Source organism: Cucumis melo, chromosome 10, assembly GCF_025177605.1.
Source record: "Cucumis melo cultivar AY chromosome 10, USDA_Cmelo_AY_1.0, whole genome shotgun sequence".
NCBI lineage: Eukaryota > Viridiplantae > Streptophyta > Magnoliopsida > Cucurbitales > Cucurbitaceae > Cucumis > Cucumis melo.
In genome coordinates, this window is record NC_066866.1 from 20483446 (window position 1) to 20621034 (window position 137589).

Sequence of the window (137589 nt, forward strand, 5' to 3'; positions counted from 1 at the left end):
TGTGATGCAGTACAAAGGGTGATTAGTTCCTTAAGGCTATAGAAAGCACTTGTTAATTCTAGAATCAAGATGAGCACCCTCTCAGAACTTTCACCATATTTGCTCTCCTTTGGGATGCAAATACTTGAAATTACCATGTGATTTACATCTAATCTAGTTGGTCACATTATTTATAATTCATTCTATATTCAATGTTTTAAAAGGCGCTTCAAAGCACGCGCCTAGGTGTAAGGCACACAACTAGGGCTTATTTATGGAGAGGCGAGGAATTATTATATCTTTTTTTAAAACTAAACCTATTACATGTAAGTGAAGAAACAACTCTTCATCTTTAAAGAACGTCTTTGTCCCTTACGGCTCTATGACTTTGACACTTCTGTCCCTTTCTGCTTTTGGCTTCAACGATTTTCTGTCACTCTTCCATCCTTTCTTTGCTTCTGCCATAAAGGATTTTTTGTTACCAGTGTCAACAAAGGCCACCGTTCACCCTTCTTCTTAGGGGTGAGCATGGTGGGCTGAAAAACCGAAACGAACGACCGAAACCGAACGAACCGAAGTCGGACAATCGAAATAATAAGGTTGGCGGTTGGTTTTCGGTTCTAAAAACTCAAAAACCGAGAGGTCGGTCGGTCGGTTTGAACAATAAGGTCGGTCGGTCGGTTTTGAACCGACCCATGTAATTTTTTTTTAAATAATATATATACTATATTATATAATTATAAGTTTAGGTTTAAAAAGAGAAATAAAATAAAATAATGCAATTCTTAATTTTTAAAATAGTCTATCAAAGAAAATTTTGCTCCAACCATAAACCACATAATATTTGTAAAAGAAAATTCAAAGGACAAAGAAAAAAGGAAATTGAATCTATATATTTCACATTTAGAAAAACAAAGAAAGAAAGAAAGGGAGGAAAAGAAAAAAAGAAAAAGAGGAAAAGAAAAGAAAGTTAGAAACATTGGAGGAGGAGAGAAGAAGAAGAAGGAAGGAAGGAAGGAAGGAGAGAAAAAAAACCGACCGAACCGACCGACGGTTGGACTGGTCGGTTTTTTGGAACCGGCGGCTGAAGCCAGTTTTTCAACTTTCGTGCCGACAAGGTGTCGGTTCGGGGGCGGTTTGGTCAGAAAACCGACCCCGACCGCCCGATGCTCACCCCTACTTCTTCTTCTTCTTTTTCCATCTGATCTTATTCAAAGAAAATATTTGGTGCTACTGCTGCCATTACTCTGTTTTTTGTGCAAAAGCAGAGGAGAAAAGAAGACAAAGAAGCTTCCCAAAATCATTACCATTACTGGTTAGCCAAATTAACAATTTTTTTAACATAAATGTTTTTTATTTTTAACACAAATACCTACTGTTTTTTTTAACTAAAACAGAAGTGAAGATTTAAATACCTTCTACTTTCTATGGTATTTTTTTATAACAAAAACCTTATGTTTTTTTTTTAACTAAAACAACCGTAGGTTTTTCAATAAGATTACAAATTAGTGAATACTTATTTAGATTACTTAGGTCATAAATAGCTGATGAAAGTTCGAAAAAAGATTTGGTATGGAAATATGGTCGATTGCAAAATGACCAAGATATAAATATGTTTGTTTGTGGATTTTGTTTGAAAGTAAGAAAAGGAGGGGTGTATAGACTGAAACAACACCTCATTGGTGGTTATAGAAATGCCACAACTTGTAGAAAATGTCTGGACACGTGAAGGATGAAATTAAAGATTACATGTCCAAGAAAAAGGAGATCAAAGAACAAAGAAATTTAATTGTGGACATTGATGTACAAGATTACGGTATCAAGGATGAAGATGAAGGGAGTGTTAGTGTAAACAACAGAGCAACATCAAGTAGCCCGAGCTTGAAGAAGTCCAGACAAAAGGGTCTAATGGATGCATTTTTTACTCCCAACCCAGAAACTGTGGTTCAAAATAGAAAGAACGACAAAGGAAAACAAACTTCGTTGAATGCGGCGTACAAGAAGGAAATGAGGGAGCACAACATGTAAAGAATTTCTTGATGGTTTTATGATGCAAGAGTGCCTCTGAATGCTTGCATATATGATAGTTTTGCCCTTCTGATAGAGTCAATTGGGCAATTTGATCCTAAACTAAAACCAACAACATATCATGAGTTGAGAGTCTCATGTTTGAAGAAGGAATTAGAAGCAACAAATGAGCTGATGAGGAGCCATAAGGTAGAGTGAGCTAAGGTTGGATGCACTATTATGGCTGATGGGTGGACAGGTAGAAGAAATAGGACATTAATTAACTTTTTAGCTAATAGTCCTAAGGGCACCATGTTTATTGAGTCCATCGATGCTTCATCTTATGTGAAGGATGAAAAGAAGATGTTCAAGCTACTTGACAATTTTGTAGAGCGCAATGGAGAAGCAAATGTTGTACAAGTAGTTACCGATGGTGTCTCAGTAAATGTGATGGCAGGTAAGAATGTAAACTACTCACAAGTTACACCTTTATTTTGTTAGATTTAGTGAGATTGATCCTAAATGTGTACTTATTTTCTTTGTTAATATGGAGATTGTTAGAAGCAAAGCAACCACAATTAATATGGTCTCCATGTGCCGCCATTGCTTAGATTTGATGTCAGAGGATATATACAAGATCTTCAATATTCGCAAAGCATTGAAAAGAGGCATGGAGATTAGCAACTTCATATATGTTCGTCTGGATTATTAAGCATGATGCGACGATTTTACTAACCAAAAGGAGTTAGTTAGACCAGCTAAGACTCGCTTTGCAACTACTTGCATTACATTATCAAGTATACATCGTCAAAAGAACAACTTAAGGAAGATGTTTACTTCAGATGGATGGAAGGATAGCAAATGGAGTAAGGAGAAAAAAGGGAGTTGAGTAGTTTAGACTATTTTGTTGGCTAGTTTTTAGACTACAATTGTGTTTGCTCTTAAAGTATCTGGCCCACTAGTTCGAGTTCTTAGATTGATTGATGGCGAGAAGAACCCACCTATGAGATATATTTATGAGGCCATGGATAGAGCTAAAGAAGCTAGTGCTAAGTCCTTCAAAAATAATGAAGAAAAATACAAGGACATTTTCACCATAATTGATAGAAGATGGGAGCTTCAATTGCATCGTCCTCTGCAAGTAGCGAGGCATTATTTAAACCTGTCATTCTATTATTCGAATCCTAACATCCAAGAGGATGATGAAATAGTTAACGGGCTCTACTCATGCATAAAAAAATGGTTGCTTCATTGGACGTCCAAGACAAAATACTAGCAGAACTAAGCCAGTATAAGAGAGTTGAAGCATTGCTTGGACAACCTTTAGCAATTAGACAAATGGACAAAATATCTTCAGGTAAATTTCAACTAAATGATTAGTTGATTACTCAACAATACTCAATAACAAGTTATTTTATTAATATATATTTTTTGTTTGTGCCTATAATGGGAATGGTGAGATAATTTTGGACAATAAACTCCAAACTTTTCTGTGAGAATTTTAGGTCTTACTTGTTGTGCTTTTGGATGTAAACGTAATTGGAGTGTGTTTGAGTAGGTTAACTTTCCTCTCATTTACATTGAGAATGAGAATCAAATTTTGTTGATTCGCAGTGAGAATGGAATTTTCTAATTTTGTAGCTTCATAGCAAGAAACAAAATAGGCTTGCTCGAAGTCGTTTGAATGATTTAGTGTTCATCAAATACAATAGAGCATTAAAATGTCAATACAACCTATGAAACATCATCGACCCGATCTCTTTAAAAGATATTGATGATAGTAACGAATGGTTGATTGGAAGATTGGATGATGATTTTGAGGAGGAGGATGAACTGGTATTTGACGATGATATTTTAACGTGGGGTGATGTTTCAAGAACTGTCGATGCAAAAGAACCAACCTTCTATTCTAGAGCTAGGGCCTCAGGGGCAAAGACTAATGTTTCATGTTCATCCTCATCTACCACACAACCCACACCCAAACAAGTAAATTTGGATGACTTCGATTAGGAAGAAGAAGATACCGATGTCTATAAGTCTGACGAAGGAGTGAATGAAGACGAGGATCAATTTAGTGATGATGAGTTTGAACTTTAGGAATGAACTAGGAATGAACTTTTCTTTTGATTGTTATTGAATGCTGACTAGTTTTCTATTGTGTTTTGTTTTTTTGGGTAGAAAACTAATATTATAATATTTTAATACATTAGAGTTGATTCTCATTTCCACCTTGGTTATTTACTTATATTTTATACATTGTTGCTCTACTCCTTTCAATTTTGTAGATATATATGTATGTATATATAGCGCTTAGGCTCTAGAGGACCATTGCGCCTTAGTGTGTCTTGAGCCTTTAAAAACACTGCCTATATTAAGGCAACCAACCTCTTGACGCCTTGTTGTCACATACACTCACATTGTATGTTAAGGAGAAATTTAGTGAAGTGATTGCATTACTACGATCCATTCACTGTCTATTTAGTAAGGTCTGAGTTATTAACTCCTTGAGTAATAATGCCCAATACTTCATTCATTTTCTCTCGAATGGAAGGAACGTTGAATGAAGCTCTAACTAAACAAGATAAATAATGTGAACATCTGTTCTCTAAGAACTATTACTACTTTGTGTTTTTCATAATTATACAGAACTCAAGCAAGTGAAAGATAAAGAGATGAATAAATGATAATATAAATTCATTGCATTCATAATTAAAACTTTAGGCCTCTTGGTTGGGGTTCAAAATACAAATACAATACAAGTAAACATTGTAAATAAAAAAAATTAAAATGAGTCAAGCCTTGGAACATAGTCTCTTGTGTTCTTTGTCTTCATTTATGCCTATTACAGAATTGAGGGAAACGAGATTTGGATTCTTTACATCTTTCACTCTAAGCTCTCACCTAAAACATGAGAAGAAAGGTTAAGGATGAAGCTAAGTCTTTCACGGATTTTCACACACCTTGAAATGAAGGAAATGTGCTTGTAAATTATAGGTGTTGGAATGATGAGACATCACATAGTCTGATGTGCCATTAATTCTCTAACTTTTGAAACATTGTTGTCGGTGCCGAATACGTCTTTTCGTCCTTTGGCTGATAATGTCACCAACCATTTTTGTCTTCTGGCAATTCATATCGTGTAACATCTTGTCTTTGGTCAGTTGGCTGGTTGACACAAGCATATATTGGTGCAATGGTTCCTTCATTTTGCTTTTTTGCTTCTTTTCACTAAAAACCTGCATTAAGAGTATAATAAAAATCGTGATAAACAAGTGTTACCTTTTATGACTTGCATAACACATTTATCTTATTTCAACCCATTTTGTTATGTGTTATTCCTTTGTATACCGCAATTATGTTTCATTATTCTACATAAAAAACTACAATACCTCTAAGTATGTTTGGGGTGGGGTTTTAGGGGGAAAATAATTAGAAAATTGGGCAAAACCGTGTCGGTTTGGTCCAAGGATTATGATAAAGGGGGATTAAGGTTATTCTAATCCCTAAATAACTCTATCTTATCCTATTTTTACTTTCTTACAACCCTACATTACCCTACCCAAATAATCCAATCAAAAATTTATTATTGTTTTTTAAATTATTACAATCATAACTGTTCCCCCAAACACATATTATCATAACACTACTATCATAATCCCTCCTCCAAACACATACTATCATAACACTACCTTTCATATTTTTTCTCCCAAACACATATTACCATAACACTACCAATAATAATCTTTTTCCCAAACACATATTATCATAACACTAGGATTATCATAATCCTAGGATTATTATAATCCTTTTCCTCCATAACTCTTTCCTTCCCCCAAACACACCCTTATAGTTTTACAAATTATCATGGACCTTAACATACGTTGTCTGGGATGTGGTGGTACGCTATCCCATCTTTCATAGTCAACGATCACTTACAATATTGTAAGCGGTCATTGATATTGTGGTAAGGAATCTTTTATCATAAGGCGAATAAATGCTTGGAGGACTTCTTTAACACTTACATTGCTCTTCATTTCTGGTTGTGATGAATGATCTTCTTCCAAGAATGCTTGCTCTATACTCACACCGAAAATAAAACTGAACAAAGTTGAAAGTGATTGACACCGAAAATATTCACCTGAAACTGAGAGAATAATGGGAAAATTTAGAGTGTTCAACCGAAAGTGAACAAGAGTGACCTTCCATTATTGTCCCATGCTTGATATCACTAACATTCAATGCTAGTGATAGAGTATTGGTTAACAAAAAATGATGTGGTAGAATGTTGGTGTTGCATTGCTTCTCAATTTAATTGGTCGTCAAAGGGAAGAGGAGGGAGGGATTTTAAAATGGGGTAAAACAAGTAGTTCACATGTGAAAAAGGTTAATAACCAAGAAGATTTGAAGAATACGTCTGTCTTAGAAAAGTTTTTTTTTTCTTTTTTGAGTTATTTGTACAATTTGTTTAGAAAAATATGGTTTCTAAAAAGAGGTCAATTACACATAAAAATTGAAAAGTTTTGAGTTAGTGAGGCAATTTTCCAGTTTTTTTGGCCATTATGTGTGTTTTTTTAATAATTTTATTATTATTGTTCTTTTTTTTAAACTATTTTCAAGATTTGTAATATGGTTTTGGGCTTCTCACCTCCACCGAGGGGCCGTGATTACTTGTGAATCGTTGTTCGGTGTTATCCGTCGCCATTCCTGAAACGGATCTCCAAGATCAGCCGGCAAAGCTCGTCAAATTTTGCAGGTCGATAGCAATCCTCTTTCCCACTTCCGATAATAAGTTAGGTCTCGAATACGATTAATCTCCAATTCGTGAAAATTGAACTGAAATTCTAACGGACGTAAAAGTTATTTCCTTTTTGCAATACCTGATCCTTGAGTTTTCAGGCAAGGAATCATAAAATTGTATATTTCTTTTCTATTTTGAGCCGAGTGTAGAGCCTTGGGATGATTTTAATTATCTACGTTTCGTTCTCACCCGTGTAATCTCTCATCCTCTTGAAGATTTAATGATGTTACGGTTGATATATTTTCCCGGTTCGGAGTGGTTTTGTGGATTCTTTAATGTTTGAAGTTCTTCCTTAGTTATGTATATTGCATCAAACTGCCTGTATTCGTGGTTCAGGATAATATCAGGTAAACACAGATGGTGAGAGTTGCTTCTGATGGAGGAACTGGGCGTCGTTTACCGCAGTGGATGTTGGGAGTCCGTGCTGACAACCAAGTACAGAGAACTAATGATGCAGAAAACAACAAGAAGGGTCTAGAGGAAGAACTTGACTCTCAAGCATCCCTAGCCAAGGAAGCAAATTCGGTTAGGTGTCATCCAAAATCAGTGTTGCACCAACAGAAAGAAGCTTTGATGGATGATTCATGCATCCTGCAATGTGAATCTAAGAGAAGGAAGGGAAGAAAACTAAAACCAAGTCAAATTGATGCGGCTAAGGATGGTCATGACGCTGAGGCAGTCCCAGCTAAGAAATCAAATAGAGTTAGGAGGAAGCCTTTGAGCTCTGCCTTGGAAAAAAGAAAAGGACCTAGAAACTTGGATATCAATTTGGATATCCAAGTTCGACCTCCGGATGATGATGATGATATTGGACTGACAGTGGAAGATCTAATGGTCATTGCAAAAGAGGTTGTTTACCCTCTACTACATAAGAAAAGCTACATTTTATTTTCTTACGATTGTAGGAAGTAGTAATCAATTTATGTTATTCCTAACATTATTGGTATGCTTTAGAGATTGACAGATAGTTGAATGCTACGAAGCACAGACAAGGATACAAATATAGAATATGGACACGATAGAAGATACGTCAATGTACCAATTTTGAAGAAGATAGGATACAGATGCATTGATGATACCTTTTCTTTTTGAATTTTAGATTCTAGGATATGTAAATTTAACATGAAGATACTAAATGTATCCACTAAAAATCATAAAATGTCAAGTTAATGACAATAGTACAAAATACAATACAAACGTCAAAATATGATACAAAAAGCAACATCAGAGATATTAAAATATAATAGTTGATAGATTACCTTAGAAAAGGTTGATAGATTACTTTGGTGGCGTATTGGAGTTGGATAGATCAAAGAAGAAGATTAGAGGGAGAAGTACAAAGATAAATGAAGAACTTTGTTGAATTGTTGAAGATATTCAAGTGGGTTGTTTTTTGCCAGGCTTTATGTGGACTTAATCATGATTAGATGACTCTAGCGTTTATTTTATTTATTTATTTATTATTATTATTATGAAAAGGTTGATAGATTACCTTGGTGGCGCATTGGAGTTGGATAGATCAAAGAAGAAGATTAGAGGGAGAAGTACAAAGATAAATGAAGAACATTGTTGAATTGTTGAAGATATTTGAGTGGGTTATTTTTTGCCAGACTTTATGTGGACTTAATCATGATTAGATGACTCTAGGGTTTATTTTATTTATTTATTTATTTATTATTATTATTATTATTATTATTATTATTATTATTATTATTATTAAGTTTTGACTAGGGGCAACGGGCTTTTAAAATAAACTGATTAATTTTGGATTGGGAAAGATTAGATGAGCTTTTATTTATTTTAGAAAGGTCTAAAGTGTCCCTTCACGTACCCAGAAGGGGACATATGCATTTTATATTAGAGAAAGAAAAAAAAAACAGATGTGCTAAAATCGTGTATTAGATACATACCTAGGAGAATTGGTATCTTGTATCTGATACCAATTCTCTACATCACATGAAGTCTTTGTGCTTCAAAGGTTGAATGTTTGGTGGGTTTGCTTATTTTAACTATTTATGCTTTTAATTTATCTACTATTCAGTTTTAGGAACATAATTATTTTCATTTGCATGCAGTATGTTGAAGCTGACAAGGATAGGGATGATAGGCACAAAATATATGCAGAACGTGAATCTAGTAGAATAAATCAAAGAACAAGCTACACCATGAATCAAGCTGAAGGATCTTTTATTACTAATAAGGATAGCAAGCAGAGTGCACTGGATTTTAAAACCTCAATTCCTCATGAGTCAACTGCAATTTCAGGTGGTGAAAAGGTTGATAGAAGTGTCAGGACAATGGGAGATCCTGCGAAGGACATGCTGGATTTGTTTTTGGGTCCTTTGCTTAAGAAGTCTGTAGAGATTGAGCAATCCAAATTTCTTACAACAGATGTACAATTTTCTTGTGACTTAAAGAGTCAAAATCAAAGGCATAATGATAATGTTGGAGAAGTAGTCTCAGTAATGAAGAAGAAGAGCAGCCTGAGAGATAAGGTTGCAATATTCCTTGGCTAAATAAAACAGACAAATGTACTACAGTGATGTTTGAAGAGAGAGTAGATATCCCAAGATGTTTTTTGATCCTTGATAATGGGCTGACAAGCATGATGGATCTGAGGTACTTTCACTCTTTTGCTTTTAGTTATTTTGAGTGCAACACTTTCAAGAGTTGTTTACTGCTTACACATATCACAAAGATTTGGACCCGATGGCCTTGACAAGCATTTAAAGTGTTCAAATTTGCCATATGCATTTTGGGAAAGGAAAAAACACCTAAACATTTTCATCAATATTATAAAGAAAAATTGTTGGGAAGTCTCTCGGCCAAAAATCAAATTGTTCGAGCTTACACATAACACAAAGATAAATTAAGATCTTGTTCTTGTTAGGAAGTATCCTACTAAATTGATCTCAGAGCCATTCATCTTGAAACATCAATTTTAGTAATGGATCTTGATCATGGAATTAATGTATTCTTAGAGACACAGAGAGAAATGAGAGAAATAAGACAAAGGATAAGGGATTCTTAACAAAGATGGGTGGAAAGAGAAGAGAGAAGATTAGTAGTCATCAAAGCAAAGAAAGAAAACTTGATACGGAAGTTATTTGGTCGAGTTTGAAGAGTGGCGGGAATACGATGATCATACCCGAGTATCCCTCTGAAAAAGTTCAGGAGATCTAACTAGCAAGGCAAGAGGGATGAAAAGAAAGAAGAGTCGGCAAAGATGGAGTAAAAAACACAATACAAAGGGGATGGTCAGGACAAAATGTTGAATGTTAGTGAGATGAGAAAGGGAAGGAGTAAAATGCCAATGTAGATGAGACAGAGGAAGAATAATCGGGTGGTAAAATGTTAAGACTCCTTAACCTAAGACTCAGAAAGATCTCAACAAAGACTAAAAACAGAAGCAACACAATGCTTAATATATATAATGCAATAATAACACAAGTTCTACAAGCCAAATTATAGCTAATGAAGAACACTAATGGAAAACAAGGACAGACAAATAAAGAAATAACCAGCTCCTTCGAGATGGCTGGAATCCTCTCTCTGAAAGCTTACAGCAGTTTTTTACCAAAATGAAGCCTAAAGCATCAATCCCAAAACATTCTTTACTTATACCATCAACCTAGTGGGGTCCTTAGGTACTTCCATCATCTCCAATGGCTTCTCCCATAGCCATTTCACGTGCATTTCCTTTCTCTCCTTTTATATGTATGAACAATTGGAGGTTTAACAATACCGGTCGGCTCGTTGCACCTTGTTCTCAAGGTGGAAAGAAGGGAATTGCTGATTCATGAGATATACCGACCCCCAAGTGGCCTCACTGTTCAGTAGTTTCTTCCATTTCACCAACCATTCGTTGCCTGCGATTTCTCTGTTCCATCTCACTCCTAACACAGTTTCTGGTCTCAATTGTAACTTAAATTCTTCTGTTAAAGCTGGAGGAAGGTGCTGGACTTGCTGAGTTTGGCCCAACTTCATTTTGAGTTGAGAGATATGGAAGACATTGTGGGTCAGTGCTTTAGGTGGTAGTTCTAAATGGTAGGCCACTTCTATTTTTTCAATAATATGGCGAGGACCATAGAACTTCGGTGACAACTTTTCACATCTTTTTCTGGTGACAACTTTTCACATCTATTTCAGATACACTTCGTCGACCACTTGGAAGTTCAATTCCCTCCGATGTAAGTTAGTCTGTTTTTTCATCCAGTTCTGAGCTACCACCAACTTCTCTTTCTAGGCATTAATGTTCATATCCCTGCCCATTAATAATTGTTCTGCACTATTGTTTGTTGTTTTTGGGTCTCCATAGGCAATCAAAGGAGGTGGGGGTCTACCTTAAACCGCTTAAAATGGAGATGATGCAAGGTAGTATTGTACCATAATTCTGCTCATGGTATACATTTTTTCCATTTCGCCAGTTGCTCATTGCAAAAACACCTCAAGTATGTCTCCGAACAACGATTCACCCTCTCTGTTTGGCCATCAGTTTGCTGATGCTTTGCAGTGCTTCTTTTTAAAACAGTTCCTATTGCCGAAAACAATTCCTTCTAGAAACTACTTAGGAAGATCTTGTCATGATCGGTGATGATCAATTTTGGGATCCCGTGTTTGCTTACCACCCAGTCATTAAACACATCAGCAACTTGCTTGGCTGTGCAAGGATGTTTGAGAACAATAAAATGGCCAAATTTACTCGGTCAGTCCAGCACCACGATGATAGAGTCATATCCTCCCGATTTTGGCAATCCCTCAATGAAATCCATGGTCCAATCTTTCAGTATAACTCAGGTAATGGTAAGGGCTAAAGGAGTTTGACCAGTGACAATGATTCAGATTAATTCTGTTGACATATTTCACATTGTTCGACGTATTTCTTCACATCTTTTTTCATCCCTACACAATGAAGCTCCCCCTGGTCAATCTTTTGTAAGTCCTTAGAAACCCAGAGTGGCCTCCTAGCACCGAATTGTGATACGTATATAATAAAGATGGTATTAGCTATGAAGTACACGATAATACTAATCTTCCCTTGTACATCAGTCGGTTATTACTCCATTTTAACTTCGGCTTTCCCTCTAGATTCTCCTTCAACACATCTATATTATTATGCAATTCTTCATCTTCTTCCATCTATTTTAAAGCTGTTCAAATCCACTTTGCCAGGTGCCGATAAAACCAGCAGCTCCGCCGGGTGATTAAGTCGAGAAAGAGCATCTACTACCTTGTTTCGGAGACTTGGTTGATATAAAATTTCAAAATCATATCCAAGCAGCTTCTCCAACCATTTTTGGAACTGAGGTTGAACCTCCCTTTGTTCAATGAGGAACTTTAAAGCTTTTTGGTTTGAATTGACCCTCAATTTCCTTCCTAACAGGTAGTGTCTCCACTTTTGGACCACCAACAGCACATCTATTAATTTCATCTCATAGATGGACTTGGTCTGTATTCAAGGTAAAAGTTCCTTTGAAATAAGCAGCTGGTTTCGAATTCTGCTACAAGACTGCTCCCCGACCATAATCCGATGCATCAGTTTCAATGACAAATGACAGAGAAATTTGGAAGAGCTAAGACTGGTATTGACACCATTACACGTTTCAAGGCTTCAAAAGCTACAGTAGCTTCCTCATTCCAACAAAAAAGTTCTTCTATAGGACTTTCGTAAGAGGAGCTGCAATCTTTTCATATTGTTTCACAAAACGTAGATAATATCCAGTTAAGCCTATGAATCCCCTTGAGTTCTGAGATGTCCTTGGATTGAGGCCTGTTCACCATGGCTTTCACCTTCTCCCTATCAGCTTCGACCCCTTTACTTGAATTCCAATGTCCCAAGTATTGTATTCTCGAGTGACCAAACACTCAATTCTTTCTATTGGCGAATAACTCGTTATCTTTCATAATAGTAAACATCGCTCCCAAGTGCATCTTATGTGTAGTAGCATTCGGGCTATACACTAGAATATCGTCGAAGAATACCAACTTGATTCATGAGAGATTGAAAGGTGGCGGGGGCATTTGTCAGACCAAACGGCATGACTAGATATTCACGTGCGAAATTATAGAAAACCTCCTTTAAGATCGAACAATTCCATTAAATTGAGTATGATTGTACGTGTGATAGCATCTACTATACTAGGAATATCTATGAACCCGATTATTGATATTGCTCAGTATACCCTTTTTTAATTTAGCTTCTAGAATCTATTTTTTAGTTCAATATCCCTCTTACTAACTGGAATCAAAGAATTAGTAGATCTGTTTGGCCCAAAATGGGAATGGAATGGGATAGGGTTATGAACTTATAATCATGGAATTTGACAAATGCTAAGAGAGAATTATTCTTTTTCAATTAAATCAATTAAATTATTATTTGTAAATAGTGGTTTCTCACCTATTATGTCAAATTCACATTAAAAAAAAGTTATTGCTCTACTTGTGAATATGAACTTTTCTCGTAAAATCTCATCTACTAAAAAATTTGTATTCCAAGACAGAACAAAAAGGACAATGTACAGGATGGGTAGAAGAAGTTGTGATACTTGGCTCGATCCCGGATCTAAAAGGATGCTATGGGATATAATATATTAATCAACCACACCAATCTTAAGGATCCATAGGCTTACTTGTGGATCCAATACAACAATAAAAATGTTTAAAGTATTGAAATGTTCTACTTTGTATATCTAGTTAAAAGATATACAATAATATCTTTACATTGTATTCAACCCAATCCTTTTATTAATGACCCTCATGTGTATGAAATGCGGTATTTTCGATATCCCCATCTCCCATTCTAATTGGGTGATACCCTGAACGAAGGTATAATTTTGAGAAGATGGCTGCACCATGTAGCTCATTGAGTAGTTCTTCTATCACCGGAATAGGGAACTTATCAGCTATGGTTACTTAATTTAGTTTGCGATAGTCATGCAAAAACGCCATCCACCATCTTTCTTCTTCACTAGTTATATCAGATTCATATGGACTCTGGCAGGGTTGAGTTACTCTTGCCTCTGGCCCTCTAGCATCTTCATGACTAGTTTCTCCATCTCCCCTTTTTGTACATGCGCATGGTATATGGTCTCACATTGATTGGTTTTTCCCCTTCGACTAATAGAATTTTGTTATCTATATCTCTTCTTGGCAGTAACTTTTTCGATGTTGCGAATATGTCAACATACAATTTTAACAATGGCTAAACCATCGGAAGCCCTTCTTCATCACCCCTTTCAATGATTACCATTTCCTTGCCCCCTCCTTCCTCCATCTCCAGGTTTTGAAATTCAATCCAAAAACCTTGATTCTCCTCCTCCTAGTTGAACATTATGCTATGATTAATGCCAGATCTCCCTCGATAATGATCAATTTCTTCCCCGTCATGAACGATATCGTTTTTGTTGGCCAATGTACTCCCATAAAATCAGTGGAGCATAACCATGGCATCCCAAAATTACACCCATCTTCCCTAGATTGGTAGCTAAGTAATTGGCCTGATTACTCAGCTCTGGCAATCTCACCTCAACCCTCTGCACTTTCTACCCCCTTCTATTTCCATGCCATCCTCTATCGTGACTCCGGATCTAGTCCCTTTGGTCACTCTCAACCTCAATTCCTCTATTAATTTCTGATGTATGAAATTATGAGATGCTCCACTATCGATCAAAACAATCACACCTTTATCATTGATTTCATCCTTCAGCTTGATGGTCCCTTTTTCTGGAAACCCCTTGATGGTGTGAACTCCTTAGTGATCTCCATTATTTTCAATTCCACCATTTTAGCTTCAACTTCTTCGGTCTCTTTAACATCCTCAAATTCTTCTTCTTTGTTTAATATGGACAGCATCAACTCCCAATTTTCCCTTCCCTTTTAACGATAATCATTAGAGTATTTCTCGTTGCACTTGAAGCATAAACGCTTGTCGAGGTGTTCTCAAAATTCATTGTTCAACGATCTCTTCACCAACAGCTTTCTTACACGTTTTGTCCTTTTTTTCTGGGATTAGATTAGTGGACTTACTGTGTTGGGCTTATCAAGAGTTTAAGGTGACTAAGTTTGTTTAAGGATTAGTATAAATTAGAGTCTTCAGCCAAATTATTTGTCATGGTTATTCTACGAATTTAAAGAGAAAAGTCTTAAGTGTTGAAGTGCCAAAGTGTCTACGCAAGAAGAAGAAGAAGAAAAGCCTTCGAAGTTTAAGTATCTAAGTAGTGTGAGTGTTTTCTTCAAAGTATTAAAATAATTTCAAGTCATCTTTATTAAAGTGTTTACTGGTTGAGTGATGATTTCAATACAAATGTTTCTAAAGAAATTTTTAAGTAAAGTCTATCCTATGTTTAAAGCATGGTTATTATGTTTTAAAGTATGTTTTGTGTTTCAGTGATTATGAAATGGTGTCTAAACCATTAGTCTATTTCCTATAAATGAGTTGGTTGTTAAGTGCACGTAAGGAGTAAAGACAGTCATGTAGAAAAGGACTACAAGGTGGAGTGAAGCTGGCCAATGTAGAAAAAGACTGCATTGTGTTTAGTGGCCTAAGCAACAAGAATGAATTAGGATATTTGCGAGATGGTGAGTTCTTGCATAGAGAATGATTCAGGATTCTTGGCGAAAGGAATGACTTGACTAATGTGTGATATGTGAAATGTATATTGATGTGATATGCGAAATGATATGTTTACATAAGAGATGAATTTATGTGATTTGAAATGTTTGGCGAAATGATGTTTTAAAAAGGCATTTTGCGAAAAAGATTTCATAAAACCTCACCGAGTCTTTTAGGTTTATGTCTTAAAGTTTTACTTCCAGGTGATCGGGCGTTAAGGACAAGTAAGGAAGGATGAAAGACTTGCTAGGTATTTAGATTTTAAGTTTAAGTTTTGAGTATGTATTGTTGGCTAAGTGTTGTAAAGTGTTGTAATCACGTGACTTAAGTTAATAAAAGGAATGTTTACTTCTTATTCTTTGTGTTAAGTTGTTTTTATCGCCTAAGGCATATTTTCTAAGTTAAGTTTAAGAGGCTAGGCGATTAAGCAAAGCTTAAGGACATTAAAATTGAGTGTATTTGGCATTTAACGCTTCAGAGATACTCAAGTGATGCCGCGTTTCGCATGACATTTTAGGTCTCGTGCAGGACGGGGTGTGACAGGGTTGTCCATGAGATTAATGGAGGTGTGTGTAAGTTGGCCCGGACACTTACGGTTATCAAAGAAAAAAGAAACATTTCAGACACATGTTGGGCACGTGTTAGCACAATAGGTACACATTAGGTGTGCAAATTGAATATGAACCCAACTTTTGTTAGGTATATGTCAAACACTTGGTAAACATAATAAACAGACAAAATAGTATCACGAGGTAAACAACTAAAATTAATCAATTTTAAAATTGAAATGCATCAAATATATTTTTTAAGCATACTTAAGCCTATTGACTTCATATTTCTTGTTGGTACAAAGATGAAAGACACGTGGATTTTATAGCGCAAGTTCTTGTCATGGTCTTTTTCTTGATATTTAGAGGATAAAAAGGTGCAATATGTCTGCTTTAGCCAAAACTATAGAATGCCACGACCGATGGACATAGCTATTGATTGAGGGTCTTGTCTTTAGTCTCAGTTGAATGTTTTGATAGTCACAGTTGCCAAACACTTAGTTAAAAATAATAGGATCAAATTAGTAGTGTAAGGAAAACTTAAAATCAATTTTAAAAGTGAAATGCATTGAATATTCTTTTTAAGCATACATAAGCTTGTTGACTTTATATTTCTTGTTTTCTTTATTTATATATATATATAGTGTGTGTGTGTGTATATATAATAGTGGTAGCTATGTTTTTAAGCTTATGGAACATGTTCTTGACATGGTTGGAATTCTTTCTGGGAATTTTACGCTGTGAAATTAGATATATATCCTGTATCAGTAGCTATTTGAGTCAAGGTTAAACCAGGAACAGTTTTGTGCGCATGAGATTTCTTCAAAGACTTTTTTCCTTTATGTAACATTGAGTTGTTGTCGATGCAACTACAATTTCATTCTATATGTGCTTCAGTTGAATTGGTATTTGCTATAGTATTGGTCTTCCGTATAGTACTTTTATTTGTTATTGCTGTGATTTAAAGCCGAAAATTTGAAAGACCTATTTTGTAGCCAGTTTTTTCCACATCATCTCTGACTTGTTTTCTGTACTCAGCAAAAGTGAAGAGTCTATAAGGTGAAGGCTGTCTGCAACTCCCAATTTGAGAGTGATAAGAAGGGCAGAGGAAGTATGCGATTGAATATCTTTCCCTCGTCAGGTTAGCGACGACCCTATGCTTTGCACTCTTGTACGTATCATTGCTCCAGGCCTGCAGCTTAACTTATTAGTCCATGATCTTTTGTAGTGAGTTTCTACTTTCTCTACCTTACTAGTTCTCAACTTACATATTAATCCATTGTACTTGTAATATTTGATAATCAAAACTAGTTTGAGAAATACTAACATCAAATAAGATGATGTATTAGTTTTCTTCCAAAAGTGCAAATAAACATTTCTCTTGAAAAGGCAAAATACTTTTTGAAAGGAATCCCAAAACTCATCCTAAAAGCCAAGGAATTTTCCTGTTTGAGTTTGAGGATGATTTCCTTGTGAGATGAGGAACGCAGTGGGGTTGTGAAGGTTGTTTTTGTTTGAAATTTGTAGGATATTCGAATCCTATCTTAGAAGCTCTTTTTACTGTGTTTTATGTGGTACTAGTTTTTTACCATTTTGAACATAACTCAACTGGTTTAGACATATATATTTTCAACCTAAGAGATCAAAAATTCAATCCCATACATTTGTAGGATCTCTGAGTTAAGGTCTAGAAAAAAAAAATACTTTTACCCATTTTTAGACACACCCTAGGTTTGTTTATTATATTGCAAATGTTTTCAATGATGTAGTTATGTGAGACTAGAATATCTTGTGGTCTGAATCCAAAATGTAGACTCACTCAGCTTTGAAGAAAAAATCATGAAGTTAATCATGCCCTATCATATTCTTCAACATTTCTTTCTGCATTCCAAGATTTAGATATTTCAACCAGAAATAAAATAAAGATGAAAACAATGAGAAAATAACTAAAGTTAGTTTATTTCTAATAATAGGTTGTTAGTTTATGTTGTAATAATAGGTTAGTTTATGTTGTAATAATAGGTTGGTTTAGATTAAGGTTCTGTTTCAGTGGATACAACCCAGGTGGACTAACCAAGGGAATCCTTTGAAGGTTAACGGGGAGAGATATCACACACATTTGGGTCAAGAACTTCCATAAGGAGGCAAAAATATATAAAATGAAAGTCAACCAAATTGTATAATTCTAAAACGTTATGAATGACTCATATTTTTGCTCTTATAATATTTTGGTTCTGATACTTTTATTTGTTATGATGTGTTGCATGTATAGAGATTGATTTGTTGAGTAAGCATTTTTCACCCAAATATTCTGTGGAGAAAAACAGCATTAAACATGGAATGGAATATTGCAAATGAATGAAGTAAGAAAACCAATAGTCAAAAACTAAAAGGTGGTTTAATAATTTGAGCATTGATTGCAATAGCTTTAATATTAGACACCAAATTATTGGACTAAATCGTTATCAGAAGTATTAAGAAGAAAATGTTATCTAGCCAATTTATATACCGACTTCAAAATGTTGAAAGTCCAACTTTTTATGTATATTCAGAGAGATGGAGATATAGATAGAAAGAAGTTCAAAGTTCTTTTTTTTTTTTTTTAAGAAATATTTTACTATAATTTGTCCCCTACCAATGTATTTTTATGGTATAATTATAGAAGTTGACGACCAACCTCACTAAATCAACTCTTATTTAATTGGAAAACCCATTTGGTGGTACCATTATACTAAAAAGAATATATATTAGGTTCTTTGTCTCAACACTATTAATGATTTTGTTGACCATATGTTTTATTTAAAAAAAATTATAACAATGGAGACAAAATAAAACTTTTGAAACGTAAAAAATGGAGTTGAAAATTGGTATATACTTTGATGGAGAAAGACATGTCCTTTTCAAATACCAGACAAATTAAATGAAAAAACAAAAGATAATAATAAATTATGAGACTGAACTTTTGCATATTTGTGCCGACAGTTTAATTAAGTTGAATCATAACATTTTTCTATAGGTTGGGATGTTCATTTTATTTTTATTTTTTGGACTCCTCTTGATTGGATAAAGTTTTACAAATTTAGAAGAGTACGGACAATTTTATAATTTCATACTAACTAATGGGATTCAAAGCATTATACATCTACTTAAAATACCTAAAATTTCACCTTCTCAATGATAATATCGAGAGCATTTTCAAATCCATGGATTAAATTGAAACGAAAAATATTGAAGGATTAGATATGTAATATTTTAAAATTTCTATTTGAAATTCATTTTTATGTATTTAATTTAGCCATTCGCTTTTTTTTTTAAAAAAAATTGATCTTTTGAAAATAATTTTTAAATATATTTTGAACATTTTTTATATAAAAAAATTTAAACAAAAGTGAGTTCTTTTAAAAATATCTTCAAGACAATCTAGATCACTAGACTCAAATTAGAAAGTCACTTTCCTCTTATCAAGTTAGGTTAAGTCAGATGGCTATTTTTTATTTATTTAAATGCATAATAAGATTTCGTTTATTAAATGATTTAAGTACTATTTCTATCTTCTCATTGATTTATTCATTATTTTACATTCATTATTTTTAAGAGGTTGAGATGTTCATTCTTTCTAAAAAAAAGAAAAAATAAATTGAGATCTTTTGAGAGCTTTCCTCAAAGGTCTTTGAGTTCATGCATTTATATATTGGTAATAACGACTATCATAATAAACAGTTCCACTATCTTAGATTAGACAATTGAAATGAAGAAATTCTTAGCTGTTAATAAATTGAAATGTTTGAATTATATTCGCCCGACACGTATCTAATAGACATATTGTGTTGGTCAATAGAGTATGTCTTTTTTAAAGGTCAAGTTATAAATTTAGTTCATATAACAATGTCTTTAGGATTTTTGTTTTTGTAACTGTCGACATTAACTGTTTAAGTCATAGACTCTTCTTCTTATTTACAGTGTTGAACTAAAACAAGATATTTAGAAACTTAATGATTTGACACTACTTAATATTTGTAAGGCTTATATTTTTTTTACCACAACTAAACTATTTATAAAATTTAGCCTATAGAAACAAAGTCTAAATGTTCGAAATTTAAACCAAATTAAAACTAAGAAACTTCCAAACTACTGGAAAAAATTTGTTATTGCGATGAAAAGAAATAAATTATATTAAATGCGATTCCATTAGTGAAAATTGTTTTAAAAATATATTTATAACTATAACAAAATTTTATTTTATATATGAATAAGGATGGATCGGATATTTTAAGGATATTTATGGATATATATTATAAAAAATCAAAAGTATCTATAAAAAGATATAGTAAAATTCATCCAAAATTTTCGCAACTATATTTGTTTGCTGTATTTTATAATAAATAAATTAGCTAATTTTGGTAAATTGAAACTCAAAGAACAGCGAATGGTAATCTATTATATGAAAAGAAATTGGAGTCTGTACCTGAAGAAGGTCTCCAATGTTGACAACAAGGGCTTGCGGGTTGGGTTTCACAGCTAACCATTGCGATCCTTTCATCACCAGAAGGCCACCGCCGGAATCTTGATGAAGTATCGTAAGAAAATCGCTGTCCGTGTGTGGCACCAGCCCCGAAACTTCGCCGGAAAATGGACAAATTGGGTAGTGATTCAACCGGAGGAAGCATGTGCTCTCGTCGCAAATATCCTCTAATAATTCCTTCCTCTGCCCCATACTCTCCACTAAAACTCCTGCCAATTTTCTTGCTACCTTCGACATCGCGCTTGCCACTTCCTCCATCACTTCCCTGCCGTTCCATGATGTAAGGTCAGTCAATTCATTAATAGGCTTTTCTTATTGTTTGCTAATTTAGTACATCTGCGCAAGCATGAAGTGTCATTATCTTTTGCGCTCTAACTGTTTGTGAAAATGTCTACAAGAGCTAAACTCTTCAAGTTCGCTAGATGTTTGTGAACAATTAGATTATAAATCGAACTTCATAAAATCATTGAATCATGTTCCTAAAAATTTAAACTAAAATATGAATGTGACATGATCATTAGGTAACTTCTGTAAATGATTAACAAATAAAAGCATAATCTGATTAATGTAAAACTTTTTCAAGTCTAAAAGCCCATATAGTTTGATATAGACACAATGTTCTTAAGTATTGAAACTAACAATGTAATAATCACAATGCGTAAGAGAAGTATATAGGTGGATAAAGGTTGATAGATAGAATTGATACCTTAAGTAAATGAAGTCGCCATAGCAGGCAGCTTCAGAGACCTTTGTGAGGGGAATATGAAAAGCTTCAGACCAAGAGAACTGGTTTGGGTGGGTTGCAGTGGGTGTTCCCCATCTGTAAGAATTATCCAAAATCCCACTTGTAATTTTTTTCTCAAAGGGTACCCCAAACAACTTTATTTGTTCTTTGTTCATTCTGTTCAGTAGCTCTGTGTGTATCCCATGATTTATCACTTGGAAGAATCCCCATTCTTCCGATGCTTCAAAAATCTCTCTTCTACAAGCCACCCTCTCCTTTTCGTTGCTACTTTTCAAACCTTTAAGATCAATAAGAGGGAGCTGGCATTCCTCCATGACAGAGTTAGTTGGTAGATTTCCATTGTTAAATGGTTGTAAATGAGCCGTGGATTGCAAAAGGAACTCATATTGATCGAATAGTGGTGGATTAGAGTCCATCATCGTAGTAGTATTTTCCTCAAGCATTTGGGTTTTCTACAAAAGTTATGAAACTGAGAACTGAGAAGTGTTATTTATATTCCCTTGGAAAAGAGAAGTTGGGTCTTAAATTGTGAGGAGGAAGATCACAAGTGGAAGCAAACAAAGAGGGCAGAAGAGGACATTGTAAAGGAGCTACCATGTAGTGACAATTGTCGCGACCATATTGATTCTCTCTCATTCCAGTTTCTCACAAAAATTTGGGAAGACAAGGTCTGTTTTGACCCATTTTAATATTAACGATGGGAAACTAAGCCTAAGAAAGTGGGAAAATGATGCAAAGGAAAGATCCAAACCTACCTTCAACCTTTTGACTTTTGGGGGACAAGAAAAAGTTTATATTGGGACCCTTTTGTTGTCATGTGGCAAGTTTGTTCCCAATTGGCAGTAGGCCCATATGAAATAGAATGTTCTCTTTTTCCTTGATTGTTTATTTAGTTTCTCTTAATTAATTGTTTATGCTCTGCAGATTCTTTACTTTGTGCATAATTGATGAGTAGTTGGTCTTAAACGTCATTGTTTTTTTTCTTCTTCGACGAACCTAACCAAACCTGCCATGTTTGGGTTCTTCATTTGTTCCGTCGGTTTTGTTAAGATGGATGAAGGCCGAGGATAAATGATAATTTACAGGTGCCTCCTGTCAAAATTCAATTGGGCGAGGATTCATGGTGATTACAAAAATTCAGATGTTGAATCACTTTTGTTATTTTCAATTACTCTAAAAACAATCATTTATTCATTCAAAACTAATTTCGATGATATGAAAATTATATTTAAAATGTAAAATTAAATATTCAATTATTTTTAAGTGATTAAAAAGTGTCTTGGAGTGACAGAAACATAAACATATGATTTTTAACAATTTTAGAACCATTCCAAAGATGGCACTAGTTTCTAATTATATCTTTTTGCTGCGGATGTTTCTTGGACATGACATCCTCGTAGGAACTAAACCAAGTTTAGGGATTTTGGATTGTCAAATGTTAGAGAAATTGGTTTAAATGAAAAAGAAAAATATTTACAAATATAACAAAATTTTACTTTCTATCAATTATAAACCATGATAGACCTAAATATATATCAAATAGACATCTATCAATATCTATCACTAAAGTGGTATATGACTATCTAGGTTTATTGTGGTTTATTATCAATAAAGTATACAACTTTACTACATTAGTAAATAAGTTGACTCAATTTATTATATTTGAAGGATAATGTTATGTTGTCTTGGGATAAAAGATTTTGGACCGAATGAGTTTCTTCACCCAAAATAATGACACTTTACACAATAGGATGATCAATCCTACTAGAAGGGTTTCAGCATGAAACTCAAGGTATAAATTGCAAAAGTGAAAGGGAAAAAACCAAAGGCTAAACCTAATTATCGTAAATTCCATGCCATCCATCATGCTAAAATGGCACAAAGTAATTTCTAGCAACCAACATTTTACTAGCTATTTTATCCTAAGAATATAAAACAGTTATGTAATTAGACTTTATATATGAATATAAAAATAAATGCGATCATACATCTACTTTTACTCTTTAGCCACAACAATTTACATCTCACTGTTGATTTTATTTTCTTTCTAAAGAAATATATTAGTCAATAAAAGCTACAGAAATTCCAAAGTAACCTAACTGATCCTAAATTGATTGAAAAATAGTATACTAAAGTTGGAATTATGTGGATTATATGTGTTTAAATTTAAGTTAGCAATTTATAGTACTATTTATACAAACCATGCATGAAACAGATATTGAAAACAATTTAGAAAGTAAAGATGTGAGCATATTATAACTAAAAGGTAAAGCTTGCTAATTAGAGAGTACATATATATTTTAGGCTTGGTTATAAAGAAACATTTCTAAATGGTTGAAAACGTTATTGTCATCTTCCGTGCAAGTTTTTTAGAATTAAAAAAGCATTTTAAAATCTTCTAGAAAAGCTAACTCAAAGCACTCTTCCACCAAATAAAAGGCATGGTTGGTTTTTTAATTATTTATTTGTAGGTTTAAAATATTTTTATGCTTGAAATAAAATTTCAAATTAAGTAGGGTATCTATGTAGGCTATGATAAATAAATAAAAATAAGTAAATAAATAAAAATTTTCTCTAATTGAATGAGATTATCACCAAAAGTAAATATTTTAGGTTTTTTTTGACAAACTTCTAAATTTAATCAAAACTATTAGTCGAGAAGTAGCAGAATCATATTGAAGTTAACAAAATTAAAATTTTAGTTTGACACCTTTTTAATATTTGTGTAACTTTTAAATATGAAATGTAACTCCCCAAGTCCGTCTAGGTCCGAGTGCTTTAAATTTTTAAGAGGGTATCCAACAAAAAGAGATGTACCTTGATGGTATATGTATCAATTTTTAATTCTTTTAAATATTTCTTAACCTTACATTCATTTGCTCAGGATCCCTTTCATTTAGATGTGATATCGGTTCATTCATGTATTCTTTCTAAATTCAGGGTGTTACATTTTGCATTCTTGACAATTCTTCTTTTTATAAATTTGGTTTGCATTGATTTTGTAGAAATTAATGAATATTAAAATACCATCTACTTTAACAATAACCTAGTTTTAAAACGTGGAAAATAGAACGTAGTTTTTGAAGGGTTATGAATTAAGTTATGTTGATGTTTATGATTGATTTTTGTTGATGATGATCAATGATATTATGTTGATGACTGTTGATGTTGATCACATGATTAAGGAGGTTAAGATTATGTTTATGAAGTAAAATAAAAGATAAATAAAATCAATAAGTCGAACAATTTAAATGACTCAACTCCTTATACTAACCCAAACTCATAATTAATTGAAAAGATAAATAAAATTTGTAAATTTAAAATAGAAAAATAAAACAAAAACCTCGAATTTCTCATTAAAAGCATAAACAAATATATTTAGGAATAAGTCTAAAAATAAAATCCTAACTCTGGCACTATCTAGTTTTAAAGAAATAAAATAAAAATAAAAGAATAAAATAAAAATGCAAATACTAGAATCCCAAACAATGACATAAAGCGGAAGCAAATTGATCCCTATGGTTCGCCATGATCACTTCTTGTCAGTTGCCAACTTGCCTTTGCCTTTACCTTTACCTCTACTTGAAAAATCAAACAAGAAAGAGTTTGTATAAAAATATACTCCGTAAGAGACTCACTACTAGTCCCGCTAGGTGCCTGTTAACTTATTATTAGAGTCTTGTAAAGTGGTACTCCTGAACTGGCACGTTCCCGAACACGTGCAATCTATGATCCCGTTGGAACATATCTAGTTTTCGGTGACCCAAAGGAACACCTAGGACAAGTTGGTCTATAGTGTACCCGAAGGAAACACTAAGACCATCGGACTGTGAGTGACCCCATCGAATCACTCATAATCATGTCTATGTTAATGTCATACTTGACTGGTGATCCCGTCGAACTACGCAGTCATAAAAAGGTGGTGATCCCGAGGGACACCCATGTGGGTACGACTCGAATAGAATAAGCTAATAGTAACTCTATCCATAGCATGTAACGTGTTAGAATATTATCATAAACATGGCATAACATAACAATCATAACATACTCATTCGAGATACCCTAATCATAAACATAACATAGTCGTCCTCATCAACATACCACTAGCCATATAATAACATCAGTCATCAACATCAATCATCATTAAAATATAAGTCATTATCAGTAACATCGAGTTATGCAATTTAGCTATTGTCTATGCTTAATCGAATGCTAACAGCAAAAATCACGCTTTTCAAGTAGCGAAGTCCTAAATAGTTAGAAAACATCAAATTTAATAACTTAACCTTCAAAGAATTAAAGGTCCAAAAAGCCCTTCGAAGCAACTTACCCAAGATCAAGGTTGAGATCAACTTAGCCTTAAGTGAGAGAATTCCTCAGTTCCACCTCTAGACGATCCAAACGGTCCTTTAAGAAAAATAATTTAATTTAATCCAAAATTACATCTTTGTTGGGTATGTCAAAAACCCAATCAAAACTTACCAAAAGCAGGTGAAAAGGACCAAAAATTGGCTTGGTGGCTCAAACGGCTTGAAAAATAGGGGAAATAGCTAGGTAGCTCGGCTAAAAGGCAGAAGGCGATTCGGCTGGGGCTGCTAGCGCGTGCGTGCGACTCGGACGGCTGGAAGACGCGGCTTGCGCGTGCACGACTCGACGACTGGAGGGGCGACTCGAGTGGTTGGGGGACGACTTGCTGTCGGGTGGACTCGGGTTTGCGACTGATGGCGGGGACGAATGGACAGTGAAGGGCCGACGACCGATAGACGCGACGGCTTGTGTGGCTCAGCTGCTGTTTGACGATTGATGGACAGACCGACGACAGTGACAGTGCTTCACGAGTGATAGAGGCGGAATGGTCCGTGGCTAGGCTTTGGCTTGGTTGCTTCGAACGATCGGCTGACCAAGGCGACGACGCGACGGAGCTAAACGACGACTAGGGTTGCGGGTTGCAGCGACTGACAGGTGGAAAGAACGGTGGCGACAGATTTAGTTTGTGAAAGAAAATTAGGGTTTTCTTTTGGTGTTGCTTGAGGAAGAAGATGAGTGAATAGAATTTCCACGTTTTCCAAGGCTACAAAATAGAACGTAGAACGTAGAAAATGAAATAAGTTATTGTTAAAACTAGAAAATAGAACGTAGTTTTTGAAGGGTTATGAATTAAGTTATGTTGATTTTTATGACTGATTTTTGTTGATGATGATGACTGATATTATGTTTATGACTGATATTATGTTGATGACTATTGATGTTGATGTTGATCCATGGTATATTAATCACATGATTAAGGACGTTAAGATTAATACTCATGCCATGTTTGTGATGTTATATTATGATACATGCTATGGATGGGCGTTCTGTTAACTTTGTCTATTAGAGTCATACCCATATGGGTGTCCCTCGGGATCACCACCTTTTTTACAACTGTGTAGTCCGATGGGATTACCAGTCCATTATGACATTGACATAGACATGATTATGAGTGATTCGAGGGGATCACTCATAGTTCGATTGTCTTAGTGTTTCCTTCGGGTACACTAAAGACCAGATTGTCCTAGATGTTCCTTTGAGTTCACCGAAGACCAGATTTATTCCTATAGGATCACAGTTTGCACGTGTTTGGGAACGTGCCAGTTCAGGGGTACTTCTTTCTACAGAACTCTAATGGGAAGTTAACAGACACCTAGTGGGACTAGTAGTGGGTCTCTTACTGAGTATATGTTTATACTCACTATTTCTATGTTTAATATTTCAGGCAAAGGTAAAGGTAGAGGAAAGCTGGCGAGCGACAGATAAGGATTTCTGGCATGCCATTTGGGGACTCAGTTTTGCTTTCGCGTCTATGTATCAGTATTTCGGTATTTTGTTTTTAATGAGAATTTAGTCTTCTCTCTTTTCAAAAAAGTGTTTATTGTTATTGTTTCTTTTTAGGAATGACCTCAGTTTAGTATAAAAAGTTGGGTCGTTACAACTTTCTAATTAGAAAGTACACAAAAAAAAATTAAACTAATATATCTATAAACTCTTGAGGTATATCAATTCAAACTCTTAACAAATCAACTTAGACATTTCATTCTAATTACATTTGAATGTCATGAATACACTAATTCTCTAGAGTGAGTTTTTCAAATAATTCAATCTTACCAAAGGGGCGATTATCATATTTGTACATTTTTCACCTGCAATTACTCACTTATATAATAATCACTTTTGAATTATTTAGTTAAAATCTTATTCTAGTTCCTAAACTTTATATCTTTTACATCTTGTTCTAGTTTGTCCTTAAACTTTTAAAAACGTCTATTTTGATCTCAAACTTCTAAAAAAGGCTTACTTTGATAATTACTATTAAAATTGTATTAACTCTTTAACAGAATGGTGATGTAACTTTTATATTTAGATCATTAGGCTCTAGATTATTCATCATATTAATTGAATTGATAAATAACCAATAAATATTGCTAATTTATTATATAAATCTTTTATGCCAACAAGCATAAACAACACACTTGAGTCAAATAAACTTAAATTAAAAACTAATTTTGTTCTTTTTTTTTCTCCAAAACTTAAATCTCTCACATTCCTTCTCAGTTCCCCACCCTTCACTTGTTTATTGAGTCGACAATTTGACCACACCCACTCGTACAAATCAAAAGACAATCCCTCACGAATAGTAGTTCGTAATACACTCAGGATTAAGACTAAGTTACCTAGGTCATCTTAATGAAATAGAAATCGAACTAGTTAATAGAGTTACATCTAGTGGTTATTATTTTGTGGTCCCATCTTATGCAAACTCATTGCATATGATAGCCTCACTCGCATGTCACCTACATGAATGCGTTAGATCATTGTGTTTGTATCAAATACAAAGCGAGCGGTATCCATAGTGTTCCCATAGTAGATACCCAGCCTTATCCCTTTACTATAGACCCTTTAAGTTGTATCTCGAACATTGATCCATGTATGTTTCTACATACTGTTCAAGACTCATCAAACACCTTAGGATGTTAGTTTATTAAATTTAGATTATTAAAACAAAACTCATAATATAATCAATAACACTTTTTGAAATTATAATAATAACACTTTATTAATAACGGTCAATGTATTACATTAACTATCTACGAGTTTTAGAACATAAAACCCAACAAAAGAAACCTTCTAAAACCATGCAACCAAAATAAATTCAAATAATAACTTAATTTAGAACCTCAATTAACCTTTAATGGATATTAAGATCCCACAATAAAGATAAAAAAATGTGATGCCCTGATCTAAAAGGGATGTTGAAGAAGAATCCCACCGAGAAAGGTGATTTTTGACTAAGTATAAGAGAGAGGCATCTTGTGGGGGAAGGATGCATTGGAGACAAGAGGATGTGAAAAGAAGTGTGAAAATCCTAGTGCAATTGCATTAAAGTGAACGACGCGATGAGGATTAGTTGGCAATGAAGAAGCACGCGTTAATGATAAGAATTAGACATGATGTATTGATGCGGGGAGAAATGCCTACAACTATGTATGATTGCGATAAGGTGGACGTTCTGTTAAGAAGACGAATGTTTATATAGGGTGATTGGACAACTCACTGAGGCAAAGTTAACGTTCTGTGGCTTTCCAAGAAGAGAGTCTGATGATGAGAAATTTAGGTTTCCAAGGAGATAAGGTTGGTGTCTCAAGAAAAGTTTCTATTCGTAAACTGAAGTTAAACTTACAAGTCAAGTTCGAGTTGACTGCATAGCGCGACAGAATGGAAAGGTGACACTTGTAAAGCGTAGAAATGACCTATGGATGTGAAAGGTCACCATAAATAGGACCAAAGGCTGAAAGAAAAAGGGGCATGTGTTGCTACCATTTTGATAATCCATCGAAAGGGAGTTCTGAGAGTTGAACGGCTGGTCAAGAGGGCCGCTAGGCAAAAGAGGAAGTTGGAAGCAGAAAAAGGAAAGAGTGGAGTCAAAGTGTTCGTGAGTGATCCTTATATACGCATATTTGTTTGTAAATGATCCTTTTAAACAAATGATTATTTGCGAGTGATTCTCACACCTAAAACTGCATTGCGGTGAATAGTTTTCATATGATAAATGAGTATCTCTGTGAATGATTTTCATGAATGATTGAAGAGTTATATTACGTTCCTTACATCCGTATGATGTATCTTTTGAGTATTTATGTTGTTATATCCTTTTGTGATCATGTGAATCTAAATGGTATTGTGTTGATATACCCCTTTGTATTGTTAAACTAATGTTTGTTATGATATTGATTGTGTATTGTGTGCTAATGAGATCTATCGCTAGATGTTTATGGATATCCCAGAAAACTCGTGAAATGCTGGTTGAGTTGTATCCCGGTCTAGGCGAGGGGAGAATCCTAGGTCCATGAGGTGAGAAATGATTTGTGAGACGTTGGTGGACATCCCAGGTAACTTATGAGACGCTGGTTGAGATGTGTCCCATGTCTAGGTGAGGGAAGAATCCCAGTCCCGGTGATGAGTAGTGATTGTGCGATGATGTAAATTATCATGTAGAATACTCGTAAGGGTTGTGGTTGTGTTTGATGTGTTAAAGACCTGTGATTATGATTTGATGAGTTTATATATATATATATAAATTTGTGTATTCGACATTGATATTACTTATATATGATTTGTTGTATTCCCCAAAAAGGTATTTCCTAAACTCATAACTCATTAAGTCTTTGACTTATGTTTTAAGGTTTCACCTCCCCAGGTTGTTAGGTGTTAAAACCAAGTAAGGAAATGAAAGTCATATGTAGAAGCCAAGTAAGTGAGAAGAAAGAGGGTGGTTGTGGAGACTTGTGCAGCGTGTAAGCCGTGTCATCTTATTTCGCATTTAAGGAGTTGGTTGGTAAGCGCACTCCTTAACACTGAGCACTCAGTTTAGAAGGTAGGCGAGTGGTTTACCTAGGTTGGTGAGGCCAAGGCCAAAGACGATGAGTGTGAAGAAACTGAGCTAGGGAAAGGAAGCCCTAAAGACTGTCCTTGAGTTGGTTTATTGGGTGACCAAGGAGAAGGATGAGAAGAGGCCTTTACACCTCTAAGTACCTAATCTCAAGAAGCAGCATTAAGCGGTGGAGGAAGAAAAGTGGGTCAAAGTTTAGTTTTAGTTTTATGTTCCGTGAGAAAAGGAATGCAATTTTGTAGTACATGAACCTTGTAAAAGTGTTGAGTTAATAAAGAGAAGTAATTATGTTATTCCGCTGCTTTATTATTATTTCTTTGAGCTTATCACCTAGGAGTTAAGGTTGAGTTGTAACATGTAAAGAGTACTAGGCGATGGAACAACAGGACCAAAAGTTGTAAGTTTTCTGCTACAATAAGACATTTCGCTCTCTAGGCGTTCAACCCGTCATCTCATAGGGAGATATGCGATGAGTGTCTAGGTGACACACCTTCATCTAGTCGCACAAAGTGGCATTCGGGGCAAGACGTGACAAAAGCAATCACTTAAGTCACAAATCTTAACCAAAACCGATAAACGAGGAAATAGGAATAGTAATAGAAGAAAAGCAATCACTTGAGTGTCTAGGTGCACGCACGGACGGACGAATGCACGCACACACGAACGGACGCACGGACGGACGGACGCACGCACGCATGCACGCACGGACGCACGCACACACGGACGCACGCACGCACGCACGCAGTATAAGTCCCGAAGCTCGAAACCACTTATGAGCAAATCAAAACAAACAAATCGTTGCAGGACCCCATTTTACCCCGCGATCGAAAACTTGTGTCCAATGCATTCCCGTTCGCATTTTCCTGGGACGAACACCAGAAGTTCTTGAGCTCATCCTGTTTCCTTTGCTGAAATGCATTTTTAGTAGTTGCTGACATCAGACGAGCGTTCATCACTCATTGAAAGAGCATTGACAATCCTTTCGATCGTTTCGAGTTGCACCTTAGTTCTCCCTCCAACGAGCTCGCTTCCCGACCTATACTTTGGGAAACGGGTGAGAGACGATGTCAGGAATTTTGACTGAAGTCCTCAGAGTATGAGTCCCAAAGTTCGAAGCAATTATGCCCAATACAAAACAAAGAAACCGTTGTACGACCGCTTTTTACATCACGATAGAAAAACTAATTTCGGGGAATTCTTGTTCGCATTTTCCTGGGATGAACACTAGAAGTTCTTGAGCTTAGCCCGTTTCCTTCGTTGAAATGCATTTTCAGTGGTTTCTAACATCGGACGAGCGTTCGCCTCTCATTGGAAGAGTGAGCCATCCTTTCGATCACTTCAGGTTGCACCTTAGTTCTCACTCCAACGAGCTAGCTTCCCACCTATACTTTGGGAAAATGGGTGTGGGACGATGCCAGGAATATAGACTGAAGTCTTCGGAGTATGAGTCCCGAAGCTCGAAAAACTTATGACCAATACAAAACAAAAAAACCATTGCAGGACCGCTTATTACCTCACAATGGAAATACTGAGTCTAGGAAATTCTCGTTCGCATTTTCCTCGAACAAACACCAGAAGTTCTTAAGCTTTTTCAGATGTTTTTGCACCAGATGAGCGTTCACCACTCGTTGGAAAAGCATTGGCCATCCTTTCGATTGTTTCGGGTTGCACCTTAGTTCTCCCTCTAAGGAGCTCACTTTCCGACCTATACTTTGGGAAAGCGGGTGAGAAATGATGCCAGGAATGTAGATTGAAGTCCTCAAAGTATGAGTCTCGAAGCTCGAATCACTTATGACCAATACAAAACAAATAAATCATTGTAGGGTCGCTTTTTATCCTACGATAGAAAAACTGAGTCCGGGGCATTCTTGTTCGCATTTTCCTAGGACGAACACTAGAAGTTCTTGAGCTCATCCCATTTCCTTAGTTGAAATGCATTTTTAGTGGTTTTTAACACTGGACGAGCCTTCGCCACCCGTTGGAAGAGCATTAGATATCCTTTCGATCGTTTTGAATTACACCTTAGTTCTCACTCCAACGAGCTCGCTTCCCAACCTATATTTTGGGAAAACGGGTGAGGGACGATGTCAAGTATGTAGACTAAAGTCCTTAGAGTATGAGTCCCAAAGAACGAAGCAGTTATGACCAATATAAAACAAAGAAACCATTGTAAAACCGGTTTTACCCCACGATAAAAAAACTGAGTTCGGGAAATTCTCGTTCGCATTTTTCTAGGATGAACAAGAAAGTTCTTGAGCTTAGCCCGTTTCCTTCGCTAAAATGAATTTTCAATGGTTTCTGACAGCGGACGAGTGTTTTCCACTCGTTGGAAGAGCATTAGCCATCCTTTTAATCGTTTTGGGTTGCACCTTAGTTCTCTCTCCAAGGAGCATCCTTTCCGACCTATACTTTGGAAAAACGAGTGACAGATGATACTAGGAATGTAGGGCGAAGTTCTCGGAGTATGAGTCCTGAAGCTCGAAGCATTTATGACCAATACAAAACAAAGAAACCGTTGCAGGATCGCTTTTACCCCGTGATAGAAAAACTGAGTCTAGGGTATTCTCGTTCGAATTTTCCTATGACGAACACCAGAAGTTCTTGAGCTCATCCCGTTTCCTTCGCTGAAATACATTTTTAGTGGTTTCTGACATCAGATGAGCGTTCGCCACTTGTTGGAAGAGCATTGACAATCCTTTCAATCGTTCCGGGTTGCAACTTAGTTCTCCCTCAAACGAGCTCGCTTTCTGACACATACTTTGGGAAAACAGGTGAGTGACAATGCAAGGGATGCAGACTGAAGTTCTTGGAATATGAGTCCCGAAGCTCAAAGCACTTATAACCAATAAAAAACAAAAAAACCGTTGCATGACCACTTTTTACACCGCGATAGAAAAACTAAGTCCGTGGCATTCTCGTTCGCATTTTTCTGGGAGGAACACTAGAAGTTCTTGAGCTCATCCCATTTCTTTCGCTGAAATGCATTTTCAGTGGTTTCTGATATTAGACGAGTGTTCATCACTCGTTGGAAGAGCAGTGACCATCCTTTTGATCGTTTCGAATTGCACCTTAGTTCTCCCTCCAAAAAGCTCGCTTCCTGACCTATACTTTTGGAAAATGGGAGAGGGACGATGCTAGGAATCTAAACTAATGTCCTCAGAGTATGAGTTCTGAAGCTTTAAGCACTTATGACTAATACAAAACAAAGAAATTGTTGTAGGACCGCTTTATACCCCACGATAAAAAAACTGAGTCCGGGGCCTTCTCGTTCGCATTTACCTGGGCCGAACACCAGAAGTTCTTGAGCTCATCCCATTTTTTTCGCTGAAATGCATTTTAAGTGGTTTCTGACATCGAACAAGCGTTCACCACTCGTTGGAAGAGCATTGACCATCATTTTGATCGTTTTGGGATGCACCTTAGTTCTTCCTCCAACAAGCTCGCTTCCCGACATATATTTTTTGGAAAATGGGTGAGTGAAGATCTAGGAATGTAGACTTTAGAGTATGAGTCAGGAAGCTCGAAGCACTTATGACCAATAAAAAATAAAGAAACCGTTACAAGACCGCTTTTTACTCAGCGATATAAAAGTTGAGTCCGAGGAATTCTCGTTCACATTTTCCTGGGACGAACACTAGAAGATCTTGAGCTCATTCCGTTTCTTTTGCTGAAATGTGTTTTCAGATGTTCTCGAAGTATAAGTCCTGAAGCAAGAAACAGTTATGAAAAATACAAAACAAAGAAACCATTGCAGGACCGCTTTTACCCCGTGATAGAAAAACTGAGTTCGGAGCATTCTCGTTCGCATTTTCTTGGAATGAACACCAAAAGTTCTTGAGCTCATCCCGTTTCCTTCGTTGAAATGCATTTTCGTGGTTTCTAACACCAGGCGAGCGTTCGTCACTCGTTAGAAGAGCATTGGATATCCTTCCGGTCGTTTCGGGTTGCACCTTAGTTTTCCCTTTAATGAGTTCACTTCCTGACCTATACTTTAGAAAAATGGATGAGGGACAATGCCAAGAATGTAGACTAAAATCTTCGGAGAATGAGTCTCGAAGTTCGAAGCACTTTTGACCAATAAAAAATAAAGAAACCGTTGCAGGACCGCTTTTTACCCCGTGATATAAAAGTTGAGTCCGGGGAATTCTCGTTTGCATTTTCTTGGGACGAACACCAGAAGTTCCTGAGCTCATCCTGTTTCCTTCGTTGAAATGTATTTTCAGTGGTTTCTGACATTGAATGAGCATTCGCCACTCGTTGGAAGAGCATTGGCCATCCTTTCGGGTTGCACCTTAGTTCTCCCTTCAACGAGTTCACTTCCCGACGTATACTTTGAGAAAATGGATAAGAGACGATGCCAAAAATGTAGACTGAAGTCTTTGGAGTTCGAGTCTCGAAGTTCGAAGCACTTTTGACCATTACAAAAACAAAGAAACTGTTTTAGAACCGGGTTTTACCCCGCGATAGAAATACCAAGTCCGTGGCATTCTCGTTCGCATTTTCATAGGACGAACACCAGAAGTTCCTGAGGATAGCCCAATTTCTTCGCTAACATACATTTTCAATGGTTTCTAACACTAGACAAGCAGTCGTCACTCGTTGGAAAAGCATTGGCCATCCTTTCGATCGCTTTGGGTTGCCTTTTAATTACCCCTCCAAGGAGGTCGCTTCCGGACCTATACTTTGGGAAAACAGGTGAGGGACAATGCCAGGAATACAAAGTGAAGTCCTCTGAGTATGAGTTCCAAAGCTCAAAACAATTATGATCAATACAAAATAAAGAAACCGTTGGAAGACCGCTTTTTACCCTGTGATAGAATAACTGAGTCCGGGCCACTCTCGTTTGCATTTTCTTGGGACGAACACCAGAAGTTCTTGGGCTCATCCCGTTTCCTTCGCTAAAATGCATTTTCAGTGGTTTCTGACATCGAACGAGCATTCGCCAATCGTTGGAAGAGCATTGGCCATCCTTTCAATCGTTACGGGCTGCACCTTAGTTCTCACTCCAACGAGCTCGCTTCTTGACCTATACTTTGGGAAAACGGGTGACGGACTATGCTAAGTATGTAAACTGAAGTCCTCGAAGTATGAGTCCTGAAGCTCGAACCATTTATGACCAATAAAAAAACAAAAAAACCATTGAAAAACTGTTTTTTACCCCACGATAGAAAAACTGAGTCCAGGGCATTATCGTTTGCATTTTCCTGAGATGAACACTAGAAGTTCTTGAGCTTAGCTCGTTTCCTTCGCTAAAATGCATTTTCAAGGGTTTCTGACAACGGACGAGCGTTCGCCACTCGTTGGAAGATCATTGGCCATCCATTCATCGTTTCAAGTTGCACCTTCGTTCTTCCTCCAACGACCTCGCTTCCTTATCTATAATTTGGAAAAACGGTTGAGGGACAATGCCAAGAATGTAGACCGAGTGCTCGGAGTATTAGTCTCGAATCTCGAAGAACTTATGACAAATACAAAACAAAAAAACCTTTGCAATACGTTTTTTCCCGCGATAAAAAAATTGAGTCCGAACATTCTTGGTCGCATTTTATTGGGACGAACACCAGAAGTTCTTGAGCTTAGACCGTTTCCTTTGCTGAAATTTATTTTTAGTGGTTTCTAACATCGGACGAGTCTTCGCCACTCGTTGGAAGAGAGCTATCATTTCGATCGTTTCGGGTTGCACTATAGTTCTCCCTCTAACGAGCTCGCTTTTCGACCTATACTTTAGAAAAATTGGTAAGGGACGATGCTAGTAATGTAGACTGAAGTTCTCGAAGTATAAGTCCTGAAGTTCGAAGCACTTATGACCAATACAAAACAAAGAAACCGTTGCAAGACCGCTTTTTACCCCGCGATAGAAAAACTGAGTCCGGGGCATTCCCATTCGCATTTTTCTAGAACGAACGCCAGAAGTTCTTGAGCTCATCCCATTTCCTTCGTTGAAATGCATTTTCAGTGGTTTTTAACACCAGACGAGCGTTTGTCACTCGTTAGAAGAGCATTGGATATCATTTCGATCGTTCCGGGTTGCACCTTAGTTCTCCCTTTAACGAGTTCGCTTCCCGACCTATACTTTTGGAAAACGGGTGAGGGACGATGCTAGGAATGTAGACTGAAGTTCTCGGAGTATGAGTCCCAAAACTCGAAGCGCTTATGACCAATACAAAACAAAGAAACCATTGCACGACCGCTTTTTACCCTGAGATAGAAAATCTGAGTCCAGGGATTCTTGTTCGCATTTTCTTGGGAAGAACACCAGAAGTTCTTGAGCTTAGCCCGTTTCCTTCGTGAAATGCATTTTCAATGGTTTCTAACATCGAACGAGCGTTTGTAACTCGTTGGAAGAGCATTTGTCATCCTTTTAATCGTTTCAGATTGCACCTTAGTTCTCACTCCAACGAGTTCACTTCCCAACCTATACTTTGGGAAAACGGGTGAGGGACGATGCCAGGTATGTAGACTGAAGTCCTCGGAGTATGAGTCCCAAAGCTTCAAGCACTTATGACCAATAAAAAACAAAGAAACGGTTGAAAAACCATTTTTTACCCCACGATAGAAAAACTGAGTCCGAGGCATTCTCGTTTGCATTTTCCTGGGACGAACAGCATAAGTTCTTCAGCTTAGCCCCTTTGCTTCGCTGAAATGCATTTTCAGTGGTTTCTGACACCAGACAGCGTTCGTCATTCGTTGGAAGATCATTGGCCATCGTTTCGATCGTTTCAAGTTGCACCTTTGTTCTCCCTCCAAGGAGCTCGCTTTCCAACCTATAATTTTGGAAAACGGGTGAGGGACAATGTAAGGAATGTAGACTGAAGTCCTCGGAGTATGAGTCCCAAAACTCGAAGCGCTTCGGACCAATACAAAACAAAGAATCCATTGCAAGACCGCTTTTTACCCCGAGATAGAAAACCTGAGTTCGGGGATTCTTGTTCGCATTTTCTTGGGATGAACAACATAAGATCTTGAGCTTAGCCCATTTCCTTTGTTGAAATGTTTTTTCAGTGGTTTCTGACACGGGACGAGGGTTTACCACTCGTTGGAAGAGCATTGACCAACCTTTCAATCGTTTCGGATTGCACCTTAGTTCTCCCTCCAACGAGCTCGCTTCCCGACCTATACTTTGGGAAAATGGGTGAGGGACGATGGCAGGAATGTAGACTAAAGTCCTTGGAGTATTTGTCTCAAAGCTCGAAACACTTATGACTAATAAAAAACAAAAAAACCATTGAAAAACTGCTTTTTACCCCGCGATAGAAAAACTGAGTCCGTGGCATTCTCGTTTGCATTTTCCTAGGACGAACACCAGAAGTTCTTGAGCTTAACCTGTTTTCTTCGCAAATGTATTTTCAATGGTTTCTGACACTAGACGAGCGTTCGCCAGTCGTTGGAAGAGCATTGACCATCCTTTCGATTGTTTCGTGTTGCATTTTAGTTCTCCCTCCAATGAGCTCGCTTCCCGACCTATACTTTGGGAAAACGGGTGAGGGATGATTTCAAGAATGTAGACTGAAGTCATCAGAATATGAGTCTTGGATGCTCGAAAAACTTATGACCAATACAAAACAAAGAAACCGTTGAATAACTGCTTTTTACCCCATGATAGAAAAATTGAGTCCGGGACATATTCGTTCGTAATTTATTGGGACGAACACTTGATGTTCTTGAGCTTAGCCCATTTTTTTGCTAGAACTACATTTTCTGTAGTTTTTGACACCAGACGAGCGCTCGACACTCTTTGGAAGGACATTGGCCATATATTCAAACTTTTCGGGTTCCTCCATCGAGCTCCTTTCCTAACATATACTTTGGAAAAATGCGTGAGGGACGATACCAAGAATGTATGTTGTAGTCCTTAGAGTATGAGTCGCGAAGCTCGAAACACATTTGAACAATACAAAACAAAGAAACCATTGAATGTTCGCTTTTTACCCCGAGGTTAAAAAAATGAGTCAAGGTCATTCTCATTCCCATTTTCTTCAGTTGAACACAAGATCTTGAGCTTAGCCCGTTTCCTTTGCTGGAAGTACATTTTCTATGGTTTCTGACAAAGAACGAGTGCTCGCCACTAATTGGAAGGGCAATGACCTTTTTTTTTATTTTTCGGTTTGCACTGTAGTTCTCCGTCCAACGAGCTCGTTTCCCGACCTATACTTTGGGAACATGTGTGAAGAAGGATGCGAGGAATGTACACTAAAATCGTCGGAGTAGGCGTCTCAAAGCTCGAAACACTTATAACCAATACAAAACAAAGAAATCGTTGAAGTACCGTTTTTTACCCCGAGATAGAAAAACTGAGTTTGAGACATTCTCGTTCACATTTTGTTGTTACAAACACCAGAAGTTCTTGAGCTTAGCTCATTTCTTTCGTTGGAAGTGCATTTTAAGTGTTTTTTGACACTGGAAAAGCGTTTGCTATTCGTTGGAAGACCATTGGCCATCTTTTCAATCGTTTTGGGTTGCACTTTAGTTCTCCCTCCAACGAGCTCGCTTCACAACCTATACTTAATGAAAATGTGTGAGGAACGATGCTAGGAATGTAGACTGAAGATCTTAGAGTATAAGTCCTGAACCTCGAAACACTTATGACCAATACAAAACAAAAAATTGTTAAAGGATCGCTTTTTACCTCGAGATAGAAAAACTGAGTTCGGGGCACTATCATTCGCATTTTCATGGGACAAACACATGAAGTTCTTGAGATTAGCTTGTTTTGTTTGCTAAAATACATCTTCAGTGGTTTCTGACACTAAACGACGGTTCACCACTCATTCGAATAACATTAGCTATCTTTTCCATCATTTCGGATTGCACCTTAGTTCTCCCACTAACGAGCTCGCTTCCCGACCTTTATTTTGGGAATATGTGTGAGGGACGATGCCAGGAATGTGAAGTCCTTCGAGTATGAGTCCTGAAGCTCGAAACACATATGACAAATACAAAGCAAAGAAACCGTTGAATGACCACTTTTTACATCGAGATAGAATAACTTAGTCCAGGGCATTCTTGTTCACAATTTCTTGGAACGAACACTAGAAGCATTTGAGCTTAGTCCATTTCCTTCACTAAAGGTACATTTTCTGTGATTTCTGACACCGGACGAGCGTTCGTCACTCATTGGAAGAGCATTGGCCATCTTTTTTATCGTTTCAGGTTGTACCTTTGTTCTCCCTCCAATGAGCTCGCTTCCTGACCTATACTTTGGAAAAATTGTGAGGGACTATGCCAGGAATGTAGGCTGAAGTCCTCGGAGTATGAGTTCTGGAACTCGAAACACTTATTACCAATACAAAACAAAGAAACTGTTGAAGGAGCGCTTTTCACCCTGAGATAGAAAAAGTGAATTCGGGGCTTTCTCGTTTACATTTGCATGGGATGAACACCAAAAGTACTTGAGCTTAGCCTGATTCCTTCTCTGGAAGTGCATTTTCAGTGGTTTGTGACACCAGACGAGCGTTCTCACTCGTTGAAAGAGCATTGGCCATATTTTTAATCATTTCATATTGCACCTTAGTTCTCCCTCCAACTCGCTTCCAGACATTGGAAAAATCATTTTAGGAATGTATACTGAAGTTCTCAGAGTATGAGTCACGACGCTCAAATCACTTATGACCAATACAAAACAAAGAAACGTTGAAAGACTAATTTTTACTCAAGATATAAAAACTGAGTACAAGATATTCTCGTTCGCATTTTCTTTGGACTAACACTAGAAGTTTTTTAGCTTAGCCCGTTTTCTTTAGTGGAAGTGCATTTTTCAGTGGTTTCTAACACCGGATGAGCGTTCGCCACTCGTTGGAAGAGCATTGGCTATCTTTTCGATCGTTTCGGGTTGCACCTTAGTTTTACCTCCAACGAGCTCGCTACCCGCTATACTTTGGGAAAATGTGTGAGAGACGATGCTAGGAATGTACACTGATGTCCTTGAAGTATGAGTCCTGAAGCTTGAAACATTACTAACTTATACGAAACAAAAAAATCTTTGAAGAACCTTTTTTATCTCGAGATAGAAAAAATGAGTCTGAATCATTCTCGTTCGCATTTTCTTGAGACGAACACTAGAAGTTCTTGAGTAAAGCCCATTTCGTTCATTGAAAGTGCATTTTCGGTAGTTTTTGAATCTGAACCAGCGTTTGCCACTCGTTGAAAGAGCATTGAGCATTGACATTAGTTCTTCCTCAAACGAGCTCGCTTATCGAACTATACTTTGAAAATATGTTTGAGGAACGATGCAAGGAACGTAAACTGAAGTACTTGGAGTATGATTCCCTAGCTTGAAACACTTATGACCAATACGAAACAAAGAAACCGTTGAAAAATTGTTTTTTACCTCGAGATAGAAAATATAACTCCGAGGTATTCTTGTCCGCATTTTCTTCGGACGAACACCAGAAGTTCTTGAGCTTAGCTCGTTTTCTTTGCTGAACTGTATTTTCAGTAGTTTCTAACACCGAACGAGTTTTGAAGGATCGCTCAACGAACACAAGATGTTCTTGGGCTTAGTCTGGACTCAATTTTTCTATCTCGGAGTAAGAAGCGGTCATTCAACGATTTATTTGTTTTGTATTGGTATTAAGTGTTTCGAGCTTTGGGATTTATACTCCAAGGATTTCAGTCAACATTCTTGGTATCGTCCTTCACACATTTTTCCCGAGTATAGGTCCGGAAGCAAGTTCGTTGGAGAGAGAACTAAAGTGCAATTCGAAACGATCGAAAAGATAACCAATGCTATTCCGATGAGTGGTAAACGCTCGTCTCGTGTCAGAAACCACTGAAAATGCATTTCAATGAAGGAAATGGGTTAAGCTAAAAAACTTCAAGTGTTCATCCCAAGAAAATGCGAACGAGAATGCTATGGACTTAGTTTTTCTTTCTCGGGGTAAAAAGTGGTTCTTCAACGATTTCTATATTTTGTATTGGTCATAATTGTTTCGAGCTTCGAGACTCATACTCCGAGTATTTGAGTCTACATTCTTGGCATTGTCCCTCACTCATTTTCCCAAAGTATAGGTTGAGAAGCGAGCTTGTTGGACGGAGAACTAAAGTGCAACCCAAAACGACCAAAAAGATGGTCAATGCTTTTTTAACGAGTGGTGAACACTCATTCGATGTGAGAAACTATTGAAAATGCACTTCTAACAAAGGAAGTGGTATAAACTCAAGAACTTATTATGTTCGTCCCAATAATATGCGAACGAGATTGCCTTGAACTCAATTTTTCTATCTTGGGGTAAAAAGCGACCATTCAACGATTTTTTTGTTTTGTTTTGGGCATAAGTGTTTCGACCTTCGGGCTCATACTCTAAGGACTTCAGTCTACATTTTTGGCATCATCCCTCACACATTTTCCCAAAGTATTGGTCGAAAAACGAGCTAATTGGAGGGAGAACTAAGGTCCAATCCGAAACGATTAAAAAGATGACCAATGTTTTTCCAACGTATGGCGAATACTCGTTCGGTATCAAAAACTATTGAAAATGCAATTCTAGCGATGGAAACGGTCTATGTTCAAGAACTTCTAGTGATCGTCCCAAAAAATGCGAACGAGAATACCCAAACTCAGGTTTTCTATCTTGTGATAAAAAGGGGTCTTTCAACAGTTTCTTTGTTTTGTACTGGTCATAAGTGTTTCGAGCTTCGCGACTCATGTTCCAAGGACTTCAGTCTACATTTCAGCCATCGTCCCTCACACATTATGTCAAAATATAGGTCGGGAGGCGAGCTCGTTGGAGGGAGAACTAAGGTGCAACCGAAATGATTGAAAATATGGCCAATGCTCTTCCAACGAGTGACGAACGCTCGTTCGATATTAGAAACCACTGAAAATGCACTTTCAGCAAAAGAAACCAACTAAGCTCAAGAACTTATGGTGTTCGTCCTAAGAAAATGCGAATAGGAATGCCCCAAACTCAATTTTTTTATCTTGGGGTAAAAAGTGCCCCTTCAATGGTTTCTTTGTTTTGTATTGGTCAAAAGTGTTTCGAGCTTTAGAACTCATACTCCGAGAACTTCGATCTACATTCTTGGCATCGTTCACCACATATTTTTTCAAAATATAGGTCGGGAAGCAAGCACCTTGGAGAGGGAACTAAGGTACAGCCCAGAACGATCGAAAAGATGGCCAATGCTCTTCCAAAAAGTGACGAACGCTCATCCAGTATTCGAAACCACTAAAAATGTATTTCAACGAAGGAAATAGTCTAAGCTCAAGAACTTCTGGTGTTCTTTCAAAGAAAATGTGAACGAGAATACCCCGAACTCAATTTTTCTATCTCGGGACAAAAAGCGATCATTCAACGATTTTTTTTTTCTATTGGGCTTAAGAGTTTCGAACTTCGGGACTCATATTCCGAAGACTTTAGTCTACATTCCTGGCATCCTCCTTCACACAATTTCTCCTTTTAAACCTAAACTCATAATTATATTAAGAATTGCATTATTTTATTTTATTTCTTTTTTTAAACCTAAACTTATAAATATATAATATATTATATATATTATTTAATAAAAAATACATTGATACATTTTTTATGGAACCATTTTTCGAAACTGTTTCATGACCTTGTATATAGTAAAGAATTTGTACACTTTTCAGGGCTTAGGCTTACTATGTATCTATTTTTATATTCAATGTTCATGTTCCCCTTTTTTCTTGTTATTAATAACACGACTGAAATTCCAAACTTAACAAGTCACCATCAATGTAGATATTTATCACCGAAAGTTTATCTATTTACATCCTTACCTTCTTGTTGTTGTATGTCTCATTGGTATCTTTTGTTTTTCTTGAGATAATAGGGTTTGAAAAGGTCAAATATTTGATGATTTGTATGATTGAGATAAAAAATCTTATGCAAAAACATCTCGTAACCGAATGAATTATTTTTCGTTAAAGAATAAATGGTTTTATTTATTTATTTATTTTTAATTTTTAAAGATTTCTAGTTCCATTTATCTCCCTTCTTAAAGGTTGTTATCCTGAAAAGATGGAATGCCTTTATTCTTTATGCAAGGAAAAATGGCAAACAATTGGTAGTAACAACAGAAAATGTGCAAAAGCTTACCAATCCTGGATCAACCTCAGATTTGGATTCCAAGAGCAATGTACAATATTTCCTGCAAGAAACAGAGCTGATCATCAAAACTCATAGTAGAATATTACATTTAAACATCTTCATCAAAATAACTTCAGACTGGAAATATTAACTTTGAGTGGTATCAAATATATATCATCATTAATCACGAGTGTACACACCATAACAAATCATGTAATTGAAATAGGGAAAAGGTAAGGAACAAACTATATACCCATTAGATACACATTTTTCCATAAAAGTTGATTGCTTCCTAGTATTTGCAGCATAAGCCATCGTGGGTAATTCACTTTTGTATAATTGAAATACGTCCTACAAAAACCAGCACAAAAAAGCTTGAAAGTGACCAAGAAAAGGCAAGTAACTTTACTAGGATTAAAATCATAAGTGCCATAGAAAATAATAATATTAATTAGCTTTGGTGATAAATGAAGATCTATAAATAGTATAATTCTCTGATTTTGTCGGAAATCTTTGTAAAAATTCAAAATATAAGGATAAGAATAGTGAAAGTTGCAAAATACAGTTCGCAAGTAGATAACTTAATTAAAGAGTTTTTGTACAACATAAAGATAGACTCATCGAGGACTTCTTTTGATCATGGGCAATTGGAATGTCTTTCTCTAAACTCTTTTGAGCTGACTTTTTGTTGGTGAAAGAATGCCTCATCTTCCCTTCATCTTCTGTAATCTTTTGGGTGTCAATTTATGTTTTGTATTTTTAACAAAACAAATGGTTTTTTTTTATGATATACAATATACAGCTCTTATGTAATACTAGACCGTCAAGTGCAAGCCAATTACTCTCCTTATGTTGTATCGTCCACCCCTACCCCCAATTTTTTAAGTAAAACTGAATATTTCAGAACATAGAAACTTTGTTAAATGGTAGCTAATGCATCTCTAATTGCATCAAGCCAGAAGACAATTGTTTATTATGCTCCAATCTTCCATTGAGATTTCAGTGCAAAGCAAAGCGGGGGATAGCCCATTACAATTCATGTGATTTGGCTATGTTTTCTTTAATTAATACCCGTAACAAAGCAGAAGGGAATAAAAGAAGGTGAAGAGTGAAACCAACACCAAAAGATAGGCACAGATATCTAACCGAAGATAAGATTTACTATGACTATCAAAATCATTCGGATTAACGAGCACAAACGAGTACTCCCCTGAGATCGAGACTTTTCTCCAACACCTAAACAAATCCAAAGTTAGAAAACAAAAAATGTATTCGTACATTTATTCAAACATCGTTTCTTATTCACAGATATCTAACCGAAGATAAGATTTACTATGACTATCAACAGCATGTCCCTCCTTCCCTACTAGCCCAAATCAACAAACAAAAGGAGCAAATTACATACTAAAAAAGTGGCATCAGAAACAATAACTTCATCAACCTTCAACCATTAAAAACTTAATCGGAAAACCCTAATCCTCGTTAAGCAATTCTAGTACTGGAGCAACGGAACAAAGAATGAAAGAAGCAACAAAATTATGGAGAGAATCTATGGAAGAACAAGGATTTGATTGTGAAGATGCTTACCGATGAGGATTGAAGAGCGACGTGTAGGTTTCTTTCTCGGAGCCATTGTTGTGAGATTCCGCTTAGCTTCTTGTGAAAGTTTTGGAGCGCAGAGAAATATAATTTCAATTGGGCGGGAAGAACAGTTTTGTCTATATATATATACCAGCCGTAAATCAAGAGTCTCGATATACTATGAATTTAATAAATATATATATAGAGGCACATTAAAAATATATTTAAAATGTGTCTTCCCTTGCGCATATGAAACTTTTTAAGGTAGGAAAGGTATCAAAGATATTAAGTATATATTAATAGTATGGGGAGGATATACAAATACAATATCAAAGATGTCTATACTTTTTTAATATATTATATATATGTACACATACTACTATCTTTCTCGTAAGATTTGTCATTTTAAAATAATTTTCTAAATAAAAATGATGAAAAAAATATTTAGATTCTTATAATATATAATCTAAATACCTTTTGTTAGACCACTCAATTTCTCGCTTTATTATCTACTCAACAATATTTTCAAAAATCAAAACAATGATAACTAAAAGAAACTTTTAAATTTCTTTCGAAATAAATAACTTAATATCGAATAAGATGGGTGTAAATGGTTGTTAACATTTTATGAAAATTGTGTTCAATTTTAATAATAATAATAATAATAATAATAATAATAATAATAATAACCAAAACGTGATAATTTGTCAATAAAAATGACGACCTAACTTAAACGACTTATGAAGTTGAGTTTTGTTATTTTTACCAACTCACACTACAAGAAATTGAGATTTTCCCGACGCCTACTTATGGCGTTGGGAATACCCCTTATTTCCCGACGTCTTGTGTCCGACGCATGAATTGTGTGTCGGAAAAACCTCTTATTCCCGACGTCTTCTTTATGCGTCGGGAGAACCTCTTATTCCCGACGTCTTTATGCCGACGTCTTTCTTGACGTCGAAAAAAATCGGATTTCTTGAAGTGTCACCTCAACACTCCCTCCCTCTAATGTTTTTAATGGTTTTATCCATCAGTTCACTATCACATGTTGACGACTACCTTTGACAATAAATATATGTTATCCAACTTCAACTATCGCACCCCCTCCGATTTGCCCTCACAAACTAAAGATGCGATAGAAATGTCAACATCTAGGATGAAGGTGACATATATCCGACTTCTGGATGAAACTTAAATTTCTTGATGCTTGCTATACATTTAAATAACATGTTCAATATGCATATTAACTAGGGGTGAAAAAACCGAACCGAACCGAACTGATTCACTTCCAGGGAGGCCACCATCGAAAGAAAGAGAAGGAACAAAGAAACCATCAAGCCTATTGCTAACGGGAAGATCCATCGCCATTCCATGTTTGGTGGGTGTCCCAAATGCATATAGTAAGTCCTTAATTTCTTCATTTCGCCTTCCAAATCGAATAACCCACAAAGCAATTGCTTCAAACATGGGGGTTTTGGGTGTGTAAATGGAAAAATGAATTGAAAATCAAGTTGGGTGTTCATCGATTATTGTGAGGAATCAACATGATTTTGGTTCAATAAAGAAAAACAAGGGATTTTGAGTGTTTAGTTGAGAAACAAATTAGAACCCATTTTTTATATATGAGAAAAATAGACATTCTATTTTAGTTTCTCTCTCTCTTTCTCTCTTTATGGCTGTCATTGCTCTTTCACTCTTCTCTCTAATCTACATTCTATGTAAATGTGAACAAAGATTTGATCTATTCAACAATGGTGGAATAGGAATAGAGTTATATAGCTATTAAATTATTTCATCTCACATTTTTTCTTTGTATGTTATTTTCTTATTAAAAAGTACTTTGATTTACTTTTTTATGTTTTGGTTATGTTCTGATTATTCTACATACTGACAGAGTTCTTAGATGTGAGTTTAAACCACTATGGTTTTTTTAACAGAGTATACAAGTTATACATAATCAATACCAGGGCATTATGTTTTGTTTTGGTAGATGAAGAAAAGATGAGGAAGTAATTATGAGAATTTTGAAGAATTGGTTGAAATGGATTTAATGGAAGAATTTTCAATTTTGTTCAAGTATTGTGTTGAGGAAGTCTTTTTGTGTTTGCATCTTTTGGTACTTTCATGTTGATGTAATAAAGCTGAATCCCATGAAAGATTATGGTTCCTTTGGAATTTTTTGGTAGTTCCATTGTTATGGTAATTTTTTCGGATTTTTTTTAAAAAAAAAGAAAGAAAAAAAACCGACCCGACCTAAATGTGGGTCGAGTCGGGTCGGGCTCTCCTACTTAATAAACAATACATTTTGGGTCGGGCCGGTTTTAAAGGAAACCTGACTCGATCTGGCCCAATTACACCCCTAATATTAACTACACTATGTGACAACAGTGCCATGGCAAGTAAACTCATCTTTACTTGTTGACAACCACTCTTACAACATATGCTAAGATATTAATTAAATTCTTTATAAAAAACTAACTTTATATGCAAACTAAAGTAATGCGATACAATGAAATCTAAGGGACTATACGTCAAGGGCAATAACATCTCTATGGGATGTGTGGAACTCTTAAGTATTTGAAGGGGAAATCATTTTGAAAACATAAGCCTAATGCTCAGTGAATGACAAGTTTTAGGAAAACATTTTATAATGCATAGAAACTTGGTTTCATGATCATTTTCTTTCTTTTAGTCGTTTATCCAACAATAAGCCCTTTTCATGCATTTCACGCCAAAACCTCACTAGCTTAAACCCGTTCAAACTATAGGACGAACATGTACTCGACATATTCAAACCTAAATGATGAAACAAACTCAACACTCTCGATTGACTAGGGTGGGAAAACTTATACAACCAACGCATAGGTGAGTAACAATTAAACATTCAGTTGCTCGGCTTCGCTTAAGCTTGAATGTGCAAACTCACACAAGCAACTATTTACTTTGGTCGCTACATCTCACACCAAAATTCTTGCCCTAGGTGGACATGTACTCGACGAATCAACATCTAGCTTGCCTTACCTTCATATGTGCATATGGAGTCAACCTCATAAAACTAGCTCAGAACTAATAGTTTGAAATCATTTTATTCAGGACAACATTTTATAAATAAATTATTGAACATATAAACATGCACTATAATGCTTAATAAACATAAACCGAAAGGAATAGCTTTTAAAGCCAAAAGAATAACTTTAAAGGGTCATCCACAACACATGTTTGACTTTCGTTAAACACTTCTTCTTTCTTCAAATTCTCGTTGCCTACCCAGCTTCCAAAAACGCCTACAATTTTTCTCATCTATACATCCTAACTTTACTACCCCTAAAGGTGGCCGGAGGCCATGGAGATTTTATTGGTGACACGTAGGAGTTAAGTGTATGGAACCAATTTGACACGTCATTCAAATATTTCTGTTGGGATAAGGGAGCTGATGATTTAATTATCTAAAACCATTTATTTTAGTTTTTTAGGAAATTGGAAAAAATAGAATCATGAAAGTATATTTACCTGTAATGAATTTTGTCTTCTTCGGGTAAAATATCAACGACAAATGGCTTTATGGATTGTTCTTCATTATTTAGGTGAGGTTTTTCTTCGATAACCAATTTTCTTTTGGTTTTTTGGAAATTAATTGTTTTTTTCCTAACGTGCATCACAATGATTGGATTTTTAATCAAAATTTTAAAACCAAAGCTTATTTTAAAAACATTTTCTAGTTCAGTTAAAAACTATTTTTATTCTCAAATTTCGATAAAGTAACCATTTAGTCCCCTAACTCTAGTTTGTAACGATTTTAGTTTTTATATTTTTTTATTTTTTACTAATTTAGTTAATAAACTTTGGTATATAATAATTTAGTCTTTGTATTTTCAAGTTTGTAACAATTTAATTTCCAACAGAAAGAAAATTATCGAATTTTGAAATCATTACAACGAAATTGTTACATATTGGATGAAAAATTTGTAAAAAGAAAAAACATATTATTTTATTCTCCAAAACATTCCCACATTGATCAATTTAGAATGGGGAGGCTCCTTCATATACCTATTGGTTGGCCAATAGGTTTTGGCCCTTAGGGCATCCAAGTTTTAAAAGGAGAGAGGAGACGGGCAAATTAGGACATGCCTACATCTCTACACGCACACCGTCGATCGGGTCAAGGAGAGGTCTATATATTTTTATTAAAAATTTCATTTAATTTTCTAAAATGCTTTTTTAAGAATTGTGAAACGTTATTAACATTATTAAATTTTTTTACCGTTTTGTGACCATTGGCTTCCTATCCACCACTATATATACCTTGTTTTTCCTCTCATTCCAAAATACAAAAAACAAATCATTCTTCTCATTCTCATTTTGTGAAAAACAAAGGTTCCGAGCTTTGAGTGTGTGTCATTTTGAGTGATTTTGATTCCAATTGATTTTCGTGCAAAATCAATTGAAGACGAGAGGTTGTTTTATCTTTGGGACGATGGGGCAACAATCTGTTAGCACAATTTAGAGCAGAGCCGCGAAGCGTCTTAAAGAGAGCGTGTTCCGCGACTCAGCCGTATACTAATCTTTTTCTGTTTTTCAGTTTTTACTTTCTTAACCAATCCTTCTTGTTATTCTTGTTCTGTCTTTGACGTACCAGTTGCTGAATTTGATCGAACATATTGTGTATTGGAAGATCGAAATGCAACAACATTACATTGTAAAGTTAGATGACTAAATTGTTATAAAATTAAAAGTTAAAAGACTTATAGTTACAAACAAAAGATCAAGGACTAGATTGTTATTTCCACAAAAGTTTATAGACCAAAAGTGATTTTTAATCTCAAAATTTTCAAATTTTGATTTGGTTTTTTAAAATAAAGATAATGGAATTTGTTTGGATGAAATTAGTGTACTCTAACAAAACATATAAAAGCTTCGATTGTGATTGAATATTTTAAATTCTAGTTACCAAATAACAAAACATCAAATAGATATCAAATAGATTTTAAATTTAGTTTTGAATATTTAGAAATTAAATCGAAGCATTTAGTGAAAATGGTGAGTCAAATTTGTTGGGATAAAACCTCCCAATCTTATATATATAAAAAAAAACAATAGAGAAATTAAAGAAAACTTCCAATTCTAAGAAAAACCAACAAGAAAGAAACTTATTAGGTAAAAAATCGCTACAATCATAAAAATAGTTTCCTCTCTCCTGACCTCCATTCCAAGAACACTCTCAAAGTTTTTGCCACTCTCACCTTATACTCACTCTCCAACTAAGAATATACAAAAGGAATTTAATTAGAGTTACCACACTAAAATACAAAATGCTTTTAACGGGGATGATTGAAAAACAAGGGCATAGGCTCCTTTTATATCAAATAACTTTTCTAAACTTTTTTAGTACAGAACAATCTCATGTTTTCCTAAATCTTTTTTATGTTGGACAATTGCATTTTTAATATATTTTTTAGAAAACCCAGCAAAAATAATAGAATCCAAAGTTTTAGAGCTGATGTGCAAAGAAAATTGTTCAAGTAATTAAGAATCAGGAATGGTTGATATATACAAGGTGGCAGATCGACAACTTTGAAAAATATAAAATTTTAAAAAGGAAAAAAAGAGGTGGTGTTGTAAAAAAGTAAAGATTCAATCCTTTGTCAAGTTATTGGAGCAACCAGTTACAATATGCGATGGATGGAAATAATATACATCTTTTATCTTTGCTACTTTAAAATCTTTATCTTTAATCTTTATCTTTACATATTAAAAGGGGTAATAAGGGGAGAATTTTGACCTTCCCTTTTTACCTTTAAATCTTTTGAAAATTCCTATGTTATCCTTGCAATCTTTACCACTTAAATAATAATATAAAAGATATCACATCTCTTGAAATCATTCATGCGTAACTATGTGGAGATCACATATCCCTCCCTATTGTAACTATATATAAAAGTTTAACTTTTCAATTTTCTTTTGGAATAAAGTTCTCGTATCCCATTTAAGGATGATGGATCTACATCTTTGTTTTATTGGTTCCTTTAATTTTTTAGGAGAATTTTATTATCGTCGCCACAAAAAGTTTTCACTAGATAATAAAGTATGTTCTAGAAGCAAGCAAGTTTCTTCTTTTCCTAGATATATTTTTAAAGAAAACATCCCTTACAGAAAGATTGAGTGCATAATTCCTCGTTGAAGACTACACACAAAGCATAGATAGATACTAAAAAAAGACCTAATATATAAAAGAGAGATTGAAATTATTAACAACCAAAATCGAAGATCGTTTCGAGTTAGTTATAGAAAATAACGATTGAAGATGAAGTAGTCGACAATTGTTACGGTGGAGAAGGAGAAAAAGTAATGAAAATAATATTGATCGGTTGATTTACTAGAGGTTTTGTTAGGATATGGTGTTTATTAAATATATATAATGTGAAGAGAGAGAGATGCCGACAGTTTCAAAATTTAGGTAGAGTTTTGTCAACTCAATATGCTTATCATTTTAAGGACAAGATCGAGGGGGGAGCTGGAAACGTAATCACATAAGATGGAATTCACTCCTTCGACCCGACTTTAGGATAAGCAGGCGAGTGTTCCTTTAAATGGTGTCTTCGAGACTTGAACAAAGGGTCGTACTCTCTCTCTATGACACGAGAAGAGTTTTGTTTATTAGTTGGACCATAAACAGGGTTGTTCATTAGAGGAGTATTGGTATTTAAGGACTAGAAGTAAATACCAATACCGCTTCGTTAGGAGTCATGAAATGGAATATTCACCTTCTTTCCAGTCGCTTCTCAATATTCTTTGAGCCTCCGAAGGAGTAGTCTGAAAACCTTTGCCTTTTTATCCGCGTAGTGCGGTCTATTTTTGGAGAAAGATGCTAGAGATATGGCCCTTGATTGCTTTATCTTACCTTGCTAATAAGCACTACCTCTATTCCTCCCCGACCGTACTATAGAAGCAAGCAACGAGAACTCACTCATGGTAGTGGGGACCGGAAACCCATTTTGTCTTTTGTGAGCGAAACTCATATTTCATTGAGCCTTCTTTCCTCTTGCCTTGGGGATAAAGATAGCAGCAAAAATCTCCTGCAACCTACCTTTTCGAAGGAAGAATCTTGAACCCGGTCTCAAATCGCTACATTTTCTTTATACTCAACGCAAGGGTCGAGCATGAACCTTTAGCTTCCGCTGACGCTCTTCTCTTATTCGCTAACTTTAGCTCTATGATTTTGAGTTTTATTGGTGCCCCCGCGTAGTGGGCTTTTCTTATGTCTCCTTCGTCATCCAATGCCTTATGGCGGAGACGGCCTCTTTATTGGCTTCTGCCTCTTTCTGCCGCGGAGTGGGAGTTTATCCTAGAATACGCAATATGATAAATAAGAGCAAGAAAAGCAAACATGGGGACAAACCAACTTCAGCTTCCCCAACGACTTCCTCATTCCACAGGCGGATGGCAGATGCCATTAGGATAGGTTATTTATTGCTCGAGCAGAAAGAAGAAAGAAAGAATAGAGTAGAGGTTTTGAGGCGGGGAATAGGTCGCGGAACCCCTTGAATCTGTAGCATGAGATGCTGACTAGGGGAGAAAGGGGGAATCAGGCCCAGTTGCTGTAGAAGTTTTCATATCTTTTTTTGTTTTTTATGTGCTAGTTTGTTCATGCTTTCTTTGCTAGCCAAGAACATTGATCAGTCTCATCGATAAGGACATACGAACTTTTCTTGGAACCTTTGTTCTACTCCTCCTATGCGACCGAGCTATTTGAGTGTAGAACTTCTGAGTTGACTTTATTCATTGATTCAACTTGAATCTTGGACTCCTTTCAGTCGAGCCTCCAGATGGCTTGATCTTGATTTCTTTGTTTGTGTCTAGGTCAACTCCTTACGGAGCCTTTTATCTCTTTCTTCTTAATAGACCAAAGTCATCTATTCAAAGATGGATAATGTGTCAGAAATTGCCGGGATAGCCTAATTGGTAGAGTAGAGGACTGAAAATCCTCGTGTCACCAGTTCAAATCTGGTTCTTGGCACAACATGAATTTTGATGAGTATCTTTTCTACGAATTCATGAATAATATAGAGAATGAAAGGAGCAAAGAATTTGTGGAAATCCACTTCTAAACTATATAGATTTTTTACTCTATTTTGAGATGTATAAAATAGACAAGTAAAGAAAGATTAAGATCGAATTCAAGTCAATGAACAAGGCTCCGTTAGGTTATGAAATAACTCGACTGATAAGGATCAAAGAATTATCTCAGAATTTGAAAGCGAATTCCTTCCTTATCCGATTAGAAGGAGTCCTTCAAATTAGAAATAACTCCACTCTAGAATAATCGAAGTCCTTATGCTTCCAATTCAAAGGAGCCCTTAGATTAATAGAAGAGAATCAAAGCTCATTGAATAAAGAGAAGGACAAGAAAAGAAAGATCAAGCCTACCATAAATCAGTCCGACTATCCTACTAGGGGGATACCAAGTCATAAGATAGGGCCAGGCTTCTCGAGCCACGGATAGTTTCCCTTGCCCTTTTAGAGGCAGTAGAGAGAGGGAAGTTGCACCATCAGGTCTTTCCGCCCCTTGTTCATTGAGGCGGCTACCAGTGAGAGTTGCCATTTCAATTCTTGTTCTTCGATCGGATCGCTACTCAAATCAAGGCTTTTTTCTCTTTTCCTTTTTCTTAGGTGTTTTTCAATACTTCTTAGTCGAAAGAACTCTTATTTGACATTTCTTTGACGTGTAAACTTTCTTCCGCATGAAAAGAAGAATTAGGAATCCCATAGAGCGAATGAGGCACAGAAGAAAGACGGGACAAGCGAGGACTAGGTCTTTCGTTATTAGATCTGTTGACGAGGAAAAACTCGAAAAAGAATTAGGGCTCAGAGGCAAGAAGTTATTCGATCAGATCTCATTCTCCCTTTGGCAACCCTTGCACCAGGTCTAACCTCAGAGGATGCACCCTTGGTGTGGAATAATCAGCCTTCGTCACCTGGGACTCTCTCTTGCTAAGGAAAGCTAGAGGAATCGTCTGTCTTTGAATAGGTTATGTGAGACACATTCAAACAAGAAAGAGTAGGTTCAAAGAAGATTGAAAAGCCTAGTGGAAGGCTTCGTAGGAGTAGTTTGAAAGAAAGAAGTTCAAGGAAAGCAAGGATGTGAATTGAGTTCCATTTCAGAGTAAGATCTCGATAATCTCGTTCTTTATAGAATCAATCGAAGGATTGGCTTTAGAGCCATATCACCTAAGGGAGAAGATGAATGTGTTCAGGGGTGAGGAGGGAGGGAACTTCTCCCCCTCTCTCTCATCTGTGATCAATGCACTCAATTTCTCTTGATTTGGGCAGTCATGAGCTGGGCCTCAGAGGAAGCCAACCCCTTTTCCGCGGTTTACCAGGCTTGTTCCCAGTTCTTTGGTAGCATCTTCTTCTCCTTTCTTTTGCTCTCTACTCCACCCTCTTGCCTACGGTTTCCCCTTTGTTTTTGCAAATGAGTAAGTTTTTCCATCTCATCTACCATTCTTTCTGTAGATGAATTAGACCGACCAAATCTCGGTACATTTTGCCAACGAGAAGTTCATTATCAATGGATGCCAACTCTAGTTTAGCTATTCCCACTGCACTTCTCAGAATTTAAGAATTAGACCTATCCTCTCCCACAATTGAAAGAATTAGATATAAGGCGAGCGAAGCTCTTCTTTTTCTCTTTATAAAGCTCTACGAATGGGGAATGAAATCAGAAGATAAAAATCTAATAAGTAGTCGATAATCAAATTCTGATCTTCGGCTATTTTTTGGTCCTCCTATAGACCAAAATCATAGATTTGAGCATCCGAACGTCTTTCATTTTGAGACCTCTAAATCTAATGGTTCTAACTTCTCTCTTTCTAGTCGAGCCCATGTTCATTGATTGAGTCTCGCTCTCCTTTCAGTCGATCCTCTGGACCGCAAAGTCTTTGACTTTATTTTCAAAGAGACCACTAAAAGAATACGACCTTGAGAGGATGCAAGTCGGACAACTGCTCTTTCTTGATCCCCGCTTCTTACTGAGAAAACAAGCTCTGAAGCAACCCATGTAGAGGGAGAGGTTAGAATATGTGAGAGAGTAAAGGGTCAGTGGCTGTGCCATTGAATAGAATCAGTCTTCTTAGAATCTCGGATCGACGGTGCCCTTAAGCGAAGAAGGGAAGGGAGGAGGAACCAATCCTCAGTCTCCCTTTCGGAAGAAGCATTAGTCTGAGGGGCAAAGAACCAACCAACAACCAACAATAAAATATAACATAAATAAAATACAATCAAACTAGAATATAAAAAAGAAACTCGTAGTTGATTTTAGTTTTTTGGAGTTTTGATTGTTCTAGGGAGTTTGGATTGGAGAGGTTGAGGAAGAAAGCCTAGGCTTAAAGTTAGGAGAGAGGGATGAAGTGAGAAAGAGGCAGCTAGAGTGGGAACTTCCCACTACGTGGAAGGTGTTAACTATTAGTTTGCGCGAAGGCAGAGATCATCTTCTTCGGATATTTGTATGAAAGGAATGAGATCTCTCATCAGCGGTTGCAGCAGAAGAGAAGCCTGCTTATTAGGGGAATTCAGTAGGATTAGTTTCTGTTCTTGCAGCAGCTAGACTAGGGTCCCCTGTAGTTGTTGAAGAAAAAGCATGAGCTTTGCGGCATATTCGAAGATTTGAATCTCTACATATAAAAAAATGGTTAGGCTCTATCGGCAGCAGTCTCGACAAGAGCACGAATGTTAAGTAAGATGGCACTCAAAACATGGCACTCTAATCGGAGCTATTCGTTTAGGCGGGGACTCAGTCTATTCTTCTATATGTAACTGCTATCGAGTGGCAGAAAACTCCTTAGAAGGAGTGGAACCCCGCGTCAGGTTAAGGGGCACCCGAGTTAGGGTATGAAATATAACAAGCAAGATCAATCGTTCCAGATTGGATATGAATATGCGAGACGGATATTGAATGCTCCAACATAGGTGATTTGTATGCTATGAGCAAGACCCATTTACCAATTTACTGAATTTCCCGTCTTAAGCCAATGCTAACTTCTCGTTGACTGCTGTGAACTCTTCGGATACCTCATTAGAGATCGGGGAATGGCCACCACAACGTTGTCGTTGCTGTGGATGTTCGTTGGGTATAGGCCCAGTCTTAATTTCATGGTTGGTTCTTCCTCATGTAAGCTTTTACATCTGGTTCTTGTGACACCTGAAGGAAATTCGAGTCAGGCTTGCCTCGAACCCTTACCTTTAAGCGAGTGAAAGGATAGGAATATGTGTAGACTACAAAGATATGAGGCTAGTCCCAAGGATGATTACCCTTGAGATCTCATCGATATCCTGGTCGACTACACAGTCTGGTGAGCTGGATTCCTATCTTTCTAGGGTTTTGAGGGTATAATCGTGGATGGATCCTAAGCACATAACTCCAATTGCGTTGACTATATACTACACCCTGGGGACTAGATTTTTGACAGTGTCATGCCCTTCGGCCTTAATAAGACAGGTGCTACTTACCAAAGCAAAGGGTAGACACCAATGAGAGAATTCTCTAGTCCTGTGAGCGAGGAGAGGGGGACAAAGTAGCGAGACCAAAAGGAGAGGGTCATGTGCCTGTATTTAGGAATTGAGTGTTTTACGAATTCCTTGAACAACTCAAAGCTAGTCTTCTTGAGCAGATAAATAGCCTTCACCTAATCTTAAGGGCACCTTCTAAGAATAAGGAATAAGTCTTTTCGGTTAAAACTCCTAACGGAGCCTCTTCTTTATGTTTGGAGTCAAGTTATTTAAAAAAAGAAAGGGCTCCCACCTAATAAGGATAATAACTTTCGCTTCGCCCATCTCTTTATCATTTGGAGTCGAGTTATTTCATAATGCACTCCCACCTAAGAATAATAAGGGACAATGACTTTCGCTCTCAAATTCTTTGATAATTCTTTATCCTTTATTTTGAGTTAAGTTATTTCATAATGCACTCTTGAACAGTCGTTTCGCTCCACGCCTTATGGAGCCTCGCTTTTGTTCAATCATAAATACAGATTGAGATCGTAGAAAGATGAGCTTGTGATATAGCTACACTTAATTCCAAACTGGTTAATGCAAGAACTATAAATAAAGGACTAGGATCTCCTATGAAATAGAGAAGATTATTCATACATAGCATAGTCCAAGCGGACCCACTTAAAATCTTTACTGAACTATGACCGGCCATCATATTAGCAAATAAACGTATTCATGAACTTAATGCGCGAAAACAATGAGGGATTAGCTCAAGGAGTACTAAAAAAGGTGCTAATGGCATTGGGACTCCTACGTGTAACAAAAAACTAAAAAAATGAAGCCCATTTATTTGAAACCCCACTATAATATTACCAATAAAAAGAGAAAATGAGAGACCCAAAGTAATGAGAAAATGACTTATCACTGTGAAGCTATAAGGTATCATACCCTGGGGATTATGAAATAACGAAAAAGTCAAAGTGATCGAGATGCGAGGGAAAAACTTTTGTTTCACATTTCCAGAAAGACCACCTATTTCTTCATTTACCAGGTTCGGGACGAATTCATAAATAAGCTCTACCAAGGATTACCAAGCATTTGGTATTGAGTTTCCTCCTCCATTTTTAGTAGCAAAGTGAAGCAGAAGTAGGACCAAACTGAGAGTGAGCAGCATAAACAAAGATGGATTTGTGAATGAGAAATAAAAGTTTCCTATATGCATAAGAATCAATGAGAGAATGGCAAATTGCTCAAGTAGGCTGTTGGGTGTCAGAGTCATAAATACTTTTCATTTCATCCCGTAGCTCCACTTCTTTTAAGAAAAATGAAGAAAGACTTGTTAGAAATCACCGTTTGGGTTGGTCTAACCAAGAAAGACATGGGATGGACATTGCTTGAGATAAGCTAAGACTGATCTATATATAAAGAGACGCTTTTTTTTTTAAGAAGAGTTAGAGTCATAAGGTTTATTGTAAGACCCAACATTAGAGGAACGAGCATTTTTTGGACTAGTCCGCTTCCTATTACTCGACTCAGGCTATTATCTAGTCCTCTTGAATGTGGAATCCTTTTTTTCTAGTGGAATGACGAACGAACTCATATTTCATTGAGCCTCTTTCTCTCCTTTCAGTCGATCCCTTTTTCATTGATTCAGCTTGAATCTGACTCCTTTCAGTTGAGCGTCCTCTTTCAAGTCCAAGGACTTTCTTTTTCTCAAATTCTTTGAGCCTTCGGACCACTCCAGAGGAATCTAAAATCCATATGAACCTGTCCTTCGGATTAATTAAGCTACGTAGAACCAATTCAGATAGAGGCGGAGTAGGAGTTCAAATTGATAAGCACAATTCAATTACTCTGAATGAGTTATAGAGGTCTCGATTGAATCAATGAATAAAGTCAAAGATTTCTCGAAGAATTTGAGCTTTGAATTCTACAGGTGCATATGGACAAATTAAAAGTTCCAGACGAGGAACGAAAGTAGCTCGTCCATAGAAAGATGGACGATTTTCTGATGTTCAAGATGTGAGACTGAAACCTTTTCGATCGGAATACGAATGAGATTAAAAAGGCCATCATTAGAGCAAAAAATGCAATAGCTTCAGTTAGAGCAAAGCTCAAAATTGCATAACCAAATGATTGCTTAGCCAATGATGGATTTCGCGCCACGAATTGAAGACGTTTCCAATAGTGAAATTTTCCTTGTTGCACTCCTTTTAATTTGAAGGATAAGGACTTTCGCTTTCATTCAACTTCTACTCCGCCTCTCCTTTCAGATTCATATGGATTCAATTAAGGGTCCGTCTATAGGTTATGAAATAACACGACAAATAAGGATCGAAGAATTATCTCAGAATTTGAAAGCAAATTCCTTCCTTATCCAATTATAGAATGAACCCTCAAGCAAATAAGGAGAGGGGCGAAGCCACTCAACTGAGGTTAGGAAGGAGAGGGGTAAAGCGAATTCCTTATCAAAGAATTTGAGAAATCCATATTCAAACGGGGTTAGTGGAATTTCATGAGTTGCACTCCTAATAAGGGATAAGGAAGGAGTTTCGCTTTCAAATTCTTTGAACCTCTCATCATTTTGAGTCGAATTATTTCATAACCTCCAGACAGGTTAATATGGATATAAATCAGTCCTTCGGACTAGTCCTCCAGACGTGAAGAAGAAGATCGACTGTGAATATGGATATAAACAAAGATTGAGGGCCTCCCATAGAAGGAGTCATTCAATGGATTATGAACCCGTCCTCCAGACCTCTTTGATCCTAACAGAGGTCTCGACTGAAAAGAGAGTGAGGAGTAAGAGAGAAAGAAGCGAAGCAAATACTTGTGCAAGTGCTGAAGCTGAGCAATATTCTATTTGGGATTAAAGAAAGTGAAAGGAAGATAAGCTTTCTTTTACTAAAAACCTCAAAATAATCGGAAAGCCTAGCCTTCTACGCCCTCTTGATTCTCCCCTCATCCCTTTGATCTTGGGCATCTCACTTGGAATCCTTATTCATTCTTTTCGATCTTATACTGAGGCTTCACACCAACCCAATCTCGACGAAAAAAGCGAACTTATTGCAACTAGATCAAAAATCGGCGACGTGAACAACTCCTTTCTTGGAACTAATGAATAGGAGGCAAGGTGTTCACACTATATAGAAAAATAGAAGAAGCGTGCAATACAAAGTATCAACGTAGGAAAGAAGTCCAACTTCTTCCTTTGCTTTGGTCTGAGATCCAACGAGAACCCTTATGACAACAATTCCCTAGGCCTCATATTATTCACTCTTATTAGAGCATGGAAAGGCAAACTCAAAGGAGAAAGATGTGGACTTTTTGATGATTCCAAAATCCTACACCACTATGGATGATTCATCAAAGTATAAGGTCCATTGCCCATCTTCTAATCTTGCATTCGAGATCACCAGGAATTTTTTAAGAAAACTCGATTTTTTGATGGGCCAGTAGATCTGCATTTGCCCCTTTATCACATCCTTGATCGCAAAAAAAGGACTCTATCTCCAATTCTGAGAGTTGTCACAACCAGCGTGCTGTCCTTCCTGATAGGGCTAGCCTTGACAGCAAGTAATGGTACGTGGGCAGATTAGCCCAACCTACTTTATGCGTCAGAATAGAATGTCTAAAATTTTTAGCTGCACAGAAATGTATAAGTGCTAAACTCTTTTTCTCTGCTTTAGTGTATAAGGCTTCAACTACTATCTTCTTACAACGGTCCTTCTATTTCATCTAATGCCCTTTCTAAGGGGACATTTATGATTTCATCCAATGGTCCTTCTATTTCAAATACAGGAAAGGGTTGTTGAGAAAAATTGACTGTAATAAGGCTCAGACTCAAAAGGAGACATGAACTTACTAAAATCAAAGGAAGAAAACGGAAAAGGAGGGAGTGCAAGATGAGGAGCAATCTCAAATGAAAGAAGTGAGAGGGCCCCCAATGAAAAAAAGAAAGAATATGAGGCACAACTTCTAATAGGATACTACAATGAGCGCCACGCACTACACTCACTTTTATCTATTCTCTTGTTCGTATAAAAAAATCTAGTTTCAGGATTTTGGCTATGATCTAAACTTATCTTCGAATTTCCTCACAAGGATATTGCAACCCATCGAGATTGAGGACTCAAAGTCAAAGCAACTCATCTGCGCCAAAAGGCCTAATAAACTTTTTGGTCCACATTCCTGTTCATTGTAGTTTGTATTCGTTTAAGCCTCTACATTGTGAAAAGTGAATATGTGCTTATGAATGAGACGCTCAAAGAATGCAAAAAGCGACTGAAAGTTCGCCTTTGAATAGGCCTAATTAAGCTACTCCAAATGAGTCAAAAATCCATATGAATCTGAAAAGAGAAGTTCAAAGCTCATTGAACTTAAGTGAGGTTAGGAAGGAGAGGTTCAAAGCCCTCAATAATAAGAGACTGTTCAGGCTCAAAGAATTTGAGTTCAAGAGTGCAACTCAGAAATTCTCCTTGCTTTATGACTCCTTCGGAGGAAGGACTGATTTATGGAATTTGTTCTTGGTCCCTTATTCAATTTATTTAATGGTCGGGCTTTCTCCTATCTCTTCTGATTTGAGTTAGTCAATTGTAACACTCCGATGGTTTTTCTAGTCCTTCTTTCAATACCTTTTCTCAGAGACAAAGCATTCTTTTCCAGTGTGTGCTGCCCACACCACGAAGGGAGAGGCCAAAACGAATAGAGGCTAAGATCAATTTCGAGCACCCTACTTATTGAATGAAGGACATTAGAGGACTAGCCGGGAAAGACATTTTTCAATGAGCATTTTCATATAAGGTTTCTAACAAGTACACTCAAATTCTTTGAACCTCTCTCATATTATATTGAGCCTCTTATATTTCTTTACGGATGTTCATTGACTTCCTCCTCTTCCCGTAGGTCTTTCCTAACATTCATTATTATAGGAAAAGGTATGAAAACACTCAAATCTTCGCAGGGCTCTTGTTGAGTCATAAAAGGATGAAATGTGAAACCATAAAGTCAGAAATGATAGAGGAACCCCACCTCATAAATTTCTTGTCCTTGTATTCTCTCTTTAGGGAGACTGAATCATGATTGGCCGGTAGAGTCAACCTACTAGTCAGAGGAAAGTCATCAGTCATTAGTCTCAGTTTTGGGATCGAGTAGAGGAGCAAAGCAACTTAACTTAATAGGATTTATGTCCCCATATGGCAGCACTTTGAGAGGAACCCCAGAGATAGGGATTGGATAAGAATCTATCCCAGTTTCTGAAGAAGGTAACTACATAATATTTAAAGAGGAACCATAAGAGAAAGCAGAAGCTAGACAAGGCAGCGAGAACAAGAAATCTTGGGTTAGGCCTCATTGCAGCTTAGAAAGCGTCTTCAATAGGGAGTCAAAAAGCCCTTCCCTTGTTCAATGAGGCGAGAGAGGAGTGGTTTGAGTCTGAAAGAAGGACTAGCCTCAAGCAATAGCTCGTCCAAGTCCATAAAATAGAGGGCATAGCCGACGTGGATGTTAGTTGGATAAGGTGTTGCTCTCCTGTATAGTTGTCCGAGAAGCTATAGAATAGGAGTAGAACTCCTTGACCAAGTGGATACAGAGTAGTAGCTGTTTTCCATAGTAGGGGAGTCAGTTGAATGATACCTAGTAGCTGTGTATGAGATCTTCCATTATCAGAAGAACATAATATCAATATCTAAAAAGAAGTTGAATGAGACGTTTCGACAGACTTCCAGACAGAGAGAATGAGCTCATCCGTCAATTGAGAGTAGCCCACTATCCTAGAACAAACTACGAGTTTTTTGTTGTTCTTTGTTAGGGGTCGGGGAAGAGTTCTTCCATGTCTGAAGAGGTAGCATTAGTCAGAAGTACCATTTTCAAGGTGTAAGACCAAGCATAAGAAAAAGAGTTAGCTCCCATCGAATTAGTTGGTTTCGGCGCAGGGAAGCAAAAGGATATGCTTGAATCTTTTTAGTAGATTCCCAAATCTAACTTGAGATATTCTGTCTTTATGGAAGTCGACTTTGAGTGGCCTGGAGGCTGAATTCATATTCGTCATTCCACAGGTCCGAAGGCACGAAACGAAACAACTGTTCAGGAGTGCATTAATGAAATAACTCGACTCAAAACAATAGGGTTTGAAGAAGCTCGACTAAGAAAGAGAGGAGTGCAGAAATAACTCGACTCAAAACAAAAGAAGAGGTTCAAGCCTCATTGAACTCGACTGAGGTTAGGAAGGACAGGCTCCGTTAGGAGTTGAAAGTAAAGTCCTTCTCCCTTGATTAGGAGCCCTTCAGATTAGAAATAACTCAACTCAAAACAAATTAATGAACAAGGCTCAAAGAATTTTGAGAAATCCATATTAATTATTTAGGAGTCTTAAGACAAGACAACTCAAAAGAAGAATTATGGAATGAACGAGTCCTTTGGACTTCTTATTCTCTGATTTTCCTCTCCTTTCAGTTGAGCCCTTGATTCATCGACTTCTTTACAAGACTATTCAAAAGAAAAGAAGAATAACTTTGAAGAGATAATCAGAATCTTAGTGCAGAAAAAAACAACTCCTATTACGGGATCGGAACAAAGGTGAGACCATAACTTTGATGAGAAAGGATAGGTGCTCTTCTCTTCTGTTTTGGGTTAGGAGGCAAGGAATAAATGTGTTAAGCAAATGGCACGGGATCCAACTCATCCTAGAAAGAAATTTCATATTCCAGAAGACGGGTTCGAAGTTGAATATGAAATATCCTTATCAATGAGACCACAGGTTCATATGGATAGTCCTTCGGACTCCTAACAGAGCGGTCCGAAGGCTCAATGTAATATGAGCTGTCGTAGGTTCCACTAAATCTTCTTTTTCATTTCAAAAGTGGATTTTATAGACTGGTCTTATCTTATTATAATAGTTTTTTTTACTGAATTTTTCTCAACCTGAAGGACTCGTTTTCTCTCTTTATTCAATTTCAAATTCTTTGAACCTCTCCTTATAAGTCGAGCTGCTTCGCACCTTTCAGTCTTGCCTTTACTTTCATTTTCTTAATTTGAGCTAAGAAACCAGTCTAAAGGAGTGACAATGAACCTACAACAACTCATATTGCATTGAGCCTCCGGAGTGGTGTTAGAATATCTCGACCGATATGGTAGAGTACAAAGAGATGGTTCACTTGAAGATTGAGGTTAGAATATCTCGATCGATATGAAGAGGAACTAGCCCACTGATGGTAGTTAAAGCTTTGTCTCTTATTCTCTCGAGTTGTACTTTATGCATGGATCATTCATTCAGGCTGAGTCATTGTTGAAAGCCCTCCTGATTGAATATGGAATCAGACTCCTCCGGAGCGCGTAGAAGAAGGAGTTTTCTACCTTTCAATTCTTACCTTTCCTCCTTCATCTTTTCTCAATTTTATAGTGAGTAGAAGCTCATTTCGCCCAAGGTCCTTTGTTAGTGAAGAAAGTGGGCAAGTGATTCCCACTTCGAATGATGGAGACGTTTTCCTGAAGGTTTTCTCTTAGCGTCTAGTCTCTTGTCTGTCTAAAAGTGTGAGTAAGGCGTGAAAATGGTTTCATGCTTCCTCCTCGGTTCTCTGGGATACGTGGCATGTGCATCTAGTTCTCTAAACTTATCTACAAAAAAAGATCAAAGAAGTCATTGGCCCCCTTTTAGTCTTTCTGGTGCCAACGCTATCGTATGACTTTTTTCAAAAGATGAATGAGATTCAGAGTTCTCTTGTTCTTATGGGTCTTTGCGGCAGTAGGTTGGTCGCTATCCAATCTAGTTTCAAGTACTTATCCGATAGTTCTGAAATGGTTTACTCCTCCGGCCATCCCTTTGTTTAGAGGTACTCTTTGATCTTTTCTACTACAATATCTTTTCTTTGTTTATTGATTTGTAGGTCCTCCTATATCCTTTGAACCATATTAAACTTCTTCCATAAGATGTTTCTTAAACTGTGATCATCAAGTACATCTTTCTCGAGTTCATGGCTTTCTCGAGTTTACAAGTGGAAAGAGTTCCATCAGTAGGAATTCAATTATCAAGCTGATTATTTAGAAAGAAAGGTATAAAGTGAGACCAACGAGGCTAAAAAATTTGAGAGTCTAAATTATGCAATAAGAAGCTGGAGGCTGGGTAAGAGTCAGACAAAAATTAGGAAATTCCCCACTCGTTTAGGTTGAGGAAGAGCTCTTCAGGTCGGTACAAACGAGAGACCAAGTATTTTAGTTCCATTGATCAGTCCTTCGCAAATTCTTTGCTCTTGGTCCTCTTGAACTCGTGGATCAAATGGAAAGATAGTCCGGAGGAGCGCTCCATTTTCTTGAATTGCGTCGACGCTTTCTCTTACACAACGACTAAAGATAAAGACTCAACCTCTGAGGAAGCTGATCATGAAAGGACAATGTATTATCCTATCCATGGCTGTTATGCTTCCTCTCTGAGATATTGAAACCTTCCCTTCTAGGTTGAGGGGATCCATATCGGCTGCTTCCTTCAATTTCATAGGTCAAGCATATTCCTCTTTAGATATTATGTCAACTTCAGAAAGATCTCATTCTCTCAATTTGTATAATAAGGTATGTAAAGGAAGAGAAGAGTTCTTGGACAACCTCCCATAAGCAGAGGATCAAAAAGCTCTACCGAATAGAGGGATCCGTTGTCTCGGCAAAAAGGGGAAGAAGGATAGGTCCCCCGAGGAGGGTTAGGCCGAATTCAATAACCCCGCCGCCTGGAAGAGAATATGAAGTAGTACTGGTGGGAGCATTGGAATGGATAATTCGAAGTTGCAGCATACTCAAAAGTTTTGTGGAATGAATCAGCCCTCCAAACTAGTGGAATCAGTGAAGGTTGAAGCCCACGTAACGGTATCGGGTATGAATACCGGATTCAGGGGATAGGCAATCATATCCTCCAGGAAGGTATAACGACTTGGGTAGGTAAACCACTAACCTAAACCTCAGGCTCACCAAACTAGTGGAATCAGTGAAGGTTGAAGCCCACGTAACGGTATCGGGTATGAATACCGGATTCAGGGGATAGGCAATCATATCCTCCAGGAAGGTATAACGACTTGGGTAGGTAAACCACTAACCTAAACCTCAGGCTCATGATGCCCATATAGAATGCTACCTTACTTTATAGCTCTGATCAGCTACCCTTTTCAGAGTTTTGATTACGAAGAAGATCTCACACTCACATGTCTTCCCTGCCTTAAACGTATTCCTACGAACGTGACCTTGCTTCCTATTAAGCCTCTCGCCTTTGCCACTCTTAGGATAGCAGGTTTAGACCCTTCTCGCTCGTTTACGGGTTGTATTTGTATTCAAGCCTTTTTTAAAGCATATTCAATTCAATCCAACTCATCATAAAGAAGTTGATGGAAACCCTAAGTTTTTCTCATGATAAGGGATGAAAATGGGTTTGATTCAATTATAAAGGCTCAAAGAATGATCGAGTTTGGGTTTTAGAAATTCCCTCAATTTTATCTCGTCTTGAGGCCAAAATCGCCCTGATTTTGATGATTTAGGCTTCCATGAAGAAAGATCATTGTTCATTCTAATCTTATGGACTCCTTTAGATTAAAGTCGAACTCCTTCTCATTGCACTTAGTCCCTTCGCTTCCTACAGAAGATTCAAAGGTGAATATGGATAAATCAGTCCAAGGAAATGAATATGGTAGAATAAATAAGTCTAAGGGGCAAAGAATTTGCGAAGAAAAGCAACTGAATTTTTTAGTTAACTTTGTTCAATGAACTTTGAGCCTTTGTTTTCTAAGTCAAAGAATTTAAGAAGAAGGAAGGAAGAAAGCTTGCACAAGGAGAAAGAGAATACGTGTTTCCAAGCAGTATAAGTAGGGCGTGGAAGACAGCAAATAGGAAGCATTCAAACTAGTTAACTAGTTAACCTACCGTCGCTAGTAGATCTTTTGAACTTGTCCTTTGATAGCTATTCCAACTGGTCTTCAAGTTCTATTCTTTCACTTATTCGTCTTCGTATTCCCTGGCACTCGGATCCTAACACAAAAGACCATAGCGCGGTCGGTGAACTCTTGCTAGTTCCAATGACAAAGAAAGCTTTTCCACCCGGTAATGCTTCTAACCCATCATTGCCTCTGCATTCCGTCTGAAGGACTCGTTCCCCACACAAGTTCTAATACTGAGGGATCCCAACGCATTCTACTTGACCTAACCGACTGAACTCTAAGGGCGAGGCAGATCTGGTTTTGGTTAGGTCAAAAGTGAAGAGTTCCTCACACAAGTTCTGATACTGAGGGAGCTAAACACATTTTACTTGACCTAATCGGCTGAACACTAAGGGCAAGATAGGTCTAGTTTTGGTTAGGCCAAAAGTGAAGAGTTTCTCAAACAAGTTTTGATACTGACGGAGCCAACCACATTCTACATGACCTAACCAGTTGAACACTAAGGGCAAGGCAGGTCTGGTTTTGGTTAGGCCAAAAGTAAAGAATTTCCCACACAAGTTTTGATACTGAGGGAGCTCAATGCATTCTACTTGACCTAACTAGCTGAACTCTAAGGGCATGGCAAGTCTGGTTTAGGTTAGGCCAAAAGTGAAGAGTTCCCCACACAAGTTCTGATACTGAGGGAGCCTAACATATTCTCCTTGACCTAACCGATTGAACTCTAAAGACAAGCCAGGTCTTGTTTTGGTTAGGTCAAAAGTGAAGAGTTTCCCACACAAGTTCAAATACTAAGGGAGCCCAACTTATTCTGCTTGACCTAACCTGCTGAACTCTAAGGTCAAGGCAGGTCCGATTTTGGTTAGGCGAAAAGTAAAGAGTTTCCCACACAAGTTCTGATATTGAGGGAGCCCAACACATTCTACTTGACCTAACCAACTAAACACTAAGGGCAAGTGATGTAAGAAGACTAAGGGTTAATTGAGTAATTAGGTAATATTCTAGGTTAATTCCCTTTTTAACCCCCAATTATAATAGAACTCTATAAATAGGAGTCTTCTCCTCTTGTATGAAACACATAATCATTCAAATAAAAGATCTACATTCTTTGTTCTTGGAGGATTTCACCTTGAGGTTACTTAGGCTACATCAAATTGTTATCAGAGCAAATTGTCTGGGTCAACGTTGATTGTCGTCGGTGGAACACCGAGAAACTCTTGTTGACGTCGATCACGAGAGGGACCTTTGAGTGTTGTGCTTGTTTCCAAACAACACATCTAATTGGGGAGAACCCTTGAAATTCCAAGAAAGAAAGAAGAGACCAAAAAATTTTCAAGTGAATAGTTCCCCACACAAGTTCTGATACTGAGGGAGCCCAACGCATTCTACTTAACCTAACCGACTGAACTCTAAGGGCTAGGTAGGTATGGTTTTGGTTAAGCCAAAAGTGAAGAGTTCTTCACACAAGTTCTGATACTGAAGGACCCCAACGCATTCTACTTTATCTAACCAACTGAACTCAAAGGGCTAGGCAGGTGTGATTTTGGTTAGAGCAAAAATAAAGAGTTTCACACACGAGTTCTAATACTAAAGGAGCTCAACGCATTCTACTTGACCTAACCAGCTGAACACTAAGGGCTAAGCAGGTCTGATTTTGGTTAGGCCAAAAGTGAAGAATTCCCCACACAAGTTCTAATATTGAGGTACTGGCTGAACTCTAAGGGATAGGCAAGTCTGGTTTTGGTTAGGTTATGTTTTCAGCAACACGTGTTTTCAGCACATATTATTAAGTATATACAGTATTCACAATATTAAGAAAATGAATAGCATGTCTTCTGCTCATTTCTAAGCTATCAAAGTATGCATTTTCAATATATTTAAAATATTCAAATAACAAACACAATCACAAATCCGAGCTCCATGCTTATGGGTTAGGCGACATGCTTTTCTAAGCTAGAAAACAAAGTAGACATGGTATTTATTCTAAGAATAGAGAATTTGAATTTTTTTAAAATTTGAATATTTATTAGGTTCACACTATGCAAGGCTTGATCTTTCTTTTCTTAGTGGAAGAAGCATAACAAGATCCATAGGCAGTTTCAAGGGATAAGAAGGATGCAACTATTATATCTGTCTATATAAGGCTAAAAATCGAGTCAGAGGGTTAGGAGTAGAAAGGGCGAGCAGAGTCATAGGTTGAAGAGATGCTTAGCGAGTGAAGGAGGTTACTGTTTAAACTCTATCGAAGACTCTTTTTTAGTGGTCCGAATGACTCAAAAATTCATATTCATATTTCCTTTCAAACCCCGCTGAAGGAGTCAGACTTATCTTATCTAACGATAAAAGATGAAAATTGGCTGATTTTGAATGATTTCTTGCTGCCAACCATAACTAAAACCTTGCAAATTGTGCATTTTCGCTAATAAGCAAATGCAAATCAGTGGAATGAATAAGTCCTTCACCTACTACAGATTCGGTTGACATGTAAATAATCAGTTCAGGGACAACCACACCAAAAGAGGTAGGAGGCAAAAAGGAAAGTCGACCACGGAGATCTCTTTCCTCACACCAACGGGACATGTCCAATCTTCTTTCTTCTTTGACTTGATCATTCAACCAGAAAGTTGAACCAACTTCGCCCTGAATCACGCAATATTCCCTATTTGAGTGATTTAGTCGACATGCAAAATTAACTCCACGATCGACAAGGGAAGAGCATTAATCGCACTCAAACCCGCATTCAAAGCGTATCAATGTCTCCTTTTTTCAATTGATTTCAAACATTCCTTCTTAACAAATCGGGTAATTCAAAGAAAAGAGGGCTTTTCCCTTGTCTCCGACCATTCATGCCACTAGTATCCTATCTATCTTGCACCTTAGCCTCCAATGGGTCGTTGACCACCCCACGTACCGATTGCATCCTTTTCTCTTGTTGAAGAGGCTTCTCTTCGGTCTTAGTTATTAACCAAGAAACCCTATTATTGCATATGATTTTGATATTAAATAACTAAATGATCTGACAATTTTTCTCATCCCTAAAAGCAAGCATGCAAGAGGAAGAACAAAGGCTACTAAAACTTTCCGATCACTCATAGAAGGTTTGAAACCCTGAGTACAGTATTTCGGGTGTAGCATAAAAATAAGCAGTACGCACCCACATGAAAATACCTTCCAACAGAAAAATCCAACTCAGATTGTGACACCATGCGACTAGGCGGACGATGCATGTGTGCGTGTAAGGCAAGCACGTGGGCATTCTTAAGCTCTATGCATGCACGCGTGCTGCCTGTACTTATGCCATGCGACCAGTAGTGTTATGGCATCATTTTTAGGTTGTTTTGGTGTTTTTGAAAATTTTGAGCAAATTTTGGATATTTCCTATAGTTAAGGGATTAATTAAGACATAAATATGAAATTTTCAAATCAAGAAGGATTTGAAGGAATTTCTGAGCCAAGGGTTGGATCAAGTTTGTGAGTGAATAAATAAACTTTTAAAATAATTTATAAGAATGTTTCACTAGTGATATCTTAAAGCATGTTTTGAGAAATGTATTTGAACTAACTGATTTCTATAGAGATTTGCAAAGCATGTGTCGCCAAGTAGGAGTGGGGCCACATTGTTATATGAGTCTTCCGGACTGGACTGGTCGAAAGATGTCTATTTATCAGATGTAGAAAGAAAGAAGACTCTTTGAGGATGGATTCGGCAACTTCCATTATCACAGGAAAAAGCGTGATACGAATGAAAGCACTTCTGTAGCATGGATCTCTGATTGAATGAAAAGCACCCAAGCGGCAACGTGCTCATGAGAATTCCTTACCTCTTGTTCCCGTACAGGATTTCTTCTTCTTATCGATTCGACTCGAACTCTTATTCAATTCATTCCCTTGGAACTGTGATGAATGAACGGAATCAGTCTTTGAGACTTGAATTCTATGCTAGTTCTAACCTCTAAACTAGGGAAAGCATATCCGAGACCGTCTCCTTCAAGCTACCCTAATCAAATGAGTTCCCCCTTCCGATCGAATTCAATGCCAGTTGGGAGTGAATCCCGAATCCAGCTATTGAATCTGACTCATGAAACTCAGTCTGACTATGTAGACCTGAATCTGACTATTAGGGAAAGATCTTAGAAAGACCCCTTCTTATTTTGAAGTGAAACTAAGGGGGACAAGACCTATCTTCTTGAAAGAGGAAGTAGGTTGACTACTTGACTACTGGTGTTCAGTCGAGCTATTATATCATTCCTTTCCTAACGGTCTAAGGAAAAGGGTAGCAGTCAAGCTAGGATCAAGCTTGTCCTTTGAGATGACTTCCTACTGGAGCCCCAAGCCATTTCAATCCCATTGGTGAAAAACCGATATGCGACTAACCTAGCTCATTCGTCCAGAATAGGGCTTTTAACACAAACTATATCACATTGGTTAAAGAAGTGAGATGCCCTGCAATCTGTCCTTTTTTCCCACTCTCAAACTGTATTCCAACAAAGCATGCCAGTTAGGAAGGAATAGGGACTAGTCTCATATTCACTAGCACAAGATCAGTGGAAAAACAAAGGTGCAAAGAATTTGCGTGAACAAGGTCATATTTTTCTGTGGATAAAAGAGGTCCGGAGTCTGAAGGACTATCCATATTAACCTGAGCCTTGTTTCGGTCTCAGAGAATCAGCAGGGGTTATTAGGCCTTGGGTTCTGAAGTCTTCCTTTTATTGAATCCGCTGAGCTTCTTTGCTTAACCTCTTTCGTCAGTCGATTCTAACCTTTCCTTTCTCAGTAAAGGAGCTGAGCATCTTCGATCTCGTACTTCGCTCCTCTGCTTAATAGAAACTCGAGTACCGGTTCGTGGTAGATTAATTCTCTGACTCTGATTGAGAACAAGAAAGCTCAGGATTAATGAGTTGATCCTAAGATCTGGAACTCTTTCTCTTCTTCTTCTGCTTCCACTCTTTCTTTCATCGGTAAAGTCAAAAACAGCAGCTGCTGCGCTTCACTCTGCCTCTTCCTCAGATCCTGAACTCTGACTCAAGATCCGGGAAGCACTGAGCTTAGTGCACCTCAACAGAGGACCAGAGGCTATCTTCTGCTAAGAAGAAATTAAGATTACGACAATCTCAGCCGTACACATTCCGATAGAATGAAAATGAAAGCTCGGTTTCTTATCTTTTCCATTTCCCTTTGTCCGGGCTCAAAGAATCACAGGGGCTCTTTAGCCCTTTGTTTCGGAGGTCTTATCTTGGGCATTGCCCTTTTCAGGGCTCAGAGAATCACAGGGGTTTTAGGCCTTCATTGCTTCACTCTTCCTCCTCTCCTTGACTCTGAATCCTCCCCTCCTTCAACCTTCAGTCTTCCCCTTTTTATCTTGTTAACCTCTTTCACTCGGTAACGTTGCTTCTAACCTTCAACTTCATGACTTCACTCTCCTCTCTTGGTTGGCGAGCCTATGCTTAAATCCATCAGGCAAGGTATACTTTGTTGTGCCTATGAGGAGAAGGATACAATGAAAATTGTACCCTATGTTCATCTTTTGACAAAGAGGTGTTTTGACGCCTGAGCAATCTTTTGACGATGAGGTGTTAGTACTACCTAGACTCATTGTAAGAACAGGTTGTGAATTTATGATCAAGAATGATCTATGAAATGTCATTGAATGTTACCTATTATCCTCTCGCCACTTTCTAAATCCCTCATCATCATAACAACATCCTCCAACTCGCGACCTAACCTTAATAAGCCCTTACTTGATCAAAAGTGCATTGTTAGCCAAGAAGAACTCCTTAACCCTAAGGAAGATTTGCAACGCGTTCCTCCTTTGTACACTACTGTTCATATTTTCAAGAAGGAAGACGTGCATCTCGCTTGTAAACCTCAAAACCCAAGAATCCTTAAGTCATCTAAGGAACTCAAGAGGAGATTAGAGGTTGAGGTTAGAAGAAAGATGGTCTAAGATTGTTGCTTTAAGATAGATTGGAAATGAATTTAATAAGATTGGATGGTTAAGTTCAAATGTTATGGAAGATGTGTCATTGTTTTAAAGATGACAAAAAAAAAAAGTCTTTGTAACAAAGGAAGGCCTAAAGAATTTTTGAAAATTGGCTAAGTGTTGGCTAGGGCGTTGCATACTCTAGGCAACCAAAAGTGTCGAGAGAACCTTTAAAAAGACAAGTTGGGCAGCCAAAGGTTGAGATGTGGTATGTTCCAAGAGGCATCAAGACAACCTTTATAGAACAAGGCTAGGCAAGGAAGCTAGGTATTTAGGAAATGTCAAGAAGCTCTAAAGAGGTTGTCATGCAGCCAAGAGAAGGGCTATGCAGCCAAGGGGGCAATTCGACAATATTCATGATTCACAATCCTAATATCTCAATCAATATTCAGGGAGTTTCTTTAGTTGTCAATAAGTCAAATGTGATGTGGGGATTTAAAACTTTGAGAGAAAAAGGGTTATCAAATGATTTCAAAATTTAACAAGCAAAGTAAAAATATGTTGTGATAACTAGAGCGTAATCTATCTAACTAAGAATCATCAGTTTCACAACATAATAAAATATATAAATATTAGGTATCACTTCATTAGAGAAGAGATTGAGATAAGAGAAATCGAAGTGGTCAGGATCCATACCTTGGGCAATGCTTCAACATTCTGACCAAGTCGTTAGAGAAAACAAAATTCATATGATCCCTTGATGTAATCGATTTTGAACTACTTGACAAATAGACCAAAGTAGCGATTTTCATGTTACTTGTAAAGGTGGAGGACGAAAAGAAACGAAAACAAAATACCTATTTTCTGATGTAACCATCAGGCTCATTGTTGAAGCATATCCTTTAAATTTCTACATACAAAAGAAGTTAGAAGTGAGGTTGAGAGAGAATTATTTTGTAAAATTCATCACATATTGAAAAGCAACAAAGAAGATAAACCTAGTCGAACAAGTTTTCCTCTACAGTTCTTTCTTCTTTCCCCAACCTTTCTTCTTATCATCTTCTTCTACTTTTTAATCGTTCTACCTTTAAACATCTTCTATCCCTTCTCTTATGTGCAACTGAAAGAGAGAGAGAAATTCATTTCTTTGAATGCTTAGAACAAAAGAGAAATTTTTTTTACAGTTCTGAGATTTGCATGATTGTAAGGCAAAAAGTCACTCAAGTTGAGTCCTTTGAATTTCAAGATAGAGCACCTATATGGTAAATGAAAAATTAGCATGAAATAATCTCTTATACAAGAAGATTTCACTTTGTGTACGGACATTTGGGTTTTAGATCCAATAAGAAGAATGGTGGAAAATCAACCAAGAAACACTCAAGAAGTGCTTGCGATAAACCAAGCATGGGAACAACCAAGAACCTCAAGATTTTCAACAATGGCATGAAAACAAACAACAAAACCTATTAAGAAAGCAAGAATTACCTCAGAGTAACTTAGAATTTTCCTCGAGAATTAAAGAACCTACAAGATTACCTCAGATGACTGAAAACTAAGACGAAGACCTTTGTATAGATTCAGATTCTTCTAAGAAAGAGGAATTAATTCCTAAATCCTCATCCCAACATTCCTCCAAGATTTCAGCCTCCAACTTTGTTTCAAACCATTCAACATTAAAGAAACATGAATCAAGAAAATTTCCAATATTCAAAAGAAGAATTTGACTTAAACAAAAGATAAATGCATTTCATAAAAAATTTCATGTAAAAAAGACAGTTATTTGCACACCCAATCTCAAATTCAACAAACTTAAATTTATTTTCCAAAACATTCCAAAAGAATTGCATGCAGAAAGAACCAAGATCGGATCTTATATTTATATCTCTACTGAACCAACATTAAATTAGGGACTATATCAAACTTATTTTCATGAAGTATTCCAACCTCTCAACTTAAACAAATTAACATTACCTGTCAAGATTGACATTAACATCGATTGCAAAAGTTTCACAAATGGGAGCCATGGAGTCTCCCATTTCTCAACAAATCCAATGCTCCTCTTGTTATTGTTCTTCCATTTCATTTTAGCTCACCTCCTTTTCTTAGCCTACATCTTTTAGAAATCAAACTCAATCGTGCAATTGGAACCAACAAAATTGAAATTCAATTGAGTCAACTCATTCTTGAAAATTTAACAGCGAAATTACATGAATCGAGACTCACATATTCACATATATATATGTATGTGTGTACTGCTTTTCTTGCTTGTTAATGTTTCCTTTTGTTATGTCATGTTTTAAAACTTGAAAATTTGAAACAACGTTCAAGCTAAGAAAGAACTCCATAAAACAAGCAAGCAGAAGAGATCAATCACATTTTTGTTCAAATAGAGCTCACAATACCCTCCATGCAAATTTGTTAATCAATGCTAAAATGGAAGCACGAAAGAAAAATAAAAGCTTCCTAATATCTCAATCAATATTCATGTAGGCTCTTTAGTCAAATGTGATGTGGAGATTTCAAACTTTGAGAGAAAAAGAGTTATTGAATAATTTCAGAATCAAAGAAGCAAAAATCAAAATATATTATGATAACTAGACCAAAATATATCTAAGAATCACCAGTTTCACAACATAATAAAACAAATAGATATTAGGCATAACTTCGTTAGAGAAGAAATTGAGAAAACAGAAACCTACGTTGCCAAGATTCATACCTCTAGCAATGCTTCGACAGGCTAACCAAGTTGGTTAGAAAAAAAATCAAAACAAAATACCTATTTTCTGATGTAACCGTTAGGCTCATTGTTGAAGCATATCCTTTAAATTTCTACATGCAAAAAAAGTCATAAATGAAGTTGAAAGATAGTTCATTTTATAAAATTCTTCACACAGATTGAAAAGCAATAAAGAAGATAAACCTAACAAAACCAGTTAACCTTTATGTTCTTTCTACTTTCACTAACCTTTCTCTTCATCTTCTTCTATTTATTGATTGTTCTAGCTTTAGAAATCTCTATCCCTTCTCTTATGTACAACTAAAACAAAAGAGGAAAACTTTTAAGAGACCTGAGATATGCATGACTCTAAGGTGGAGAGTAACTCAAGTGGAGTCCTTTGCATTTCAAGGTGCTCTACCTATGTGGTAGATAGAAAATCAGCATGGAAGAATCTCTTATACAAAAAGATTTCACTTTGGTATGGACATTTGAGTTTTAGATCCAACAGAAAGAATAGTTGATAATCAACTAAGAAATACTCAACAATGGCATGAAAACAAGCAACAAAACCTATTAAGAAAGCAAGAATTACCTCAAAGTATCCTAGAATTTTCATCGAGAATTAAAGAACCTACAAGATTACCACAAATGAATGGAAACAGAGAAAAAGACCTTTATATAGATTCAGATCCTTCTAAGAAAGAGGAATTAATTCATAAATCCTCATCCCAACATTCTTCCAAGATTTCAGACCCTAACATTGTTTCACACCCATTCAACATTACAGAAACATGAATTAAGAAAATTTCCAAATTTCAAAAGAAAAATCTAACCCCAATAAAAGAAAATACAAATTCATCAAAATTTTAAGTTAAAAAAGACGGTTATTTCCATACCCAATCTCAAACTCAACAAACTTTAATTTTTGTTTTTAAGAACATTCCACGAGAATTGCAAGCATTCTACTTCATCTAACCAATCGAACTTTAAGGGCTAGGAAAATCTGGTTTTTGTTAGGCCAAAAGTAAACAGATCCCCACACAAGTTCTGACACTGAGGGAGCCCAACGCATTCTACTTGACCTAATCGGCTGAACTCTAAGGGCAAGGCAGGTCTGGTTTTGGTTAGGCCAAAAGTGAAGAGTTCCTCACACAAGTTCTAATACTGAGGGAGCCCAACGCATTCTACTTGACCTAACAGGCTGAATTCTAAGGGCAAGGCAGGTCTGGTTTTGGTTAGACCAAAAGTGAAGAGTTCCCCGCACAAGTTCTGATACTGAGGGAGCTCAACGCATTCTACTTGACCTAACCGGCTGAACACTAAGGGCAAGGCAAGGCAGGTCAGGTTTTGGTTAGGCCAAAATTGAAGAGTTCCCCACACAAGTTCTGATACTGAGGGAGCCCAACGCATTCTACTTGACCTAACCGGCTGAACTCTAAGGGCTATGTAGGTCAGGTTTTGGTTAGGCCAAAAGTGAAGAGTTCCCCACACAAGTTCTGATACTGAGCGAGCCCAACGCATTCTACTTGACCTAACCGGCTGAACTCTAAGGACAAGGCAGGTCTGGTTTTGGTTAGGCCAAAAGTGAAGAGTTCCCCACACAAGTTCTGATACTGAGGGAGTCCAACGCATTCTACTTGACCTAACTGGCTGAACTCTAAGGGCAAGGCAGGTCTGGTTTTGGTTAGGCCAAAAGTGAAGAGTTCCCCACACAAGTTCTGATACTGAGGGAGCCCAACGCATTCTACTTGACCTAACCGGCTGAACTCTAAGGGCAAGGCAGGTCTGGTTTTGGTTAGACCAAAAGTGAAGAGTTCCCCACACAAGTTCTGATACTGAGGGAGCTCAACGCATTCTACTTGACCTAACCGGCTGAACACTAAGGGCAAGGCAAGGCAGGTCAGGTTTTGGTTAGGCCAAAAGTGAAGAGTTCCCCACACAAGTTCTGATACTGAGGGAGCCCAACGCATTCTACTTGACCTAACCGGCTGAACTCTAAGGACAAGGCAGGTCTGGTTTTGGTTAGGCCAAAAGTGAAGAGTTCCCCACACAAGTTCTGATACTGAGGGAGCTCAACGCATTCTACTTGACCTAACCGGCTGAACACTAAAGGCAAGGCAAGGCAGGTCAGGTTTTGGTTAGGCCAAAAGTGAAGAGTTCCCCACACAAGTTCTGATACTGAGGGAGCCCAACGCATTCTACTTGACCTAACCGGCTGAACTCTAAGGACAAGGCAGGTCTGGTTTTGGTTAGGCCAAAAGTGAAGAGTTCCCCACACAAGTTCTGATACTGAGGGAGCTCAACGCATTCTACTTGACCTAACCGGCTGAACACTAAGGGCAAGGCAGGTCTGGTTTTGGTTAGGCCAAAAGTGAAGAGTTCCCCACACAAGTTCTGATACTGAGGGAGCCCAACGCATTCTACTTGACCTAACCGGCTGAACACTAAGGGCAAGGGCAAGGGCAAGGGCAAGGGCAAGGGCAAGGGCAAGGGCAAGGGCAAGGGCAAGGCAGGTCTGGTTTTGGTTAGGCCAAAAGTGAAGAGTTCCCCACACAAGTTCTGATACTGTGGGAGCCCAACGCATTCCACTTGACCTAACCGGCTGAACACTAAGGACAAGGGCAAGGGCAAGGGCAAGGGCAAGGGCAAGGGCAAGGCAGGTCTGGTTTTGGTTAGGCCAAAAGTGAAGAGTTCCCCACACAAGTTCTGATACTGAGGGAGCTCAACGCATTCTACTTGACCTAACCGGCTGAACACCAAGGGCAAGGCAAGGCAGGTCAGGTTTTGGTTAGGCCAAAATTGAAGAGTTCCCCACACAAGTTCTGATACTGAGGGAGCCCAACGCATTCTACTTGACCTAACTGGTTGAACTCTAAGGGCAAGGCAGGTCTGGTTTTGGTTAGGCCAAAAGTGAAGAGTTCCCCACACAAGTTCTGATACTGAGGGAGCCTAACGCATTCTACTTGACCTAACCGGCTGAACTCTAAGGGCTAGGTAGGTCAGGTTTTGGTTAGGCCAAAAGTGAAGAGTTCCCCACACAAGTTCTGATACTGAGGGAGCCCAACGCATTCTACTTGACCTAACCGGCTGAACACTAAGGACAAGGGCAAGGGCAAGGGCAAGGGCAAGGGCAAGGGCAAGGCAGGTCTGGTTTTGGTTAGGCCAAAAGTGAAGAGTTCCCCACACAAGTTCTGATACTGTGGGAGCCCAACGCATTCTACTTGACCTAACCGGTTGAACACTAAGGGCAAGGCAGGTTTGGTTTTGATTAGGCCAAAAGTGAAGAGTTCCCCACACAAGCTCTGATACTGAGGGAGCCCAACGCATTCTACTTGCCGGCTGAACTCTAAGGGCAAGGCCACGGTTTTGGTTAGGCCAAAAGTGAAGAGTTCCCCACACAAGTTCTGATACTGAGGGAGCCCAACGCATTCTACTTGACCTAACCGGCTGAACACTAAGGGGTAGGCAAGTCTGGTTTTGGATAGGTCATGTTTTCAGCAACACATGTTTTCAGCATATATTATTATGTACAATATTCAGAAAATTGATAACGTGTCTTTTGCTCATTTCTAAGTTATCAAAGTACGCATTTTCAACATATTTAAGATATTCAAATAATAAGCATAATCACAAACCCGAGCTTCATGCTCAAAGGTTAGGCAGACATGATTTTCTAAACTAAAAAATAAAGTAGACACGGTAATCATTCTAAGAATAGAGAATTTGAAAATTTTTAAAATTTAGGCATTTTTTATAAAATGAAAATTTCCCAAAGGACATGGAACATGCAAGGCTACAACCCCACCCCCCACTTAAAATTTTGCTTCGTCCTCAAAGCATTTTAAGCAAGATTTTAATGATGGAAAAAAAAAAGAGAGAAACAGAAAACCTCCCGTTGCTTGCAAAGGTTCCAAGTTTGGTTATACTTCATTTTCCTTTATTCCTACAAAAAGAAAACAAGAATTTCTATCAAATTTTATTAAAGAGGTTAAACTAAAATTTTTAAAAAAATCTACAGAATTTAAAAGAAAGCGGTAAAATTTTGCATTGTTTAAGTTCGATCGTGCAAACGTACTTTTCCTAATTCAATCGGGATCAATGACCAAAGGTTTCGCAAATACTATCAAACCTCATCTAGAAAATCTTCAAAACTTTTATTCCATAAGTCTTCTCTTCGTCCTTATTCGGCATTGTCCTTACTCCAAGAACAAAATTGATCGTTCAAACATGTCACTTTTAAAAGTTTTATTTATTTCGTTCTCGATATATCCAAATTCAAAGATAGTCTAGTGAAAAAGGGTATTATTTGTGAAAGATGGAGAACTTTTGGTGCTATCTCCAACCATCACTTAGTTAAATTCTATCTAAAATATTTTCCACAGAGAAACCTATGATAAAAAAACAGAGAAAAGAAAGACAAACAAAATATATCATTGTTGAACAAGCACAGATGACAATCAAGAAACAATGGAGCAAGAGGGCTAACCTACCTTTCCCTCCGTAAAGCAGCTAAAAACCGTCCAGGAAGAGAGACAATTGCGATTATCCACATCAAAGTTGTCCAAAATATGTTCAAGTGAAGACTGACCGAGGTCTTCAACAGCTCCAACCAAGTTTGAACAACAACAACAAAGGTTTTCAAGATAAATGAGCATGTCCGCATGAAAAACAAGAAAGGCCTCGTGACCAATAATATTGTAACATTCAGGAATTCTGAAAGAAAAGCCATTGAACCCACAAGTACCACTACCTTTGTTGCTGAACTACATGCCAATGACTTCTCCGAAGCTGTAACCAGATTTATTGAACCCCAATTCTGCTAAACAAACAAATCCCTTCAACCAAACTGGCACCGAGGAAGCCATATAATCAATTGAGCAGGTAAGAAATCAATACCAAATTTTCATGAAAAGCTATTCACTAAGATAAGAACTTCAGAACAAAAGGATGACGACCGACCTTTTTACTAACTGAAGCGTAACATAAAAGACAAAAGAATAAACTATTATTAAGAATAAGCATGGTTATGACATTATGTATTATCACACCTTGAAGCATTCACGCCAAAGATTGCTTTTTGAAACCAGAATACAGATCAGTCTTATGCTTTTTCATGTTATGCTTTTTCATATTTATGACGTTTTGTATCTTCCCTCCTTTTCTCTTACAAAATTCTAACTAAATCAATCTTTGAGTGTAGTTAATCCATCTAAAAAAAGATGAAAATGCTAAAACAAGCACAAAAGTGGCGGTTAACATACATGGCTTGCAAGCATATAAAGGAAGAGATCGAATGCAGCAAATAGCCTTCATTGTAGATGTTCCTTTGGAAATGAATTCATGGTTCTTAGGTAGGTTAGCTTTCTTCGAATTTACTCTCCTTGAAACTTCAAAATTGGGTAGCTTATGGTTTTTATTTTATCATTTGGGTGGAATGTTAAGATTTTAGTGTAATTATTTGTTTCTATCTTTGGGATGTTTGAATTCCTCGATTGGAAGTTTTCCGTAACTTCCTTAGTTCCTTGGTAATATTTTCATTTGATCAACAAAAATTTTCTATTTCGAAGTTGAAAGAATCAAGGTAATAATGTGACAAATACGGATCGGGAGAAATGCAAGAGTTCTTATTAGAAGAATTGGGATGGGGAGAAACTCTGGCCTCTGTCAAGGTTCCACCTTCAGTTTGGTGAACTTTTTCTAACTCAGGAGCCCCTTAGTGCACAAGATTTTAGAATGTTTTCCCTTCTCACTTTACTTTAAATAGTATCAAAGAAACTTTTTAGTTCTTTTTGTGGGGGACAAACTTACCTAAAGAGACTTAACAGAGTAACAAAAGAATGCAACACTAAATGGTAGTTATAACGGAAAGCATACAGCATTTTCTTTGGCCATAACAGCCTCCACTTTTAGAGATATTCCTTTGTTTTACTTGTAACTTTATCCTTTCCCGGCAAGGGTTCGTGTTCTATTTTCATGTATGGTTTTCCTTCTACTTCCCTTTACTGGGCCCTTTTCTAGTCCTTTTAGTGCACTCATGACCTCACGTTAAATGTTCGTTTTCTCCAAATGAAAGTTGTGCCTTAATTAATCCATTAATGAAATAGTAATGAATGAAGGAATGGAAGTACCTTGTACCACATAAAGCTTAGGTTTAAAAGTTGTGTTTCTATCTCATACACACAAATTACCTCAGCACATATTCTACTAACGGTTGAAACGGTTTCTACTGGACGTAATCCACGATGTCTCAGCCCCAAGAAGAATTGCATCACCTCCTGCATACTCATGAGAAGAAAAGTTATAAAAAACTCCATACAATCATACCCCCTGTCAGGAATGGAACTAAGAGCCCTGATTCGTATATAATGATACAATTGAACATAAAATAGATAAATTTTAAAAAGTTCAACCCAATCTTCAACATTAGTTATTATGAGATCTGTGGCTTTAGAAGGTAGAGAGGGATTCAAAAGAACCATGACTTAAAAAATCCCTAGATCTTCGGTCTTTAAACAATAGAGATTTAAAAATTGAATAACTCACCATCAAGTACAGCATTGGCAACAAAAGTAGCTACTGACGTGTAGGTCTCAAGTTGTTAGTCGTGCTGTCTACCACACGAGTTAAAACAGCAGGCTTTCCAGCCATATTACATCTATAAAGGGCAGTTTTCTGAAACAAAAACACCTGTAACAATGTAGAAAACAGAAATAATCAATACTAAGGAAACTATGGTAAAGAATACGAGTAAAATGTGAGCTGACAATGACTTACCTCTACACTTTCCATCTTTATTTGAGTTTGGTTAAGGTGAACATATGGCAAGTGGGTTCAATTCCTTTTACCACAGAAAATTATAATACATGTTCTTTCGCTACTTAAAACCCAAATTCCACAACCACAGTTATGCAAGAAGAAGAACAACAACAAAAATGCCTCTTAAACTCCAACAAGAAGTACAGAAGAACTTGAATTCCAAAAGGGAACTTAACTTACCTCCGTACTTCCATGGCTGAATAGAGTGAGCTAGAAATTAGAAAACACAAAGAATGAAGCTGATTTTGAGGTGCATCCGGAAGGCAATTTAAAGCTTTTGGCAGTAGCTATGTAACAAATTTCCAAAGCGAGCCGCCATAATCAACTAAAAACAAAAATCAAAATGAATGAGTAATCAAAGTAATATTCAGTATATCTGAAAAACAAACATAGTTATTCTGACAAACCCTGCATAATTATTCTGAGATTATAAAGATGGTGTTTAAAATGTATTCAATTCATTTTAAAAGGTTAACCATGAAAAGGAAGAACAGTGGAGACCATGAACTACTAAAAGCTGACAATGACTTACCTCTACACTTTCCATCTTTGCAAATATTTGAGTTTGGTTAAGGTCACCTAGCTTAGAAAGAAATTGTCGAGCCTACATAAAAATTTAATTTAGCAATCAATATCCTCTATTGTAATAATCAACATAGTCAAATCACCCATAGTCAGATCATTTGTTTAAAGTGAAGACTCAATGCAAGGAAATAATACTTGTCGAACATCTTCCACATGTCTAGCATGTGACAGAGAGAGGAAGTCAACCTTGTTTTTTACTCCCCACGTAGCTATCTAAAGTCACCAGTCACGATAAAAAAAAAACTATGAGCTACCAATCATGTTAAGGTTGTATAAGCTAATTGCAAGCAATCAAAGAGACTTAACATGCATAACAAACAAGAAACTGAAGAATGTTACTCTTTGTCTTTCTCATCAAGTGTTGGAAGATCAATGTGAATTTCAGAAGCATGCAAAGAGTACATTGTACCAACCAACGTGGCAGAGTTCTTTACCACACAACCAACATCATCTCCTTTCACTTTGAAAACCTGATAAATCCCCCAACAGACATAACTCAGCATAACATCATTTACCACGATTCCTTACAGTGAAGAAAAATTTGAAGATCGCTACCAATATGCTCCATTACCTCCAACCAGACAGATGTTTCACTTCCAGTAAAGAGGTACTGACCAAGAAAAGGGGTGTCTCCTTTCTTAACGACCTATATAAGAAAATTTCAAGTTTAGTAATATGAAGGAGATTACTGAAAGAACGCCTATCTTTTATAAAGTTTGACTTTGCAAAATATCTTATTTGCATAAACTAAAGAATATTAAAATCTCAACCTCTTGTCAATTTTCAATGAAAAATTCACGTGTCTTCATACGATGCAATTTTGACTGAGAGTCAACAGATACGATGCAGACAAGTAATTAGATCATTAGTATAGTCAGTTAACATTAGATTAGTTGATGATTTTAGATTAAATAAGAGTTTGGATTTATTTATTTGTTTGTTTTATTTTCTTGTATAACAAATGGCCACTTCTAGAAATATACGAGGGGCTTTTGAATATCAATTTAAAATAAAACTTTAATTCACAGAAAGTTTTTCCTGAACTTCAGGGCTACAAATTTTCCTTGTTTGGCTGTGGATTTGGCCTAATCTAAAATGTTCCACAAGTAGTATGAAGTTTTATAGTATTTCCCAACCTTTGAAAGTCCACCATAATTTATAGGTAGCAGCTCCAAAGATGCCTCTAGTTCTTGATTAGGTGTTAGAACAACAAACCCATCTTCCTGAAGAGAGATAGATTTCTCACTTTAGTTACAACCAACACCTCAGGACCCGCTGTATCCAGCATAACCTGAAAAACGCAGAAGAATTATCTTACTTATTCTTTGGCCAAGTTACTAAGAAAATGGTAGGAAAGTTCAAATGATAAAATATACACTATTAGAAACGAACATAGAGCACAAAGTTTCTTGGTGCTTTTAACAGAAATCTTTAAATTTTCAAAAGTCTCTTGATGGTAAACCGGACGACCCCATGAAAAATCTAACCGAGCAACTAGCAGCCACCAAAGAAAGAATAGAAAAACAAAAGTTCCCTACTTTAACTCATACGCATTACCCACTAGAAACAAAGGGAGAGTTGCTAAGGAAGCCAACCAAACCCAACATTGCAGCCGTCAAACAAGCAGAAATAACTTGTACAAATCGAGAGTTAGGCCCCAGAGTACCAACAATCTTAATCATTGTAGGAAAGAACCTCTGGAAAACAAGAGGGCAACAAACAACAAAATTTCAAGGGGCCTCAAATACAAGAAAAAAATGCAATCTTTTTAAGATATCCCAAACCTTCACTCCTAACTTCTCGATCAAATATTATGTTTCCAAAACTCATATGCTTATCAAAACTAGTAGTAAAGCTTGTTGAAATTGATCTCAATGTTCTTAGTGAATTCCTTGAGCGTGTTTCTTCGATAGACGAAGGTTTACTTTCACTGTGTTGCAGGTGAAAACTTTCAGGACTCCTGGACAGGGGACAAAGCAAGTAGAACAGAAGAACCAACAAATACTTCTACTATTTGATTTTGAAGAAGAGAATCACAGGACATGGGGGACATCAGAAGAATTTCAACCACACACAGAAAACAGATAAAAAATAGTATAGTCAACAACCCAAGAGCCATTTAACTGAAATATTTCCTAAATGATTAGCTGGTAATTATTTAATCTTAGAAGAGAACTAGAATTCACCCTGGTCTATAGACAATACACAGAGAAATGACAATATGATGTGAGCGATTGTTACTAAAGGAAAAAAATAGTTTACTGACGATGAATTGAAGTAGCCTTTCCTTTGTAATTGAATGATTTAAAGAGTGATCTAATGAATGTTATAAAAAATAAATGAGGGGAGAGAAACTCGACCATGGAGAGAAAATGGATAGTGAATGAAGTACCAAAAAAAACAAACTAGCAAATGCAGTCATAGTTAAAATAAAACCATCTTCAAAAGTAGTCATAACTCAACCAAATGGTACTATATTTTCTATAAACCCAACTTCTTTTCACTTTTGAAATGTTCAATTTGTGTTAGTTCCTACACACAAAAAGGTCTCAAACTCCTGAAATGGATAGAATTACAGGGCTACAGGTTATAGTATTTTTGTGAACCTAAATCAATTATGAAGCATAACCAAGTAGCAAACACAAACACAAACACTTGATGAAACTTCTAACAGTCACAAAAACTTTGGAAGTTAGTAGGCAGAGAAAGAAAGTGAGAGAAGTCAGTTCTGGCTTTAAAAATCCCTTTTGACTCCTTCCCAACTTCCCAGATGCAATTGAACCCCTTGAAAATGACCATAACTGACTCAAATTACAGTAAAAAATCAAATTGAGTGAACATATGGCAAGTGGGTTCAATTCCTTTTACCACAGAAACTATAATACAAGTTCTTTCGCTACTTAAAACCCAAATTCCACAACCACAGTTATGCAAGAAGAAGAACAACAACAAAAATGCCTCTTAAACTCCAACAAGAAGTACAGAAGAACTTGAATTCCAAAAGGGAACTTAACTTACCTCCGTACTTCCATGGTTGAATAGAGTGAGCTAGAAATTAGAAAACACAAAGAATGAAGCTGATTTTGAGGTACATCCGGAAGGCAATTTAAAGCTTTTGGCAGTAGCTATGTAACAAATTTCCAAAGCGAGCCGCCATAATCAACTATAAACATAAATCAAAATGAATGAGTAATCAAAGTAATATTCAGTATATCTGAAAAAACAAATATAATTATTCTGACAAACCCTGCATAATTATTCTGAGATTATAAAGATGGTGTTTAAAATTGTATTCAATTCATTTTAAAAGGTTAACCATGAAAAGGAAGAACAGTGGAGACCATGAACTACTAAAGGCATGCAATTTTTCACAGTATCATGATGAGAGACTTCATGCTTTAAGAAGTCTATGACACAAATCAAGACTATAAAGTGTCAAACATTTTTTAATCTTTATTAAAGTTTATCTTTTTTCATGCTTTAGTAATAGAACTAATTTCACTTAACAAGGTCCAAAACTTGATGATTAATCTTGAGTTTATGATTTCAGCCGCATACAGAAGTCAGTTCCACCAATCTACAAAATTACAATATACAAAATATAAAGGATGGCATACAAATTGTATATAGACATTTTGGACAACTGCAACAACTTTTTTTTAGTACACGGTTGCAGGGATAGAGGTGCACTTAGGTGCGCATATTAGCACGAGGAAGATAAAAACCTTCATTAGAAGCCGAGTAACGTCTGCCATTGTGGATACACACTCCTCTGTAAAATTTTCTACACCAGATTTTACATCTTCTCTAATCTGTGAGATGATTCAGCATAAGACCAAATTAATTTTTCATATTACAGGAAAATGTCATTTCACCACCCAAATTAAGACAAAAATATACCAAAACCCCCATAATCGCACCACGTAAACTACCTTCGCAATAGAATCAGACAACCCAGGGATGGAATTCTCAGGAACGGTCTCCATACTGAGCTTCCGCTTAAGTGGGTTAGAAGAGGGAGCAGGCTCTTCAACTTAGTCGGCGAGGGTTTGGAATCGGGAACCATGGAATTGGTATCGGACGGTGAAGCATTTTCTTTGGAAGACGACGTAGGTTTTCGAGGAGTCTGCCGCCCTTGATTCCGGCGCCGTTAGCGCTAGGAATAGAAGATGGCAGTGGATCGACGACATGGGTATATAGCAAAATAGGGTTTCTTGGGTGCGTGCTTCATTTTAGAGAATGGAAATTGAGAGATAGGAAGAGTGAAGATGAAGAAGACGAAGGAGACAAGAAAGTGAGAGAGAAGAGGAGGAAGAGAGAGTTGCCGTTGAGAAGAAAGATGAAGAAATTAGAACCGAGGGAGAAGCGGTGAAGGGAGGGTTTCGAAGAAGACAGAATGAAGTTTTTTTCGAAATTTGAAATATTGTAAAATGACTTGTACCGTACAAAAAAATAAAACATTTATTTGTAAAGATAAATAAATATAAATGTTTTGTGAATTTTTTGTTTAATAATGTTTAACATCATGTCCCGATTATACTTTCAAATTTTAATTCAGAATTTATAGGAGCAAAAATAGAAGTAATAAAGAATTCTAAATTTATTCAACTTCTAAAATGATTCAAAAACATTATTAAAATCGTTGAAATTTTATTTCAAGAGTTTAAAAATACTCTTCTCAATTTAAATTATATACCAATTTTCTCACTAACTAAAATAAAAACTTAAATTTTAAGTTAAGATCATAGTTTTAATTTCATTTAACTATTAACATACAGCGATCCCACTTTCACGAAAATATTATTTCTATGAAAATTTCAAAAAAAAAAAGTGATGTAAGTTGTTATAATTAATTAATGAAAGTTCTACTGTGACTTAATTAGACTAATATGATTGCCATTTTTAATAACAGTTTCTATAAAGTACGACAACATTTAGATGTCCGTTGTAGATGGATGCGTAAATATTGATATAAGAACATAATTTAAAACAAATGGAAAAATAATTATACTACAAAATAATATAAAGTTTAGAAATATTTGAAGGTGTAATAATGAGAAAATTTCATGAAAAAAGTTGGAATAATGTTAAAAATAAATATAGGTTTTTTCTGTTTGTGGTTATTTGCAAAATAAATTATTTTAGAAATTAAAGTTTTGGAAAAAAAAATAAAGCTAAAATTTGATAAAAACATAACACATAAAAAAAACTTAATCAATAGAATTTTAAATATGTATCAGAACTATAGATTAAAATAATCTTGATATGAGCTAATATAGTTAGTCATAAAAATTGAATATTTGTTGATAGGTAGAAATTTCTTGAAATCTTGAAATATTGTTTAAATGGAGAGAAATAGAGTATCTTAAAATATTCTCAAAATTTTAAAGTTGCATCAAAATTGGAGGAAAAAATGTCTCCCAACTAAAATTTTGGGCCCTTTGAAATCTCAAAATTTTGAGATTTTGATGAAAATTTTAAACCATAGTTTGGATTGGGTACTGCAAGACCCATTGGGATATGTTCATGCTTGAAGTTTTTTTTTCTTGTTGCAAGAAAGTGAAGATTCTTGGAAGCAATAACAATATGCTATAAGATGGTGAGTACTCCTTCTCCTAATATCTCAAATGTGAAGGTTGATTTTGATTGTTTTGGAGGTCATAAATTTGTTAAATGATATGATTTCATCAACCATACAAAAATCTTTTTCTTTTGACAACCAATCAGAAGTTGTTGCTCTTTTTAATGTCACTCAAAATAAGGTGATTCACACTTTGTTATATATAAAACTCGATCAAAAATCTAAATAAATAAATAATAGATGTTGTGTCCTCACCATCAATTTTGTCTCTTTTTAACTTTCTAAATTCTCAATACCAACAAAGTTTGTATGCCCCTTCGGCCTTCTCCTTGGCCTTTCGTACCAAGAAAACGCATCCAAAACTCAAAACCAAATGAAGACTCTTTTCTTGGGATCTTATCTTAGATTTGTTGGGTTATTTCGTTTTTATTGATGTTTTTTAAAATAAACTTATAAATACTATTGTTATTTTCAATTTTTTTTTCACTTACACTTTACTAAATATTTAAAAGACAAAGTTCCGACTTGAAAACTAACAAAAAAAATGTAACTTTAAAAATTTGTTTTTGCCTTTTTCAATTTACCTAAAAATTCAACCATTTTGTTTAAGAACTTGCACATCAATTATATGAAATGAGAAGTAAATAGACTTAATTTTCATTAAAAAAAATGGTTAACAAATATTTTATAACAATAGCTACATATGATTGATCTCCTAATTTTTTAGTTTAATTTGATCATGATGATTGGTAGAGTTTGTTAAGTTTGTTGCTCCCATTCTTTTTATTTATTTATTTCAATGGGTTTCGTTTATATATTTTTCTATTGTCCTATGTATGTTCTGTTAGTTTGTTTGAGCGCCTCTTTTGGTGGGCTGATGGGAACATAAACAAAATAAATAAATAAGTTATGTAAAAACAATTATTCAAGTTTGAGGTTCAAATTGATGCAATTATTCAAGTTTGAGGTCTAGAAATTGGTATAACCGACAAAGATTACGGTAAAAAAAATGATCTTTTTCCTTTTTTATAGCATCTAATTGATTTTCTTTTGACATTAAAAAAAAAAAAGATTACAACCTATTTGGGATGATGTTGGAAAAAATGGTTTTCAAAGATGATTTTCATTTTCTAATGTTCTTGCCACATTTTCTAAAATTTACTTTTTTATGCACAAGTGTGTGTCTGATTTGCTAGATACTTAAAAGAGTTTTATTGATGTGAGTTATGATGTTGTAAACGGTTGGAGTTATTGGAAACATCGTATGGAGAGAGTTAACTAACTCAACTTCATCGACATTTCAAATGGGTAGACCAAACATTATTGAAGATAGTTAGCCAAACACCACTTAAGGTTTTGAAATGTAATATTTTTTGTGGTAAATTTAACAAAAATTTAAAAGGGTATTGAAAAGTTGATTAATTTAAGACTTTAAATATATTATTTTGATGAAGATATGAATTAAAATGAAAAGTAATTAAGGATTGCAGCCATATATCTTAATGGTAGATTGTTCACTCTGAAGATATGATCACATACATACATGAACTTTGAGTTTGAGATTTAAGACTTCAACAAAATTGAACTTCAACAATTTTCAGAGAACCTGTGAGGACTACGAAGGAAAAGGTGTTTCATTGGAGAGGGAACATAAAAAACTTACCAATCAAGAATGCAAAGTTTTGTGGAAGGAAAGAAAGGTTATTAGCTAATAAGGGTATGTAGGTATTGCAAGAAGGCTTGGGCAAGAGATCTCATATTTCATTGATCCTCGGTCCGTCTTTGAATTTCAGTGAGTTCGGGGAACCGGCTTTTCTCAGAAATAATATAGCAAAGAAAGAAGGAGAAATGCTGAAACTTCCCCAACGACAGCCACCTTTTTTAGACATTGCTCTGTTCTTGCAAGCCATTGTTGTTGTTAGGTCCAGCCTCGTCATTGCTTCCTTTCCCTTTTTTTCTTCTTTGATTTAAAGCAGGTAATATGCGAGCAACAAATCTAGAGGTATGAAGGGTTATGGTGGCGGCTGCAGGTTGTGGATTCTCACTTTCAACAACTATGCTTTTCAACGGCTATAGGTTCTGGAAAATGTTTGGGCCTTTTTGTTGCTTTTTTCATGGGTGATTGCTATGCCAATTAACTGGTAAATAATTAAAGGAAGATATATGAAACCGTTTCCCAATTAATAAAAACAAAGGGAGATTTATATAACATTGGGATTTTTGCTACAAAGAATCAATGATTTTGGGTGTTTGGTTCTTATTATAATTGATGTTTGATTTATTGATTCATCCACGATTTGTGAGTAAATGCGTTCCCAATAAATGATTTCCACTCTATGTCATATTAAGTTTCTTATTAATTAAAATCATTTGCACAGTTAATAAAGAAGATATTAACACAATCCTCCCCATTTCTACCAATCATTTTTACTATTTTAGAGTATCAATTATCGATTTTCAACCTCAATTCTCTATTTCAGCAACAAAAATACTTTGTTAACAGTGTTTTGTATCTATTTGATGCTCTGTATAGAATATATACATAAATTTACCAAATAGTAATTACCAATGATGTCAAGGGACAATAAGTATATAACTCGTGTAAAGTACGTAACCCTACAAATAGTAATTACCAATGATGTTGAGGGACAAATAATAATTATCAAAAAATAATTTGGCAAATCTCCATTTTTGATAAACGGAAGGTAAAGAAAACATACATGACTGGCAATATTGAAGAGGACGAAATTGAATGTGCCTCTGAATTACTGGTTCCTATTATGTCATTAGGAACAACACTCTTGGAAAGCTTCTTACATAACACATAGAGTCGAATGATTCTTGGGACAAATTGGAAGAGAGGCAGAAAGATCAGTCGCCACTTCTTTTCAAAATATTTGATACCTTTCTTACTTGTAAAGACTCCCCCAAGGATAATCTGCACATTTTCTGTTGTCAATGTTAAGAATTGAAGTTTGAAGGTACTTATGATCATTTACATCATTTTTGCAGCAAATTAGTTAGGTGTGGCTTGACTTTTGAGCTTGTTTTGCTTTAAAACTTCTATTTTAACTCATGCATTTATTTTTGTTCCTGTCTGAAAATTGCATGAAATATAATAATTAAGTATATAGCAACATTTCTAAAAATGCAAATATAACAAAATCTATTAATGATAAACTCTCATTGAGAGACTCATATCGCGATATGGTTTTCATGAACAGACTCAAAGAATTGGATTTAAATCCATCCCTGTAGTAAAAAATGACAACCTTTTAAAAATTGACTTGGTCATGGTACATCACCTTGTCCTTAACCCATGATTATTGAGAAGGGAGAAAAATCACGATTTTTTTTTTTTTTTCTTATTCTTTGTTGAATACAATAGATACAATGAGGGAGGGATGATACAATAAGGAGTAAAAAAAGAAAAGATTTAGGAAGTAGGAAAAATTTTCCATATACTTTCCAAAAATACTCTAAGGGCCAAGCACACTAATTCTAACGATATATATTATTTGTTTTTGATTGAATGATGATAAGTATTGCAAATTTACGTAATATTTTTTAATTTTGACTAAGAATTTACAAATCTTCTAAACCTTTGGAAAAATACTAATTGGTGTCTCTCTTCATTACATAAGTTAATTTAATTTTGGGTAATTACACTTATATATCCACATGGTTTAAGAATCGGTAAATTTTGGCTCTTAAGTTTTATTTTGACTCTTTTTGGGATTTTTTAAAAAAACGAATCGGTCAATTTTGGCTCTTAAGTTTTATTTCGACTTTTTCAGGTCTTTTTAAATAAGATAGATGTTGGGTTAAGTTGCTCAAGATGCACATAATACTTTTCTCGGTCGTGTTGGGGGGGGGGGGGGAGTTTGGTTAGAAGTTGAGAAAACTTAATAGATTAACATAATCTCCAACTTGGATCTTTAAGTCTAATTTTCTTCTCCTATTTGTTCAGACTACGTTTAGATGATGAAAACCAACACATACAGAAGAAAAAAATGAAACGAGATCATTGAACTTGTAAACTCAAACGACCATTTGATCTAGTTCTAAGTTGAGTTGAAGTCTATTATCCTCATATAAATCCTAAACTCACACCGATAGTTAATGATTAAGGTAATAGTCATTTAAAATGGCAACCGACATCAAAGGCCATCTTTGCTAGTGCTATTAAAGGCCTTTGATGCCGGTTGGGCTTTAATGTCAGTTTAAAAACAAACCAACATTAAAGGCCTTTAATGCCTATTTTCAACCGACATCTTTGATAGTGTTATTGAAGTCTTTTAATATCGATCGAACTTTAATATCAGTTTAAAAACCGACATTAAAGAGGCCAACAATGTCAGTTTATAACCAACATTATTGATCCCCAATATTATCAGTTTAAAACCGACATTAAAACCTTGTTTTTTGGTCCATTAATTTATATTTAATTGTTGCATTATTGTCCATTTTTTATAAACCGACATTGGGTCTGTGAAGATAAATATTTTTTCTCACGGCAACAAATCAATAAAAGTAATATTATTTTAGAAACTATAATATTTGTCTTTTACATTTGTATACACAAAATGAAATCTTAATATTGTGTTTATATATATAAATTCTACAACAGTACATGAAAAAAGATCCTAATACACGACTTAAATAAGAAATCCTAAACGCCTTCTCAGTCTTCAACCTTCAACGGCCGCCTGGCTATATATCTACACATCGCTTAGCTTTCAATCCCATATGACTTCAATTATTCTACAAACAATTGTTACAAGAAAAAAGGTCTATGATAGCTCACTAAAAATGCTCTTGTAGACATTTTACAGCGTTTTATCAAAAGTCGTGACAGTCCACGTTATTAAAAGTCAAGATTTTTAATAGCGTTTTATAAAAGCTATAAAAAGTATGCATTTTGATAGCGTTTTGGAAAGGTTATAAAAACAACTTTTTAATAGTGTATTCTTCTATTTATGTGATTTATGATAGCATTTTTTTAATGCTATGAAAAACGTTTTACAGTAATTTTAAAAAGTTGTTGATTGTTTATAAAACTATTTTTTAACAAATATAAAAGTTTAATCATACCTTAAATGAAAGCTATAATAATCTAGTATTTTCACATATCTTATCTATAATATACTTTTTAAATATCACTATTCAATTTCCAACATCAACCTATAATATCCATGCTAGTTATATGGATGAAATCCATTTAAAAGGCTATTGTTCATATCTCATACATTGTTAGCTAATAAAATATCAAATAACAAAAAATGATCCATATAATATAGAAAGAGTCGTACCATCAAAATGTTATTTATGTTATTTTCATAAAAGATTCGTATTGTCCTATACAAAATGTTATTTATGCGATTAAGTATTCTCACAAAAGATAGTCACTAATATCATTTAACCCAACACAATGATCAACCTACCATCCATTGTTACAAAATTTGTTAGAATATATAAATCTAGATAATTGAAGCTTGTTGTGTCTTGATGAGATAACATTCTTAGGCTTTGTACAATTGCTCTTTTATCAACCCACAAAAAAATTATGAGCAAAAACTAAATGAATAATTAAGTTTTATACGCAAAGATTTTAGTTGAAAAAGCTAGATAGAAGTTAACAGTTAAAAAATGTACATACTAAGTTGCAACTTCCTAAACTTTTTTAATAATACACAACTCATACATTTCTAAAGGCAAGACAACAACTAATGAAAACATTTTTAAATGTTTCCTTTACCACAACCCCCTCCAAATCATAAAGTAACACATACTCAAAAAATTCTAGTTCAAAAAACACAAACTTACTTAAAGAAGCTTGAAACTCAATGACTTGGATGAACTTGGCTTCAAATACAAACTTGGATTTCACAACCTAAACCAAAATACAAAAATGTCAAGTTAAAATAGGTTCACATAGCAACATTTTATCAAATAGCTCTAAGCGATACATATACAGTTGCGAAAATTAAACCTCAATAACACATAAGCATGTCCTGTGCCACTCACATTTAACTTGCATATGCAATATTTGTCCTTGCCAATCAAGAATAATAAATCAAAATGTTAATCTCTTTATCTAAATTGTTCCACTCTAGAACAATCTACAAACATCGTGAGGATTAACGATATGGGCAACTTTTAATTCCTCATCATAGATCAAATGCTTAAGGTACAAGTCTATGAGCAGTGGTATAACAAGAAGCGTCTCAATTTTAAAACACCATCTAGAGATGCAATCTATACCTTGAAAATCAAATAGGGTAAGAAGGATGAATATAGCGATTGCTATGCTATATCTGTGCAAAGACAACCATCCATTGACAGTCAAATATATTGAAAGAGGCCCAATTGGTATAAATATGAGTTAGTTCAAAAGTTTTTAGAATTTTGCACTAACACATGTGCCAGACATCCCCAAATTCTAAAGTGACATAAACTTCCTTTACACCCTTTCCATAGCTTATAAGGTGTTTCTGAAACACTTTCAGAGAGAACGTTGTTCAAAATACAGACAGTTATTTCTAAAGCATATCCTCAAAAGGAATCCGACAATTGAGCTAAACTCATCATAGAGCGAACTATGTCTAACAAGTGGTCTAAGTTATTAGTAAATGCATGTAGCTTGTATTGTTGTTCCCTTCGAGCATGCATTCGTGTTGTGACTACTAGTTAAGTTAGACAGGTTAGTCGGTTGGTGAGTGCTGCCAAGGTATCGCAATACTTGCCAATCCTAGTACCCCTTTCAAAGCTAGGTTAGGGGTTCAGAAAAGGAGCTTCGAGAGAGGGTGTGACAACAGCACCATCCCATTGGAGTATACAATGACTATTTATTGCATTATAAAGTAGATGGTAGTTAACCTTGGTGCCATAATCAGAAACTTCTCCTCTCTTGGATGGAAGCACCTAAAGTTTCCGTGTCCTTCCGTTACACCATTGAAGATCTTTGTCTGAAAGCAGTTTTTGACCTTTCAACTTTTCTACAAGCACTCATTTCTAGCGATGTATGTTCTCAGGGACTCTCAACCAAACCATAATAGTCTAGCAAAATAAAGAAGAGAGATGCCTCAAAATCCTTAATAAAGTTAAGGGAGAAGAAAAGAATTGCGGAGAAGAAGAGGCCTCTTCGCCACTACCACTGCTCAAGAGGAAAAAGGGTCATGTTGGCGTGTCTAGCTCGCAGAAAAAGGAAAAGAGATGGAAGCTAGGTGAAACCATCAACCCTAAACCTCTAGCCATCCTACTATCGAACACTCGCACCACCTCCTCCAAAATCCAAAGCCTTTAGTCGTCCTCCTCCTTATACAAAAATCCAACCCCTCTATCAATCATACCAACATCCTCCATCTTCCACTTTCCCATAATCTAACTCTCCTAGGCCTCCCTCCCCCCTTATCAATCATACCAACATCCTTCACCTTCTACTTTCCCATAATCCAACTCTCCTAGGCCACTATCATTTATGTTGCCTATTATCCTTTCACCACTTTCTAAATCTCCCATAACAACATCCTCCAACTCACGACCTGACTTTAATAAGCTCTTACATGATCAATGTAGATGATTAAGCTATTTTAGCCAAAAAAGAAAGTACTATATAGTCAACTCTTTATGGAGTCTATTCCTTACGCTTCGAGAATTCTTTGTTCTATTAATCTAAGGGCTCCTTTCCACAATTTTTTTGGGCATCTCCTCTCCTTCTTAGTCGAGCTGCTTCTCACTTGTGAAGTCACTTCTCAAATATTTGTTCATTGATTCAGGCTAAACCCACAGAAAGGGAATTGATCAGACTTCTAAGGTGAGATTTAATTAAGTCGAATTCTGAGAAGATAAGACCCATTTTTCATAGTTCTGACCAAAGGCCAAATCTCTCTCTCTCTCGCGAATGAATGAAGAAGAGAAATTCAATATTCTTTGAACCGTCCTGTTTGTGATCTTGCACTTTTTTATCTCGTTCTAAAACTTGCTTCGGGCCTTTTTCTAGTCTTCCTCTCTTTACAATCGTGTCGCTTTTGCTCCCTCTCCTTAAAGTTGAGCCGCTTTCGCTCCCTCTTCTTCACAAATATTTTGCTCCTACTCCGTCTCTTGAGTTGTCTTTTTTCTTTCTATATTATATCTAAATCATAACCTTTTCTTTTGACTCATTAATCCTTTAAGTAGGTCTTTTGATAGTCTTCTTTAATGGAAAGAAAAAGACTACTCTGTAGGAGCGGTCCGAAGGACATTCCTTGTACTTCAAACCTTGCCATAGGTCCCTCTTTCTTTCTCATCGACTTCCACAACAACTACTAAAAGAGCTACTTCAGCTTCAACTGCTACAAAAAGAACTTCTCTGTTTGCAACTTATGAAAGAGGTCAAGCTCTTCTCAATTACATCGAGCCTTTCTTGTTATGCTGCTTTCTTGGGGAGAGAATTATCTTTCTAATTCTATACCTATATATAGAATACTTGGGGGGAAGAAAGAGCCACTAGGTGGCGGTAGGCCCACTACTGAGATTTGTTAGACTTGACCAATAAGGAGAGGTGAAATGAAAGGCACCTGGTTCAGTTCTAGCAGGTGAAAGCTTGACATATGCAATTGCTTGTCCGTACACCAGAAAAGAAGGAGAAGTCGTATCTGCCGAGACAAAGGTTGATTTAGAAATATAGGATCGATTCTAGGCAGCCTTGACCCGACTAATTTGAGAGGTCAACCCTCGTACGAACTCTAGACTACCGCTACGACTACTTTTAGAGAAGGGGAAAGATCCCGAATGAAGAGATCATGATGGACTAAGTCTTCTTTATTTATCATCGTCAGAAAGAACGAACTCAAATTGTTCACTATAGACAAATTGAGAAAGGCGAGACGAGGCGTAGGCTTAAAGCAGAAGAATTGATTCCATAAATCAATCCTTCGCTTTCAGACTTCTAATGGATGGGTGTTGGAATGGTTCGTTCCAGGGAAAAGACTAATTTCAGAAAGAGGTTAGAACTCAATCACGTAGTAGGGTTCAGACTGAATTCTATGTCGACATTGAGTCTGACTCCTTTATGCAACTCTGAGTAAATGGTCTAACTCTGACGAACGAGAGGAGCTTAGCTGCTCGACAAGAGAGGGGTCGGAAGCTAGATCCGCACGAAAAGGGAAGGAAGATTAGGCTCAGGGAACCTTTTTTTCATTGCTCTTTCCCTGTATCAGTTATCAAAGTGAGACATGATTGGAATGGGTGCTTCAAAGTGTTCTCAGCAAAACATTTCTCTGTTCCGAAGAGACTAGGAGATTAGAAGCTACTTGAGTTAAAGTAGCGATAGGGGAGAAAGGGCTTACCCGAGTTGACGGCTGATCGAGAGATCTCAAAGCTAAGGACTAAGGCGAGGCTTTGAACTCTTTATCCTTTTCTTGTTATGTCCAATCATGTAAATCCCCTACAAATAGTAAAATGCCACTTTCTTTGCCAAAGAGATTCTCTAGAAAGCGAGAAGAAAAGAGAGAATGATATGAAACAAGGGATGAAGCAACTTCTGCAAACGGTCGAGTCCTTTCTATCTTCAATCCTTTTAGCCCTTTCTCCTACCTGGGCGGTGTTCTTACTGACTTGCTTTCAACCCTGATAATGACTCTTTAAGTTATCTCATGAACTCGGGGGACAGAAAGACCCTTCTTTGCTGGAATAGCAAGGGCTCGATCTATTGATAACTGGTTGAGCAGACTCTTAAAGTGGGACGAATTCCCATGGCTACCTTCTTACTGAAACCACTTCCGAAACTAGAAAAAGTTCACCTCTCCTTTCAGTCGAGACCTCTGCTAGAAGTAAAGAATTTACAAAAAACCACTGAAGAAAGAGCAAAAACTGCTACTGCCTCGTAGTCGAATCAGTCTTTTCTCCTTCTACCCTGAGTATTCTCTCTCTTTCCTTTCTCCTTCACCCCCGTCTGTCTGTCTGATCGATAAAGCTGATTTCAGGTGGGGAGCGACTTCTATTCGCGCTTACTCTTGTAGACATCCTTCTTCTCAAATTCATCTATCAAACAAGTCCTTCGCAAATTCTTTGTTCCTTGCCTAGGTTAATATGGATTTCTTTCGTTGCACTCCTAATCCTAATAAGGGATAAGGAAGGAGTTTCGCTTTCAAATTCTAAGATAATTCTTTGATCCTTTTATTTTGAGCTGAGTTATTTCGTAATGCACTCCTGAACATTTGCAAAATAAGGAATTTACTTGAAAATTCTTTGAACCGGTCCATGGTAGCTTAAATGTTATTTCATAACCTACAGACCAGTCGCTTCTCAAATTGTTTGAGCGTCAGACTCATAAATCTACCATATTCATCTTCTTGGATAGGCTTTCTTTCTCCCGTAGGAGGCCTCCCCATAAATCAGAGGTTAGAAGCTTGATTTATGGATGTTCATTGACTTCCGTTGCCTTTTGATTTCATTCCTCTAATAGAAAACCTGACTGAACTTTCATTGAATTCTTGGACTGATTTACGAAACTGATTAAAGAACCTACTAAAAGAAAACGAAGAAGAAGAAAAGATCAAAGGCTAAGACTCAAGGCGTTAACCTACTAAAATAGAAGGAAGAAGAAGAAAAGATCAATGAACAATCAATGAACTGAAAAAAGTGAAGATGAGACCGCTCCGTTAGGATAAAAGAGGTCTGGAGGACTCATCCGGAGATAGGCTTTCTTTGAATAATGTAGATGTATCAAAGATGGAACTAGAAGAACATTGACGAATTTGAGAAGCAACTCTGAAGGAGCCCTTGATTAAGCTCCTTCAAATCCTTCGAAAAGGAAAGGAGGGAAGTAGCTTTATCGAGTTTTAGAGGGAAAGGAAGAGAAGAGCAGTGAGTCATCTAGAAGCGAATTAGATCAAAGAGCGAATAAGTTGAATTACCTTGTATGAAAGACCTGTCCTACCATTTTGTCTGCATCCGATCCCAACTCAATTCATTTTCTTAGTTACCTCTGATTCGCACCTTAGTAATTCTTATAAGTGTAATCCTTCATTTTCAGATCTCAGTGATAAGAATCATTATGCTCTCGAAAGTGGAAAGACAATATGAAAAATGATCTAAGAGAGCCTATCCATGTATGGAGTTCACGGTGTTCCGAATCCTATAATATAGCCCTCGGAAGGGAACGTCGCTCCAGGACAGACAAGCAGGCGCATTATAAGAATCTCACGGTGCGACCCAATGGAAGAGACCGTGGGATGTGTTGTCACATATCCCTCACCCACTTACTATGAACTACTTCCCCTATTCACCTTGATATTAATCCATGCAGACACTCTCCGAAGGGAGTCCGCTCCTATGCACGACCCAAAACCCTGCATGGACCTCACGGTGTGAACTCTTAGGGACGCTGGAGCTAAAAGTACACTACTTTTCTCTAGCTGAAGTGTTCTAAGATGGTTTTAAAGGGTACTTAGAAAGAAAGGATTATATTTAGGCTAACTTAAACAAATCCTATGTCTAGGTGAAACATCCAGTAGAACCATTATACCGGATTTTAACCTACGATGTCTAGGTGATAAACCAATTTTATTATCTCACACCTCTCAAGCATGCTCATAAAACTAGGTTAATTAGGTTCAAGAATTGATTACAATCTCCTAGTAGGAGGTGTTCCGTATACCATCAACTTAGGAACCTCCAACCTTAATCATCTTATCTGACTTGTTGACAAGATCAAATCAGGTGAGTCTTTTGTAACCAATTTTACAAGATATCGACCTAATTCTATGAAATTTGGAAAATATGTTTTTAACCTAGGTGGGCATGCAACTTATCTTTGTTATAGATTTTAAACGGCTAACTCATTTTATAACATTTATAAAAAAAACTTACATAAACCTATAACATTCATCTAACAATATATAACAATTATATAAACAAATTAATTAATATGAATTTTTTTAAACTTTTAATTAATTAAATCATAGATAATTAAAATAAATAAAACAATAATTAATTAATTAATTAATTTCATTAAATCATATTTAATTAAAATTAAATTAATTAATTAATCAAATTAATTAATTTCCATATTAATTAATCAACATGCATACTATACATTATAACCATTATAACATACTTTCAATGCACGAACATGTTAACCTACGGTGGAATTTTAAATCTATATGACATACATTATGCACATGCAAATTAAGCTTTAATTAAACATACATCACATGCATAATTAATTAAACACCCTAAAATGGATTGGTTTTGGCTCCTAAATTAAGCTAAAAACTAAATTATTACAATAATAATTTGGTGAAGTACATAAACCGCTCCCGAACAACTCGAACTGGCTGGAAAACCTATGAAACTGCACTGAACCGGCCCAAGAACCAACAATTGGGCTTGAACCGGCCCAAACCATGAACCAGGTGTACGGGTCACCATGAACCGGATCAAAACCGGTCGGGTAGGAGTGAGCGGAAGCGTGGCAGTTGCACAGACGCGGGGCGCTGACGGAACAGGAACGTGGGCCGAAACATGTTGGGCCTCCAGACGAAATGGACTGCTCGCGCGAAACCAGGCAAGACGCGGACGGGTGGACGCGGGTCGGAGCTCATTCGGGCGGGTACTCGGGCACGGGATAGGACCCGGTCAGGCAAGCGGGCGCGCGACGAAGGCGATGGGCTGCACTGGGCCGGGTGCGTAAAGAAGAATCGGGTCTCGAAATGGTTTTTCGGGTCAGACTTCCGGGTATGAGACTAGTTTTCCGGGTTTTCGGGTCTGTCTTTTTTCTTTCTTAAAAAAACTTTGAATTTCTCTCTCTCGGTTGATGCAATTACGGCATAATTCCAACTCTAATGACTCCAATAAATTTACAGACCCTTAAACAATTAAATTAGGGCACAAACCGGACTAATTACAATAATTAATATAGAAACCAAGCTTAATTTAATTGCCAAAACCACTAATCCATTTTAGTTCATCACAAATTTATGAAAAAAATTAAATACCCACCATATGCAATTGAGTAAAAATTAGCATGCTCTGATACCACATGATGGAAAGCATAGGAGCGCAGCGGAAATAAGGATTGGATTTTTACCCTAATTGCAACTAAACTTAATTTGGTGATTAAGATGCATACTAAACACCACCCTAATTACATTAAATTAGGGGTAAAAGAATTACTTACCTTTGGAGCTTCCCGAAGCTCCAAATCTTCTCCCGAACTCGAACTGGACCACCACTAGAATTGACCTGCTATTCTCTAGACTTGGAACCGGATTGTGGGACCCGTTTAAGTGGAAAAATTTGAAAAAGAGATGGAAATTGGAGGTAAAAATTGGTGTGAGATTTGAGAGAGAATAAGGTTTAATTTTGTAATTCAAAATTACAAAATTATTGGCAAAAATTGTTCTTCAACATGAAAAATGTTCCTTAAATAGACTAATTACATGCAAAATTTGCATGCAATTGGACCACCAAAGGCCAACACCTCACAATCCACTAACCATTAGTGGATTGATTCACAATTTCATTTTCACTTAGTGGGCTTGATGTCATCACCATAAGCTTCCACATAGCCCACTAAGAGTTAGTGGAATTATCCAACAAAATGTTGGATTTTCTCACTAACTTTTGGTCAAAAAGCAAAATGGTCATTTGACCATTCTAGTCAAAGTCAAACTTGGACTTTTCAAGTCAAAAGTCAACATTTTGACTTTTTACCATTTTATCCATCTTGACTAATTTCGACCTTCCGAGCATGAATGCGGATTCATTTTCTTGAAATTCAAATCACATTTAAAGATAAAGCCCTATAACCGACGACTATATCACATATATTCGTCGGTTTCTCTCCTTTTACCTAATTCGAACAATTCGAATTATTCCAACATATTGTTCCAAGTTAATTCCGTATGAGCTAGCAGGGGAACCTAATGGACCTATAGATCGTGGACTCCAACGATCTGAGATTAACTGGCTAAACCCTTTTAGACCGAACTAATCAACATTCGTTAACTAACGGGTCATTCCACTAAAGTCTCGTAGTTGCACTCCCTCACTATTGATATATTTGTGATCATTTGATATAACAAACAGGTGGTATTTGTATTCAAGCCTTCTTTGAAGCATATTCAATTCAATCCAACTCATCATAAAGAAGTTGATGGAAACCCTAGGTTCTTTTTCATGATGAGGGATGAAAATGGGTTTGATTCAATTATAAATGCTCAAAGAATGATCGAGTTTGGGTTTTAGAAATTCTCTCAATTTTATCTCGCCTTGAGGCCAAAATCGCCCCGATTTTGATGATTTAGGCCTCCATGAAAAAAGGTCATTGTTCAAACTAGTTAGCTAGTAAACCTGCCCCTACTGGTAGATCTTTTGAGCTTGTCCCTTGATAGCTATTCCTACTAGTCTTCAAGTTATGTTCTTTCACTGATTTGTCTTCGTATTCCTTGGCACTTGGATCCTAACCCAAAAGACCAAAGGGTTCGAGACTGTATAGGAGTTCAAAGACTATGGTTCGGGTCGAATCTCATGCAGTATATGGTCTTTTCGGTCGAGTAGGACTAGCCCTAGCAAAAGTCCTCGAGGTTGGGTTCTTGATCTTCCCTTTCAAGATCTGACTCCTGGCATAGCATGAAGTCGATCTCGTTCAAGGGACAGATTCCGCCAAAAGAACTAGGTGGTCTCCTTCGTCTAGACTCATTTTCACAATAGCTTTTGGAAGCACATCTCTATCCACTGCTTCTTGCTACCCTTCGTAGAGTCTCGCACTCTTGTTTATTGATTGTTAACAAAAGATGAAAGACAAAAGGGGTACGAGGTGTCAAATAAAGGTCTTTTCACTCAAAGAAGGGAATTCTAGTAGAAAAAAGGGAAGACATCTTTCTGCTGATCGAACAAGAGCGACGTCTGAAGCATCGACTTATCGCACCAAGTATTCTTATATGAAAGGTAGAGCCTTATCAACTTCAGGAACAAGATCCCACTCCACGGTCTAGGCCGACCTCTTGTTCAATGAGTCGATAAATCTGGCTTGGTCCTTCACACCTTTCAGAGAAGAGTTCTTCCTCTTTCAGTTCCCTTGAAAAGCTATTTCAAATTTATCTCTTCCTTCCCAACTTGAGGCACTAGGTCGATTTCTTCTTCGAGATGAGCTGCTTTAGGTGCCTTTTGTGGAGCGGGTCTTTATATAGGTTGAGTCCAAGAATGGTTCGATCCCCTTGCTCTTTTACCACGAAGTGGAGAGAGACCTCTGATCTCGTAGCTCGAATGGAAGAAGTCAAGGGATACCTATGAGGCTGCTTTGTTGACCAATGGACTTTAGTGTTGAATCATGAAATTCAGGGTTTGACTGTGTTCTAGGTGTTCTTAATAAAGAAGGATGCATCAATGAACAAAGGCTCAAAGAATTTGAGAAGCAGAAGCCCGCTCACTCGATTAACAGGAGTGAGAGTCGGTTACGTACCATGCACCTGATTTTTCTTCTTTTCCCCAAATAGAAGTGAGTGTAGAAACTCTGAAGTTTCAGTTGAGTTGCCCTCAGAAGTTGATGTTGGGGTTTCAGCAATTAGGGAAGTTGCTCTATTATGCATAGAATGTATGCACAATAAAGAATGGATGAAATAGCTCTACGGAAGAATCAATCTGACAATTTGTACCCACTGCACGGTAGAAAGGAAAGGCACTCGCTCGACCCAAAGGGTCGCGAAGAGGAAAGGGCATTCGATCTCTAGCCTACGTAGCGATCGGGAAGTGGCCTTTCCAATGGCAGACGGGGGGAGTCAGGTGTTAGAGGGAAGATCAAGGGCTTACTCCAAACTTTTAGGCTGCAATCTTTTTGTTGATGGGAGGTCCAGTCCAGATTTGAATTTCACTCCTTAGGGACTTGCTATACTCAGTTATAGATAGGCATGCATTAGAATGTGGTCCCCTTCAAAATCATGATTTTTCACTTTCATAGATGATAGTCGGTCTCTCTAAGTGGAGGTTGCGGCTGGGGAATCTCTCTAAGTGGAGGTTACAGTCGCAGGAAGAGTAGCCTGGCCTCTTCACCTACGGAGCGGTTATTCTCAAATAGAAAGTATCTGGTAGTAAAAAAATGAGAAGGAGAACTCTATCTGGTATTATGAGAAAGATTGACTTAAGGAAACAGATAAAGAAAAGAGAGGTTTTGCCTATCGATGGATGATGAATTAGTCAGAATCGGAAGAAGAAGAAGAAAGAGGCGGAGTAGGTATGATTCTTGAATAGGATTTGTCCTCTTTCTATTCATGGATCCAAAGGCATCCTCATCCCCAGCAAGGGCACACTTGACCATAATGGTTATCATATCGATCGATACAAAAAGAGAATAAGGATTAAGAGAAGCCACGAGAGTGGAGAAGAAGAGGTCAAATTCATTCTCAGTTCGACGGGGAAATATGCGAAACCAGATGGAAAGAGATTGATTTGGGCAAGACAGAGATTAGTAGCTCAAGCAGAAGGCAACGATCGATCTCTTTTGATGCCCACGTAGCCCTTCTTGCAGCAGTTCTAGCTGTAGCTGAAGTAGTGCTAGCTGCTGAGGAACGAATCACAAAAGTAATTCAGTAATAGAAGCTCCCCCTTCTTGCATATCCTACTGCCTTCAGCCTGATAGCTTGAGCACCCACCTATTCAACCATGATGTATTCATTCCTTAATATTATGGTACTATTTGTAGACTTTTCTCATGATTGGACTACCTTGCTCGACACATCCTTTCTTGCAAATGAAGTTGGATGAAGGGCGAACTCTTTATACTGATAGGAATCTGTGGGATTTCGGATACGTCATGCTTAGCGGAAATAGGAAGAGGGCAAAAGGTCAGACCTTCAGATTAAACTACCATGGACCAGTGCAGAAAGGGAAGAAACAGCTCAAAATCAAAGATAGAAATTAGTATGAGAAGGATGTAATAATAAGAATGTAATCTAATTTAGTGGAAAGGTTAATCATATGCTCTCCCTCTTCTTGAGGAATAATCAGTAGATGAATCACGAAGAAAAGGAGTTCAAATCTTTCTGCCCTCGTCGGTCGGCTTTCCTTCATTCGAAGGCATGAGAGGTTTCCTTTCATCCCTCTCTTTAAGGATCAACGCCCTTTCTACGTGGTCGTCGGTCTTTTGAAATTCTCTTTCCTTTGATTTACAGATCCCACAGAGTGGTAGGAGTATTAGACAAATTATCTTAAGAGTCCATAAATTGAATGAATAACTAAGAAATGAAATAGAGAAAGGGAAAGCGATTATCCTACGCTTGGCCTTTGTACAAGGACAAGGGTCCAAGGGCAAAAAGTCAGGTTCCAGTGATATAAGAATGAGTTATTGGAAGTTAAGGACGTCCAACCTTTCTTCTTTCTGGATGAAGAGAAATGCAAATGCTCTCATATTCAAAGGAAAAGTCACGATCGATGCCTCGCCCTACTAACTCCATATCCTCCTCGTCCCTACATAAATAGAAAAAAGATTCCCAAGAATTCATAGAAATCACATAGAAGAATGAGAATGAGCAAAATTCCATTCCCAATTTGTTAGTAATAGAGGATGAATGAATTATGAAATTTCTAAATGTATGATTTGACTTCTTGCTTTCTCTATTGATTTGGAGAAATGGAAGGCCAACGTAAGCCTTTCAAATGGTCGGTAAAGGTATGCTTAGTACAAAGGAGAACTTCAAGATAGATCAAGCTAGAACTATCTAACTCGAAATTAAGTTGTTCAATTGAGTGAATCAATTACGTAATTTCTTTTTCTTTGATTTCATATGAGTTAATAAATTGAGAATGAAACCTATTCTTATCCAAAGCAATAGGCGCCAAAGGAGAAGGATCAAGGATCGACTGAGTTCTAAAACAGAATTCATTTGAATATGGATTTCTTTTGTTGCACTCCTAATCCTAATAAGGAATAAGGAAGGAGTTTCGCTCTCAAATTCTGAGATAATTCTTTGATCATTTTGTTTTAGTCGAGTTATTTTATAATGCACTCCTGAAAATAGTTCAAGGATCAGGACTTCGCTTTCAAATTCTGAGATAATTCTTTGATCCTTTATGTTTGGAGTCGAGTTATTTCATAAAACACTCCTAAAAATAGTACATGGATTAGGACTTTGCTTTCAAACTATGAGATAATTCTTTGATCCTTTTGTCTGGAGTCGAGTTGTTTCTAAAAATCAAGGGCTCCTTCTAAGTGGTAGAATAAGGAATGAGCTAATCAAGGGCTCCTTCCGAATATGAATCCATATTCAAAAGCGAAACGACTGTTTAGGAGTGCATTATGAAATAACTCGACTCCAAATGATAAGGAACGATTCGAAGAAACTCGACTAAGAAGCAGTCAATGAACAAGGAATTTCATAAGGGGTTAGGAAGGAGAGGTTCAAAGAATTTTCAAGCTCATTCCTTATTCTGCCACTTAGAAGAAGCCCTTCAAATATGAAATAACTCAACTCAAAATGATAAGGAGAGGTTCAAGGCTCATTGAACTCGACTGAGGTTAGGAAGGATACAAAGGTTAGGACTTGAAAGCGAAAGTCCTTATCCTTCAAAGGAGTGCAACGAAGTTCATATAGGGTGAAAAGAATATTGAAGAATAAAGAATTAGATTTGGAATTTGAGAGGAAGGAAAGCTAATATGAATATAAACAAGTCCTTCGGACGGCTTCGTTAGGAGTCATGAAATGGAATATTCACCTTCTTCCCAGTCGCTTCTCAATATTCTTTGAGCCTCCGAAGGAGTAGTCTGAAAACCTTTGCCTTTTTATCCGCGCAGTGCAGTCTATTTTTGGAGAAAGATGCTGGAGATATGGCCCTTGATTGCTTTATCTTATCTTGCTAATAAGCAGTACCTTTATTCCTCCCCGACCATACTGTAGAAGCAAGCAACGAGAACTCACTCATGGTAGTAGGGACCGGAAACCCATTTTGTCTTTTGTGAGCGAAACTCATATTTCATTGAGCCTTCTTTCCTCTTGCCTTGGGGATAGAGATAGCAGCAAAAATCTCCTGCAACCTACCTCTTCGAAGGAAGAATTTTGAACCCGGTCTCAAATCGCTATGTTTTCTTTATACTCAACGCAAAGGTCGAGCGTGAACCTTTAGCTTCCGCTGACGCTCTTCTTTTATTCGCTAACTTTAGCTCTCTGATTTTGAGTTCTATTGGTGCCCCCGCGTAGTGGGCTTTTCTTATGTCTCCTTCGTCATCCAATGCCTTATGGCGGGGACGGCCTCTTTATTGGCTTCTACCTCTTTCTGCCGCGGAGTGGGAGTTTATCCTAGAATACACAATATGATAAATAAGAGCAAGAAAAGCAAACATGGGGACGAACCAACTTCAGCTTCCCCAGCGACTTCCTCATTCCACAGGTGGATGGCGGATGCCATTAGGATAGGTTATTTATTGCTCGAGCAGAAAGAAGAAAGAAAGAATAAAGTAGAGGTTTCGAGGCGGGGAATAGGTCGCGGAACCCTTTGAATCTGTAGCATGAGATGCTGACTAGGGGAGAAAGGGGGAATCAGGCCCAGTTGCTGTAGAAGTTTTCATATCTTTCTTTTTTTTTTAGGTTTCGGAACATTCCTTTGGATCGGCAGCAGACTAGCTCTTACCTACCGTCCTACCTACTTTGAGGCTGCAGACTAGCTCTGACCAAGGCATCCTTATTTTGTTCTTCTATGAAGTAGCATGAGATGAAGAATCAGAGTTGGAGAGAGACTAAACTAAGTCGGATAGGGAATTGAGTTGCTATTACGAGGTCAGTAACTGAAAGCGAGACATCAATGCTCGAATTCATTCTCTTCCTATCATCAGAAATAAAGACATTTAAGTAAGGATGAAAATGGCATTTGTATTAGAAGGTCGGGAAATCTCTTTCCTTCCCTCCTTTTTCAGGTTGTGCTAGTTTGTTCATGCTTTCTTTTCTAGCCAAGAGCATTGATCAGTCTCATTGATAAGGGCATACGAACTTTTCTTGGAACCTTTGTTCTACTCCTCCTATGCGACCGAGCTATTTGAGTGTAGAACTTCTGAGTTGACTTTATTCAATGACTTTATTCATTGATTCAGCTTGAATCTTGGACTCCTTTCAGTCGAGTCTCCAGATGGCTTGATCTTGATTTCTTTGTTTGTGTCTAGGTCAACTCCTTACGGAGCCTTTTATCTCTTTCTTCTTAATAGACCAAAGTCATCTATTCAAAGATGGATAATGTGTCCGAAATTGCCGGGATAGCTCAATTGGTAGAGTAGAGGACTGAAAATCCTCGTTTCACCAGTTCAAATCTGGTTCTTGGCACAACATGAATTTTGATGAGTATCTTTTCTACGAATTCATGAATAATATAGAGAATGAAAGGAGCAAAGAATTTGCGGAAATCCACTTCTAAACTATATAGATTTTTTACTCTATTTTGAGATGTATAAAATAGACAAGTAAAGAAAGATTAAGATCGAATTCAAGTCAATGAACAAGGCTTCTTTAGGTTATGAAATAACTCGACTGATAAGGATCAAAGAATTATCTCAGAATTTGAAAGCGAATTCCTTCCTTATCCAATTAAAAGGAGCCCTTCAAATTAGAAATAACTCCACTCCAGAATAATCGAAGTCCTTATGCTTCCAATTCAAAGAAGCCCTTAGATTAATAGAAGAGAATCAAAGCTCATTGAATAAAGAGAAGGACAAGAAAAGAAAGATCAAGCCTACCATAAATCAGTCCGACTATCCTACTAAGGGGATACCAAGTCATAAGATAGGGCCAGGCTTCTCGAGCCACTGGTAGTTTCCCTTGCCCTTTTAGAGGCAGTAGAGAGAGGGAAGTTGCACCATCAGGTCTTTCCGCCCCTTGTTCATTGAGGCGGCTACCAGTGAGAGTTTCCATTTCAATTCTTGTTCTTCGACCGGATCGCTACTCAAATCAAGACTTTTTTCTCTTTTCCTTTTTCTTAGGTGTGTGTCAATACTTCTTAGTCGAAAGGATTGTTATTTGACATTTCTTTGACGTGTAAACTTTCTTCCGCATGAAAAGAAGAATTAGGAATCCCACGGAGCGAATGAGGTACAGAAGAAAGACGGGACAAGAGAGGACTAGGTCTTTCGTTATTAGATCTGTTGACGAGGAAGAACTCGAAAAAGAATTAGGGCTCAGAGGTAAGAAGTTATTCAATCATATCTCATTCTCCCTTTGGCAACCCTTGCACCAGGTCTAACCTCAGAGGATGCACCCTTGGTGTGGAATAATCAGCTTTCGTCACCTGGGACTCTCTCTTGCTAGAGAAAGCTAGAGGAATCGTCTGTCTTTGAATAGGTTATGTGAGACACATTCAAACAAGAAAGAGTAGGTTCAAAGAAGATTGAAAAGCCTAGTGGAAGGCTTCGTAGGAGTAGTTTGAAAGAAAGAAGTTCAAGGAAAGCAAGGATGTGAATTGAGTTCCATTTCAGAGGAAGATCTCGGTAATCTCGTTCTTTATTATAGAAAATCTCGAAGGTATAGCAACCCATATACCCCTAAGAGATACTACAAATATTCAAATTACAAAAAACCCGCTGAAAAATAGCAAAAGAAAGCTAAAAAAGGAGGCAAATCAAATAAAAAGGTTTTTTGTTACAAATGCAAAAAAGGACATTATGCCAACAAGTGTCCCCAAAGAGGAATCCATGAGATAAATAAAGAAGAATATTCTTCAAATTCATCCTATATTTCTAACTTTCATCTGCAGAAAATTACAGATGAAATTGATTCAGAAATTTCAAGCCAATCCTCCTCAAATGAGGGGCTAAGAGCATGCGGTTGTATCAAAGACCCATGCGAATGTGTTTTAAATGAAATAAATGTTTTAACTTCCGAACAGGATTTATTATTTCAAACTATTAACCATGTTTCAAATGAAGAATTAAAAAGAAATATTTTAGAAACACTTAGGGGGCGTTTGGGGGAAGGGTTGGATTATGGGGGGTTAGGGTTATGTAATCCAACCCCCGTTTGGGGGAAGGGTTATGTAACCCTAGTTTTAACTCCTTAACCCTTCCTCAACCCTTCTTCAACACTTCTTAACCCTTTTTCAACTTTTCCTCAATCCTTCTTCACAACATTATCATAACACTTTCTTCATAACCCTTCCCCCAAACATATCTTATCATAACACTTCCTCCATAACCCTTCCCCCAAACACATCTTATTATAATCCTAGGTTTATCTTAACACTAGGTTTATCATAACCCTAACCCCCCATAACCCAACCCTTCCCCCAAACGGCCCCTTAGAGACTCTCTAACAAATGAGTCATCTTCAAAACCATTTCCAAAAAGGAAAACAATTCCTAAAAAAAGTCTTTCTGAAATTTTAAAAGCTCCAAAAGAAGAAACACCAATTTCTATTGATGATTTAAAATTTGAAATCAATTGCTTAAAAAAAGAAATTTCTCAACATAAGTATCAAATTTTAGAAAGTAAAAAAGAAATTTCTCAAATGAAACAAAATTGTAACGACCCAACTTTCCGGACTAAGCTGAGGTCACTACTCAGTACCAAGACTTGATCACATAACACATAAACTCGTAAAGGACCAGTCACGATTCATTAAAAATGTTTTAGAAATAATACCAACAAAACAATTTCGGGCCCTATTTTAAATCAAAATCACGAGAGTTCCAAAATACAATACTCAACTCATCAACAACAAAATCACAACCAAATATTCTAAACATGACTCGACCTGACAATGAAAATACAAGTAACAAAATACATCGACGGAAGCGTAAAGAAAACCAGACACGTCCATATGGCCTTCACGCATCCTTCTTGCCCCTCGTCGGTCTGCCCCTCGCTGTACCCTTACCTGAAAAGTTAAAGAGGGAAAATGGTGAGTATAAAACATACCCAGTAAGGGACCCACTACTGGACCCATTAGGGAACAACAGTTAACTTCCTATTCAGGGGTACCCTACATAAACAGTCTAGTGGTTCCGTAGAACGCACACATCAGTCTCGTGATCCCGAAGGATGCACGTATCAGTCTAGTGACCCCGAAGGATACACCTATCAGTCTAGTGATCCCGAAAGACGCACGTATCAGTCTAGTGATCCCGAAGGATGCACGTATCAGTCTAGTGTTCCCAAAGGATACACATATCAGTAAGGTACACTACCCCATAGATGAAGCTAACCGTTACCCCTCAGTCCATACTAAACCATCTACAGCAGTCACACTCCGACAACATTCATATTGCAATCTCATCATAGACTTTGTCAGTCAGATAGTAAAGGTTTAAACAACCATAGCCTCCATTTTGCTACATGCGTATCCAATTCACACATCATTGTGATATTCTTTGGATCCAGTCAACTAGCCAAAATCAGACTTGGACTCATAGTCCTTCCACGACATAACTCCATAACCAATATCCGGACAATAGACTATCGCATACCTAACCTTAAGACTTTAAAGTCCAACGACATACAAATCCAGTTCACAACGTAGCCATTAACATAACTACAATACATAGGACATTCAGGCACCAGTGTCAATCCGTAAACAACTCATTTCACACGATGGCACACAAGCTACAACTAGCGGTCACGCTACCTTTAATCAGACAAGAGCGTAAAGTGATATGTATTAGTCAAACATGCATCAATTCATTCAGTACAGTTTCTAACGTATAATCCCATGTGGATTACTACGTTTCCAGCCTCGATCTGAGGTCCAGTAGTAAGAAATCCCTTACCTGAAACTTGGTTATGCCTCTTAATCGAGTCCACGCTCAACGAATCCACCTAAACGAAATCATAAGGGTTTAAACGATGACACTAGTAAAAGTCACCTTTTAAATCATTCGAAACAACAAACGTCGACTTACCCGAGTAAAGGGAGCTATCCCCAAATGAACTTGCCGTGGGACCCGAGAACTTGAGCGTCAAATCCCTAATACCTTCAAGGAACGAAAGATAGGACCCAGTCTTACTCCAATATTCAAACTCGAAACAGTTATAGCAACATTGGGTAAATTACCAAAATAATCCTTACCGAAGACTCACCGTGACCTGAAGTGGAGGGAAAAAAATGGCTTAGGTGGCTCGGCTCGGCTCGGCTCACCCTCGGCTCGACTCGCGGCTTACGGCTCACGGCTCAACTCGGCTTGACTCGGCTCGTAGCTCAGCTCAACTCGGCTTGACTTGGCTCACGGCTCGGCTTGCGGCTCGACTCGCAGCTCAGCTCAACTCGGCTTGACTCAGCTCATGGCTCGGCTCGCGGCTCGGCTCGAATTCGCGGCTCGGGTCGGGTCAGCTTGAAATCGGGGCAACCACAAGCGACGCATCTTCGGGCGTTCGACGGCAGTGATGATTCGCGGCTTGGAGGAGTTCGACGACCGGCTCTGCTTCAACGCGGCGAAGGGTGGCGGGGCGTCGGCAGACACAGTCGGACGAAGGATGCACGACGGCGTCCGATTGCGTGAGACCGAGAGGGAGATCGAAAATGGAAGGGCCGCAACAAACGAACGTGGGGGCTGTGAAACCAACGGAGACGGAGACGGAGACAGAGAACGGAGGCAAAGGCGGAGAGAAATGGATGGAGAGGCGGTTGTGCAGTCGGAAGACAGGCGGGTTATCGGGCGAGGAAGGAAGAAGAAGAAAACAAAGCGGCGAGGGGGGGTGCCAGCGCGGGTTAGGGTTTTAAAAAATGTTATTATATATATATATTAAATAAAAATAAAATAACAACAATAATAATAATAATAATATAATTAATAATAATAATAATAATATTAAATAATGAATAAAATATTAAATAATAATAATAATATTAATATTGAATAATAATAATAATAAATAATAATAATAATAATATAATTAGTATTATATTATTATTATATCAATTTACAAAATATTAAATTTAAAGAAATTCATAACCCTAAATTTCTTTTTCTACCCTCTTCGAAGGAACCCGAGAACTTACACCAAAATTTTAAATTTTCAAAAAATCACACAAAATGATAAAAATTTACCTCGAAAAATTCGGGACGTTACAAAAATGATAATTTCAAAGATTTAGATATAGGAAAAAATTTCTTAAGTAATTTAAATTCTGAAATCAATTTAATTTCAAGAATAAGTTTTCAAAAATGGTATTGTCTAATTACATTAAGAATAGAAGATTTCAAAATTACTTTAAAGGCACTAATAGACTCAGGTGTTGATCAAAATTGTGTTCACGAAGGTTTAATTCCTACAAAATATTTTGAAAAACCACAAAGGTTCTTACTGGAGCAAATAGAAAAAATTAAATATCAAATTTAAACTTTCAAAAGTACATGTTTGTAATAAATAACATTCTTTCAAAACTTCTTTTCTTTTAGTTAAAGATATTCGTCAAGAATTAATTCTTAAAACACCTTTTATTACTCAATTATATCCTTTAACGATAACAGAAAAATGACAAAGAAATTTGGAGAAGAATTGATATTTGAATTTATCATTCTTGTGAGCAAAAATCAACAAGCATCATGTAGCAAATCAATAAAGTGTAAAGCAAAGACAGAAGAAAGAAAAATGAAGAAAGAAAAAGGAATAAAGGTAGCAAACTATAATGTGAATATCTTGTTTGTATAGCATTGTATATTTGTGTATCTTTTTCTTTATTGAGCTCTGTATTTGTAAATTTATTAAAACTTACCCTTGTTTGAAATATACTATTTATTATGTCATTCAACAGGTGAAACACTATCCAAATGACATTATTATGGAAGATGAACAAAAAAAAAAAAACCTTAGAATTATTGTATACTACAGTTTAGAAACATTGAATCAGATTAAGTCAAAAATAGACCAAAGAATTCTTTCTCGAGTTTTGACAAACGGTCCTTTTAGCCAGTTCCTTAACATTAAAATGACCAAAATACCAACACAATTTCTGAATTTTCTATTAAGAAAAAAATGCCATAAAAAAAAACTAATGTCCGTGCTTTCAACTTTAATGGACATATAGCAGAATTTAGGCTGAAAGAATTTTGTTTTGTGACTAGACTAAAAGGTCACAAATTTCCTGAGTTAAATCTAGGAGAAAGAACAGAAAATGGTTTGAAAAATGACCTTTTTCGTCATGATGACTTTATAACAAGAAGAGATATAGAAAGAACATTCAAAGCGTTGTGCAACGAGGAAGACCCATTAGAAAAAAAACTAGTTAAGCTCTATATCTTATAACCATTTTTAATTTCCAAGCAGTAACACAATCACATAAATCTCCTACATCTAGACATACTGAATAATAAAGAAATCTTCAAAGACTATCCATGGGGAAGGTTATCATACATCCTAACATATCAACCCTTGAAAAAAGCATCCTACAGTGATAAGGATGTTGTATACCTTCAAGGGTTTCCCCTAGCTTTAGTCTATTGGGCTTTTGATAAAATACTAAAAGTTTCCAATTTAGATGTTGGGTTTGGAAGAAAGCTTGCAATTGAAGGACCACCAATTGTAACATGGGAATGTTTGGAAACAAGTGACTGGAAGACTCTAAACATCGACATTTTTGAATCTGAGAATGTAAGTAAATCTAGAGCATGCTTTATATATGTCTATCTAGATAGACAATTAAAGATTTTCTATCCATGTCTATCTTGAATAGATGATGATATAAGTCTATCACTGTTTATCAATACATTTGCTACTTTTTAACTAATAATCTAATATCATTTTATTTGTAGTTCTCCATGACACCTCTAGACCCATCAGAAGAAGAGTGTCAAACAATTTTAAGATATTTCAAAAAAATTGAGAAGCAAGAAAGAAAAGAAAAAGTAGAGCAACAGGAAAAAGAGAGAGAGAAATGGAAAAAACAATGAAACAAATAAAATCTTAAATGAAATAAGAGAAATAAAAAAATAGAAACAGAACAAATATTATTAAGACAAGGAATAAAAGAAATGAAAAGCATTTTGACAATGGTTATGAGAATCTTGAATGTTCCACCACCATCAGCCAAACTTCAACAACAATAGAATAAGAAAGAAATTGCATATACAAAAGTCATGGAGAAAAATAGACCACCTACTTGTAGCCTTGATCTTCTTGATGAAAATGAAAAAGTTAAAATGGTGAAGTATGCAACAACACATTGCCCTACGGTTAGTGCCTTATTCATTATGTACCCCTTTGTTTTGTTTAATGTTCCTTAATTTCCAAATAAAACACGATTATGTTGTTTCTTTTTCTTTACAAGAACCTGTCGTTTTGGAAACACAAAGTAGTTTGGAAACAATAGCAACTAAAGTTTTAGAAACACCCAAAACACAAATATTGCCACAAGTTTATTTATTTTCCAAACAATAAATATAATATATATCGTATAGACAGATATAATTCATTTGTCTAGATGTGTTTTTCTCATGATGTCTCTGAATATTCTTACTTTATGTGCTTGCATATAGATGAAGAAGACGAAAAGAACAACTAGTTTATTCATTTGGAACAACAAAAACACACGTATTGTTACAGGTTTTAATTTGTTTAAATACAACTGGTTTCACGATCGTTTAATTATACTAAACAATCGTTTATATATTTCACATGATTGTTCGTTTACTTCACACACATTTTAATTCTTTGCTACTCAATTGGTTTCATGATCGTATATACATGTTATACGATCGTTTATGTATTTTACATAATCGTATATACATATTTAAATAATCTTAATATTGCACGTCTGTCTACATTTTCTCGCACAATCATTTTAACAGCACATTCTCTTTTTATATTCAAATAATTAAATTTGAAGATGGAGAAAATGAAGAAAAAGTTGAAAATAGGAGCTAGGAAGACAAAACAAAATGAAGCCAAATTCAATTGGGAAATATTGTAATCGTTGAAGAAAAAATAGAAAAATAAGGGGAAGAAAATACAAAAGATACAACAAAAGAAAAATAAAAGTTGATTGAAGAGGATGAGGTTGATAATAACGAAATTGAAGAAGAAATTGACACTGATAGCAGTCAAGAGCATGCACCACAAGTAGTGGAAACAAAAGAGAAAATAAAGAAAAGAAAAAGGAAAATAATAGTTGTCAGCAAAAAAAGACAAAAGTTTCAAAATTGATATGGAGAAAACCAATCTCAACACAAGAAGAAAACAACAAGAAAAACGAAAGAAGAATGTCAACTTAATAATACATTAATACTGCTCCATCCTTCGACCTACAAATGTCTCAACATTTTAGAGATGATTTGTAACGCCCCAAATTTCGAGGTAAATTTTAATGCTTTTTATTAATTTTGAGGATTGAAAATTTCTGGGTGTTAAATTTTATTTGATTTAGAAGAAAAAAGAAAAAGGAAGGGTATAAATTTTAATAATATAATATAATATAATATAATATAATAATAATATAATATAATTTTTTTTCTTTTTTAACCTAATTCTCCCTCCCACGCGCCTCCAATTTTTCTTCTTCATTTTCTTCCTCTCCCGACAGTCGCTGCCTCACCTTCTCCCAGTTGTTCCTCCACGCGTGACGCCGGGTCTGAAGCCGTGTATGATGTTCGCCGCACGTCTCCTCGTCCGTGCGGAGCTGCTTCATCGTCTGCCTCAGCCTCGCGTACTTCGTTCGCCCGGTTCCGCCACCGCGGGTTGCTCCCGCTTTCGTCTGCCGCTACTTCTTCACCTGTCATCCACGAAACGCCTGCCGCCAGCCATCTCTGTCGTGGAAAGCCAAAGCATCTCATGTTCGTCGGCAAGTTGTTGAGCAAGTTTCAACCGACCAAATCCATCTCCATCGTTGAAGCCCATCGTTTGCGTCGTCGAACTTTCTCGCGTGCAGTCCGGCGAAATACAACCATGTCACCACTCGTCTTCGAGCCGCGCACCTAACCTAAGCTGGCCCGTGCTGATTTTCTGTCTTCTTCATCCATGTGCACCAAGCCGCAAACCAAGCCAAGCCGCGAGTCGAGCCGAACCGCGAGTCGAGCCGAGTCAAACCGATCTAAGCCAAGCCAAGCTGAGCCGACTCGAGCTGACCCGAGCTGAGTCACCTCCTAAGCTAAGTCGATCTCCCTGTTCACCAAGCCACCTAAGCCGTCTTCATCTGCGCTGAGTCCTGGTGAGTTTTGGTAAGGGTAATTTAATGAGTTCCTAACGTTTTCTATAGTCGATTCAAGTATAAATGTTGGAACAAAACATTAGACTTATTGGTTGGGTTAACTTTTGATCCTTGAAGGTGTTAGAGAGGTGACTCTCGAATTCTTGGGTTTTACGGCAAATATAGTTTGGAGCCAACTCTCCTCTACTTGGGTAAGTCTGTGGATGTTGCTGTTGGAATTTGTGTCCTAAAACTTATACTTTTTATTTGATTTAATAAAAATTTATTTTTGAATACTATAATCTTAAAACCAATAAATTACAGGTCCTGAGGCTATTTACTAGTTTGTCATATATACTTGAACTTTATGTAAAGACAAACATGGATTAAGTTCAAGCTAATAGCCCAAATGGTCTATAGTGTATGAATAAGGTTGGGAGCCTTATTCTAGATAAACAATATGGATGCGGCCCACTCCATAATTAGTACAAACGATGTAATCCTGAATTGTTCATGTAGAGACATGGGAGTGTGGGCGTCCTATGTAAATGGTTTGCATAAGGTGGAACCATGAAGTAGTCACTTTTAGTTATAACACCGTAAACTATAAATTGACTATTTCAACTATGATGACCTAGGTAACTTGATCTTACTCCTGAGCTAACTATGAAATTCTATTCATTCGGTAGTATCCTTAGATCTACATAGGTGAGGGTAGTTCAACATCGCTAGCCCAATAAGCCTTCCATTTCAGGAGTAAGACCGAGTGGATAGCTAGGGACATAGGGTGCAAGATGAAATTCACTCCTACCCACTTCTGGGATAGTATGGTTATATCAGATGGACAGAAATATATCTATAGCTAAGATCATGAACAACCTGTGAAGGGTCAACTTACCCATTATGGTTATATCAGGTGAACAGAAATATATCTATAGTGAGGGGAGTGCAACTAAGAGTCTTTAGTGGAATGACTCTTTAGTTAACAAATGTTGATTAACTTTGGTCTAAAAGAGTTTAGCCAGTTAATCAAGAATCGTTGAAACTCATGATCTATAGGTCCATTAGGTTCCCTACTAGCTCATATGGATTCAACTAAGAACAACTTTGTTGAAGTAATTCGAATTGTTCGAATAAAGATAAGAGAGAGAAACCGACAAATATATATAAGATATAAGTCGGTAAAAATAAACTTTAAGTTTTGTGTTTAAATTTGATTTAAATAAATATGAATATAGATTCATATTTAAAAACTTGAAAAATTTAGAAAACGGTCAAAAGTCAACATGTTGATTTTTTACATTTGATCGGATTTAAATTCAAATATGATTTGAATTTTAGAGAAATGAATGCGGATTCATACTCAGGAGGTTAGAATTAGTCAAGACGGGAAAATTAGTAAAAAGTCAAAAAGTTGACTTTTGACTAAGAAAAGTCAAAGTTTGACTTTGACTTAAGTTGGTCAAATGACCAAAATGCCCCTTTGATTAATTACTTAATTAATTAACATTAATGGGAAATGTGGCAGCCGATTATGAATTGAAAGTCACTAATTTCATTAAAGAGTTAATGATTTGATTAGGTGTTGATAAGATATGAAATAATTTACATGCAATTTGCATGTAAATTTCATATAAAGAACTTCTCATTACCGAATGAGAAAATAAGATTTTTTGCTCTGAAAAACACCAAAACGATTGACTCCCATCTCTCTCCAATTCTCTTTACATAACCGAGTCCCACAACTCCGTTCTTGGTCCTGAGCATAGTAGATCAGCTTGGCGGTTGTCCTTGCTCGTGATTTTCAGGAAGAGAAGAAGTTTTGGACTAAAGAAGAAGTTGAGAACTACAAAGGTATGTACATAATTTACCTTCCTCTCTCTTCGTTTAGGTTCATCGCATAGTAGATGTATGTTAACTTCTAAATCATTTAGATGCATATAGAGTAAAGCATGATCCTTTAAATTCCGCTGCTGCATGTCTCTACTTTGTTTTTCTATCATGTGGTATCAGAGCATGCTTAGTTTCACTCATATGCATATGGTGGGTTCTTACAATTTATGTGATAAATTGTTATGATTGAACTAAAATAGATTAATTTTGGTTTTGGCTCTAAATTAAGTTGTTTATTTGCTTTAATCTTTGTAATTAGCCTTATTGGTGGCTTAATTTATTTTTCAAAGAGTCTGTAATTTATTGGAGTCATTCAAGTTGAGATTAGGTTGTAATTCTTACTTACGAGAAGAAGATGATGCTGTTTAAGAAGCTCAGAAGGAGATGAATCAATCCTATCGTTCACCCTCTCAAAGATCGCATATGGTATGCGTGTCGCTTGGGCTAGTGAACATCGAGCTTACCAGCTAAACGATCGCGTAAGGTACGCGTATCGTTTGAAGAAGATTTCATTGCTTACCAGCTAAACGATCATGTATAGTACGCACATCATTTTAAGTTGACTCTATCGTTTATATGTTGAACGAACGCGTAAGGTACGCGTATCGTTTGCATAAGAAACGATTGTATAACCGCTAGGCGATCGCATAAGGTACGTGTTTGTGCTATCGCTAAACGATCGTTTACCTCTGAAGTGATCGTATATCCGCTGAGCGATCGCGTAAGGTATGCGTAGCGTTAAGCGCTCATACGATCGTGTACATGCTAAACGATTGCGTATGGTACACGTATCGCTGGCATCTACAAACGATTGTGTACTTGATAAGCGATCGCATATGGTTAGTTCAGCAATTGCATAAGGTATGTGAATCGCCTATGCCCGTGAATGTCGTCTGCCTACTCAACGATCGTGCAAAGGTTGTTAAGCGATTATTGTACTCCATCAAATTATTATTGTAATAATTTAGTTTTAACTTAATTTAAAGAGCCAAAAATCAATCTATTTAGGGTGTTTTAATTAATCTTGCATGTGATGTATGGTTTAATTTTTACTAAAATTGTATGTGTATATTGTATGACATATAGTTTTAAAAATCCCACCATAGGTTAACATGTAGATGCATGTTGAGAAAATTAATATGGAAATTAATTAATATGATTAATTAATGGTTAAATTAATTTGATTAATTTAAAAGATAATTGAATTAATTTTATTATATATGATTTAACAAAATTATTCAAATATTAAGCCATATTAATTTGTTTTTCTAGATGAATGGTTATAGGTTAATCTAAGAGTTTTATAATTGTTATAAAATGAATTAGACATTAAAATCTATAACAAAGATAAGATGCATGCTCACCTAGTTTAATACCATATCTTCCAAAATTAGATTTAGGTTGATATCTTGTAAAACTAAGTTATAAGAGGCTCACCTTATTCGATCTTGTCAACAAGTCAGATAAGATGACTAAGGATTGGAGGTTTTTAAATTGACGGTTTACGGAACATCTCCTACCTAGAGATCATAATCGATTCTTGAGCCTAGTTAACCTAGTTTTATGAGCATGCGTGAGAGATGTAAGGTAATAAAATTGGTTTATCACCTAGAAATCGTAGGTTAAAATCCAGTATAAATGTTATACTTAGATTGTTTACCTAGATTTAGGATTTGTTTAAAGTTAGCCCAAATTAAATCTTGTTTTTTTACCCGAAATTTTAAAACACTTCAGCGGGAGAAGAGTATTGTACTTTTAGCTCTAGCGTCCCCAAGAGTTCACACCGTGAGGTTCATGTAGGGCTTTGGGTCGTGCATATGAGCGGACTCCCTTCAAAGAGTGTTTGCATGAGCTATGAACAAGTTGAATGGGGGAAGTAGTTCATAGTAAGTGGGTGAGGGATTTATGACAATACATCCCACGGTCTCTTCCATTAGGTCGTACCATGAGATTCCTATAATGTACCTGCTTGTCTGCCCTGGAGCGACGTTCCCTTCGGAGGGCTATATTATAGGATTCGGAACACCGCGAACTCCATATTTGGATAGGGTCTCTTAGATAAGTTTTCATATTGTCTTTCCACCTTCGGAAGCATAATGATTCTCATCTTTGAGGACCGAAAATGGAGGGTCACACTTACAAGAATTACTAAAATAGTTAGTATATTCTAGACCGAAGTAAACGGTAACTAAATGCTAAATAAATATAAAGATATTTTTGATTTAGCATTTGGTCAAGATTGTCATGATTTAAAGGACGAGTAATCGACTACCCTTAGGTAGAGGTTGTTCTGAACCTTTTAATTATCGTTGCAAAACATAATAAAATGGTATATTATTTAAAGTTTTGCTAAAATTGATTTGTTTATTCAGATTATAGTTTCTAAACAAAGTATGTTTCTTTTTCAGCATAAATAGCTTGATAGTTCAATTGTTAGCTTTCGAAAAACTTAACGGCGATAACTATGCGGCATGGAAATCAAATCTTAACACAATACTAGTAGTTGATGATTTAAGATTTATCTTAACCGAGGAATGTCCTCAAATCCCAGCCTCAAATGTAAACCAAGCTAGTCGGAAAGCATATGATCGATGGATAGAAGCAAATGAGAAAGCCCGTGTCTACATTCTTGCTAGCATGTCAGATGTTTTAGCAAAGAAACATGAATCCTTAGCCACGGCTAAAGAGATTATGGATTCATTAAAAGGAATGTTTAGGCAACCAGAATGGTACCTAAGACACGAGACAATCAAATACATTTACACTAAGCGTATGAAGGAGGGAACCTCTGTTAGAGAACATGTCCTGGACATGATGATGCACTTCAATATTGCTGAAGTAAATGGTGGTGCCATCGATGAGGCTAATCAAGTTAGTTTTATCTTAGAGTCTCTTCCGAAGAGCTTCATACCATTCCAAATGAATGCGTCCCTGAATAAGATAGAATTTAACCTAACAACCCTTCTGAATGAGCTCCAGTGTTTCCAGAATCTTACCAAGGGTAAGGGAAAAGAAGTAGAAGCAAATGTTGCGACTACAAAAGGAAAATTCAAAAGAGGATCGTCCTCTAAATCTAAATCTAGACCATTAAAACCCAATCAAAAGATTGAAAAGAAGGAAAAGTGGAAGACTCCCAAGCAGACCAAGGGTAAGAAGACTACAGAAAAAGGTAAATGTTACCACTGTGGTGAAAATGGGCACTAGCTGAGAAACTGCCCAAAATACCTTGCTCAGAAAAAGGCAGAGAAAGAAGCAGAAGGTAAATATGATTTACTTGTACTTGAAACATGTTTAGTGGAAAATAAAAATTCTACCTAGATATTAGATTCAGAAGCCACTAATTATATTTGTTTCTCATTTCAGGAAACTAGTTCTTGGAAAAGGCTTTCTGAGGGCAAGATCACTCTCAAAGTTGGAACTGGAGAAATGGTCTCAGCTAAAGTAGTGGGAGATTTAAAGTTGGTTTTTAATGATAGGTATATTTTACTCAAGAATGTCTTGTATGCACCTTAAATGAAGAGGAATTTGATATCTATCTCTTGTTTAATAGAACATATGTATAAAATATCTTTTGAAATTAATGAAGCGTTCATTTTAAGAAAAGGTATTCACATTTGTTCTGCTATACTTGAAAATAACTTATATAAGTTAAGACCAACACGAGCAAATTTTGTCTTAAATACTGAGATGTTTAGAACAGCTGAAACTCAGAATAAAAGACAAAAGGTTCTTCTAATGCTTTTCTATGGCACTTAAGACTTGGTCACATAAATCTCAATAGGATTGGAAGACTGGTTAAGACTGGACTTCTAAAACAGTTAGAAGATAACTCTTTACCTCCATGTGATTCCTGTCTTGACGGAAAGATGACCAAAAGATCTTTTACTAGAAAAGGTCTTAGAGCCAAAACCCTTTTAGAGCTCGTACATTCGGACCTTTATGGATCAATGAATGTCAAGGCTCGAGGAGGATACAAATATTTCATCAGCTTTATTAATGATTATACTAGGTATGGTCATATTTACTTAATTCAGAACAAGTCTGATTCTTTTGAAAAGTTCAAAGAATATAAGGTTGAAGTGAAAATGAATCAGGTAAAACAGTAAAGATACTTTGATCAGATCGAGGTGAAGAGTATATGGATTTGCGATTCTAAGACTATTTGATATAACATGGAATCCAATCACAACTTTCTACACCTAGTACGCCTCAGCAGAATGGTGTATCAAAAAGAAGAAACCGAACTTTGTTAGACATGGTTCGCTCTATGATGAGTTTTGCTCAGTTGCCAGATTCTTTTTGGGGATATGCTTTAGAGATAGCTATCTATATTTTGAACAATGTTCCCTCTAAAAGTGTTTCTGAAACACCTTATGAGCTACGGAAAGGGCATAGAGGAAGTTTACGTCACTTTAGGATTTGAGGATATCCAACACACGCGTTGGTACAAAACCCTAAAAAATTGGAACATCGTTCAAAATTATGCCTATTTGTAGGTTATTCAAAAATCAAAAGGTAGTTTATTTTATGATCCTCAAGAAAATAAAGTATTTGTATCGACAAATGCTACGTTCTTAGAGAAAGACCACATTAGAAATCATCAAACTCGCAGTAAACTAGTATTAGAAGAAATTTCCAAGAATGCTACAGATAGACCTAGTTCATCTACTAAAGTAGTAAATAAAACTAGGAATATTGGTCAAACACATCCTTCTCAAGAGTTGGGAGAGCCTCGTCGTAGTGGGAGGTTTGTACAATAGTCTGATCGCTATTTGGGTTTAAGTGAAGCTCAAATCATCATACCTGATGATGGCATAGAGGATCCATTGACCTATAAACAGGCAATGAATGATGTGGATTGTGACCAATGGATCAAATCCATGGACCTCGAAATGGAATCTATGTATTCTAATTCTATCTGGACTCTAGTAGATCAACCAAGTGAGGTAAGACCTATTGGTTGTAAATGGATCTACAAGAGAAAACGAGACCAAGCTGGTAAAGTACAGACATTCAAAGCTCGACTTGTGGCAAAAGGTTATACACAAAAGGAGGGAATAGATTATGAAGAAACTTTCTCTCCTGTTGCCATGATAAAGTCGATTAGCATACTCTTATCCATCACCACTTTTTATGATTATGAAATTTGGCAGATGGATGTCAAGACAGACTTTTTGAACGGTAATCTTGAAGAGAGTATTTATATGGTTCAACCAGAGGGGTTTATACAAAAGGGTAAAAAACAAAAGGTCTGTAAGCTTCAAAAATCCATCTATGGATTGAAACAAGTATCTAGATCCTGGAATATAAGATTTGATACTACGATCAAATCTTATAGTTTTGAACAGAATGTTGATGAACCTTGTGTTTACAAAAGGATCACAAATTCTACTATAGCATTCTTAGTTCTGTATGTAGATGACATTCTACTCATTGGGAATGAAGTAGGTCATCTAACTGATATTAAGGAATGGTTAGCTACGCAATTCCAAATGAAAGATTTAGAAGATGCACAATATGTTCTTGGTATCCAAATAGTTCGAAACCGAAAGAACAAAACTCTAGCCATGTCACAAACATCTTATATAGACAAAATGTTGTCAAGATATAAGATGTAGAATTTCAAAAAGGGTCTGCTGCCGTACAGATATGGAATTCATTTATCAAAAGAACAATGTCCAAAGACACCTCAAGAAGTTGAGGATATGAGTAACATTCCCTATGCCTCTGCTGTTGGAAGTCTGATGTATGCAATGTTATGTACTAGACCTGACATTTGCTATTCAGTGGGGATTGTTAGTAGATATCAGCCCAATCCTGGACGTGATCATTGGACAACCGTTAAGAATATTCTAAAATATCTTAGAAGAACAAAAGACTACATTCTTGTGTATGGTTCTGAGGATCTAATCCTTACTGGATACACTAACTCCAATTTTCAAACTAATAAAGATGCTAGAAAGTCTACATCAGGATCAGTTTTTACTCTGAATGGAGGAGTAGTAATATGGAGAAGCATAAAACAATCTTGTATTGTCGACTCCACTATGGAAGCTGAATATGTAGCTACCTGTGAAGCAGCAAAAGAAGCAGTATGGCTTAAAAAGTTCTTAACAGATTTGGAAGTTGTTCCAAATATGCATCTGCCAATCACCTTGTATTGTGGCAATAGTGGTGCAGTTGCAAATTAACAAGAACCTAGAAGTCATAAACGTGGAAAGCACATTGAACGAAAGTACCATCTTATCAGGAAAATCATACATCGAGGAGACGTTACAGTAACTCCGAGCAAAACATGGCTGATCCGTTTACAAAAGCTTTCATGGCTAAAGTGTTTGAGAGCCACCTACATGGTTTAGGTCTATGCGGCAACCTAGGACAAGTGTGAGACATTGAGATTATGCCCTAGTTTATATATGTTTATTGTACTCATATATATTCTCTCATTATAAAATTCTAACTTACTCGGGAGTTTTAGTCCAAGTGGGAGTTTGTTGGAATTTGTGTCCTAAAACTCATACTATGTTATTTGATTCAATAAAAATTTATTATTGAATGCTATAATCTTAAAACCAATAAATTACAGGTCCCGAGGCTATTTACTAGTTTGTCATATATACTTGAACTTTATGTAAAGACATAAACATGGATTAAGTTCAAGCTAATAGCCCAAATGGTCTATAGTGTATGAATTAGGTTGAGCGCCTTATTCTGGATAAACACTATGGATGCGGCCCGCTCCGTAATTAGTACAAACGATGTAATCCTGAATCGTTCATGTAGAGACATGGGAGTGGGGGCGTCCTATGTAAATGGTTTGCATAACAGTGGAACCACGAAGTAGTCACTTTTAGTTATAACACCGTAAACTATAAACTGACTATTTAAATTATGATAACCTAGGTAACTTGATCTTACTCCTGAACTAACTATGAAATTTTGTTCATTCGGTAGTATCCTTAAATCTATATAGGTGAGGGTAGCTCAACATCGCTGGCCCAATAAGCTTCCCATTTCAGGGGTAAGACCGAGTGGATAGCTAGAAACATAGGGTGTAAGATGGAATTCACTCCTACCCACTTCTGGGATAGTAGATAGGTTGTTCCTTTAAGGACTGAATCCAAGTCTAACAAGGGGCCCCACCTTCTCATTGACCCGAGAAGGATTCTGGTTTATAGGTTGGACCTTAAACCAATTGTTCAATAGTGAATCAGTGGATCTTAAGGAGCAAGATGTAATCTCAGGGGTAAAACGGTATTTTGACCCAGCTAAGATCACGAACAACCTGTGAAGGATCAACTTACCCATTATGGTTATATCAGGTGGACAGAAATATATCTATAGTGAGGGGAGTGCAACTAAGAGTCTTTAGTGGAATGACTCTTTAATTAACGAATGTTGATTAACTGTGGTCTAAAAGAGTTTAGCCAGTTAATCTCAAATCGTTGGAGCCAATGATCTATAGGTCCATTAGGTTTCCCTACTAGCTCATATGGATTCAACTAAGAACAACTTTGTTGAAGTAATTTGAATTGTTGGAATAAAGATAAGAGAGAGAAACCGACAAATATATATAAGATATAAGTCGGTAAAAATAAACTTTAAGTTTTGTGATTAAATTTGATTTAAATAAATATGAATATAGATTCATATTTAAAAACTTGAAAAATTTAGAAAACGGTCAAAAGGCATGTGTATTTACTTAACGATGATTGATTCGTTGACTGGGCTTATATAAGGTGATAGTATCGTGTGGATTGGATATATATATATAGCAAATGACTGTTGATTAAACCTAAACTGTCTGACTGACTAAGCTTATAAATTGAGCCATTAGCTTGAACGATATTGTGATGTGACTGTTGTAGACGGTTTAGTATGGACTGAGGGGTAACGATTAGCTTTATCTATGGGGTAGTGTACCTTGCAGGCATGGTGTCCTTCGGGATTCCTAACTTGATATATGTATCCTCCGAGGTCACTAGACTGATATGTGTGTCCTTTTGGATCACTAGACTGATATGTGCATCCCTCGGGATCACTAGAGTGACATGTGTATCCTTCGGGATCACTAGACTAACATGTGTATCCTTCGGGATCACTAGACTGATATGTGTATCCTTCAGGATCACTGGACTGATTGATGTGTGCGTTCTACGAGACCAACTAGATTGTTTATATAGGGTACCCCTTAATAGGAAGCTAACTATTATTATCCTAACGAGTTCAATAGTGGGTCCCTTACTAGGTATATTTTTACTCACCATTTTCTCTTTAACTTTTTCAGGTAAGGGTAACGCGAGGGGGAGACCGGTGAAAGGGAAGATGGATGCGTAAAGGCCATATGGACATGTCTAGTTTTTTTATGCTTCCACTGAACGTATTTGTTATTCCTATTTCTTTTTAATTATTAAATGGAGTCATGGTTAGAACAACTGTTTTACTGAGGCTTGGTACTGCACTCTTAAATCGACGTAAACAGATGATGATGATGATGATGATGAACTTGACATCCCACTCCCTCCTTGCTTGATGTTGAGGCATGGTACTCCAACCAAGAACAATCATACTCAAACTACGCCAACAATGGGTGCAAGCATTATCTAAGCAAACTCATCTAAGTACGTCAACTCAACAACCTCGTCAATTCAACTCAACATCCTACTCAGCCCCTGCCCAGCATAAGAACATGACACTTCTCACCCAGTCAAGCATATGTGCCCATGATGGTGTTTATTGAAAAATTAAGGTGCAAATATAGGGTAAAAATGAATAAAAGATTAATTGTCCTCGTACTTGCTGAAAAGTTTTGTAGCATAAGCATGATAATATGATATTTCCATACATAATTTATACCATAAATTACATCCATCCGAAATGCTCGTAATAAATATTATTATTTGATCATTGAATAATTTTTTGTTTCAAAATTTCGAACTAGGTTTATTGTTTATCCATTAATCTATTAAAATTTAATAGAATTTTCATGATTAATTTTACAAATGAAATAAAAAAATAATTTATTCCTATACATTCTTAGCAACATTATAATAATATATTTAATTTTCAGCCATCTTATTTCTAAACATAATCTCCAATAATCCTACTCTCTCAAAATAAGTTGTTTCTCTACGGACCCTGAAAATCTACTTATTTCAAGAAGCAAATGTGAGCTAAAGGTAGAATTATAGGGAATATATACCCATAAATCAAAATTAAAAGATTGAACAAAACCGCACAACGATAGTCACTCAACTAACTTCAGGAAAAGACATAGTGGGAAGGGGTAAAAAAGTAATTTTATTACATTTAGAAGGAAGTGTGATAAAATGAACAACTTTTGGGAAGTGTGAATGAAGAAAGAAAAAAGAAAAAGAACAAGAAAAACATGAGTGCAGTAAAAGAAAGATTGTTATCTACAATTGGAGGATAGTTCTATGTGTATCTATTACTATAAGTGCAGTAATAGAATAATTTATTCCTATTTTTAGTCGATCATCATCATCCTTTATTTATTTGTTTGTTTGTGTATCTATTCATTTTTTTTCTCTTTCCTTTCCTTTCTTCCTTCTTTCCCTACTTCCTTTACAATTATTATACTTTTTTCTTTTTTTTTTTTTAACTTATCTTCATTACTATCATAATTATTATTATTATATAACCTTAATACATATATGCATGCATTGATATCTTACATTAAATTTATTTTGACAATACTACGATATTATTTTGAATTATTCAATTAAATTGATTTTTTTACATTATTATTCTCCTTACTTTTTATCCTTAAAAATTTTGACCACGAAATTAGAAATATTTGAGAGCCCGTTATTTCTAAATTCTTGAGGTGGGGGAACCGCTTCTTTGGAAGTCCGTGATTGATCCTCAAAATTTTTTATAAAAAATAAAATCTTATGTTATGTGCTTAATTTGTTGTGTGGTATATTTGATTTGGTTTATGGTGCATTATTCCTATTTTGACCTTTATTGAAAATTTCTTTAATTTTTTAAAATATTTTAACCTTAATTACAAGTAATTTTGATATCTTTCTTAAGTTTCTCGTTTTAAACCATTTAGAATTTGTCTTTTTGCTTTAAAATTATATATATTTTTTATGTTTTTTCAAAACTCAAAATTAAATCTATATTTCATAAGGTTTCTTAATAAGCTTATTTTAATAACCCACATCGATTTTGCTAAAAAAAAAAGTCCATCGATGGAATCTAGACATTTCTAGAGTTCGTTACTTTTAGATTTTTGAGGTGAAAGATCAATATCTTTGAGAGTCCGAGATTTGATGTCACACCCCCTCTCGGACTACCTGCTAGCTTAGATCGAAAGATGGCGTGAAGCCGACGAACAACGCTTTTCTTTACCTGTATCTGTCGACTCTGCTTAAAACTTTATTGTGATGAACTTTCCAATCTAGTATATAAACTATTATACATGCAACAAAACACAGCAGATCCTAGGCTAGTCAAACACATACATGAAGTGTACCTTGGAATTAACTGATTTCACGAGTAAACCTAAAGACACCTTAATCAAAATATAACCAACAAAATTTACACAACTGCAGCTCCTAAAGCTTATACAAACTATGGAGTATGTATAACATACAAGAGTGTATATACATCATAACACAACAGACTTTATGCCCAACTCAAAACACGTACTGGCAATCGATAACGGAGCTTCAACAGACTAAGGCAGTCTATCAGGTACCGGAAACTCGATCTCTACTTGGAAAATGGGTAAAACATTTTGGAAAGGGTGAGCTATAAAGCTCAATGAGTGACTCAGTTTAAAACTATAAATTTAAAGATAAGAGCACGTGAAAACTTACACATATAAATCTGTTTATACAAGTCGTAAATGTAAACGTGTAGTAGTAAGAATAACTTTCTCAAATACTCAGCATGTTCTTCATTGAAATCTAGCAAGGCATATCAAGTATATCGAAGCATTTTAACTAACATGACAAATCTACGTTGTGTAGGGTACACCCAGTACAACAACGTTTACAAGCTCTACGATGTAGTGGGGCTCGCCCAGCACTCCCATCGTCGTTGTTGTAGTGGGGCCCGCCCAGCACTCACGACAGCATCTTTGTTACGCAGTACACTCAATGTCAACAATGAAATCTAACCAGTGTGCACACGGTAATCTCTAGCCTCAAGCTCAAGATCTCAGTCATGTAGTTAATGAAAATTTCATAAATCATCTAAAAATATTAAAGCATGCCTGCTTATAAATCTTACATAGAGCTCAAACTTTACTCGGCTCTTTCGTGGAAAACTGTAGTTCTTAAAACAAAACTTCTTACTAATTCATGCTTTGCTTAAAACATGGTGGTTTAAATACTTTCCAAACATTTAATATCCACGTACTAACATAAATTTCATTAAGAAATCTAGTTTTCAAACGTATACTTGAAAATAGTCATGAAATTCAAATACCTTTCATCGCTTCGGAAATAAACATTCATCGCATTCAATCATAAATAACAGTTATGGAAAATATTTCAAAATTGGTTTTGTCACTCACAGTCTTGGGCTAGATCTTTGGTCTATAAGCTTGGTTTAATTCTTCTCGGCCTGCCAATAACCCAACCGAGTATTAGAACTCTAAATATTCTGGTTTTTTAAAGATATACGTAACATGTCGTACAAAAGATGACGCTCACGAAAACAAAATTTAAGAAATAAAATCCTATTTCAACAACTCTCTGAAATATCCAGATTTCTAACATAAACTTCAAATGACTATAACTTCAGCAATACTTACCCAAAATGAGTGTTATTTATATCAAAATCTTCATTTTGAGGTCCTCTAAAACGTACCTGAAGACATGTATATCCAATTCTCTATGAATAAACTCAGATAACCCTCAAAATAGAACAACTTCAAGAATCGCGCGCACAAGACCTCATTAACTTGTCCCTACAATTTAACTTATTTTTAGTCATTTATGGATCACGATTTCTTCATAAAAGTTGTAGAAAATTGAATACTCTTTCCAACCATACCAAATAGAGATCCTAACTCAACCGGTACATTCTGAAATACAAGAAAAACCAGAGACCTCCTGATTTCGCGTGAAAACCAACTGCCCTGTTTTCTTCTTCAAAAAGCACCCAATGAATATCAGAATTTGCTCCAACTTTCTTCATACAATTTGTTTGAAAATGAGCTAACTTTCAGTAAATATAAACCTCACCTCTCAATTCTTTTTGAAGAGTTCAAACTGAATTAAAAACTAGTGATGTGCAGAATGAACCAAGATTCAGCCATGGATCACTTTGCTTGAGTTCTCCTTCTCTTCTTCAACCTCAAAATTCTAGTAAAATTCCTCTTCTTCTTCCTTCCAAACTCTCTCTTAAATTTTCTCTGTAAAATGAAGAAAAAGATTTCTTCTCTTTTTTTCCTTTTATCCTTTATTTTCTTTTTTCTTTATTTTACCTAATAAAGTCATTTTATATATATATATATATATATATATATATATATATATATATATATATATATATATATACACACTTAATTTCCATTTTCTTTTCTTTTCTTTTCTTTTTTCAACATTTAAAGAAATTAAACCAAAAAAATATCGGGTTTACATTTGATCCAAAAAAAATGAATTTAATCAATATTTTTTTTAAAAAATATATATTTATTCAAAGACTAGCCTATGATAGATTTTGAGAAATTGTAATAATTTCTCACATTCTTAAGGAGAGTTATTTTTCCTCAATATAGTCTAATTAATGGAATGTATTCTACTTATTTTATGGGATCATTGCTCCAAATATTGGAGTGGTGAGCAATGAAATAAGAAAAAAAATTAAATGAATTTTATTCAAGACATTAAATTTGGTCACCGTTTTCTAAACGGGTGTTATGTTATGGGGTGCTAACACCTTCCCTATACACAAACGACTCCTGAACTCAACTTTAGTTTTTTTCGCAGACCATTTTTTTTTATTTTATTTAAAATTATTTACTTTATTTCAATATCTAATCACACCGTATAAAAGATTGGTGGTGACTCCCTTTTTCATTTTTAAAATTAACCCTTTTTTAGGATGTAGGTCGCTTCACGTAGTCTCGGGTACGTGGTGACATTTACTATGTTTGGACTTGGGAAATTTTCCCGTGTTGGGTTAAACTAAGCCATAGGCTCTACTTTTAGTGGTGCACTTCTGTCAATTCCTTTGGAGGGGCGTTTGGTGAGCAGGTTCAGAATCAAATGCCTTGGACTTGACGAGAATTGATGGGGTTCTAATGCCTGGGAATTGCATATGCCTATGTTTGGAGTGCAGGGTTTGAAAAATGTAGATTTCTAATGTCTGTGTTTGTTCTGAATTTTCGTGTGTAGCTAATTTGTTTAACTTTTTTCTTTTGTGAATTGTACATCTTAAATTTGTTGTGTATCAAGTTTTTAATTGATATTTTTCACATTTTGTACCTGTAATCAATTTCTTGACTCTATTGATTTTCATGACAATAATGTAAAAATGAGAAATTTTAACATTTAACAACAAAATTTTTTACTACAGTTGCATTAACATGAATGGTCTAATTATGAATATTACAATCCATTCACAAAATATAACTCTAATCGGATGAGGTTTATGAAAGTTTCAATTAAACTACATTAAAAAGGGTATAATAGGTTTAAAAATAAGCATAACCAAAAGGATCACGCAAAAGCAAAAGTCAAGTAGAGTTATATTTAGCCATTGATTGACTTCTTATGATACATATGCAATATATTTTAAACCACTTTTTATCAAAAGTGTTTAAATAACAATGATTTGTTTTAAAAAAAAATAATTTTTCGTAAGTCAATCCAAATAAGTTCTAAGTCTTCTAGTTGAATTGACCAACAAAAAAAAATGTTATTAAACTAAAAATAAATCATGGTATATGTGATATGTATTTACAATTTTCGCTAAATTACCAATTTATTAATATTTGATTTATACTTGGTTCACAATAGATAGGTCATCAATTTTCATCTAGGAAAAATATAACAAAATAAACAAAATCTCCTACAATGAAGGTAATAATAATTTAGACAAAGAAGAGAAAAGTGATAATTAAAAAAATGATCTAATAATAATAAATTATTAAAAAAAGACTCCAGAAAAAAAGAAAATAAAAGAATGAAAAAATGCGTATTTTAAAAAATATGATTGTGATTAAATCAAAAGCGTATTTCGAATGACTTAGAAAAAAGAGTTTTTAAAAAGGCCATTTTTATTAATTTTTCAAGGTTTTCAGTGGTTGCTGAAGTTGGTGGCGAAAGTTTGCCGATAGAGTTGTTAGAAATGACACTCAATGGTCGACCAATAATAGTCACCAAGGATGGTGTTCGGAGTTGGTCGATGAAGTTTCTAGATTGAATTAGAAAGAAAAAGAAAAGGTAATCCATGAGCTTGAATATTGTTTACTATTCAAACTCATGGGAAAGACTATAGGAAACCTTGGTGAAGATGGTCATTGATCAATGGTGAAGACGGTCAACGGCCGCCAATGTTTAAGACGATTGGTTGGTCGCCGACCATCATAACAATCAGTCACCAAGGGTCATGGCTATTGGTCATTGACCATCACTAGGACCATTAGTTAATAGACACGACATCGATAATTAATGATAACGATTGGTGGTTATCGATCAAGATTTCACCCAATAACAGTAAGGTCCAAAGTTGAAGGTCACCACGATCTAGATGATTGACCATCACAATCAAGATAATCGATAATCAAAGGTTAGAACGATCTAGACACGATGATCAAGATGATCTGAAATTAATGGTTAAGATGATCGATCTTCATGACCGTTAATTGATTATGATTGGTCATCATGGTTGATCATGAAGTTGGCTAATGTTTGTTGCCAATAGTCATCAATGATCATCGATAAGAGGTTGGAGTTAATTTTTTTCTAAAACTTATGACATCCAATAAAAAAAAAACATATTACAAACCCATGGGTTTAATCACAGAAATTTTATTCCAAGTGTCCAAACATGGGTTTGGTTTTAAATGTCAAGTCACCCTAATTCCAAACCCATGGGACAAACAACCCCCTTAAGTTTCAGCCTTGTGACCATACACCCCTTGAAACCCAAAGATTTTGATTTTGATAAGGTGTTGGCGAAGTCATTAAAGCAATATCGTAAATCCCTAGTCGACATCATTTATGGTTGAGACTGGGATGGTAGTTGATCACCTTTAAGCCCCCAACTTCCATTCTTGATCAATGAAAACATCCTTGGCAAATACTTTGGCCCTTGTTCGTCTTTCATAAATTCAAGAATTTCACCTCTCACTATGAAATACAAATACCCCTGACTATCCCTATTAATGATTACTTCGATCTCGAAAGCCAACAGAATATGGTTGAAATTCTATGATGTTATCCAATGCTAACGTATTAGAGTGTAGGCTTGCTTTAAGCACTTCAATTTCTTCAAAGTAACAATGCTAAAGTCACAACCCGACTAGCTAAGGCCATGATCGCATTACCGGCAAAAGGGACGAACTGGCCAGTGCTCATCATAGAAGGACATATCGACTCAACCCAAGGTCCAATTATGAGCTTTTTAACTACAACAACTTAAATATATGCTATTGGAGCTAGAATTACCGCGCTGCTGACACTTGATTTTCATTCTAATTGATCATTGTTATGGGATTTAGATTGTACTCATTCTAATTACCAGACTCAAAGAGCCTAGTATTGTTATTTATTGTCATTACAACCCCGTGTTAGGATTGAGCAATTTTTGCACCTGTTGCCTTCCTTAGATGTGGTAGGCGTTTCTCCAGCTTTCTCTCTAAAATCAAACCCTAATTGTTTGTCACCCATCACCACCATAATGGCCAGTATCCTACCATCGAAAGTTGATAGGACAGAAATTTGAATGATGATGGATAGCAAAGATTTGCAGCGAAAATAGGATTGATAATTTTACTTTAATTGCAACTAAACTTTTAAATTTAGTGATTAACATGCATTAAGCACAACCCTAATTACAAAATTAGGGTTAAAAGAAACATTTACCTTTGAAGCTCCCTGATGCTCCAAATCTTCTCACGATCACAAACCTGAAACCACCACTAGAGATGACCTGCTATACTCCGGACTAAGAACCGGGTTGTGGTACCCGTCAAATGGAGGAATTAGAGAGAGATGGAAATAAGTTTTGAAAATAAAATTGGCCAACAGTCTTTTTTTTTTTCAGCTTGAAAAAGAGAATTATTTATAACTTAATTACATGTATAATTGCATGTAATTAGTTGGCCAAAATTTCAACACTTTGTATTCCACTAACATTTAGTGGAATTACTCACCATTCCATTTTCTCTTAGTGGGATTTTTGGATATTCCCATTAATTTTGGTCAAGGGGCAAAATGGTCATTTGACCATTTTAGTCAAAAGTCAACATTTTTGACTTTTTACCATTTTGTCCGTCTTGCCTAATTCCAATCTTCTGAGCATGAATCTGCATTCATTCTTTCTAAATTCAAATCACATTTGAATATTAAAACCGGTCAAAGTTTGATTTGATTTTAAAAACAAAAAAATCAACATTTTGAGTTTTTACAACTTTGACCATTTCCACTATTTTGAGCTTTCGTATATGAATCTCTATTCATATTTTTAATATTTAAATAACATTTAAACAAAGCTCTTGCTCAAAGCTATAACCGATTATTACATCCCATGTAGTTGTCGGTTTCTCTCTCTTTACATAATTCGAACAATTCAAATTATTCCAACATGTTGTTCTAAGTTAATTCCATATGAGCTAGCAGGGAACCTAATGGACCTATAAATCATGAGCTCCAACGATTCAAGATTAACTGGCTAAACCCTTTTAAACCACACTAATCAACATTCGTAAACTAACGAGTCATTCCACTAAAGTCTCGTAGCTGCACTCCCCTCACTATAGATATATTTCTGTCCATCTGATATAACCATGATCAGTAAGTTAAACCTTCACAGGTTGTTCATAACCTCGATTAGGTCAAAATATCGTTTTTACCCTTGAGACTACATCTTATTCCTTAAGTCACACTCATCCACTATTGAACATTTGGTTTAAGGTTCCACCTATAAACCGAATCCCTCTCAGGCCAATGAGAGGTTGGGGCAATTATGTTCAAGACTTGGATTCAGTTTTTAAGGGAACAACCTATCTACTAACCCTAAAACGGGTAGGAGTGAATTCCGTCTTGCACCCTATGTTTCCAACTATTCACCTGATGTTATCCCTAAAATGGAAGGCTTATTGGGCCAATGCTAATGAGTTGCTTTCACCTATATCTCCAAGGATAATCTCGTGTGAACAGGAGTTCATAGTTAGCTCAGGATTAATATTAAGTTACCTAGGTTATCAATAATCGAGATAGTCAGTTTTAAACAGTAAACGACATTATTACGTAAAAGTGACTATCTCATGGTTCTATCTTATGTAAACGTTTTATATAGGATGCCCCCTCTTTCATGTTTCTATATGAACGATTCAGGATTACATCGTTTGTATTATCTACAAAGCGGGCCGCATCCATAGTATCTTTGAATAAAGCGCCCAACCTTTAATCATATACTATCGATTATTTAGACTATTGACTCGAACTTAATCCATATTTATGTCTCTACATAAAGTTCAAGTTTACTAAAAAATAACCTTGGAATCTATGTTTATTGGACTTAAGAATATAATATTCAATTTCACAATAACTACTTTATTGAAAAGAATATGATTACAAACTACGAGTTTTAGAACAATAATTCCAACAAATGATGCGTTGCTGACACGATGGTCGTGTGATCTTTTAAGTTATTGTGAATTAGCAGAGCAACATGTAGAGCCCACATTGACCTTTTATCTAATAAATGTATCCCTTTCAAAAGTCAGGTTTTGTTGTATCAACTTTAAAATTACTACAATTATCCGAGTAGGAGATACCATTAAACAAACTATAATTAATTTAATGAGTTAATTCATATTTCAGTCTGAATTAATTCATACTTACACATGTATGGCTTAATCTTGAGGACAACATACTACAAGCAAAATCAACCAAGTAGCATTCCTACACAACGTCGTAGGCCACATGCATGCTACCATTGTACAACATTGGAGCAAAGTTGGGAGTGAGCGTCATTCTTTTGAGCAATGAGTAGATGCAACACATTTTAAAGACTGCTTGAGCATATCATGTTGTTGAATGCACTGCATTCGAGAGAGCCAGCACGAACGACGCGCGCTGTGACAACACTAGAGGGCCAAGCTAGAACGAGACACAAGCAATGGGGTTCGCCATGATTCAACAAGGGGTGTCAACAAAAAGGGGCTGACAGAACGCGACACTTCCGTCATGTAAGGTATCGATGCAAGAATCAATCAATTGCGGCTGCACGAACTCAAACTTCGTTCGGGGCACGTCAATGAAGAAGAGACAATGACAACAGTTCGACGCCTGAGCAATGAGCTTGCAAACCTACTGAATCACCACTCACATTTTGTACACATGCAAGCTCGTGCAACACTCTACTGTCCACACCTAAACCATGTCAGCAACAAGGTGTAAGCATTATTCAAGCAAAGCTCATCCTTCCACCTCAACTACACATCTTATTCTCTATCCCCTTCTGATGTAGGGGCATGGGTCACCCGACCATGCCCTTCCACCAAAGGAGTAATCGCAGATCATCTCATATCGCAAGGCACAAGCACGCTTAAACCATGCTCGCAACAAGGTGCAAGCATCATCCAAGCAAGCTCATCCAAGTGCATCAACTCAACATCGAGCTTTCACTCTCTACCACAC

The 137589-nt window shown here is 36.4% G+C and overlaps 3 protein-coding genes, 1 long non-coding RNA gene and 1 pseudogene across 23 annotated transcripts; 2 read left to right on the top strand and 3 right to left on the bottom strand.

The window, feature by feature from the left end:
* The first annotated feature begins 6466 nt into the window (after window positions 1–6466).
* On the top strand, window positions 6467–17338 carry LOC103495060 (uncharacterized). Of its 18 annotated transcripts, XR_007824277.1 has the most exons (10): window positions 6538–6739; window positions 7121–7633; window positions 8860–9403; window positions 10729–10831; window positions 10934–10974; window positions 11103–11158; window positions 11957–12091; window positions 12168–12244; window positions 15599–15645; window positions 16982–17338. XR_007824277.1 is itself a non-coding variant. In XM_051090855.1 (3 exons), exons 2-3 carry the CDS (start codon window positions 7142–7144, stop codon window positions 9298–9300), a joined length of 933 nt encoding a protein of 310 aa, XP_050946812.1. In that variant the 5' UTR covers window positions 6538–6739; window positions 7121–7141; the 3' UTR covers window positions 9301–9406. The 18 variants fall into 18 exon arrangements, 1 of the variants encoding a protein (XP_050946812.1); XR_007824276.1 differs by having other exon boundaries at window positions 11957–12244; XR_007824273.1 differs by lacking the exons at window positions 15599–15645; window positions 16982–17338 and adding an exon at window positions 11316–11581 and having other exon boundaries at window positions 12168–13001.
* Window positions 16735–72788, bottom strand: LOC103495059 (gibberellin 2-beta-dioxygenase 6-like). Of its 3 annotated transcripts, none has more exons than XM_051090852.1 (7): window positions 44773–44917; window positions 44332–44421; window positions 43439–43536; window positions 43195–43246; window positions 21172–21662; window positions 20409–20730; window positions 16735–17135 (listed from the first exon to the last, which is right to left on the bottom strand). In XM_051090852.1, exons 3-7 carry the CDS (start codon window positions 43498–43500, stop codon window positions 16905–16907), a joined length of 1158 nt encoding a protein of 385 aa, XP_050946809.1. In that variant the 5' UTR covers window positions 43501–43536; window positions 44332–44421; window positions 44773–44917; the 3' UTR covers window positions 16735–16904. The 3 variants fall into 3 exon arrangements, with proteins under 3 accessions (XP_050946809.1, XP_050946811.1, XP_050946810.1); XM_051090853.1 differs by lacking the exon at window positions 16735–17135 and adding an exon at window positions 72772–72788 and having other exon boundaries at window positions 20211–20730; window positions 44773–44903; XM_051090854.1 differs by lacking the exon at window positions 44332–44421 and having other exon boundaries at window positions 44773–44896.
* LOC127151346 (uncharacterized) lies at window positions 20601–22527 on the top strand. The gene is made up of 2 exons (XR_007824280.1): window positions 20601–20750; window positions 22261–22527. It is a non-coding gene; the product is annotated as an uncharacterized LOC127151346 (long non-coding RNA).
* Window positions 55359–57602, bottom strand: LOC127151344 (ATP synthase subunit a-like; annotated as a pseudogene).
* A 6492-nt stretch (window positions 72789–79280) lies between the features above and the next one.
* Window positions 79281–81935, bottom strand: LOC127151345 (uncharacterized). Its single transcript, XM_051090856.1, has 4 exons — window positions 81569–81935; window positions 81338–81481; window positions 80983–81069; window positions 79281–79613 (listed from the first exon to the last, which is right to left on the bottom strand). Exons 2-4 carry the CDS (start codon window positions 81350–81352, stop codon window positions 79281–79283), a joined length of 435 nt encoding a protein of 144 aa, XP_050946813.1. The 5' UTR covers window positions 81353–81481; window positions 81569–81935.
* Window positions 81936–137589: the final 55654 nt, after the last annotated feature.

Excerpts from the sequence above, each read along its gene's own strand:
- LOC103495060 (XM_051090855.1), top strand. The coding sequence starts at position 7,142 with ATGGTGAGAGTTGCTTCTGATGGAGGAACTGGGCGTCGTTTACCGCAG. Across the intron at positions 7,634-8,859 it reads TAATGGTCATTGCAAAAGAG|TATGTTGAAGCTGACAAGGA; the intron begins GTTGTTTACCCT and ends ATTTGCATGCAG.
- LOC103495059 (XM_051090852.1), bottom strand. The coding sequence starts at position 43,500 with ATGGCTTATGCTGCAAATACTAGGAAGCAATCAACTTTTATGGAAAAA. Across the intron at positions 21,663-43,194 it reads CTGAGGTTGATCCAGGATTG|AAAACCCAAATGCTTGAGGA; the intron begins GTAAGCTTTTGC and ends TAACTTTTGTAG. Across the intron at positions 20,731-21,171 it reads GGCGACTTCATTTACTTAAG|GGAAGTGATGGAGGAAGTGG; the intron begins GTATCAATTCTA and ends ATGGAACGGCAG.
- LOC127151345 (XM_051090856.1), bottom strand. Across the intron at positions 79,614-80,982 it reads TTAGTAGAATATGTGCTGAG|CAGAATTGGGGTTCAATAAA; the intron begins GTAATTTGTGTG and ends TTGTTTGTTTAG.